Genomic DNA, 119,178 nt, shown 5'->3' on the forward strand with positions numbered 1-119,178 from the left:
TCGCTCTGGATCCTGCATCTGGCTCACCGTCATGTGACCTCAAGCTCTTGGGACTTGAGCCAGCAGCCTGCCATACTGCCTGATGATCTTGGAATTGGCCAGCCTCCACAGCCTGTGTGCCAGCAGCCTGCCATCTTACCTGCTGATCTTGGGTTCGTCAGCCCCTGCAACTACATGAGTCAGGAGAAGCCTCCAGCCTAATGTCTCACCCACAGACTTGGGACTTGCCAGCCTCTACAACCATGTGAGCCATTTCCTTGAGATAAATCTCCCTCTCTCTCTGTCTTTCTCTGTATATATATACACATACATACATTTCACTGGTTTTGCTTCTTTAGAGAACCCAGCCTAAGACAGCTGGCCACTGAGAACAGTGCAGAACAGAAGATACTGTGACAGCTGATTCCTGGAGTCTCCTTGCAAAGCTCACGGGGTCCCAGGCGTGATGGCGCAGGTGCTGTGTCCACCACTGGCCAGCCTGTGCGCACCCCGGAGTGATAAGTAACCTTACAGTAGTCCAGTGATGTAATATGTAGCGGTGTGGGATGATGTCACCATGGTGTTAGACAAATAAAACACATCAAGGAACTGTGTGTACTGTAAGATTTTGTCAGATGGTTAAGTGCTTGAGCTAATCGAAAGGTTGGTTGGTGGCTTGAACACAGCAGCTCCACAGGAGAAAGACCTGGCAATCTGCTTCCATTAAGATTACAACCAGGATAGCCATATGGAGCAACTCTACTCTCCATGGGTGACAGTGAGTGCACTTGTATGCATGCATGTGTGTGCATGAGTGTATGTGTGTGAGCGTGTGTGCCTCTATGTGCGAGTGGGTTTGTCCTCTCTTTCTGTAACACATGGGGTTGCTGCGAGTCAGAATCAACTCATGACATACACAACAACAATAAATATACTTCGAGAAGGGTCTGGAGGATGATTCCAAAATGTTAACGCTGGTTAACTCTTGGTGGTGTGATTAGAGTTGTGGTTTCTCTCTCCTTTTGCTTAGCTATATTTTCTAAATATGCTATAATAACTTGCATTTAAACTCTAGCAATTAAAACATTTGGTGAACACAGTGTCGAATTTTGGATTAACAGACACACAATAGCACCTCTTGTGCACTAATTTTCCTAGTGACATTGGCTTATCTAAGGCTGCCTGAGTCCTTCTAGGAAAGAGACCAAGGATTCTTCTTTCATAGTTGCGAAGCTCTCTGCATCACCTCCTTCATGATCAGAAACAGAGAGGAGAGAAGACCATCACAGCCACATAAGCCAAAAGAAATTCAGATTATTTTTACAGCATCTGTAGCAACATTTTCCTTCCAAGCCCAGTAAATTGTAGGGGAAGAATTCTGTGATAGTCCTGTTAAAATGTGTGTGTGTGTGTGTGTGTGCATGCGTGCCTGTGTGTTAGTGTATGAGAGTGTGCATGAGTACGCATATGCAAGTGTATGTGTGAGCATGAGTGTGTGCATGTGTGGGTGTGCACATCTGTGTATGAGTGTGCACACACATATGTGCATGTATCTATGTGAGTGTGAACACACGTGTATGCATGTGTGTGTTTGTGTGTGCATGTGTGACTGTGTGTGAGTGCGTCTGCGTGCATGTGTGAATAAGTGTATGTGTGTGACTGTGTGTGAGTGCATCTGGGTGCATGTGTGAATAAGTGTATGTGTGTGAGCGTGCATGTATGTGTGTGTGTATGTGTGAGTCTGAGTGGGTTTGCCCCCTCTTTCATATGACTATAAATTGCTTGAGGATTTTTACTTCCATCATATGCTAATATGAGCCTTGTATACTTCACACACAACCTTCGTTTGAGAGGAAAACAGAGTAGAGCTCCAGCGAGACCCCAGAGGGGTGCAGAGGTAGAAACAATGTAATTACTTACTCTAGAATGTTCTGGATTCAGGGATGGACAAGCCATCTTGTCTTCAAAATGTCAAGGGATCCTTGTAGAAAACAATTTGGCCTTTCTCTTGTAGCTAAAAAGTATCAGTTTCAGGAAATCTTTAATTCCACTCCAAGCTATTAGGTTTAACTCCATTCAGAAAGGTAAAGAAACCTGCTAAATGGACAGTGGTGGGGAACAGAGCTTGCCAGGCATCCTTCAGTAAATGTTGAAATTCAATGAGGATGCAGAGGACTGGGGACTCTTAGTGTTTCTTTAGAAAACTCAAGTCACGGGTGGAATGGAGACTCCTGTGTTTTAGGGAACAGAGGGAAGCATGCTGTTCATTACAGCATGGTGCCCCTAGAGAAGGCGGCTTGGGTGGGTGGCTGAGTGGCATCAGCAGTGACCTCAGCACTGTGGGGTCTGGCTGGCCACTGGCCATCTGCCCCAGACACCACAACCAAAGGGTGGTCAGAGGAGACCCCTCCAATTACTTTAAGGCTTGCAGGTGCATGTTCCTGTGAAATGTGCCTGCACGTAGGAGCAGTGTAGTTGCCGTAAAAGGCAACCGAGCAGTCTTCTGATGTGCTAGATCCCACACCGGAAATTCCTGATCTTAAATTCTGTTGTTGTGGCATTAATTTTTCATCAAAACACAGCAGTTCTTGGCACTTATGCAGCATACGTCCTCGTTGTGGTTTATCGCAGGCCAGTTGAGAAGCACTCTGCTCAGAGAAGATATAGAGTTGTCGGTTGAAATGTGCTTGTTTGAATCAAGGAAGAGGGCAGATGGTGTGACATGCTGGCTGAGGACATGGGCCTTGGTGCTAGACGTGCTTGGGGCTCAGAATCCAGCCTCAGTGTCACTGTCCTCACTGTGTGACGTTAAGCAAGTTGCCATCCTCCTGCTTCAAACCTACCTTCCTGGGTTTTCATGAGAATTAAGCAAAATTATTTTTTTAAAGCATTTAGTGCAGTGTCTAGCATGTAACCATTGCCGTCGAGTCAATTCCGACTCATAGCAACCCTGTAAGACAGAGTAGAACTGCCCCATAGGGTTTCCAAGGAGTACCTTTTGGTTAGCAGCCATAGCTCTTAACCACTACGCCACCAGGGTTTCCGTCTAGCATATAGTAAGTCCTTAATGAATTGTCAGTAATACTAAAAAGTCAAAGATCACATACATGGCCAACAAAAGGGAGTTGGGAAAGACATCACAGTAAGTCCATAAAGTGAAATACTTTTGTGTTCTTGACACAAGGTCCATGGGTCTTCGGAGTTGTATCAATCTCAATACCAGAGGGGAAAATCTAAAGTGTGAGGGTTCAGCCAACTTACTACTAGATATGAGTGCAACAGGAGATTTTTGCCATACCTGCCTTTGGCACTTTTTGCAGATCATGGGAAGTTTACCAGCCTCAGCCCCAGAGTAGTCCCAGTGCTGACAACATCGTCTTTCTGCTTCTTTGCAGCTTCTGCCCACACAGAACGCCGGTGGGGAAACCAAGGTGAGTGGTGCGTGCACTGTACTTAACTTCTAGTAATTAAAGATGTTTTTGTGCTGCGTGTGTGAGGACCTACGTGAGTGGGACGCACTGTGTGACCTGGTGACGTCTTCTGAGACTGCAGCTCCCTGCACAGAGAGTGGGGCTGCCTAAGGACAACTCCGGAACACTTTTTGTACCATCTGGAGTTGAGGCAAAAGTGTGGGTTTTCCTTGTATTGCTTTAAAACTGTATTTACTATTCATCATGTGGTATAGACCCAGCCACAAAGAACAAACAAACGAGCTTCTCTCCTTCAGTGTCCTGAGCCCTGGGTCATGGTTGCCTAGGTGTTGGGGAGGTAGCACTGGTTTGATGTTGTATTTGCAACAGAGGCCCCAGGTGAGAAGTCCGTCTCTTTCCTCCTCAGGGGACGTGGTGTCCCTACATGCCTTGGAGAGCCAACTCCATGGCTGAATTTCCAGTAGATGCAAATGCCAGGCCTCAGCCTTCCCAGGAAACAGGACTGGAGGGAGGGGCTTGCGGGAAAGCTGCAGAGTGAGACAGGCTTGAGGATGTCGGCAGGTTTGTACGTCAGATGGAGTGTAAGTCACGCGGAAGGAGTGAGAGGACTTAAATGAACTTAGAAAAGTAATTGGGATAGTCGTTAGAAATGGAAGAATGTTAGCCATATTTATCTATTTCCATGTATTAGATTGTTGTTGTTGTCGATTCGATATGATAGAATAGAGCTGCCCATAGGGTTTCGTAGGCAGTAATCTTTACAGAAGCAGATTGCCAAGTCTTTTCTCCCGTGGATCAGCTGGCGTGTTCAAACTGCCAACGTTTCAGTTAGCAGCTGCGGGCTTAACCATTGTGCCACCAGGGCTCCTATGTATTGCATTAGTCAGCTGTAAATAATGAAACCATGGCTCTCACAAGATACAGAGAGGCTTTTAGGATATTAATGCAGCTGAGCATCGCTCAAATGCTTTTTATTTAGGGATTTTAACAGAATTTATTTTGATTAGGATTCATTCTTTTCTGTACAGTCTTAGGGTCACTTTTAAACGCAGACTCCCACCTTAGTAGAGGGTGGCACCACTTTTGGTGAATAAACCACTGGGCTCTGCAGCTGTCCCCATAGAAGCTGTAGAGGCCTTTGTATAGAAGGAAACAGACACACCTCCAGCAGCTTTAGGGCAGAGGTGTTAGCCGGTCTTACTTTATCGTAAAGGGTAAAACTCATTAGGTCACTCCTCAGAGTGATTCTGCGGTAAATTAAACAGGATTAAACATCATAGATTAGGAAGATATTTGTGTATCAGAATTGGAGGTCTGATCAGTCTTTTCCATTACACACCAAATATTCGTGAAATCAGGGTGTCTGGGTTGGAAGCTGCTCTCCTCAGGGACAAGTACAACTTTGTTCTGTTAGAAATGCCTGAGATTTTGCAGACTAGTGCCAGGACCCAGAAGCAGTGGAGTCTCAGACACTGAGTGCACTGGCATCTCCCCAGATGGGCCTTACAGGGGCTGGTCACACCCTGCGGCCAGCCCAGGCCCCTCTGTCTGGCAGAGAGGCCCTGGGGGCAGAGCCAGCTCTGGAGGGGCTTGGTGAATGGCCTGCCCAGGACTGGGCCCCTCACTCTGGGCTCATCCAAACGGCCCTCCCCAGCCCAGGCAATGAAAAGGAACAAGGCCTCGCTCCTTGCTCTAACCTGTGGTTTCTTAACTGTGCAGGAGGTTTAGACAGGAAACTCGGATGCAGCTCCAGAGGTACAGCTGGGGCCTCCTCCTCACCCTCCTCCTGTTTTCCCCCTCAGCATGCTTGCGAGTGATCCTCAGCCCAAGGGGCTGTCATCTGTCCGTCTGCATAACCAGACCTACCTCGTGTTTAGGTCCCTCACTCCAGAGTAGCCGATGCTTGGGGTTTCCCTAGTTTTCACTTGCATATCTCGACTCTGGGAGCCAAAATCAACTCGACGGCAGTGGGTTTGGTTTGGTTTTGGTTTTTGTCTCCACTCTTACCTTCATCACTGCTTGATTTATGTTCTAAGGCAGCCTAAACCCTGGGCAGGTTCTCTGGTGTATCTGGAATGGTGGCGACTGCAGTTAGGTGTTGAAGGAACACCCTTCCACAGGACAGATATCCTGTGTGGCACAGCTAGGTGCATCAGGGGACAGATTATCATGCTGCCTGGGTGACCACCCGAGTGTCTGGAGCAGCTGGTTGAGTCCAGTGATGAAGAAGCATGAAGAGAGTTACGGTCGGGAGAAGAGCGTGGTTCCAAGGGAAAGTATGCTGGCTTGTAATGTAGGACCAGCCACAAGTGCCCCAAGCTGGAGACCAGTGTCCCTCCTAGCTCCCATGTGGAGCCGTGTTGCAAAGGGGGCAGGGTGGGGAGGTGCAGACAGAGAGAAAGGAGAACACTGGCTCAGCAACGTGGGTCCTCAGTGACGCTTGTTCAGGGTGTGTCTGCCTCGGTGGCGGATTCCTCCTTCTGCATGTGGACACCACCCGGTCCTTCACACCCCAGCCCGGCTGCTCTGTCTCCTCTCTGCAATGAGGTGCAGACACGGAGAGTGAGCAGAGGAAGGGCGTATAGGGAGGGTCTGAGCCCCACTCTGCATCTGGTGGTTTGTCGGAGCAGCTGAGAGACCACACTGTGGTCGCAGCCCCCGGCGAGTTCTGTGGTGGGCGTCCTGGCCCGCGGTGGCCCCGAGGAGGAGGAGGAGTAGGACAGTTCATGAGGTTCATGGGGCTCTGAAAAGGAGTGAGGAGGAAGTTGTTATCTCAAGCTGCATCTTACGCAGTTACCAGAAAACAGCGCTCCCAATGAATCCATTAGCTCATCTTCCATGATAAAACGCCGAGGTTGCAGACTTGCTCATATCACTCACTAAAGTTGTCCTTTAAGTTGCGTTTTAACTCAGGGCTCAGCTGAGCTGCCAGGACCTACCTTTCCTAGTGACCTCATGGGACCTTCCTTCCTGGAAGGCCGACAGGATGCAGGTGGCCCTGAGCTAATCCTTCCAGTGTTGCCCACGGGAGCCAGAAATACCAGGTTGACACAGGACCTGGCTGGCCAGTGGTGGCAGGATGGGCCGGCTGTAGGGGGTGGTATCTGGGTCTCGGTGTGTCCTGAGTGCAGGGTCTTGGGATATTCTGCTTTCCCAGCTAAGCATGGGGTGGAGCAGAGTGGATGGACCAGCCACGGGCAGGGCAAGGGTGATGCGGAAGCAGGTGAGCCAGGGACTCAGGCCTACAGAGTCCAGTCCAGGAGCCCCAGGCCTGTGGGCCTAGGGGTCACGGGGGGCCTGAGTGTAACTGGTCCAGCCTGAGATGTGCTGCCAGCATAGGGGTCATACTGGACCTCTAAGACTTGGTACAACAAATGATGAAATATTGCAATAATTCTCTGTATCAATTCCACTTTGGAATTATACTATTTTGGCTGTGTTGGGTTGGGTAAATATAACCTCTTACTGGGTAGGAGGTTTACAGTGTCACCTTCACAGTAACACTTGTCATCCCTTCTTCATCACTTCTATTACAGTCACTCTATGTGGCACTGAAACTTGGAATTGGCCTCCTTTGTGGGCTGATGGTTGGTGTTTGTAAGTGTCTGTGGTCACCCAGAAAATGTACTCTGCATGTTGGGTGCAGAGGACTGTATACATTTAATGGGTCAAGCTTATTACTTGTGTTTGAAGTTCTCATTGCAAAGAATGGGAATTCCAGAACACTTAATTGTGCTCATGCAGAACCTGTACATAGGCCAAGAGGAAGTCGTTTGAACAGAACAATGGGATACTGCGTGGTTTAAAATCAGGAAAGGTGTGCGTCAGGGTTGTATCCTTTCACCATACTTAATCTGTATGCTGAGCAAATAATCCGAGAAGCTGGACTATATGAAGAAGAACAGGGCATCAGGATTGGAGGAAGACTCATTAACAACCTGTGTTATGCAAATGACACAACCTTGCTTGCTGAAAGCGAAAAGGATTTAAAGCACTTACTGATGAAGATCAAAGACTGCAGCCTTCAGTATGGATTATACTTCGACATAAAGAAAACAAAAATCCTCACAACTGGACCAATAAACAACATCATGATAAATGGAGAAAAGATTGAAGTTGTCAAGGATTTCATTTTACTTGGATCCACAATCAACACCCATCAAAGCAGCAGTCAAGAAATCAAATGACAAATCTGCTGCAAAAGACCTCTTTAAAGTGTTGGAAAGCAAAGATGTCACCTTGAAGACTAAGATGCACCTGACCCAAGCCATGGTATTTTCAATCACTTCATATGCACTAGAAAGCTGGACAATGAATAAGGAAGATCGAAGAAGAATTGATGCCCTTGAATTGTGGTGTTGGCAAAGAATATTGAATAATTGGATATACCATGCACTGCCAAAAGAATGAACAAATCTGTCTTGGAGAAAGTACAGCCAGGATGCTTCTTAGAAGTGAGGATGGTAAGACTTCATCTCACATACTTTGGACATGTTATCAAGAGGGATCAGTCCCTGGAGAAGGACATCATGCTTGGTAAAGTAGAGGGTGAGCAAAAAAGAGGAAGACACAGTGGCTGCAACAATGGGCTCAAACGTAGCAACAACTGTGACCAGGCAATGTTTTGTTCTGTTGTACGTAGTAGGAATTGACTCAATGGCACCTAACAAGAACATTACTTGTGTTGTTCAGGTCTCGGGTATCTGTTTTTATATCACCTCAGTGTAGCAATTCTGAGAGTAATGTGTTAAAATCTCCAATTACAATTGCGAATTTTCTCTTTCTCAGTTTTGTCTGACATATTTGAGCCCCAGTTAGGTACAAATATGTTTACGGTATCGACTCGAAGGCACTGGTTTTGGGTGTGTTTATGGTGGATATATCTTTTTTTTTTTGCCTACTGTTTCGTTTATACATAGATAACATTCTTCTCTTAACGTCTATTTTATCAAATATTGAGATTTCTACACCAGTTTTCTTTTGGTTCATATTGGCCTAGTATATCTTTTTCATCCATTTTTTTCAACCATCCTGTGTCTTTTGTTTTAAGAGTGTCTCTTCTATTAAATTCTAATAATGGAACAATGATGTCTGGACTGTGGACCCTCTGTTTCTGTGCTGACACTGCATTCATTTTACTGGAGTGGATTGGGCAGCTCTGTTCTCTGACGAGGCAGACAAAGCTGCCAACATCCTTCCTTTCCATACTCTCCTCTGTCACTATTGGGAATCCGTGCTCCCCTTTGAGCACAGCAATCTAGCGTCTAATTCCAATAATATTCTAATTTGACAGCATTGACATTTTTCTGATATTGTCTTCCTTTTCCAGACCTTGGAATATTTTCCATTTCTTCATATCTGACTTTCACGCCCTTCACAAAATGTTTCATTTTCTTCATTCAGTGTCCTGTATCTCTTTTTGTTAAATTTATTTACAAGTGTTTTATAAATTTTGTTTTGACTTCACTATTGTGGATGTGTATCAACATGCATTTGGCTACAGATAATAAAAGACCCATCTCAGAAAGGATCAAACTTGCAGAGGCTCCTCAGTGGCTCCCTGCTGTCAGCCCAGCAGCCAGGGGTGTCACTCCTTGCCTCAAAACCCTCAGCAACATCTCATCTTACTCTCATTTTACCAAATCCAGAGTCCTTGCTCTGCTCCACAGGGCCAGCATGGCTGACCCCAGTCACTTCTCTTTCCTCATCCCCTCCTACACGCCTGTGTTTTTATTCCAGCCTCTCCAGACTCCTCACTGCTCCTCAAACACCAGGCAAGTGCTGCCTTACGGTCTGTGTAATGCAAGGTAAGTAGTGCCAACCATGGAAACAAACAACCCTAAATCTCAGTGGCATAACACACAGTCCGGTATGGGCCATGAGGGTGATGCTGAGAATTCGTTCATGCACCAGGTGGCTTCACCATCTCAGCATCCTTCAAGTCCAGCCCTACGGACGGGAGAAAAAGGTAGAAACTGCGGACCTGGAAGTGGTAACATCACTTTACCCACATCCTTTTGGCTGGAGTTTGGTCACATGGTCTCACGAGAATGCATGGGGAGCTGGAAAATCTGCCTGGGAGGAAGAGGGACACTCAGCTTTGGTAAATGCTGACATGTCTGTAGCCCTGTGGTGATCGCACTGGCTTCTCTACAAGCTTGGAGTGTTCTTCCCTAGACACCTACATGTTCACTCCCCACATTCATTCAAGCCTTTGTTCAGTCCCACCTGTGGCATTACTGACACCTCTCCCCCAGTATTTCCTATCCCTTCCTTCCCTGCTTCATGTTTCCCCGTTAGCACTTCAGCAGCTGAAATATAATGCATTTCACATATTTGTTTTGGATTATTATCTACGCCCCCTCTGGAATGTAAGTTCCATGAGGACAAGAATTTTTCAGTCTTGTTCAATGCTGTATCCCTAAAGGCTGGACTAGTTCCATAGTAGGTCCTCAACAAATAGTTGTTGAATAATTGAACAAAGATAAGAGCAGAAATTATTGAATTAGAAAAGAAACAGGACAGCAAAGGGTATCAACAAAGCCAAAAGTTAGTTCTCTGACAAAAACTGATGAAATTGGCAGCTCCTGGTGAGATTAATCAAGGAGAGAGTAGACAGAAATAATCAACATCGGGAATGAGAAATGGGAGCTCTACCTTTGGTGTGTGGAGTAAGCTCCTAGAAAACTGATCCTCCCAGAGATGACAACTGTAAGCTCTGGAAAGCCACTGAGGCATTGAAGGGTAAATGAAAGCAGGGGGGTTCTAGAGAAGAACTGAAGTGTGAAGGAAGTGACTCACACAGGGTGAGTCCCATTTTCATGGTCCTGAGAATAGCCAATGGAAAGTCTACCTCTTTGGCCCAAGAAACCTGGCGAAATTGCCCAGGCAACCAGGACCACCAAATAGCAAGAAGGGGGTATGAGTCAAGGTTCAACCAGAGACACAGAACCAGTAGATGACATAAGGAATTGGCTTATGTAATTGTGGGGGGCCGGTTAAGCAGGTCCAAAATCCATAGAGGAGGCTGCCAGGAACTCACAGGCACAGCCGAAGCTGCTCTCCACAAGTGGAGTCTGTCTTTATTTCAAGCTTCAGTCCTGCTTTTAAGACCTCCCGGTGGATTGAATCAGCCCAACCAGATTATCCAGGACAATCTCCCTTACTTATCATGAACTGATTATGGGTCTTAATTGCATCTACAAACTCTCTTCACGGCAACACCTAGATCAGTGATTGAATAACTGGAGACTATAGCGGAGCCCTCGTGGTGCAGTGGTTAAGAAATTGGCCCTTAACCAAAAGGTCAGCAGTTCAAATCCACCAGCTGCTCCTTGGAAACCCTATGGGGCAGTTACACCCTGTCCTGTAGGGTTGCTACGAGTCGGAATCGACTTGACACTAACGGGTTTGGGCTTTTTTTGTTTTTTTATAGCCTAGCCAAGTTGACAGATTAATCAATCAATAAATGAATGGATGGACAAATGGAGGAATCCTGGAAAGGAGAGACCTATAAAAAAGTAACTCCAAATCCTGTGTATAAAGTCTGCCTGAGTCTCAGGCCAACCACCTAGCCACACATGCAGGAAGTGGACTAAACACAGTCACCACAGGTGAGACAGAGTGTCTTAGTTATCTAGCGCTGCTATAGCAGAAATACCACAAGTGGATGTCTTTAACAAAATTTATTCTCTTACGGTCTAGGAGGCTAGAAGTTCAAGTTCAGGGTGCCAGCTCCCAGGGATGGCTTTCTCTGTCAGTTCTGGGGGAAGGTCCTTGTCATCCATCTTCCCCTGGTTTAGGAGCTTCTCAGTGCAGGGACCTCGGGTCCAAAGGAGGCGCTCCATTCCTGGTGCTTCTTTCTTGGTGGCCTGAGGTCCTTTTCTCTTTGCCCTTTTCTCTATCCTTTTATCTGTTGTAAGAAGAAAGGTGATGCAGGCCACACCCTAGGGAAACTCCCCTTACATCGGATCAGGGCTGTGACATGAGTAAGGGTGTTGCATCCCACCCTAATCCTCTTTAACATAACCTAATCTTGCCTCATTAACCACAGGCAGAGTTTAGGATTTACAACACATAGGAAAATTACATCAGATCCAAAAATGGAGGACAACCACATAATACTGGAAATCATGGCCTTGCCAAGTTGACACATATTTTGGGGGAACACAATTCAATCCATGACACAGAGTATGCAGTTTTAATTCTGTCTCAGTTATCTAGTGCTGCCATAACAGAAATACCACAAGTGGATGGCTTTAACAAAGAGAAATTTATTCTCACAGTCTGGGAGGCTAGAAGTCCAAATTCAGGTACCAGCTCTAGGCAAAGGCTTTCTCTCTCTGTTGGCTCTGGGGCAAGGTCCTTGTCATCAATCTTCCCCAGTTGAGGAGCTTCTCAGCACAGGGACCCTGGGCCTGGGTCCAAAGGACACACTATTCTCCTGGATCTTGTTTCTTGGTGGTATGAAGTCCCCATGTCTCTCTGCTCACTTCTCTTCTATATCTCAAAAGATATTGACCCAAGACATAGCCTAATCTTGTAGATTGAGTCCTGCCTCAAAACATAACTGCCGCTAATCCTGTCTAATTAACATCATAGAGGTAGATTTTACAACACATAGGAAGATCACGTCTGACAACAAAATGGTGGTTACACAATACTGGGAATCATGGCCTACCCAAGTTGACAGAAATTTTGGGGGGACACAATTCAATCCATGGGAGTCTAACCAAGTCAACTGCCTACTAAAACAAATATATCAACACTCTTCAAAGGAATATAACAGAATCCAGAGTCTCCCCAACATAATATTCCCAATGCCTGAGATGCAATCCAAAATTAGTTAATAAATGAAGAATCAGGAAAATGTTACCCATTCTCAAGGGAAAAGACAATCAACAGAGCTAACCCAAAGATGACTCAGATATTGAAACTATCAGACAAGGACTTTAAAGCAGCTATTATAATTATGTTCGATGAGATAAAGAAAAATATGCCTATAATGAATAGGAAATCTCAGAAGACAATAGGGAAAAAAATAGGAGTTTTATAACTGAAAAATACATCTGAAATAAATTTACTGTATCATCTTAATAGCAGAATGGAAGTGTAGAGAAACAGTGAGCTGGAAGATAGATTAGTAGAAAGTATCCAATTTGAAGAGGGAAAAAACTGAAAAATAAAATAAGGAACAGAACCTATGGAACAGTATCAAAAGGCCTAACATATGTATAATTGGAGTTCCCGAAGGAGAATAAAGAGAATGGGGTAGAAAAAAATTTGAATAAATAATGCTCAAAAGCTTCCCAAAATTGGTAAAAAGAACTATAACTACAGATACTGTGTTGTTGTTAGGTGCCGTCGAGCTGGTTCCAACTCATAGCAACCCTTTGCACAACAGAACGAAACACTGCCCAGTCCTACACCATCCTTACAATTGTTGCTATGCTTGAGCTCACTTTTGCAGCCACTGTGTCAATCCACCTCATTAAAGGTCTTCCTCTTTTCCACCGGCCCTGTACTTTGCCAAGCATGATGTCCTTCTCCAGGGACTGATCCCTCCTGACAACATGGACAAAGTATATAAGACGTAGTCTTGCCATCCTTGCTTCTAAGGAGCATTCTGGATGTACTTCTTCCAAGACAGATTTGTTCATTCTTTTGGCAGTCCATGGTATTTTCAATATTCTTTGCCAACACCACAATTCAAAGGTGTCAATTCTTCTTTGGTCTTCCTTATTCATTGTCCAGCTTTCATATGCATATGATGTGCCTGAAAATATCATGGCTTGGGTCAAGCGCACCTTACTCTTCAAGGTGACATCTTTGCTCTTCAACACTTTAAAGAGGTCCTTTGCAGCCCAATGTAATGCATTGTTTGATTTCTTGACTGCTGCTTTTATTGCTGTTGATTGTGAATCCAAGAAAAATGAAATCCTTGACAACTTCAGTCTTTTCTCCAATTATCACGATGTTGCTCATTGAGCCAGTTTGAGGATTTTTGTTTTCTTTATGTTGAGGTGCAAACCATACTGAAGGCTGTGGTCTTTGATCTTCATTAGTAAGTGCTTCAGGTCCTTTTCACCTTCAGCAAGCAAGACTGTATCATCTGCATAACACATGTTGTTATTGAGTCTTCCTCCAATCCTAATGCCCTGTTCTTCTTCACATAGTCCAGCTTCTCATATTATTTGCTCAGCATACAGATTGAATATGTATGGTGAAAGGATACAACCCTGACTCACAGCTTTCCTGACTTTAAACCATGCAGTATCCCCTTGCTCTGTCTGAACAACTGCCTCTCGATCTATGTAAAGGTTCCTCATGAGCACAATTAAGTGTTCCGGAATTCACATTCTACAGATATTGTAGGTATTTGGAAATAAGAGAATATTATGAATAACTTTATTCCCATTAATTAAAAAAATTAGATGACATGGGCAAATTCCTAGAAAAATAAAACTTAAACCGACTCAAAAAGAAACAGTGGATCTAATAGCCTTTTAATCATGAAAGCAACTAAATCAGTGATCAAAATTCTTCTCCCTAGGAAAACTGTAGGCCCTGATGCTTCCCCAGGAAGTTTATCAAACATTCAAGGGTGAAATAATTCTTATATTGTAAATACTCTTCTGAAGAATAGAAAATGAAAATATTTACCAACTCATTTTATGAGGTTAGCATAAGTTTTGGTACTAAAATTTGACAACAACTGAATAAAAAAGGAATATTATAGGTCATTGTTATGCATGAACATAAGTGCAAAAATTCTAAAAATATTAGTGGATGTAGTAATATATGGAAACCCTGGTGGCATAGTGGTTAAGTGCTACAGCTGCTAACCAAAGGGTCGGCAGTTCAAATCTGCCAGGTGCTCCTTGGAAACTCCATGGGGCAGTTCTACTCTGTCCTATAGGGTCGCTATGAGTTGGAATCGACTCAATGGCACTGGGTTTGGTTTTGGTTTGGGTAGTAATATATAAAAATGATAATTTACCATGATTAAATAAGGCTTATCCCAGTAAAGCAAGATTACTTTGGCATTAGAAAATCGATTAATATAACCCATGTATCAGCAGAGTAAAGGAGAAAAATTATATTTCAATTGCAGCAGAAAAGGCATTTGAAAAATTCCACTGAGTTTGGCGTTGTCTGCTTGAATTGCAGGTACACACAGGCATCTGCAGTAGAAATGGTCTTGCGCACACTTGTTAGGGATATTCGTGGCAGCACAGCTCTTAGGAACTGAAAGGTGGGAATAAATGGGTGTGCACCAAGAGGAGAATGCATACATACGTGTGCTGTTTCATAGAGTGGAAACTACACAGAGAAGGAAGGGAAGAAACTGCAGCTCAATGCATGCCCACATCATCCTTGTACACATAGGCACATCCACCTGTGTGTCTCACACATGATACAGACCTCAAAAACAGGTAAACCAGACTGTTACTTAGAGCTGTGTGTGAGGATGGTGAAGCCATAAAGAAAGATGAGGACAATGGTCCTCTCTGGGTGAAGGCAGCACCATCAGGGACATACAGGGGCTTCACAGGATGTCCCCAAAAGAAAGAAAAGGTGATTAACAAGGTGGACACTGAACATGGGCCCCAGGAACTGAGCCTGCGCAGGCCGAGGAGTTGTACTCCTCCTGGCCTGCGGACATGGATCCACCTCCTGGGCTTGACCCTCTTGTCCTTCCTTCCTGCTCTTGGCTGGACCAGCCTTCCTGGAGGAAGCTGGCAGCGCCCTGCTTGGCAGGACCAAGTGAACTGGTCCACGTCATACACCCCTGTTTAACGTGAGCACACGTAGCCTCATCCGCTCCAGGCTTCCTGCCACCTCCTGACCACAGTTGTTGTCCTGGGCTGTGCTGGCCTTGCTCATGTGACCCAACTGACCTGAGCCTCTCCCTGGTCCCTGGGCAAGCTTGGCCTAGTCACACATGGCCAAACAGAAGCTCAAACTATGCAGTAAAGGCTTCATTTCCACCACCCTCTCCTCCTGTGACATGGAGGGTCCTGCTCCTGCTCACCCAAAAACCACAGTGAGAGCTTGCAGGATGAAAACTTGGACTTTGGGGCAGGGGAGGCCTCGAAGGCTGTGGACAGGTGTGGGGGAGGGGGAGGAGCATTCCATGTTTCACCGAGAGTGCTCCTGTCCACCCAAAAGAGAGCTGGGCCAGCCGCCGCCCCAGGGGAACAGCAGTGTCACTCCTGCCAGCACTCTGGTTGTTTCCTAGTCTCTCACTCCCTGAAAGCCAGTCAGAGCTGGCCAGGCCGGCAGCTGAGACTAGGCTGAGAGGCTGTTCCAGGGGCCCAGTTAGCAAGTCTGCGGACAAGTCACTGTTTGCATCAACTCGGCCCCTTCTGTCTTTTTCATGTGGTCGCCATCTGCACACGTGGTTCTGTGTGAATAGCTCGCATTCCAGGCCCCAGGAATGTTTGTCTCCAGCACGGAGCCTCCTTTGTGTCCCTGACGCCCACTGCCAGCTTTGTCCTTCTGCTGCGTGCTGGAACCTGAGGTCAGGCAGTCACAGAAGGGTGACCCTGCCGCAGTTGTCCACGGAGCCCGGCAGAGACAGGAGTCGTGAGAGAAGAGCAAAGGGTTTCTGGAAACCCTGCTTGTGGTGTTGGATCAGACTATTTTTGAAGTGAATGAAACAGGCTGAATTCCCGCACCAGTGGCTGAGGGGATAGTTCCTGTTCACGCCTCGGGAGAAAAAGCAAACTAACATGGAAGATTTGTATCTTCATGGTTGTAGAATTTGAATATTTGTTTAAATTTGAAATGCCAACAGTTTGAGAAATAAAAACATTTAAACATGGAAGTAAAGCTTTTAGACCAGTGCAGCCCTATTCTTGTTTTGCGTCACTTGGGTTTGCTAGTCATCCTTGTATTTCTACTTTGTTCCAAGAGAGCAGATGTCTAAAAGCTTTAAAAGCAGAATCTATAGCCCAGGACACAGGCTTCCCTTCTAGGTCTGTGTGGTGCTGTGTGAAAGGGGCTTCAGGGGGACAAAGCCCCTAAGCCGACAGCGCTAGGCTGCACATGCCACTGACTGTGAGTGGGGTCGGCACTGAGCCGGCCTGGTCCTTTGAGGTGCTGCTACACTGAGGGGCGCAGCAGCAGCTTTTGGATGTTTGGGTGGTTGTGGAAAACACTCCTTTTGGAATCTAGTATTTTCTGCTATTATATTATTGACATCAACCTATTGGAGCAACAAGAAGGAGCCCTGGTGACACCGTGGTTAAAGCGATCAACTGCTAACTGAAAGGTCAGTGGTTCAAAACCACCAATGGCTCCGGGGGAGAAAGATGTGGCAGTCTACTTTTATAGATATTTACGGCCTCAAAAACCTTATGGACTCACTGAGTTGGAATTGACCCGATGACTGTGCTTTATTGGAGTAACAGGGGGTTGAAACAAAGTGAAATGAATTGGCCAGTTTTCACTGTAGTCCTGTTGCCACTGAGTCAATTTCTACTCGTAGCGACCCTATAGGACACAGTAGAACTGCCCCATAGCATTTTCATCTCTCTCCCACAGAGCAACTGGTGGATTCTAAGGGCTGACCTTTTGGTTAGCAGCCAAGCACTTAACCCCTGCGCCACCAGGGCTCCTACTTCAATGTAGTAGCATGAAAACATCTGAGATTTTAAAATGTCCTAAGAGCACATACATGAAGCTGGGTGTAGTTCATGACAAGTGTATGTCACAGAGCATCGAAGAAATAAAGTCTCTTTTTGGAAAACTTCTGAATTCTCAAACCAAGGTAGCTGCTATGGATTGAATTGTATCTCCCCCAAAATATGTGTTGGAATCCTAGCCCCTATACCTGTGGAGGAAACCCTGGTGGCGTACTGGCTAAGTGCTACAGCTGCAAACCAAAAGGTCAGCAGTTCAAATCCACCAGGTGCTCCTTGGAAACTCTATGGAGCAGTTCTACTCTGTCCTATAGGGTTGGTATGAGTCCTAATTGACTCAAAGGCAATGAGTTTTTTGTTTTTTTATACCTGTGGATGTAATCCCCTTTGGAATAGGGTTTTCTTTACTATGTTAATGAGGCCAATTCCATGTGGAGGTGAGTCCTAAACCTAAGCACTGTTGAGTTATAAGGAGCAGCATAGACACAGAGACTAGCAAGCACAAACTGGGAAGACAGATGCCCATGTAGATCACCATGGAACCCAGGAACACCGGGGTTACAGAAGCTGAAAGAGACAAAGATCTTCCCCCAGAGTTGATGGCCTTCCCCTAGACCTGGTGTCCTAAAGTCAGACTTCCAGTGTCCAGAATTCCAGTGCTCTCTGAGACCATCTGGGCAATGGCCCTGCTCTCCAGACTCTGGGTGTTGGCCATGCTCTCTGGATTCTGAGTGGAGGCCCCTCAGCCCTGGGCTTCAGCTCTGCCTTCCAGGCCCACTGGGATAGCAACTCTGCTCCCTTGGAACCCGCATCCATCTTCTTCCCTTTTCCTGACATTTTCCTTTCCTGTGACTACCAAAGGGTCAGCAGATGGCCATGGTCTCCCCACTACCAGACAACCCAAGGACCTTGGATTCTCACAGGTCACTGTCCCACTGACCTTTATATCTCTGTGGGTATAAACACAGCACAATGATCACAGTCACAGCCAATCTGGGGGTACACCAGAAGCACTGTCCTTTCTTCTCATGGCTTCTCACACCCCCCAAACCTGGTCCAAACACCTTCTGCAGCCCGTAGGATGCTGCCCAGGGCCTGCTGTAACTAGGGAGGGCCACCCATCACAGATAGCATTCCCAAGATGTCCAGGTCTAAAGTCCACCTCCTGGGGGATGCAGACACCCTGTCCCTGCCTGCCCCCAGTGCTAGCCCCCACTCCAAGTGCCCACACAGAGAGTGTTCCCCTGCTCCAGACAAGCGTCTGCCTGAGGAGGGGGCCCTCTCTCTCCTGAGATACCTGCCATGTCTCCCTTTGGCCCAGAGGTGAGACTGGAGCTGTTTGTAGTCGCCAGAGGTTGCATGGCGCAGGGGACACAGCTTTGCAGGTGGAACCAGCCTGGGACTGTCCCCCAACCCTGGAGGATGGTCCACGCTGATGTGACCATGGTCTTCACCTGATCTTCTTGAGACTCTTGGTCCCTCCTGGTGCTTTTAACAGCAGCATCATGTGGTCTTTCCTGGGTCTGATCTGCCTCATCCATTGCCCTCCCAAGTCCAGTGCAGTGCCTGGTGCACACAGGTACACAGAATAATGTCCCAGGCGCGCAGCGCATCCCTCATCTCCCCAAAGAGTCCTCCCCAGCAAGGCCTGAAGACTTCAGGGTGGCCTGTCAGGCGTTAAGGAGTGTGCCCACACTCCCTTGCTGCTGTGCAGATCCAGGCTGGAGACAGTGCTGGCCAACCTGCTGCCTCTGCTCACTGCCCTGGTCAAGCCTCCTGACCATTCCAGAGTAGCCTTGTCATCGTCCCCAATTCAGGCTTACAGTGTATGTCTCCTGGTGTGTGTCTCCCTTCACTGAAGCCAAAGCTCCCTGAGGACTGCCTTGCAGTTAAGGCCAATTGTAGGTGAGCGGCAAGTCCTCTTTGAGTAAATCAAGCCCTCTGCAGAGTTTTTGGAAAAGCTTGTTAAAAACACTTGGCAACTGTGGACAAGAACAAGGAGCCAGACCCTCAGGAACCTTGGCTGAAGCAGAGCTCCCAGGGGCCCAAGCAGTCCAGCGTCCCCACCTGTTCCACCCACAGCCCACCTTGGCTGACTCACCTGAGGACACATGCAGGGTCCTGGAGGAACTGGCCAGGGACACAGACTGCCCACACTCCTGGGTTCTTGCTCCTCGCGGGGGCTGGCTGGGCAGTGCGCCATGGGGGGAGGAGGGGAGAAAACCATGGATCTGAGGCCCAGTGCAGAGGCGGGACCGAGGGGCCACAGCCATTGGGCTCAGCCAGACCTGGACGGCTGGAGGAAGCACCGCAGGTGAGCAGGAAGGCACGGGGCGCGGAGTTCGGAAAGGCCTGGCTGTGCTAGGCACGAGAAGAGGAAACTCGTAACCTGCATCCACTCTGTCTTGCGACCAAAGAGCGCCACAGCACCGAATCTGCGCATTCACGCGCCTCAGCACGGAATTTGCGCATCCACACACGGACCTGAGCGCTGTCCCTACTTGGTCTGTTTTGCCCCCGGCGTTCAGGAGGCGCGGGGGCGGGTGTAGGGGAGTGAGAGGTCTCCATTCTGGGGAGACGCTGGGTTCCCAGTGGACTCGGTGAGCGAACCCTGCGAGGAAAATCAGTTTGGTGAGGTGCGGTCCCCATAAAGAAGTTAGAATTGCAAACTGGGGCAACCTCCCCGAGAAAATTAGGTGGTGGAGATGAGTTAGGCCCCTCTCTCAAGGCGGACAAGGCTCCAGGCCCCTTTATCCGCACTGAGCATCCCATAAGCCCCGAGTTCCCCCAGGCGGCAGGAATCAGGGTGGGTCAGTGTACACCGGCAGGAACCGGTGGCGGCCCGTCTACACCGGCGGGAATAGCGGTGGCGCCACGGCCACTGCTCCGAGAATGAAATGGCAGGTCCCCAGGCTCCGTGAGAACAAAAGCAATCCCGCATGCGACCCAGAGGGAGGAGCGTCGGCGCCTCCGGTCCCCAGCCGATCTGCGCCAACAGGTGAGGGCGCCTCCGCCCCCGGAAGGTGAGGACCCCCCGCCCGCCTCCGGCCCACCCTCCCCAGGGCAAGACTCCCCTAGCCTCGAAGACCCCCCAGAGGTGAGACCGCCTCCGACAGTCCTCCTCAGGCCGCATCCATCGGGTCGAGACCCGTCCCCCTATTTCTCCAGCCACGTCCAGGAGGGGTGCTGCCTGAGCAGGACCCACCCCCGCGTCGGCGACCGCCCCCGAGCTGGGCCGCGGGGAAAGTGTCGCAGCGAAATTAGCGGCGCGGCCGGCGCAGAGCGCGCATCTGGACAAAGTGGATTTTATGGGACGTTTTCTACTCTGAAGTCGGGACAAAGGCGGCGCCACCATGGATCGAGGCGCCGCGGCCTCAGAGAGCCCCGTGGATCCTCACGCAGGCACCGAGGTAGGCGGGACCCTGGGGTCCATGCGCAGGGGCTCTGGGGCGGGGGACCTGCACCCTCCGCGGACTTCCTCGTACAGGAGGACGGAATTTTGACTTTGGAGGTGCTTAACATAGCCTAGGCAACTTTTTTCTATAACTTCATGAATATTTCCGAGACAAAATGCTTTTCAAGACAGATTTGCATTTTCAGGATCTGAAGAGGCAGCGGCGGGGAGGAGAACACAGAAAGGCTGTGAGACTTTTGCCGATGGTGACGGTGTGTTCCCGAGTTATTCATTAGCCCAGAACTTGTAGGGCAAACCAACCAACCCTGCCGCGCAGACAGAATTTTCACTCAGAAATCTCCAGGGTTGCTTTGTGTTGGAATGTCAGTAGACTTAAGCGATGAACATTGCCCAGTAAAACAAGATCATCGATTCCACTTTGGAAAAAAGGACAGAAGCTGTTTTGCATTTCTCATAAAAGATTGCAAAAAGTGCATTGGATTTGTCTTTGCTCTCTTGGTGTGAATTAAAGGGTATTTTCTGTATAATAATTACCCTCCACTCCTTTTTTTTTTTTTCCCCGTTATGCAACAGCACTTTTGCCTAAAAAGGGTAGTTGGTACCTTTAGGTGTTTAAGTAAGCATTAAGACATATAATTAAAAAATTAAGTAAATGTGCTGGAAGCTGTGTGTAATTAATAGGTTACAAAACTGTTGTGCTAAACTAGACAAGCGTTAAGCAGGCCATGTCCCAAATCCAGGTGGGGGGTTAATTCTCACCTAATGCGAAGTTTTTTGTTTTTTGTTTTTTTTTTAATGTGAAGAGACTTCACAGTGGACACAGTTAAGTTTAGGGGCTGGATTTCCCTGAGCCCACCTGATTCAGGAAATCTCAGCCTCTCTGGGTCAGGGGAGCTGGAGGCGCTCTCAGCAAAGCTCTCAGATTCCATGAGGCCCTGGATGGGGACACTTCCATGTGGGATCTGGTTCTGGTTTCAAATACATGGACACATCTGTGTCGGGGCGTGGGGAGCACGTGGAACATTTCAAACAGCCGGCAGAGAAAGAACCCCAACCCTCCGCCATGCCTGGTGTCAGCAAGGCCCCTGTTCAGGGGCCCAGGGGCCTTTGTGGAGGGAGCAGGTCCAGTCTGAAGCTGCCTGTGATGCGAGCCTTCTGTGTTTGCAGCACTGTTAATCCATGGCTCTGGTGGTCTCCTTGAATACTTCATTACTTGTAAATCACCCCAAAATGTCAGGAGGAGCACAAGTCACCCTGAACTTGCCTCAAGGCTCTGAGACAAGTGTTCACCAGGTCACTTTGTCCCTCAGACCCAGAGCTGGTTGGCCTCCGACTCGGTGGTCACAGAGCTCAGTGCTGTCTGTGAGAAGTCCATCAGGCGTCTCAGGGGTTCCTGTGGGCCCCTCCTTCCGCTGAGCCAGAACCATACTTCCTGCTGTGATGAAAACTCTGGTGTGTGTGTGTGTGTGTGTGTACACTGTGTGCACGTGTGTGTATGCATATGTGTACTTGCAAATGCACATGTGTGTAAGGAGGTGTATGAGTGTGCTGTTTGTGTGCATGTGTCTGCACGTGCATGTGAGTGTGCACACGTGTAAATGTGCATTTGTGAGTGTGTGTGTGTGTGGTGCTTTGAGGTGGGGAGGACAGGCACAGAGCAGAAGTGAAGAAAGACCTGGATTCAGTCTGAGTAGGAAGGGCTGATGGAGGGGAAGAACCCCTGGTGAGTAGAGGGTTTGGTGGAGAGGCGGGACTGGAATTGGCCACATGCCTTAGTGGCTGAGAGCCTTCTCTGCCCCACTTCCTCCTGTCAAGGGGTCCTCAGGGCCCCTTGGCTCTAACCCTGACTGTAGTGAGACATAGGGTGGCGCAGTGGGGGCAGTGGGCACAGCCCTCAGCCTCACTTTCACCACCTATTTAGAATGGGGATAATAACAGAATTACAGTGCGCTCAGAACAGTGCCCCGCACACAGTAAGTGCTCAATAATATTAGTGACCTGGCACACAGTGAGCACTCAATAACGTTAATAATTATTCTGTGATTCTGAGATAGAGAGCTGAAGAGTTTTCCCTAAAAATGAGAGATAAAAAAGATTAAGTTGTAATTTTTTGTCAAAATTATTCAAGGAAACATATTCAATGAAGTTGTCTCTGAAGTATGTTGATAGAGACACCACAAGGAAAGAAGTTCAATTTGTGCTGTTTTAGCAATATATTGTTGTTTACGGGCCGTGGAGTTGATTCTGACTCTTAGCAACCCTACGCACAAAGAACGAAACACTGCCCCGTCCTGCGCCATCCCTACGATCGTTATGCTTGAGCCCATTGTTGCAGCACTGTATCAGACCATCTCGTTAAGGGTCTTCCTCTTTTCTGCTGACCCTGTGCTCTCCAAGCAGAATGTCCTTCTGCAGGGACAGATCCCTCCTGACAACATGTCCAAAGTATTTAAGACGTAGTCTCGCCATCCTTGCATATGAGCAATTGGTATTCTGTTCGACTGTCTGCCCCTGGCCTTGTTCTGACTGATGATATTGAGCTTTTCCATTGTCTCTTTCCACAGATGTAGTCAATTTGATTCCTGTATTCCATCTGGTGAGGTCCATGTGTATAGTCGCTGTTTATGTTGGTGAAAGAAGGTATTTGCAATGAAGAAGTCATTGCTCCTGCAAAATTCTATCATTCCATCTCCGGCATTGTTTCTATCACCAAGGTCTTGTTTTCCAACTACTGATCCTTCTTCTTTGTTTCCAACTTTCACATTCCAATCACCAGTAATTATCAATGCATCCTGATTGCATGTTCGATCAATTTCAGACTGCAAAAGCTGATAAAAATCTTCAGTTTCTTCATTTTTGTCCTTAGTGGTTGGTACCTAAATTTGAATAATAGTCGTATTAACTGGTCTTCCTTGTAGACATATGGATATTATCCTATCACTGACAGCATTGTACTTCAGTATGGATCTCAAAATGTTCTTTTTGATGATGAATGCAACACCATTCTTCTTCTAGTTGTCATCTCCGGCATAGTAGACTATATGATTGTCTGATTCAAAATGGCCAATACCAGTTCATTTCAGCTCACTAATGCCTAGGATATCGATGTTTATGTGTTCCATTTCATTTTTGACAATTCCCAATTTTCCTAGATTCATACTTCATATATCCCAGTTTCCGATTATTAATGTATGTTTGCAACTGTTTCTTCTCATTTTGAGTCATGCCACATCAGCAAATGAAAGTCCCGAAAGCTTTACTCCATCCATGTCATTAAGGCTGACTCTACTTTGAGGAGGCAGCTCTTCCCCAGTCATCTTTTGAGTGGCTTCCAACCTGGGGGCTCATCTTCCAGCACTATATCAGACAGTGTTCCACTGCTATTCCTAAGGTTTTCACTGGCTAATGCTTTTCAGAAGTAGACTGCCGGGTCCTTCTGCCTAGTCTGTCTTAGTCTGGAAGCTCAGCTGAACCCTGTCCTCCATGGGTGACCCTGCTGGTATCTGAATACTGGTGGCATAGCTTCCAGCATGACAGAAACACATAAGCCCCCACAGTACAACAAACTGACAGACACGTGGGGAATTTAGCAATATAAAAAAAATATATATATAGTCATGTAATTTGTTTTTGAAATTTTTTATTGTGGTAAAATATATGTAACTTAACATTTGCCATCTTAACCACTTTTAAGTGTACGATCCATTAGCATTAGTTACATCCACAATGTTGTGCCATCATTATCTATTTCCAAAACTTTTTCATCACCCCAATTAGAATTACCATTACCTTACATTAGTTACCATTAAGCAATAACTTCCCATTCCCCCTTCCTCAGCACCTGATAACCTATAATCTTCTTTCTGTCTCTGTGCATTTACCTATTCTATATATGCCATATAAATGGAATCATATAGTATTTGTCCTTTTATGTCTGGTTTCTTTCATTTCACATACTTTTTCAAGGTTTGTCCATGTCATAGCATGTATCAGAATTTTATTTCTCTTTATGACTGAACAATATTTCATTGATGGATAGATCACTGTCATGGATTGAATTGTCCCCCCCCCCCCAAAATGTGTGTCAACTTGGCTAGGCCATGATTCCCAGTATTGTTTGATTATCCACCATTTTGTCATCTGAGTGATTTTCCTATCCTACCTCTATGATGTTAATGAGACGGGATTAGAGGTAGTTATGTTAATGAGGCAGGGCTCAACCTGCACAATTAGGTTTTGTCTTAAGTCAATCTCTTCAGCGATATAAAAGAGAGAAGCAAGCAGAGAGAGACGGGGGACCCCATACCGCCAAGAAGGAAGAGTCAGGAGCATGCGTCCTTTGGACCTGGGGTCCCTATGCTGAGAAGCTCCTAGAGCAGGGGAAGACTGACGACAAAGACCTTCCCCCAGAGCCGACAGACAGAAAGCATTCCCCTGGAGCTGGTGCCTGAATTTGGACTAGCCTCCTAGAGTGTGAGAGAATAAATTTCTCTAAGTTAAAGCCATCCACTTGTGGTGTTTCTGTTACAGCAGCACTAGATAACTAAGACAACCACGTTATATTATCCATTCATCAGTTGATGGACACTTGGGTTGTTTCTACCTTTTGACTATTGTGAATAGTGCTGTAATGACTATTAGTGTACAAGTAATGACTATTAGTGTTTTCAAGTCTTTTGAGTTTATACCTAGGAGTGGAATTGGTGGGTTATATGGTTATTCCTGGCTGAAAGCAGAGAACACCAGAAGGATTTAACCTGTGCTTTACTGACTATGCAAAGGCATTCGACTGTGCGGATCATAACAAATTATGGATAACACTGCGGAGAATGGGAATTCCAGAACACTTAATGGTGCTCATGAGGAACCTTTACATAGATCAAGAGGCAGTTGTTCGGACAGAACAAGGGGATATTGATTGGTTTAAAATCAGGAAAGGTGTGTGTCAGGGTTGTACCCTTTTACCATACCTATTTAATCTGTATGCTGAGCAAATAATCCTAGAAGCTGGATTATATGAAGGAGAACAGGGCATCAGGATTGGAGGAAGACACATTAACGACCTGCGTTATGCAGATGACAGAATCTTGCTCGCTGAAAGTGAAGAAAACTTGAAGTACTTACTGATGAAGAACAAAGACCACAGCCTTCAGTGTGGATTACACCTCAACGTGAAGAAAACAAAAATCCTCACAACTGGACCAATAAACAACATCATGATAAATGGAGAAAAGACTGAAGTTGTCAAGGATTTCATTTTACTTGGCTCCACTCTCAACAGCCATGGAAGCAGCAGTCAAGAAATCAAAAGACGCATTGCATTGGGTAAATCTGCTGCAAAGGACCTCTTTAAAGTGTTGAAAAGCAAAGATGTCACCTTGAAGACTTAAGGTGCACCTGACGCAAGCCACAGTATTTTCAATCACATCGTATGCATGTGAAAGCTGGACAATGAATAAGGAAGACCAAAGAAGAATTGACTCCTTTGAATTGTGGCGTTGGTGAAGGATAGTGAATATACCACGGGCTGCCAAAAGAACGAACAAATCTGTCTTGGAAGAAGTACAACCAGAATGCTCCTTAGAAGCAAGGATGGTGAGACTGCCTCTTACATACTTTGTCCATGTTGTCAGGAGGGATAAGTCCCTGGAGAAGGACATCATACTTAGGAAAGTACAGGGTCAGTGGAAAAGAGGAAGACTCTCAAAGATATGGATTGACACAGTGGCTGCAACAATGGGCTCAAGCATAACAATCATTGTGAGCACGGCACAAGACTGGGCAGTGTTTTGTTCTCTGGCACACAGGGTTGCTATGAGTCAGAACTGACTCAACGGCTCCTAACAATAACAACATGGTTATTCTGTGTTTAACTTTTTGAGGAACCACCAAACTTCTCCACAGTGGCATTTTACATTCCCACCAAAAATGGATGAGGGCTCCAATTTCTCCACATCCTCTCCAGTACTTGTTGTCTTTTAAAAAAAATTATTATTATTATAGCCATCATAATGTGTGTGAAGTGATGTCCTATTGTGGTTTTGATTTGCATTTCCCTAATCACTTATACAAATAGCCAATAAGCACATGAAAAAATGCTTGATATCATTTATTAATGACTAATTTTATCAAGCATTTTTTCATGTACTTATTGGCTATTTGTATAACTTCTGTGGAGAAATGTGTAACCATATTTGCTCAGTTTTTAATTAAGTTGTTTGTCTTTTTGTTGTTAAATACCCACCCAGTGCCGTTGGGTCTATTTCTACTCCTACCGACCTTATAGGACGGAGTAGAACTGCCCCATAGAGTTTCCAAGGATATTAGATGCTTATCAGACATAGCATTTACAAATATTTTCTCCTATTGTGTGGGTTGCCTTTTCCTTCTTTCTATAGTGTCCTTCGATGCACAAAAGCTTTTAATTTTGATGAAGTTCATTTATCTATTTTTTTCTTCTATTGCCTTTGCTTTTGTCTTATTTAAGAAACCATTGCCAAACTCTAGGTCATGAGGATTTTTCCCTGTGTTTCCTGTTAAGACCTTATAGTGTTAGCTCTTCCATTTAGGTCTTTGATCCATTTTGAGTTACAGTAGTTTTTGTATATGGTGTGAAGTAAACGTTCATCTTCATTCTTTTGCATGGGGACATCCAGTTGTTCCAGCATCATTTGTTGAGGAGACTATTCCATCTCCGTTGAATGGACTTGGAACTTTTGTCAGAAATTGATTGGCCATAGATGTATAGTTTTATTTCTGGGCTCTCAGTTCTATCCCACTGATCTGTATGTCTTTCCTCATGACAGTACCACACTGTTTGGTTACTGCAGCTTGGAATCATTCAAGATTTTAAAAGAATTTTTGTTTGCATGTGGAAATTCCTGAATCACTAGGTCATGTACTCCTTTGCGCCCAAAGTCTTCAGTGATATCCCTGCAAGTTATTTAGAACTATTGAAGGAGACTTAACCGGGACAAACCTTCAGTCGGCCCAGAAGACTGAGCATTTAGTTCTCAGCCTGGTATTTGTGTGTCCAGAGCACCGTGATAAGAGCAGCCCAGCCTCAGAGACAAATGTTGAAAAGAAAGGGCATGCGGAAGGGCTGTTGGGGATGGATTACATCTAGGAAAGGAGGTCAGGGCTTACGATAAGTGCAGAAGCCAGCAATAACAACAAATGAGAAAAGGATATTAGTACAGTTTGCAGAAGGTTCTGAAACTAATTTCATATCTCTGCTTTTAAATTTCATTACCTTCCATAAACATATATTTTAAGAAAGTAAGTTTTGAAATAAGAAACGACCTCTTTAAAAACAAATTTGTGTCAAAGGCCAAAATATAAAATTACTAGGAGCTCTGTAGGAAGTTAGTAACATTTGAATTATTCAGACTTCAAATGATAGCTAACTGGGGCAGTAGTCACTGGGCGAAGCAAGTTGGTTGGGAGGTCAATGTGGGTGGCGGAGGCAGATTCAGACCCTGTGGTGCTGGCCTGCACCACCACAACTCTGAGCATCTCCCCAGGCACTCCCTTGGGCCCAGTGCCATGGTGAGTGGCTTCTCCCGGCCTTTCCTCTGTCCCCTTCTGTCTTTGCCCTGGCATGACACATTTCATGGCGCCTCTGTTTACTTCTTGGACTCAAACTCTCTCTGTGAAACACGGTGAGTGAGATGGTGACGACAGCTTCCACCTCCCATGGTGTAACATCAACACTGCAGCGGCCAGAAACCCAGCACTGGAGCCAGCCCAGACATGGGAGAAAAACAGGAAAGCAGTAGGGAGATGTATGCTAACCCCCAAAACTCTAAATGAAGATGGGGATCCTTCAAATGAACAAGCCAGCCACGTTTAGGGCTTTCTTGCCTCGCTCCCCTCTCTCACCAACTGAAACTGCAGAAAGCCAGGTTTCTGTGGATCCCGAGCTCTCTGCCTGACTATGCAACACCGCTGGCCGTGCTGACTGGTGAGGGGGGCTGGGCAGGCTGGGACTTGGTCAGCAACAAACCCAAGCATGTTTGGAAGGTGGGAGGCATTGAGTTCATTTGCAGATTTCCACAGACAATAGCTGTGTCTGATTTTCTGAGCCCCCGCAAGTGGCAGGAAGTGAAGGTGTTTCTGCCCTTGTCCCTGGTCTTTGCTAAGGCATTCATGATGGTTGATTTGGAGAAAGCTCAGCTTAATCATCTCAACATCAGGTGTCAGCGAGAAACACAGCATACATCAGATGTCAGCGAGAAACACAGCATACATCAGATGTCAGCGAGAAACACAGCATACCAGCATTCTAAGGAGGTATCAAATTTAGCTATCAAGACCAGAATTTATTCTTGTAAATTTATAACATTTTAACCCTCTTCTAAAACCTGACTTCTGCCATTCATGATGGCATAACTGGTGCCGGACTAGCCCTTCCGCCACAATCAGCTGTAAAACTGGATAAATTATCTTGGACATGCAAGTGGACAGCAGGTAGCACAGGCTGATCACTGAAAGAGAGCGACACAGGAGCGAGACCACCATCGCTGGCTTTCTGCCTGCAGGTACCTTCCAGACCTTGCACTGGACAATGGTCCGCTGGGGAGGCAGAGCACAGCGTTCAGGGCTGTAAGGTGGCTGGAGTTGTGGGTAGGGTCCCAGAACTGGGGAGCTGCTTGGAGGAGCCACAGGAACCTGTGCAGGGGTCCCCTTAAGTCTTTGGTGAGAAACTCAGCTGTTTATTCCAAGAACAGAGTCCACAAGACTAGTCAGAGTAGCCCCTGTGGGTGAGGTCACACAGGGCTGGAAGGCGTAGAAGTTCCGATTGCCCACAGGGGGAATTCGAGCTGACTTCCCTGGTGTTCTGGGCACTAGGAAGAGCCTGCCCTGAAAGGACTCTGCTGTAGCCCTGACAGAGCTCAGAAAGAATCCTTAAGAAGGTCAGACTGATCTGCCAGAAACTTAACTGCTGAACATAACTCAGCACTCCTCAGGAAGTCAGCGAGATCAAGGCTCTTAGCAATGCAGCATTCACGATGTCTAGCACATAACAAGAAATTCCTAAAACGGGGTCCTGCGAGGAAAAAACATTACAAAAGATGTAAGTGCTTCAGTTCAAATTAAGTTGGCAACCGATGACCTGATTTTAAGTAGTTTTGAAACAGCTTTGTTTATTTCAGTAGATGTGCAGCTGGTTCCATTGTTCAGAGCTTGGAGAGGGACAACGTGTTCATCTTACAGCCTCGCTATACAGTTCCAGGTGGTTGTGGGGATAGCTAATCCCAGCAAAAAGGTAACACGTGTCCATGGTTGGGGTTCTGATTCACAAGGCTCTCCCTCTGCAGGCACGATGGTGATGCCTCTGGCCCAGTTCTGTAAGTCCCTTGGCATCTGCTGTGTAGCAGCCACCTTCACCTGTCTGACTCAAACAGAACGATTAAGTCTGAACGATGTGGTTCTTTAAGAAAAGCACAAAGAATCATGTAAAATTTTAAGTCATGTTATGTGGTTTTCTATAACACCATCATAAATTACTACCTTCTTGCCTTAATTATTGAAAATAATTACGCTGTTGCCAGGCACCATTCAGGGGGCAGACACTGGTCAGAGTCCACTGGGGGCTCTTGCTGGATTTCTGTACATCGTTCAAAGACCCCAAACTAGACCCCAACTGTCTCCTCAGCTCCTGACCTCACCTCTGTGGGTTGGGGGATCTGCTCACTTGCAGATATATATCACATTCCCACTTGCCTTTTTTTTTTTTTTTTAATTTTCATTGTGCTTTAAGTGAAAGTTTACAAATCAAGTCAGTCTCTCTCACAAAAACTTATATACACCTTGCTACCTACTTCCAGTTGCTCTCGCCCTAATGAGACAGTCTGCTCCCTCCCTCCACTCTCTCCCTTCATGTCTATTTCACCAGCTTCTAACCCCCTCTACCCTCTCATCTCCCCTCCAGGGAGGAGATGCCAACATAGTCTCAAGTGTCCACCTGATCCAAGAAGTTCACTCTTCACCAGCATCCCTCTCCATCCCATTGTCCAGTCCAATCCCTGTCTGAAGAGTTGGCTTTGGGAATGGTTCCTGTCCTCGGTCAACAGAAGGTCTGGGGGCCGTGACAACTGGGGTCCTTCTAGTCTCAGTCAGACCATTAAGTCTGGTCTTTTTATGAGAATTTGGGGTCTGCATCCCACTGCTCTCCTGCTCCCTCAGGGGTTCTCTGTTGTGTTCCCAGTCAGGGCAGTCATCGGTTGTAGCCGGGCACCATCTAGATCTCCTGGTCTCAGGATGATGTAGTCTCTGGTTTATGTGGCCCTTTCTGTCTCCTGGGCTCGTAATTACCTTGTGTCATTGGTGTTCTTCATTCTCCTTTGATCCAGGTAGGTTGAGACCAATTGATGCATCTTAGATGGGTGCTTGCTAGCGTTTAAGACCCCAGATGCCACTCTTCAAAGTGGGATGCAGAAAGTTTTCTTAATAGATTTTATTACACCAATTACTCAGATGTCCCCTGAAACCATGGTCCCCAAACCCCCACCCCTGCTACACTGGCTTTCGAAACATTCAGTTTATTGAGGAAACTTCTTTGCTTTTGGTTTAGTCCAGTTGTGCTGACCTGGCCTGTACTGTGTGTTGTCTTTCCTGTCACCTGAAGTAGTTCTTATCTACTATCTAATTAGTGAATACTCCTCTTCCACCCTTCCTCCCTCCCCTCTCTCGTAACCATCAAAGAATATTTTCTTCTCTGTTTAAACTATTTCTCGAGTTCTTATAATAGTGGTCTTATACAATATTTGTCCTTTTGCAAGTGACTAATTTCAGCATAATGCCTTCCAGATTCCTCCATGTTATGAAATGTTTCACAGATTCATCACTGTTCTTTATTGATGCGTAGTATTCCATTGTGTGCATATACCATAACTTATTTATCCATTCATCCGTTGATGGGCACCTTGGTTGCTTCCATCTTTTTGCTATTGTAAACAGTCCTGCAATGAACATGGGTGTGCATCTGTTTGTGTAAAGGCTCTTATTTCTCTAGGGTATATTCCAGGGAGTGGGATTGCTGGATTGTATGGTAGTTCTATTTCTAGCTTTTTAAGGAAGTGCCAAATCAATTTCCAAAGTGGTTGTACCATTTTACATTCCCACCAGCAGTGTATAAGTGTTTCAGTCTCTCCACAGCCTCTCCAACATTTACTGTTTTGTGTTTTTTTGGATTAATGCCAGCCTTGTTGAAGTGAAATAGAATCTCATTGTAGTTTTGATTTGCATTTCTCTAATGGCTAAAGATCATGAGCATTTCCTCATGTATCTGTTAGCTACCTTAATGTCCTTTTTAGTGAAGTGTCCATATCTTTTGCCCATTTTTTAATTGGGTTATTTGTCTTTTTGCAGTTGAGTTTTTGCAGTATCATATGGATTTTAGAGATCAGACCCTGATAGGAAATGTCATAGCTAAAAACTTTTTCCCAGTCTGTAGTTTGTCTTTTTACTCCTTTGATGAAGTCTTTGGATGAGCATAGGTGTTTGATTTGTAGGAGCTCCCAGTTATCTAGTTTTTCTTCTGCATTGTTAGTAATGTTTTATATACTGTTTATGACATGTATTAGGGCTCTAACGTTGTCCTTGTTTTCTCTTCCATGATCTTTATCATTTTGGATTTTATATTTATGTCTTCAATCCATTTTGAGCTCGTTTTTGTGCATGGAGTGAAGTATCAGTCTTGTTTCATTTTTTTGGAGGTGGATATCCAGTTATGCCAGCACCATTTGTTAAAAAGACTGTCTTTTCCCCATTTAACTGTTTTGGGGCTTTTGTCAAGTATAAACTGCTCATATGTGGATGGATTTATGTCTGGATTCTCAATTCTGTTCCATTGGTCTACGTATCTGTTGTCGTACCAGTACCAGGCTCTTTTGACTACTGTGTCGGTATAATAGGCTCTAAAATCAGGTAGAGTAAGGCCTCCCACTTTGTTCTTTTTCAGTAATGCTTTACTCATCTGGGGCCTCTTTCTCTTCCATATGAAGTTGGTGTTTTGTTTCTCCATCTCATTAAAGAATGTTGTTAGAATTTGGATCAGAATTACATTAAATCTATAGATCGTTTTTGGTAGAACAGACATTTTTATAATATTAAGTCTGCCTATCTATGAGCAAGGTATATTTTTCCACTAATGTAGGTCTCTTGGTTTCTTGCAGAACTGCTTTGTAGTTTTCTTTGTAGAAGTGTTTTACATCTCTGGTAAGATTTATTCCTAAGTATTTATCTTCTTGTGGGCTACTGTAAATGGTATTGATTTGGTGATTTCCCCTTCGATGTTCTTTTTGTTGGTGTAGAGGAATCCAACTGATTTTTCTGTGTTTATCTTGTATCCCAATACTCTGCTGACCTCTTCCTTTAGTTTCAGTAGTTTTCTTGAGGATTCCTTCAGGTTTTCTGTGTATAAGATCATGCCATCTCTGAGACTAGAAGGACCCCAGTGGTCATGGCCCCCAGACCCTCTGTTGGCCCAGGAAAAGAACCATTCCCAAAGCCAACTCTTCGGACATGGATTGGACTGGACAATGAGTTGGAGAGGGATGCTGGTGAGGAGTGAGCTTCTTGGGTCAGGTGGACACTTGAGACTATGTTGGCATCTCCTGCCTGGAGGGCAGATGAGAGGGTAGAGAGGGTTAGAAGCTGGCGAAATGGACATGAAAAGAGAGAGTGGAGGGAGAGAGCGGGCTGTCTAATTTGGGAGAGAGTAATTGGGAGTATATAGCAAGGTGTATATAAGTTTTTGTGTGAGAGACTGACTTGATTTGTAAACTTTCACTTAAAGCACAATAAAAATTATTTAAAAAAAAAGATCATGTCATCTGCAAATAGGGGTAATTTTACTTCTTCCTTGCCAATCTGGACGCCCTTTATTTCTTTATCTAGCTTAATAGCTCTAGCTAGGTCCTCCAGCACAATGTTGAATAAGAGCAGTGATAAAGGGCATCCTTGTCTGGTTCCAGATCTCAAGGGGAATGCTTTCAGGCTCTCTCCATTTAGGATGATGTTGGCTATTGGCTTTGTATAAATACCCTTTATTATGTTAAGGAATTTACCTTCTATTCCTATTTTGCTGAGAGTTTTTGTCACGAATGGGTGTTGAATTTTGTCAAATGCCTCTTCTGCATTGATTGATAAAATCATGTGATTCTTGTTTTCCTAATGTTGAACCATCCCTGCATACCTCGTATGAATCCCACTTGGTTGTGTTGAATTATTTTTTTGCTTTGTTGTTGAATTCTATTGTCTAGAATTTTGTTGAGGACTTTTGCATCTAAGTTCATGAGGGATATAGTCTGTAATTTTCTTTTTTTTGTGGTGTCTTTACCTGGTTTTAGTATCAGAGATATGGTGGCTTCACAGAATGAGTTTGGGGGTATTCCGTCCTTTTCTGTGCTCTGAAATACCTTTAGTAGTAGTGGTGTTAACTCTTCTCTGAAAGTTGGTAGAACTCTGCGGTGAAGCCATCTTCAGTTTTTTTGTTGTTGTTGGCAGTTTTTTGATTACCTTTTCAATCTCTTCTTTTGTTATGGGTGTATTTAGTTGTTCTACCTCAGTTTGTGTTAGTTTAGGTAGGTAGTGTGTGTCTAGGAATTCATCCATTTCTTCTAGGTTTTCAAATTTGTTAGAGTACAATTTTTCATAGTAATCTGATATGATTCTTTTAATTTCAGTTGGGTCTGTTGTAATATCGCCCATCTCATTTCTTATTTGGGTTATTTGCTTCCTCTCCTGTTTTTCTTTTGTCAGTTTGGCCAATGGTTTATCAATTTTTTTGATTTTTTTCAAAGAACCAGCTTTTGGTCTTGTTAATTCTTTCAGTTGTTTTTTTTTTGTTTGTTTCCTATTTCATTTAGTTCTGCTCTAATTTTCATTATTTGCTTTCTTCTGGTGCCTGAGGGTTTCTTTTGTTGCTCTCTTTCTATTTGTTCAAGTTGTAGGAATAATACTTTGAATTTGGCCCTTCCTTTTTTGTGTGTGTGTGCATTTATTGATATAAATTGACCTCTGAGCAGTGCTTTCACTGCCTCTCAAATGTTCTGGTAGTAAGTGTTTTCATTCTCATTGGATTTTTTGAATTTCTTTATTCCCTCCTTAATGTCTTCTATAATCCAGCCATTTTTGAGAAGGGTATTATTCAGTTTCTAAGTGTTTGATTTCTTTTCCCTGGTTTTTCTGTTATTGATTTCCACTTTTATGGCCTTATGGTCAGAGAAAATGCTTTGTAATATTTAAATGTTTTGGATTCTACAAAGGCTTGCTTTATGACCTAATATGTGGTCTGTCCACGTGCTCTAGAAAAGAAAGTATACTTGGCTGGTGTTGGACGGAGGGTTCTGTATATGTCTGTGAGGTCGAGTTGATTGATTGTGGCATTTAGATTTTCCATGTCTTTATTGAGCTTCTTTCTGGATGTCCTGTCCTTCACTGAAAGTGGTGCGTTGAAGCCTCCTACTATTATTGTGGAGCTGTCTGTCTCACTTTTCAATACTGATAGAGTTTGTTTTATATATCTTGCAGCCCTGTCATTGGGTGCATAAATATTTAATATGGTTATATCCTCCTGATATATTGTCCCTTTAATCATTATATAGTGCCCTTCTTTATCTTTTATGATGGATTTAACTTTAAAGTCTATTTTGTCAGAAGTTAATATTGCAACTCCTGCTCTTTTTGATTGTTGTTTGCTTGATATATTTTTCTCCATCATTTGAGTTTTAGTTTGTTTTTGTCTCTAAGTCTAAGGCGTGTCTCTTGTAGGCAGCATGTAGATGGATTGTGTTTTTTAATCCATTCTGCCACTCTCTGTGTCTTTATTGGTGCATTTAGTCCATTTACATTCAGCATAATTATGGGTAGGTATGAATTTAGTGCTGTCATTTTGATGTCTTTTTTTGTGTGTTGTTGACAGTGTCTTTTTCCAACTTAATTTTATGTGCTGAGTAGATTACCTTTATATATTGTCCTTTCCTCATATTCCTTGTTGTTGATTTTGTTTCTGCTGAGTCTCTGTTTTTTCTTGTTTTTTATTTTGATGTGTAGGATAGTTCGTCTGCTTTGTGGTAACCTTATTACTTATCCCTATCTTTCTAAATTTAAACCTGAATTTTATTTCTTTGTATTGCCTTATCTTCCTCTCCATATGAAAAATCTATGACTACATTTCTTAGTCCCTCTTTATTGTTTTAATGTTGTCTTCTTTTACATAATAACATTGCTGTTACCCTGTTTTGAGCGTTTTTTTATCTTGCTTTGTTTTTTTGAATTCCCTGTGTGGGTTGTCTTCTGATTGCCCTGTCCTGTGTTCGAGTCTTGGGTTGATACTTGATATTATTGATTTTCTAACCAAAGAACTCCCTTTAGTATTTCTTGTAGTTTTGGTTTGGTTTTTACCAATTCCCTAAACTTCTCTTTATCTGGAAATGTCCTAATTTCATCTTCATATTTAAGAGACAGTTTTCCTGGATATATGATTCTTGGCTGGCAATTTTTTCCCTTCAGTTTTTTAAATAAGTCATCCCATTGCTTCTTGCCTGCATGGTTTCTGCTGAGTAGTTCGACCTTATTCTTATTGGCTCTCCTTTGTAGGTGACTTTCGTTTATCTCTAGCTGCTCTTAAAATTCTCTCTTTATCTTTGGTTTTAGCAAGTTTGATTATTATATGTCTTGGTGACTTTCTTTTAGGTCTACTTTATGTGGAGTTCGATGAGCATCTTGGATAGATATCTTCTCATCTTTCACGATATCAGGGAAGTTTTCTGCCAACAAATCTTCAACAATTCTCTCTGTATTTTCTCTTATCCCTCCCTGTTCTGATACTCCAGTCACTCATAGGTTATTTCTCTTGACAGTGTCCCACACGATTCTTAAGGTTTCCTCATTTTTTTTTAATTCTTTTATCTGATTTTTCTTCAGATATGTTAATGTCAAGTGATTTATCTTCAAGTTCAGAAATTCTGCCTTCCACTTGCTCAATTCTGCTCCTCTGACTTTCTATTGGGTTGTCTACTTCTGTAATTTTATTGTTAATCTTCTGAATTTCTGATTGCTGACTGTCTATTGAGTTTTCCAGCTTATTAAATTTTTCACTATGTTCCTGAATAATCTTTTTAATTTCTTCAGTTGCTTTATCTGTGTGTTCCTTGGCTTGTTCTGCATATTGCCTCATTTTCTTCCTGATGTCTTGAAGGGTTCTGTATATTAATGTTGTGTATTCTGCCTCTGGTAATTCCAGGAATGCACCTTCATCTAGAAGTTCCTTTGATTCTTGTTTTGAGAGCCTGTTGAGCCAATCATGGTCTGTTTCTTCATGTGACTTGATATTGACTGTTGTCTCCGAGCCATCTATAAGTTATTGTATTAGTTTATTTTAGCTTTGCTTACTGTGTCTTAGCTTCTTGCTTTGTTTTGTTTTGATATGCCCAAATGGATTGCTTGAGTGAGCTAGCTTGATTATTTTCGCCTTTGGAGCTCTCACGTCCTGTCCCCAGGTGGCTAGAGCTGTTCTCAGATATATCAGTCTAGGAGTACATTCACTTTTCTTATATGACTTCAGCTCAGGTGTCCAGGTAGCTGATCATCAAGTGTGTGGTACAGGCTGTGTCCTAGTCTTAGAGGGGCAGGGGTGATTGGTGTAGGTACTGGTATCTGGTTGCAGCAGGGGCTTACACTTTGAAAAAGGCAGGGGGCTGAGAATCGTCCCCCACGTGTCTTTGAGGAAAGCATGTCCCTGCTCTCCTAGAGCATACAGGTGGCTGGGTTCTGCTGACAGACCATGGGCACCCAATGTTTTTGGTTGTAAGGACTGGGAGGTACCAGTTATCCTTGGACCCCCCTTTCGTGGGTGGCTAGGTGACCTAAATGGAGTTACCAGTCCTTAGGCTCCTGATGTGGGTAGGTGAGGACCCTGTTTAATAGGCAAAGCAGTGTCAAACATCAAGCACTCAACTCTCCACCGCACAGCTGAAATGGTTGGAGCCTGCCAACAAGGGCCTATTCTCCTGAAATAGGCCCACACAGGTCCATGCAGAGGGAAAAGGTACTCAAAGTCCACAGACGGTTTACGCCTGGGCAGGAGCCACTTCTGTCCTGAGCTCCCCAGGTGAGTGGAGCTGGCAAATTATGTATTCCCACAACTGCAAATTTTTTCCTTCTCCAAAGCTGGGAGGATGTCTCTAGGTGCTCAACAGGGCCTATCTCAGGCCCAGGGAATTCAGCCGCTGAAGCCGGCTTGGGGGTGGGGGGGGCATGGTAAAATATATGCAAGTACTTAGCTTTTGCTGAGAGTGCCCTTCTTCTCTGGTTTCCAAGGTGTGTGCTGGCTGTGTGGCTGGCTGCTTCTCTCTGTGGAAACTGTGGCCAAACAGTAGTACCAGCTCGCCACCAAAGCTCTGGGTATGCTGCCTAAGGGCTCCCCGTGACTCAGGTCTGGTAACTCCTCTCCGCATCTGAACCACCTCTTCCTCCCCATGCCCCTCAGTTCTAAGTTCTAAGCTTGGCTTTGATGCTCAGGGCTCCTAGCTTGTCATAAATATACTTGTTTCACTTGTTTTTTCAGGTCTTTGTTGTAAAGAGGGCTTGCCGGAAGTGTCTGTCTGTTCCACCATCTTGGCTCTGCCACCAACTTTCCTGCTTGCCTTTTTGTACCAAGTGTCCTTATGCAACTAATTAAGTGAATTGTTGTTGCAGGATGCTGTGAAGTAGATTCCAACTCATGATGACCCCATCTATTACAGAGTAGAACTGTTTTATAGGGTTTTCAATGCTGTGACCTCTTGGAAGCAGATCACCAGGCCTGTCTTCCTAGGCACCTCTGGGTGGGTTCAAACTGCCAATCTTTTGGCTAATAGTCCAAGTATTCTTTTATTTATATTGTTAGATGGACTCTGAAGCTGTAAAAAACCATGGGATTGGTAACTTAGGTGGAATCTGCTGTTGTATGTAGAATTTAGAAAAATTAGTTTCAACCATCCCCTCAAAAGTATCAGAGAGGATGAGTTCTTTTTCTGTTGAAAAGTGCCCATGGGAGAGGTTTAAGATGGCCAAGTGTATTGTCTAAAGACAGGATCCCAGGATGACGATGGCAAAGCAGCTCAACTCAGACAAAAGGGAATTTACTTTGCTTCTGAAGGTGGTTTGTTTTCGCTGAATTTAACAGGAATGTTAACAAAAAGGACAACAAGAACTCAGAGGGATGAGAAGCCATACATCTAATTGAGCTGACACATTCTGAGAGCACCTTTCTTTCCTGCCCAAGGGTTTTCCAGACAAATGAAGTAGAAAAAAATGGTATTACCAGTCATTCTCTCAAAGAACAAAAAATGCTGGTGCAGAGACAGATGGGTGCTGCTGGCCAGAGGCCCCAAGCTCACCACAGGAGGACCCCCAAGCTTACCATCCTCTGCGTGGGACCAGGCCTAGTGAAGTCCGCAGTTTTCCTCATTGTTTCCAATGGTAGAAAAGTTAGGTGCATTGTAATTAAGACTATAGGAGATTAAGAAGAAAAAAGTTTTTGATGCAGTCTTTTTTGGTTGAGCCATGGTTTGAAACGAACGAAGTTCTATTTTCCACTAAATTCTTATTTTACCAAAAGAACACTGACTCAAAACTGATTGGGTTAGCATCAACTCTGCTTTTTTCAAGCATCTTTGAAGAATGGGGAGAGCTAAGTTCAGTAAAATTCCTGGAGAATCAGCATCTTGCTGTCAGTTTGCAAATCGTATTTAGACAGAAAAGCTTTCAGTCCTTTTGGAATATAACCAGTGAAGGGGGTTCATGGCAACTCTCCCACTGCACAGACAAGGCAGCAGAGTGCTCACAGATGTCTCGGGGACGTGGTGAAGGAAGTTTATGGTAATTCCCGTTTCACAGATGAGGCAGCTGGTTGCTCACAGACATCTCGGGGACGTGGTGAAGGAGGTTTGTGGTAACTCTCCCGTTTCACAGAGGAGGCAACTGGGTGCTCACAGACGTCTCGGGGACTTGGTGAACGGGATTTGTGGTAACTCTCCCATTTCACAGACAAGGCAGCTGGGTGCTCACAGACGTCTCGGGGACTTGGTGAAGGAGGTTTGTGGTAACTCTCCCGTTTCACAGACGAGGCAGCTGGGTGCTCACAGACGTCTCAGGGACTTGGTGAAGGAGGTTTGTGGTAACTCTCCCGTTTCACAGACAAGGCAGCTGGGTGCTCACAAACGTCTCAGGGACTTGGTGAAGGAGGTTTGTGGTAATTCCCATTTCACAGATGAGGCAGCTGGGTGCTCACAGACGTCTCGGGGACGTGGTGAAGGAGGTTTGTGGTAACTCTCCCATTTCACAGACAAGGCAGCTGGGTGCTCACAGACGTCTCGGGGACGTGGTGAAGGAGGTTTGTGGTAACTCTCCTGTTTCACAGATGAGGCAACTGGGTGCTCACAGACGTCTTGGGGACTTGGTGAAGGAGGTTTGTGGTAATTCCCGTTTCACAGACGAGGCAGCTGGGTGCTCACAGACGTCTCGGGGACTTGGTGAACGGGATTTGTGGTAACTCTCCCATTTCATAGACAAGGCAGCTGGGTGCTCACAGACGTCTCGGGGACGTGGTGAAGGAGGTTTGTGGTAATTCCCGTTTCACAGACGAGGCAGCTGGGTGCTCACAGACGTCTCGGGGACGTGGTGAAGGAGGTTTGTGGTGACTCTCCCGTTTCACAGAGGAGGCAACTGGGTGCTCACAGACGTCTCGGGGACTTGGTGAACGGGATTTGTGGTAACTCTCCCATTTCACAGACAAGGCAGCTGGGTGCTCACAGACGTCTCGGGGACTTGGTGAAGGAGGTTTGTGGTAACTCTCCCGTTTCACAGACGAGGCAGCTGGGTGCTCACAGACGTCTCAGGGACTTGGTGAAGGAGGTTTGTGGTAACTCTCCCGTTTCACAGACAAGGCAGCTGGGTGCTCACAGACATCTCGGGGACGTGGTGAAGGGGGTTTGTGGTAATTCCCGTTTCACAGACGAGGCAGCTGGGTGCTCACAGACGTCTCGGGGACGTAGTGAAGGGGATTTGTGATAACTCTCCCATTTCACAGACGAGGCAGCTGGGTGCTCACAGACGTCTCGGGGACTTGGTGAAGGAGGTTTGGGGTAATTCCCGTTTCACAGACGAGGCAGCTGGGTGCTCACAGACGTCTCGGGGACGTAGTGAAGGGGATTTGTGATAACTCTCCCATTTCACAGACGAGGCAGCTGGGTGCTCACAGACGTCTCGGGGACTTGGTGAAGGAGGTTTGGGGTAATTCCCGTTTCACAGACGAGGCAGCTGGGTGCTCACAGACGTCTCGGGGACGTAGTGAAGGGGATTTGTGATAACTCTCCCATTTCACAGACGAGGCAGCTGGGTGCTCACAGACGTCTCGGGGACTTGGTGAAGGAGGTTTGTGGTAACTCTCCCGTTTCACAGACGAGGCATCTGGGTGCTTACAGACATCTCAGGGACTTGGTGAAGGAGGTTTGTGGTAACTCTCCCATTTCACAGACAAGGCAGCTGGGTGCTCACAGACGTCTCAGGGACTTGGTGAAGGAAGTTTGTGGAAATTCCTGTTTCACAGACGAGGCAACTGGGTGCTTACAGACATCTCAGGGACTTGGTGAAGGAGGTTTGTGGTAACTCTCCCGTTTCACAGACAAGGCAGCTGGGTGCTCACAGACGTCTCAGGGACTTGGTGAAGGAGGTTTTTGGTAATTCCCGTTTCACAGACGAGGCAGCTGGGTGCTCACAGACGTCTCGGGGACATGGTGAAGGGGATTTGTGGTAACTCTCCCATTTCACAGACGAGGCAGCTGGGTGCTCACAGACGTTTCGGGGACTTGGTGAAGGAGGTTTGTGGTAACTCTCCCATTTCACAGACGAGGCAGCTGGGTGCTCACAGACGTCTCCGGGACTTGGTGAAGGAGGTTTGTGGTAACTCTCCTGTTTCACAGACGAGGCAACTGGGTGCTCACAGATGTCTCGGGGGCATGGTGAAGGAGGTTTGTGGTAACTCTCCCATTTCACAGACAAGGCAGCTGGGTGCTCACAGACGTCTTGGGGACGTGGTGAAGGAGATTTGTGGTAACTCTCCCGTTTCACAGACGAGGCAGCTGGGTGCTCACAGACGTCTCAGGGACTTGGTGAAGGAGGTTTGTGGTAATTCCTGTTTCACAGGCGAGGGAGCTGAGTGCTCATAGACACCTCGGGGACATGATGAAGGGGGTCTGTGGTAACTCTCCCATTTCACAGATGAGGGGGTTGGGACACAGATGTCTTGGCACGTGGTGCTGGTACAGAGGTGGCACCTGTAAGTGGTCTCTCTATGTCCACCCACTCCACATGAATCTGGGGGTCGCTTAGAATCAAGAATTTGGCTGTCACGGTCCTTGCTCTTGGGCTAAAGCTACCAGTCTCAGGGGCCCCAGATGCCACGCCCGGCCACATCTGTCCAGCCCTCCAGCACAGTTCCTACTGACTTGATGGGCTCACGTCCACACCACACTCATGCTGAAGGGGCATGTCTGCTTGGCTGACCACTGTGCAGCCTCAGGTGTGCAGTAAGGGTTCCCTTCAGCCCCCTAGCATCTTCTCTTGCCTGTTGGGCCATGTGTCTCCTGATGAGGACCCTGCTCGCCCCCAGCCCACAGGCCCATGTAGGTCCCAAGAGCATTAACTGAGGCCAGCAGGAAGGTACATCCCAACACTCCCACATGCCCCAAGTTTGGGTCCCCCCAGCATACAGTTCAGCCTATAAAATGCTAAAAAGAATTTCAAAGGGCCCGAGAATTTCAAGGCCCCCTTTCAGACATTCCAGCACACTGACCCAGACAGGGAGAGAAGGGTGGCCACCAGCTCACTCACTGGCTGGGATCGTCCACTGCATCACACCACACACGTCATGGCTGTTCCTGAACAAAAACCACAAGTGGCTGCACACCCGGGCCTTCGGCACATACTTTAGTCAGAACCCCGAGTGCTGGTGTCCTCACCTGGAGAAGTGGCTGTGCTGGGGTTGGGGCCACATAGGTCAGTAGGACGGGGAGCCCCCATCCACTCCCGTGGGGTCCAGCCCTTGGCTGCCTGAGAGTGTGGTTGGGTCAGCTCGCTCGCTCTGTCCAAAGCCACACAACTGATGCTTCAGGCCCTGTGGCAGTGCAGTCCCTGCACTTCACACAGCACTGCTGATGTGGGCGAGAGCAGCCACAGACAGCCTTACACAAATGAGCGTGGGGTCCTGATAAAATTTTACCGTGGGCCCTGGAATCAGAACTTCACGTAATTCCCCTGTGTCACAAACTAATGTTCTTCTCTTGATTCTTCTCACCATTGGGGCATAGTCTGCCAGCCTCAGCCCAGCCTGCCAGAAGGCAGCAGAGAAGGAAAGGACAGGGGGTCGAGGATGCCCTCTCCAAACCCCAGCCCAGGGGTATCTGCAACGAGACCCCTAGAGGGCTTGGCTCCAGAGAGTAGTGTGGGCCTTGCAGTCCCCATCTGGGGTGGGGGGAGATCACAGTAGATAAACCACCTCCATCTGAGTGGGGAAGATCGAAGGAGATAAACCACCTCCATGGAAGGCGGGGGAGATCACAGGAAATAAACCATCTCCTTCGGGCACACCCTGTTTTGGGAGGTGAGCAGCACTTACTGAGGAGCTGAGACATTAACTGGCATCATTAGTTTCCACCTGCAGGTGGCGGAACGGGCTGTGTCATCACAGGCATGAAAGTGTGAGTTTGGCTCTGAACTGAAGTGCCACGCCTATGTTTACCCAAAAACCAGGGTAAACACAGGCTGACTTGTGCTTACTTACAGTGTGAAATTGTTCACTACAGATTAGTAAGTAAATACAAGTAAACCCATGCTTACCTTGCTTACTGGGCATTCCGCCCCTGTCAGGGATTGTAAATTTGAAAAGAGGTTTTGATTCTACAGGAAGATGTTGTAGGGTTGGAAGAGAAATAGATGTGAGTCATACCTAGAAGCATACTCTTTGATGAGGTGGAAAAATGTGAAATTGTTCACTACAGGTGACCTGATAAGCAAGGTAAGCAGCATGCTTACCTTGCCTATTGGATAATCAGCCAGTGGCCACACCCCATGGCATGTTAGCCAGTGCTGAGGTTCAGCGTTTGTGCTGCGCGGGCATGCGGCTCTGTGCTGGAGGGGCACCATTGACTGTTTCCTCATCTTGGGAAGGCTCTCCTCTGTCTCAGAAATTCTGTGCCTGGGGAGGAGTTATTCACAGTGTGGGACACGTAGACAAGCTGGGTGTATGTGATTGGATTTATCACATATACTACAGCATAAAACGCTTAGCTACCACGTATCTGTCAGTTTGTCCTACTGTGGGGGCTTGCATGTTGCTGTGGTACTGGAAGCTTTGCCACCAGTATTTCAAATACCAGCAGGGTCAGCCTTGGTGGACACGTGTCAGCTGAGCTTCCAAACTCAGACGAGGAAGAAGGACGTGGCGGTCTACTTCTGAAGAACATTGGCCAGTAAAAACCTTATGAAGAGCAGCAGAACATTATCATTGCTGATGTCAGATGGGTCCTGGCTGAAAGCAGAGAATGCCAGGAAGATGTTTACCTGTGCTTTATGGACTATGCAAAGGCATTCAACGGTGTGGATCATAACATATTATGGATAACGTTGCGAAGAATAGGAATCCCATAACATTTAATTATGCTCATGAGGAATCTGTACTTAGACCAAGAGGCAGTCATTCTAAAAGAACAAGAGCATACTGCATGGTTTAAAGTCAGGAAAGTTGTGCATCAAGGTTGTATTCTTTCACCGTACTTAGTCTGTATGCTGAGCAAATAACCCAAGAACTAGACTACATGAAAAAGAACGGGGCATCAGGATTGGAGGAAGACTTATTAACAACCCAGAATATGCAGATGACACAACCTTGCTTGCTGAAAGTGAGGAGGACTTGAAGCACTTACTGATGAAGATCAAAGACCACAGCCTTTGGTATGGATTTCACCTCAACATAAAGAAAACAAAAATCTTCACAACTGGACCAATGAGCAGCGTCATGATAAACCGAGAAAAGACTGAAGTTTTCAAGGGTTTCATTTTACTTAGATTCTCAATCAACCCCCAGTGAAGCCCAGAAAAAACCAAACCCAGTGAAGCAGCAGTCGGGAAATCAAATGTTGTATTGCGTTGGGCAAATCAGTTGCAAAAGACCTCTTTAAAGTGTTAAAAGCAAAGATACCACTTTAAGGACTACGGTGCGCCTGACCCTAGCCACGGTGTTTTCAATTGCCTCATATGCATGTGAAAGCTGGACAATGAATAAGGAAGACCAAAGAATTTATGCTTTGAATTATGGTGTTGGTGAAGACTACTGAATATACCATGGACTGCCAGAAGAATGAACAAATCTCCCTTGGAAGAAGTACAGCGGGAGTACTCCTAAGAAACAAGGATGGCAAAACTACGTCTCACATACTTTGGACATATTATAAGGAGGGACCAGTCCCTGGAGAAGGACGTCATGCTTGGTAGAGTAGACGGTCATGGAAAAAGAGGAAGGCCCTCAAGGAGATGGACTGACGCTGTGGCTGCAACAGTGGGCTCAAGCATGGCAACAATTGTGAGGATGGCGCAGTATTGGGCAGTGTTTTATTCTGTTGTACACAGGTTCGCTATGAGTCAGAACCGATTTGATGGCACCTAACAACAACAGAATGCTTAGACAAGCTGAGCTAGTGTGTTTTGGTTTATCACAAGTAACCGGTTCATTTGTGATTCTTTTACTGAGGAGTCCTTGGGAGAATGCCAATACCAGTGACGACATGGCTGGGGTGGGACAGCATGTCCTCCTGAGATGGCTATGTGTTGGAACAACATATGGTTCGTGGGCTGGGGGTTCCACATGCTTCGGGTGGCTTTCAGCAGGGAGGGCAGCACCATATCCGGGCCAGAGATGGCACAGCCAATGCAGATCCTACCGGCTCCCCTGAGGTTCTCGATGCTCTTCAGTCAGGTCCCTGTGTGCCCTGAGCATGGATGGCCAAGGGCACCAAGGCCAGAGCACAGGGTGTGTGATCGTGCAGGCCAGATATGTCCTGTAACACCAAGAACCCAGTGGCCAAGGGGCTGCAGGTGATGGGGAAGGAGGGTCTCTGTGGTCACTGAGACACACATTCCGAGTTCTCTCTAGAAATTCCAAACAGTGGAGCTCTCAGGGGAGGGTGCCAGCTCCACCTCGGTGAGTTCTTAAAAACACAGTGATAGGATGGTTGGACACCAAAAGGATCCCAAAGTCAGTCTTAAAGAGAAAGGAGCAGGCGGAACACAGGCATCAGGGAGGGAGGAGAGATGGCAGGTGCCCAGCAGCCTCCTCCTGCCCATGGGGGTGGTCCTGCTCTCAGAGCTTCAGGTGATACACGGGAGGCACTGCCTGAGGCCTCAGGGGGTTGGAGCAGAGTGCCCTGTGGGTTCATTGTGGCAGCAAACCGGTACTTCTGATGTGTTGTGATCCAACACCACCTCCAAGGTTGCTAGAGTCAGCTGTGTGTCTGTGTTCGTTGTCCTGTGCACATTAAGAGAAGACATTTCAGGGTTTATATCTGGATTGTTACTTTCTGGGTTTGCCTCCGGGCCTGTTACACAAGGAGCAGCCTGGTACTGAGCCCTGGCTTAGCCCCTCTCTCCCAGTATTCTCCTGATTTGGCCTTGAGGGTTGAATAGTGCTGACATCATGAGAAAGTAGATTTTGTGAAGGATGACAAGATCGAGATATGTGAACAGGGCCTCTGCCCTGGAGCCATCCCTGCCAATGGAGGTGGGGGTGGGGGTAGGAGGAGACGCCAGGCTCCGAGCCCCAGGACTCCCCACTCCACAGGCTGGTCTTCCAAAGAAGCTGAAAATCAGCCCAGGTGGGGCAGGGACCGCAGCGTCAGGCACAAGGGGACCCAGTTGCCCAGGAAGGGGGAAACTGTCCCCACCATGGGCAAGGCTGCGGTATTCCTGGGGACCCAATTTCCTGGGGTGGGCCAGCTGTGCCTCAGGAACAAACAACCCATAATCAGTAGCCACATGGCAAGTCTTCACTCTCATCTTGCCCACCGCGGACACCTGGAGTCCACCTCACCTTTGCTCTGGGCCAGGAGGGCGGGGCAGCCTCGCTTTGGTGCTGTGAGGGCCACCTGAGGGAATGACGCCAGACAGTCCAAGCAGGGCCCGAGTATTGGCCAAGGCATTCCTAAGACCCCTGCGTTCTGATGCAGGCTTGGTGGCACAGCCCCGGGACGCTCCAGTGCTATAAAATCCTAAGGGCTCTTGTTGTGGGCATCAGAGAACTGGGGCAGCATGTCCAGGCCCCCTCCCTGAATATTTTCAGTCACTGGAGGAGGCTCAGGCCTCTGTGACTGATGAGGAGCAGTGTCTGTCCAGCCCCTGCAGCTCCAGCCCAGCTCCGCCTATTGAATGAGAGCCCTTAGAGTAAGATTTTGCCATTTGGATTTTGTCATAGAAATGACCCTAGGCATAAACACTCAGAGTTGTTTTAAAATCTTGCATATTGGTTGGTTGAGATGACTTGTTGTTGGCTTGGTAGCTAAGCCTGCAGACCATGTTCAAAAGCTGATTTTTTCAGTTTTAAGAACTGTGCCTCAGTCTTGTCCGCAGTCGGCTCATACTTCATGACCTGAAAAAACGAGCTTCAAATAAGAGATTTTTCCTCATGATGACATACTGGGAGCCCCACGCATTGCTGACATTTCACTCAAATGGCACTTTGTGCAGCAGGACAGAGCAAACAAAGTGAAAGATGGGGCTGCAGAATAAGCGGTCCAGGTGCCACACAGGATGGGGGGGTGGAGGTGTATGTGTGTGCATGTTTGTGTATATGTGTGTCTCCGTGTGAGTGCATGTGTGTCGTGTCCATGTGTCTGTGTGCCTATGTGAGTGTGTGTTCGCATGTGCATATGTGTATATGTGTGTGCGTCTGCATGTGTGCATGTGCGCATGTGTGCGTGTCGGTGTGTTTGTGTGTCTCTGAGTGTGTCTGCATGTATATATGTGTGTGTACTTACGTGTGTGTGTGCCTGTGTGTATATGTGTGCACAGAGAGGTCCAGGTGCAGAGCTCAGTTCCTCTGTGTGCGTTCGTGTGTCTGTATGTGCCTCCATGTATGTGCATATGTGTGTGTGCGTGTGTTTGCACAGGGAGACTGAGGTGCAGAGCTCAGTTCCCCTGTGTATATCTGTGTGTATAGGTGTGTACGTGTGTGTCCCTGTGTATGTGTGCATGTGTGTGCAGGGAAATAGAGGGTGGGAGCAGCTCTCTTCACATCTCCCACTTTCATCTGCTCAGTCCTGCTTACAGGCAGCAACTAGAATGTCAAGCTCTCTGGATCCACCCACTGGGATGTGGCAACACAGGCCCGCTTCTTGGGTTGTGAGTATTGACATAATGGGCTCATTAGCAATGCTCAGCCAGTGATCATCTTGCCCTGGCCCTGACCTGCTTGTCAGTGCTGGAGAGACTGCTGACCTGGACTCCCGGCCTGCCCTAATGAGGCACCTGGGTGTGCCCAACCCCCTACATGCAAGTGCGTACACAGACACACATGCACACATATATACATACATGTACAAACACATGCACACACATACATATGTGCATATATGCACACATGCACACAATGTATACACAGGCACACAGTGTACATGTGCATATATACATATATACAAGGACAGACATGCACACATTTACACACATGTGCACACACGTGCATATGTGCACACACACGTGCATATGTGCACACACACATGCATATGTGCACACAGGTACACATACACATGCATGCAATGCATACATAGGCACACAGTGCACACATGCATGTGCACATATACACACAGACACACATGCACACATACAAATGCACACGTGCATGCATTCACACACACGTGCACATGCACAGATGGAGTCCCGGGCATGGAAACATGGGTGGGCCTGGGTTTAGGGGGAACTGGGGCAGGGCTCTTGCTGGACAGTTGTCTCCATTTGTCATCCGTGTTTAACCAGGAGAAGGGTGCAATCTCAGCAACAGTGGGGTTCACCACCTGATGCCCTGACCCTCCTAAGCTGCCCTCAGCCCTAGCTGCTGGTGCCCCTGGAGAAGGCTCATGCCAGTGTGGCCTCTCAAACCTTCCCGGGTCACTGGAACATCAGTGTCACAGGGAAGCCATCTGCCTTTGCTGTCGGAGAGCGTGAACCTGACCAGAAAAAGTCAGATTCCCTCCTTGCTTCCAGCACTTCTGGCCCACCCTGGGAAGCAGCTTCGGCCTCAGCCCCAGCCATGGGAGCCGGAAGTGGGACACAGCCCCTGAGGCAGCCAGGACTCACGAGGGTCTGGAAGGGCTCTGATCAGTCCTGGTCTGTGCAGCAGGATGCCCACAATGGCTATCAGCCTGGCAGGGAGGACAATGTGTCCCCTGGAGGTGGGGTTGACGCTTGAGGCCTGGCAAGAAAGCAGCCATTGATGGAAAGTGGGTTGGGTGTGGCTTCCATCCCTGGGAGCTCTACCTGGCTGGTGTCTCCATGCATCCTGGGTTTTGTTTGTGAATCTGGCCACAGTGACCAGGGAACTAAAGGCCCGCCTTTCTCAAGTGGTCCCTTCGGACCCCGCTCTGGATGGTTCCAGGCTGACTCCTGGGGAAGGCATGCATCCTCCATAAGCTGTTTTCAGCCCTGGCAAACACGAGGCCCCTGGTGTTTCGTGCAAACAAGTCCTTGTACCAGCCACACAGATGAGCCCCTGTGAATTGACCTCAGTGTCCAGGGAGGCCATGAGGATGGGCCAAGCCCTCATACCCACTCCCCATTCCTCGGGGTATCTCTGGCCCCCTTGGGTGTGCCCACGTGAGCCCACACATCCCCGGTGCTGATAGTCTTCGGACCCCTGGCCCAGTTAGGAGTGGGAGCATTGGCCCCACTACCTGGGACTCCCCGGGCTTGCTCCTCTCCATGCATCCTGGAGAAGTCCCACTAAAAGTCATCCCATTTCAATAACACCTCATCTGACGTTGATTGGGAAATTCACCCTTCATTGAAGAAAGCAGATTTAAAGTGTTTTTCAAACACATGCATTTTCCGTCGTCATCCAGCAGCAGGTCTGAGCTGAGTGCTGACACACTGAACTGTGCTCAGTGAAGCCTTGATTAAGTGTCTCTCACTGTGTCGGCCATTTATGGACAGGTGTTTAGCACGTAATTACATGCTGAGCCACAGTGGGATTCTCTGTGCAATACATTCCCTGAGTCTCTGACAAAAGTTACCACATCTGTGTGTGTGACTGAAACAAGGAGAAGAACCAATTGTTTTCTGTGCAGAGATTCACCAGTGTCCCTCTCTCTCTGCTCACCCCCTGTCTGGGTGTTTGAAGGGTGCGTGGAAGCTGTGAGTGGGTGAGTTACGACAGACTCAGCACAGCTAGAGTGGCTGGAGGACTCTGGCACCCACTCGACCCTGCACCCACCCACCTCTGCTCTGAACAAAGGCCTGGACACCCTGTGTAAGAATCCCTAGTTCACATGTATTTTTGCCAGTCACCATTTACCACACACACACACACACACACACAGCCCTAACACAAGTCTTCTTGCTGGTCCTCCTTCTCCTCTTAAGCTTTCTCATTCTTCTCTTCCTCCTCATCTCCCTCCTTACCTTCCTCCTCTTCCTCCTCATTCTCCTTGTACTCCTCCTCAGCTTCCTCCTCTTCCTCCTTCTCTTACTCTTTCTCCTCCTTTCCTCCTCCTTTTCCTCCTCCTCTTCCTCTTCATCTCCCTCCTTATCCTCCTCCTCCTCCTTCTTCTTCCTCATCCTTCTTATCCTCCTTCTCTTCCTCATCCCCCTCATCTGCGTTTCTCCTTCAGTTGACCCTCATTGGCTACACGTATGTTAGGGACCCAGGAGAAGTTTGAAATGTTTGGAATCAGAAGCCAGAATTTTCTCTACATACTCAGTATTTAGATAATTCCTACCCTAAAGTGGGGGCTTGTGTGTTGCTATGATGCTGGAAGCTATGACAATGGTATTCAAGTGCTACAAGGGTCATCAATGGTGGACAGGTTTCAGTCAAGCTTCCAGACTAAGATAGACTAGGAAGAAGGACTTGGTGGTCTACTTCTGAAAAGAATTAGCCAGTGAAAACTTTATGAATACCAGCAGAACATTTTCTGATATATTGCTGGAAGACGAGCCCCTCAGGTTGAAAAACACTCAAAATACAACTATTAAAGAGCTGCCCTCCTCAAAGTAGAGTTGACCTGAATGACGTGGATGGAGTCAAGCTTTCAAGACCTTCATCTGCTGATGTGGCGCTACTCAAAATGAGAAGAAACAGCTGTAAACATTCATTAGCAATTGAAACATACAATGTATGCAATATGAATCTAGGAAAATCAGAAATCATCAAAAATTTAATGGAAGGCATAAACATGGATATCCTAGTCATTCCAAAAAACGAAAACCAGACCCGTTGCCATCAAGTCGATTCTGACTCATAACAAGCCCATAGGGCAGAGTAAAACTGCCCCATAGAGTTTCCAAGGAGCGTCAGGTGGATTTAAACTGCCAACCTTCTGGTTAGCAGCCATAGCTCTTAACTACTATGCTACCAGGGTTTCCATATCCTAGGCATTAGTGAGCTGAAATGGACTGATACTGGCCATTTTGAATAAGACAATCATACCATCTACTATGCTGGAAATGACAACTTGAAGAGGAATGGCATTGCATTCATCATCAAAAAGAACATTTCAAGATCTATCCTGAAATATAACGTGGTCAATGATAGGATATCCATATGCCTACAAGGAAGGTCAGTTAATACAACTATTATTCAAATTTACCCACCAACCACTAAGGCCAAAGATGAAGAAATTAACGTTTTTACCAACTTCTGCAGCCTGAAATTAATCGAACATGCAATCAGGATGCATTGATAACTACTCGTGATTGGAATTCAAAAGTTGGAAACAGAAGAAGGAGCAGTACTTGGAAAATATGGCCTTGGCAATAGACAGGATGCCAGAAATTGCATGATAGGATTTTTGTGAGACCGACAACTTCTTCACTGCAAATACCTTTTTTCAACAACATAAATGGCAACTACACAAGTGGACCTTGCCAGGTGGAAAACACAGGAATCAAATCGAAACTGAAAGAGATGATGGAGAAACTCAGTATCATCAGTCAGAACAAGACCAGAGGCCAACTGTGGAACAGACCATCAATTGTTCATTTGCAAGTTTCAGCTGAAGCTGAGAAAAATTGGAATAAGTCCACGAGAGCCAAAGTACAACCTTGAGTATCTCCCACCTGAATTTAGAGACCATCTCAAGAATAGATTTGACCTATTGAACACTAATTACTGAAAACCAGACGAGTTGTGGAATGACATCAAGGACATCATACATGAAGAAAGAAAGAGGTCATTAAAAAGACAGGAAAGGAAGCAAAGACCTAAGTGGATGTCAGAAAAGACTGAAACTTGCTCTTGAACATCCTGTAGCTAAAGCAAATGGAAGAAATGATGAAGTAAAAGAACTAAACAGAAGATTTCAAAAGGTGGCTCCAGAAGACAAAGTAAAGTATTACAATGACATATGTAAAGACCTGGAGATAGAAAACCAAAAGGAAAGAACACACTCAACATTTCTCAAGCTGAAAGAAATGAAGAAAAAATTCAAGTTGCAATATCAAAGAATTCTAAAAGGAAAATATTAAATGGAGTAGGAAGTGTCAAAAGAAGATGGAAGGAATACACAAAGTCACTATACCAACCAAAAAGATTTGGCCAATGTTCAACCATTTCAGGAGGTGGTTTATGATCAGAAACCTATGCTACTGAAGAAAGAGATCCAAGCTGCACTGAAGGCATTGGTGAAAAACAAGGCTCCAGGAATTGACAGAATACCAATTGAAATGTTTCAACAAATGGATGGAAGTGGCCACTCATCTATGCCAAGAAATTTGGAAGAAAACTGACTGGAAAAGATCCATATTTATGCCTATTCCAAAGGAGGATGATGCACCAGAATGCAGAAATTATTGAACAATATCATTAATATCACACAAAAGTAGAATTTTGCTGAAGATCATTCAAAACCGGATGCTGCAGTCCATCCACAGGGAACTACCAGAAATTCAAGCCAGATTCAGAAGAGGACATGAAACGAGAAACATCATTGCTGATGTCACATGGATCCTGGCTGAAAGGAGAGAATACCAGAAAGATGTTTACCTGTGTTTTATTGACTGTGCAAAGGCATTCGACTGTGTGGATCATACCAAACTATGGATAACACTGTGAAGAATGGGAATTCCAGGACCCTTAATTGTGCCCATGAGGAACCTTTACATAGATCAAGAGGCAGTTGTTCGGACAGGACAAGGGAATAATGATTGGTTTAAAGTCAGGAAAGCTGTGAGGCGGGTTAGGGAGGGGAGAAGCAGATGTCAGGACAAACAGATAGACAGAGCTGGGGTGCAGCTTGAGGACCTCAGGAGGCAGGAGCTGAGCTGCTTGAGCACTTTCCTACAGAAGCCGAACTCATAACCACCACAGCATCACCTCCCTGGGTCCCTTGGACATCTCTTTGAACCCCCTCAGACCCCAGACCCACAGAGGAGCAGCAGGGCGTTCTTTTTTACCTTAGTTTCCTTTGGAAAGTATTAGTTATTAACTGTTCAGAGAGCCCTCAGATATAACTGTCATCCTTAAAAGTTGATGTCATACATTTAACCTTTTTGGCTTTTAGCTATTATTCCCAGCTTCTAATTTCTTCTGCAGACAAATGAACCTTGTGGCATTTCCTCAGGAAATGTTACATCTAAAAGGAGCACTTAAACTTTTTAAACAGAAAGCATTCCTTCATTACATAAAAATGTGCTGCCCCAAATGTCCAGGGGAAGCCAACTGCTGAAGAGATGGTTTCCAGTGTGACTGAGGGGATGACGCTCTGTGGTTCTGAGGAGCAATACCCCAGTGATCTCGCCATCAGTACTGTCTCAAAGAAAAAGATCACCATGCAATTAAAGCGTATTTGCCATGAATAAAATCCTCCCCATAGACCCATGGCAAAGTCTTCCCCTTGGACAGACCCCATGTGCAGGACATAGGGGCCACAGCCTTTGGCAATCTTGAAATGCAGTTTAAAGAGTGAATTTAAGGGGTTGGGTTTTGATGGATTGGGACTTACTCCAAGTTTTTGCACCTAATGTGCCTCGGGACAAAGGGAATGAGAGCTGGGGTTACCAGGGTATTATCATGGCCCCTCAGGGACAAGGTGTCAGGTCTGCAGGGTGGACACATCCTCCACCACATGACACAGAGCACTGCTAGTGCATGGTCACCTGGCAGGGCCCTTCCTGGTCCCAGCCTCCCTGATGCCACCGTGAGACTGGACCTTCAGAGCATAATGTGGGTCCTGCCCCCAGCGGTATGTGTGTCTGTGTCCCGATAGGGTCCCAATCCTCCCTCCACGCATTCCACCCCTAAGAGTCAGGTGCATCTGTGCCCATGTGCTCAGGGTCCAGATTCTCTCTCCGTTTCAGAACGTGGAAACCCTGGACACCTACACCCAAAACACGCTCTGTGCGCTCTACCTCAAGGCCACTGCGGCCACAGTCCTCGGGCAACTGCTCAGTGTGCTGAAGGTGCAGCACACCAGCCTCACTGACTTCCTTGACCCAGCCAGGAGGACTCTCTGGCACCTGCAGCAGGAGGCCTGTGTGAGTCCCCTCACTGCGGGGGAGAAGGAGGGACACTACCGATCGGGAGGTGGACCCCAGGCACTTGATGACATTGGGAGAAACCCCAGAGAACATCAGGTGGGGACCCTGGTGCCTGAAACCATTGGAGGGGGACCCCAGAGCTTAAAAGCGTAAGATGGGGACCCCAGACCATAAGAACATTGTTGTGGGGGGGGAGACTCTGGAGCCTGAGAACGTCGGAGGGACACCGGTCCTTGAGAATGGGGACCCAGGGGCCTGAGAACAACGGGCAAGGACCCCAGTGCTGAAACGGAATGATAATGAAATCACAAGGTTTCAAAAATTTTCACATACAACCAAAGCAATATTAACAGTGAAATATATGGCCTTGCTGTTGTTGTTAGGTACCGTTGAGTCAATTCTGACTCACAATCACCCCATGTACAACAGAACGAAACACAGCCCAGTCCTGCACCACCTTCACAATCGTTGCTATGTTTGAACCCAATGTTGCAGCCACTAAGTCCATTTCATTGAGGGTCTTCCTCTTTTTCACTGACCCTCTACTTTACCAAGCATGATGTCCTCCTCCAGGGACTGGTCCTTCCTGATAACGTGTCCAGAGTATGTGAGATGGAAGTCATGCCATTCTTGCATCTAATGAACATTCTGGCTGTACTTCTTCCAAGACAGATTTTTTGTTCTTCTGGTAGTCCATGATTTATTCAATATTCTTGACTAACACCATAATTCAAAGGCATCAATTCTTCTTCAGTCTTCCATATTCATTGTCCACCTCAGTGCATAGGAGGCAAGTGAAAACACCATGCTTGGGTCAGGTGCACCTTAGTCCTTAAAGTGACATTTTTGCTTTTTAACACTTTAAAAAGGTCTTTTGCAGCATATTTGCCAATGCAATGCATTCTTTGATTTCTTGACTGCTGATTCCGTGGATGTTGACTGTGGATCCAAGTAAAATGAAATCCTTGACAACTTCAATCATTTCTCCATTTATCATGATGTTGCTTATTGGAGCAGCTGTGAGGATTTTCGTTTTCTTTACGTTGAGGTGTAATCCATACTGAAGGCTGTAGTCTTTGATCTTCATCAGTAAGTGCTTCAAGTCCTCTTCACTTTCAGTAAGCAAGGTTGTGTCGTCTGCATATCTCATGTTGTTAATGAGTCTTTCACCAATGCTGATGCCCCATTCTTCTTCTTCTTCTATAGTCCAGCTTCTCAGATTCTTTGCTTAGCATTCAGATTGGATAAGTATGTTGAAAATATACAGCCCTGACACACACCTTTCCTGACTTTAAACCACGCAGTATCCCCTTCTTCTGTTAGAACAACTGCCTCTTGGTCCAAGTACAGGTTCCTCGTGAGCACAACTAATTGTTCTGGAATTCCCATCCTTTGCAACGTTGTCCATAATTTGTTATGATCCACACAGTCGAATGCCTTTGCATAGTCAATAAAACACAGGTAAACATCTTTCTGGTATCCTCTGCTTTCAGGCAAAATCCATCTAACATCAGCAATGATATCTCTCATTCCACGTCCTCTTCTGAATCCCACTTAAAATTCTTGTACTTCTCTGTCAATGTACTGCTGCAGCCATTTTTTAATTATCTTGAGCAAAATTGTACTTGTGTGTGATATTAATGATACTGTTTGCTAATTTCTGCATTCTGTTGCATCACCTTTCTTTGGAAAGGATACAAATATGGATCTCTTCCAGTCTGTTGGCCAGGTAGCTGTCTTCCAAATTTTTTGGCATAGACTAGTGAGCACTTCCAGCACTGCATCCACTTGTTGAAACATCTCAATTGGCATTCCATCAGTTCCTGGAGCCTTGTTTTTCACCAGTGCCTTCTGTGTACCTTGGACTTCTTCCTCAGTATCATCTGTTCTTGATCGTATGCTACCTCCTGAAATGGTTGAACACCAAACAGTTCTTTTTGGTACAGTGACTCTGTGTATTCCTTCCATCTCTTTTGATGCTTCATGCATCATTTAATATTTTCCTCATAGAATCTTTTCATATTGCAACTTGAGGCTTGAATTTTTTCTTCAGTTCTCTCAGCTTGAGAAATGCCGAGCTTGTTCTTCCCTTTTGGTTTTCTATCTCCAGGTCTTTGCACATTTCATTGTAATGCTTTACTTTGTCTTCTCGAGCCACCCTTTAAAATCTTCTGTTCAGCTTTTTAACATCATCATTTCTCCCTTTTGCTTTAGCTACTCGAAGTTCAAGAGCAAGTTTCAGAGTCTCTTCTGACATCCATTTTGGTCTTTTATTCCTTTCCTGTCTTTTTAATGACCTTTTGCTTTCTTCATGTATGATGCCCGTGATGTCATTCCACAGCTTGTCTGGTCTTTGGTCTTTAGTGATAAATGCATCAAATCTGTTCTTGAAGTGGTCTCTAAATTCAGGTGGGATGTGCTCAAGGTTATACTTTGGCTGTCATGGACTTGATCTAATTTTCTTCAGCTTCAATTTGGACTTGCATATCAGCAACTGATGGTCTGTTCCACAGTTGGTCCCTGGCCTTGTTCTGACTGATGATATTGAACATTTCCATCATCTCTTTCTACAGATGTAGTCAATATGATTCCTGTGTATTCCATCTGGTGAAGCCCACATGTAAAGTCGCCATTTATATTGTTGAAAAAAGGTATTTACAGTGAAGAAGTTTTTGGCCTTGCAAAATTCTGTCATGCAATCTCCAGCGTCATTTCTATCACCAAGGCCATATTTTCCAACTACCAATCCTTCTTCTTTTTTCCCAACTTTTTCATTTGAATTGCCAGTAATTATCAAAGCATCTTGATTGCATGTTTGATCAACTTCAGACTGCAGAAGTTTGTAAAAATCCCCAATTTCTCCATCTGTGGTGGGACATAAATAGTCATATTAACTGGTTTTCCTTGTAGGTGTGTGGATATTATCCTATCACTGATGGCATTGTACTTCAGGATAGATCTTGAAATGTTCTTTTTGCTGATGAATGCGAAACCATTCCTCTTCAGTTTGTCATTTCCAGCATAGTAGACTATATGATTGTCTTATTCAAAATGGCCAATACCAGGGCAGTGCCAAGATGGCAGACTAGTCAGATGCTTCCTGTGATCCCTCTTACAACAAAGACCTGAAAAAACAAGTGACTCAGTTATATATGGCAATCTAGGATCCCTGAACATCAAAGATAAAGTTGAAATGTCAGACTGAGTGGCAGGAGGAAGGAGTCAGTTCACAAGCAGCAAGGACTTGCCAGAACTGACCTGGAGGACACCGGCACCCTGCAGGCTGGATAGGCTGGCAAGCAGTAACGCTCAGGACATGTTTTCCACATCAGGAGAAACCAAGCAGCAGAGAGTCTACTCAAGCCTCCAGAACCAGGGATAAGTGGCGCTCAATTGGCAAAAGATAAGTACAAACGTCTAACCTACTGCACGGATCAAAAAAACCCTTCCCCCATTTAGGAAGTCCTTCTCTTCCATTTACCTGCCTCCTCCCCTCTCTGCTTCAGTCCTGGTCCAGTGCATCCCCTGGGCCGGAAGTAGAACCCATCATATGCCCTGAGCCATTCTCCCGGTTTTGGAGAGGGAACAAATTAACAAACAGGAAAAAATAATCTGCTACCTTCCCTGAGCCAGGAATTCAGGGCAGGCATAGCCCCTTTGCCTAGGCACAGACATAAGGGGTCCATGGATTTTCAATGCCTTTCGCTCTTGCCTGGACCTGTATGGGCCCATTTCAACAGCATAGGCCCTCATTAGCACAGTACAACACAGTATATACCTGAAGCCTGTTTTCAACTGCATCAGCTGTAAGGGGAGTGTCAGATTCATGACATTTGACACAGCCCTGCCCATTGAGCAGTGTGCTCACCTACCCACATCAGGGGCCTGAGGACTGAAGGCTCCACCCACTCCATCCACCCATCTGTGACAGGAGTCCAAGAATAAGAGCTGCCTTCCAGTTCTTACAGACAACAGCATTGGGTGCCCGTAGCCTGGCTGCAAAACCCACCCACCCATGTGCTCTAGGGAACAGGGACATGCCTTCCACCCAGATGTGCAGGGGCAGATGGCAGCCCTCTGCCATGCTCAGCATATGACTCCCTGCTGCAGCCAGATATCTGTGCCTGCTCCAATCACCCCTGCCTGTCTAGGACTGTAGGTGAGAGCCTGCACCACACACTCAGTGACCGACAACCTGGATACCTGAGCTGAATCCACACAAGAAAAGTAAATGGACTCCTGGGCTCACATACCTAGTAACAGGCCAGACCACCTGGTGACAGGATGTGAGAGCTTCAAAGATGCCAATAATCAAACTAGCTTACAAGACCAGCCTATTTTGGCATATCTAAACAAAACAAGAAGCTAGGACACAGTAAACAAACATAAATATAATAACTTATTGGTGGGTCAGAGAAAACAGTCAATATCAAATCACATAAAGAGGCAGACCATGTTGGCTTCAGCAAGGGACCAAAATTAAGAAACAAACCTTCTGGATGAAGAGAACTTCTTGGAATTACCACAGGTAGAATTCAAAAGATTAATATACAGAGCTCTTCAAGAGATCAGGAAGGAGATCAGGCAAAATGCAGACCAACCCAAGGGACACACAGACAAAGCAACAGAGGAACTTAAGAAGGTTATACAATAGCATAATGACAAACTTAACAGGTTGCAAGAGTCCATAGAGAGACAGGAAACAGAAATCCAAAAGATTAACAATAAAGTTTCAGAACTAGACAACTTAATAGAGAGTCATAGGAGTAGAATTGAGGTGATGGAAGTCTGAATTAGTGAGACTGAAGATAAAGCACTGGACACCAACTTACATGAGGGAAAAACAATAAAAGAATTTAAAAAAATGAAGAAACCTTAAGAATTATATGGGAATCTATCAAGAGGAATAACCTATGAGTGATTGAGTACCAGAACAGGGAGAAGGGGATAACAGAAAATACAGAAAGAATTATTGAAGCTTTGTTGGCAGAAAACTTCCCTGATATCATGAAAGATGAGAAGATATCTATCCAAGAAGCTCATTGAACCCCACACGGGGTAGATCCCAAAAGAAAATCATGAAGACATAATCAAACTTTCCAAAACAAAAGATAAGGAGAGAATTTTAAGAGCAGCTAGGAATAACGAAAAGTCATCTACAAAGGACAGTCAATAAGGGTAAGCTTTGACTACTCAGCAGAAACTATGCAGGCAAGAGGGCAATGGGATGATATATATAAACCTTGAAGGAAAAAAATTGCCAGTCAAGAATTATATATCCAGCAAAACTGTCTCTCAAATATGGTCATGAAATTAGGGTATTTCCAGATAAACAGAAATTTATGGAATTTATAAAAACCAATCCAAAATTACAAGAAATACTAAACGGAGTCTTCCAGTTAGAAAATCAATAACATCAGATAACAGCCCAAGACTAGAACACAGGACAGAAAAACCAAATATCAACCCAGATAGGGAAGTCACGAAAACAAGTCAAAGGTAAAACAATGAAAATAGGGAAACAGAGACATCAAAATGTAAAAGATGACAACGTTAAAACAAAAAAGAGAAGCTAAATAATGTAGTCGTAGATCTTTGGAGAAGAAGTCAAGGTGATACAAGGAAATAAAAGATTGGTTTAAACTTGGAAAAATTGTGGTAAATATTAAGGTAACCACAAAGGAAACTAACGATCCGACACATCAAAATAAAAAACAAGAAAAAAACTCAGCAAATACAAAATCAACAACAAAGAAAAAGATGAAAAGAAAATACCTAAAGAAAAATGACTGAGCACAGAAAGTTAAGTGGAACAAAGAAACTATCAACAACCCACAAAAAAAAATACATCGAAATGACGGCACTAAACTCATACCTATCAATAATTACTTTGAATGTAAATGGACTAAATACACCAGTAAAGAGATAGAGTGGCAGAATGGATATTAAAAAAACATGATCCGTCTGTATGCTGCCTACAAGAGACACAACTTAGAATTAAAGACACAAATAAACTAAAACTCAAAGGATGGAAAAAAACATATCAAGCAAACAACAAGCAAAAAAAGCCAGGAGTGGCAAAATTAATCTCTGATAAGATAGACTTTAAAGCAAAATCCACCACAAAGAATAAGTAAGGACATTATATAATAATTAAAGGGTCAGTACACCAGGAGGACATAACCATAATAAATATTTACACACCCAGTGACTGGGTTCCAAAATACATAAAACAAACTCTAACAACACTGAAAAGAGAAATAGCTCCACAGTAACAGTAGGAGACTTCAACACACAACTTTCAGGGAAGGACAGAACATCCAGAAAGAAGCTCAGTATAAAGACATGGAAGATCTAAATGCCACAACCAACCAACGTGATCTCATAAACACATACAGAATACTCCACCCAACAGTAGCCAAGTGTACCTTTTTTTCCAATGCTCATGGAACATTCTCCAGAATAGACCACATATTAGCCCACAAAACAAGCCTTAACAGAATCCAAAACATCAAAATACTACAAAGCATCTTTTCCGATCATAAAGCCATAAAAGTAGAAATCAAGAACAGAAAAAGCAAGGGAAAAAAAATCAAATACATGGAAACTGAACAACATCTTGCTGAAAAACTACTGGGTTACAGAAGAAATTAAGGACAGAGTAAAGAACTTCACAAAATCAAATGAAAATGAAAACATGTCCTACCAGAACCATTGGGACACAGCAAAAGCAGTGCTCAGAGGTCAATTTATAGCAATAAATGCACATGTCCAAAAAGAAGAAAGGGCCAAAATCAAAACGTTAATCCTACAATGAGAACAAATAGAAAGAGAGCAGCAGCAGAGTACATCAGGCACCAGAAGAAAGGAAATAATACAATTAGAGCAGAATTAAATGAAATAGAGAATAGAAAAACAATTGAAAGAGTTAACAAGACAAAAAGCTGATTCTTTGAAAAGATCAACAAAATTCATAAACCTGTGGCCAAACTGGTAAAAGAAAAACAGGAGAGGAAGCAAATAACCCAAATAAGAAATGAGATGGACAATATCACAACAGACCCAACTGAAATTTAAAGAAAAGTACAGACCAATATCCCTCATGAACATAGATGCAAAAATCCTCAATAAAATCCTAGCTGAAAGAATTCAACAACATATCAAAAAAAAAAAAAAATCATCATGTTCAAGTGGAATTCATGCCAGGTATGCAGGTATGGTTCAACATTAGAAAAACAATCAATGTAACCCATCACATAAATAAAACAAAGACAAGAACCACATGATCTTATCAGTTGATGCAGAAAAGGCATTTGACAAAATCCAACACCCATTCATGATAAAAACACTCAGCAAAATAAGAATAGAAGAGAAATCCCTCAACATAATAAAGGGCATTTATACAAAGCCAACAGCCAACATCATCCTAAATGAAGAGAGCCTGAAAGCATTCTTCTGGAGAATGGGATCGAGACAAGGATGCCCTTTATCACCACTCTTATTCAATGTTGTGCTAGAGATCCTAGCCAGAGCAATAAGGCAAGAAAAAGAAATAAAGGGCACCCAGATTAGTAAGGAAGAAGTAAATGTATTCCTATTTGCAGATGATATGATCTTATACACAGAAAACCCTTAAGAATACACAAGAAAACTACTAGACCTAATAGAAGAGTTCACCAAAGTATCAGGATACAAGATAAACATACAAAAATCAGTTGAATTTCTCTACACCAACAAGGACAACTTTGAAGATGAAATCACTAAATCAATACCATTTACCATAGCCCCCAAGAAGATAAAATACTTAGGAATAAATCTTACCAGAGATGTAAAAGACCTATACAAAGAAAACTACAAGACGCTACTGCAAGAAACCAAAAGAGACCTATGTAAGTAGAAAAATATACCTTGCTCATGGATAAAAAGACTCAACATTGTGAAAACGTCGATTCTACCTAAAACAATCTACAGATACAATGCAATCCCGATCCAAATTGCAACAACATTTTTTAATGAGATGGAGAAGCAAATCACTGAGTTTATTTGAAAAGGGAAGAGGCCCAGATGAGTAAAGCATTGCTGAAGAAGAAGAACAAAGTGGGAGGCCTGATTTTAAAACCTATTATGCTGCCACAGTAGTCAAAACAGCCTGGTACTGGTACAACAGATACCTAGACCAATGGAACATAACTGAGAATCCAGATGTAAATTCATCCACCTCTGAGCAGCTGATAATTGAAGAAGGCCCAAAGTCAGTTAAATGGGAAAAGACAGTCTCTTTAACAAATGCTGTTCGCATAACTGGATATCCATCTGTAAAAAAATGAAATAAGACCCATACCCCACATCATGCTCAAAAACTAACTCGAAATGGATCAAAGACTTAGATATAAAATCAAAAATGATACAGACCATGAAAGAAAAAATAAAGACAAAGCCAGGAGCCCTAATTCATGGCATAAACAGAGTACAAAACATTACTAACAATGTACAAACACCAGAAGAGAAACTAGATAACTGGGAGCTCCTAAAAATCAAACACTTATACTCATCCAAAGACTTCACCAAAAGAGTGAAAAGACTGGGAAAATTTTTTTGGCTACGACATATCCGATCAGGGTTTAATCTCTAAAATCTACAAGATACTGCAAAACTTCAACAACAAAAAGACAAATAACCCAATTTAAAAAAACAGGCAAAGGATATGAACAGGCACTTCACCAAAGAAGACATTCAGGTGGCTAACAGATACATGAGGAAACGCTTGCCATCATTAGCGATTAAACGAAAAAACCAAACCCACTGCTGTCGAGTCAATTCCGACTCATAGTGACCCTATAGGACAGAGTAGAACTGCCCCGTGGAGTTTCCAAGGAGCACCTGGCGGATTCGAACTGCAGACCTCTTTGTAGCACTTAACCACTACATCACCAGGGTTTCCATTAGCCATTAAAGAAACACAAATCAAAACTGCAATGAGATACCATCTCAGCGCGGCAAGGCTGGCATTAATCGGAAAAACACAAAATAATAAATTTTAGAGAGGTTGTGGAGAGACTGGAACGCTTATATACTGCTGGTTGAAATGTAAAATAGTACAACCACTTTGGAAATCAATTTAGGGCTTCCTCAAAAAGCTAGAAATAGAAGTACCACAGGATCCAGCAATCCTACCCCTTGGAATATATCCTAGGGAATTAAGAACCTTCACAGGAATAAATATATGTACACCCATGTTCATTGCAGCACAGTTCACAATAACAAAAAGAAGGAAACAACCTAGGTGCCCATCAGCAGACGAATGGATAAACAAATTATGGTGTTTTCACACAATGGAATACTGCACAATAAAGAACAATGATGAATCTGTGAAACATCTCATAACATGGAAGAATCTGAAAGGCAGTATGCTGAGTGAAATTAGTCAGTCGCGAAAGGACAAATATTGAATGAGACCACTATTATAAGAACTCAAGAAAAGGTTTAAACACAGAAGAAAGCATTCTTTAATGGTTAAGAAGGTAGGAAGGGAGGGAGAGGGGAATTCACTAACTAGATAAAAAACCAAACCAAACCCAGTGCCATCAATTCCAACTCATAGCGACCCTATAGGACAGAGTAGAGCTGCCCCCATAGAGTTTCCAAGGAGCTCTTGCTGGATTCCAACTGCTGACCTTTTGGTTAGCAGCCTTAGCTCTTAACCACTATGCCACCAGGGTTTCCAACTAGATTGTAGACAAGAATTATCTTAGGTGAAGGGAAGGACAACACACAATACAGAAGAAGTCAGCACAACTGGACTAAACCAAAAGCTACGAAGTTTCCTGAATACAACCAGATACTTCAAGGGACAGAGTAGCAGGGGCAGGTCTGGGGACCATGGTTTGGGGGGACATCTAGGTCAAGTGGCATAAAAAAGTTTACTAAGAAAATGTTCTTCATCCCACTTTGGTGAGTGGTGTCTGGGGTCTTAAAAGCAAGTGAGTGGCCATCTAAGATGCATCAGTTGGTCCAACCCACCTGGAGCAAATGAGAATGAAGAACACCAAACACACAAGGAAAATATTAGCCCAAGAGACAAAAAGGGCCACATAAACCAGAGACTCCATCAGCCTGAGATCAGAAGAATTAGATGGTGCCTGGCTACCACCAATGACTGCCCTGCCAGGGAGCACAGCAGAGAGTCCCTGACAGAGCAGGAGAAAAGTGTGGTGCAAAACTCAAATTTGAATAAAAAGACCAGACTTAGTGGTCTGACTGAGACTGGAGAACCACAGAAGACATGGCCCCTGGACTCTCTGTTAACCCAGAACTAAAACCATTCCCAAAGCCAACTCTTCAGGCAAAGATTAGCCTGGACTATAAGACATAAAATGATACTCATGAAGAGTGTGCTTCTCATTTCAAGTAGATACACGAGACCAAATGGGCAGCTCCTGTCCAGAGGTGTGATGAGAGGCTAGAAAGGGATAGGAGGAGCAGGTTGAATGGACACAGGAAATCCTGGGTGGAAAGGGAGAGAGTGCTGTCACATTATAGGGAGAGCAGCTAGGGTCACAGAACAATATGTGTATGAATTTTTGTATGAGAAACTAACTTGAGCTGTAAACGTTCACCTAAAGCACAATAAAAAAGGACAATACCAGTCCATTTCAGCTCACTAATGCCTAGCATATTCATGTTTATGCATTCCATTCATTTTTGATGATTTACAATTTTCCCAGATTCGTACTTCGTACATTCCAAGTTCTCATTATTAATGGATGTTTGCAGCTGTTTCTTCTCATTTTGAGTCATACCGCATCAGCAAATGAAGGTCCTGAAAGCTTGACTCCATCCACGGCATTAAGTTCAACTCTACTCTAAAGAGGCAGCTCTTCCCCCGGTCATGTTCTGAGTGCCTTCCAGCCTGAGGGGCTCTTCTTCCAGCACTATATCAATGTTCTGCTGCTATTCATAGGGCCTTCACTGGCCAATTTTTTCAGAAGTAGACGGTCAGGTTCTTCTTCCTAGTCTATAGTGTGGAAGCTCAACACAAATCTGTTCACTAAGGGTGACCCTGCCGATATTTCAAATACTGGTGGCGAAGCTTCTAGTATCACAGCAACACACAAGCTACCACAGTACAACAAATTGATGGTCACATGGTAGAAGTTGAAGCTGCGTTGACTGGTAACCAAACCCGGGCCTTCCAGGTGGCAGACAAGAACTCTATCACCAGGGCACCAGTGTTCAGGAACCTGCTGCCTTGTAGTCAATTCTGACTCCTAGAGACCCTATAGGACAGAGTAGAACTGCCCCATAGGGTTTCCCAGGAGCTGCTGATGAATTCGAACTGCCGACCTGTTGGTTAGCAGCCGTAGCTCTTAACCACTAAGCCAAAAAGACTTCAAATCAATTATATAAACTTCCACCATAAGAAGCTAGGAAAAGAAGAGCTAATTAAATCCAGTTTAATGAAACCCGAACCAATTAAATATGAGCACAAAAATAAAGAGGGTAACTTTTCACACACACAAGAAAATTGCTATCATATTAGTTTTGAGGGGAAAAATAGGAGTCTAGATGAATTTTGTATTTGCATTCCTTCTCTGGTGCCTCTCAGTTCTCGCCCCACTCAGGAGACACCGGCAGACAAGCAGCAGGGTGTAATCTACAAAAGAAAGAGGGTAAGGACCACCCGGACCCACACGGAAATGTGATCTGGAGACTTTAGTGCAGAGAATGTTATCTGGCCACTCAGATTAACTGCAAAGGGGCAACGAGAGCCATAGGGCTCCCTTCGGCCCAGGCAGAGGGTCCACGGAGGGAACGGTAACCCATGACAGCCCCTCTGCCCTCCCCCTACTACAGTGGGCCTAGGCAAAGTGTCCATGGCGGGGACAACCCATGACAGCCCCTCTGCCTGCCCCCTCACTACAATGGGCCTAGGCAAAGTGTCCACAGCGGGAACAACCCATGACAGCCCCTCTGCCCTCCCCCTACTACAGTGGGCCTAGGCAAAGTGTCCATGGCGGGGACAACCCATGACAGCCCCTCTGCCTGCCCCCTCACTACAATGGGCCTAGGCAAAGTGTCCACAGCGGGAACAACCCATGACAGCCCCTCTGCCCTCCCCCTACTACAGTGGGCCTAGGCAAAGTGTCCATGGCGGGAACAATCCATGACAGCCCCTCTGCCTGCCCCCTCACTACAGTGGGCCTAGGCAAAGTGTCCACAGCGGGAACAACCCATGACAGCCCCTCTGCCTGCCCACTCACTACAGTGGGCCTAGGCAAAGTGTCCATGGCGGGAACAACCCATGACAGCCCCTCTGCCTGCCCCCTCACTACAATGGGCCTAGGCAAAGTGTCCACAGCAGGAACAACCCTGACAGCCGCCTCTCTGCATGCCCCACCCCCCATTACGATGGGCCGAGGCAGAGCGTCCATGGAGAGAACAGGTGGTGAAGGCCCCTCTGCCGTTTCCCCTACTACACTGGTGGATAAGTGTGTGTATGTATTTTAAATTAAAATAAAACATCTAGAGTGTGTGTCATTCTTTTTAATGATTACCTGCCCTGATCCCTCAGAACTGGAGACTCAGACATAAACTCAGGATGGAACGAATTGACCCCAAGCTTCACAGGGAGAGGACAGTTTTGACGGGAAAGTATTGCGGTCATCCTGGTGCCTCGGGCCACTTTTCAGGAAATATCAGTGTAGATTCTTCCCACCACCACCCCCCAAATTAAATTCCAGGTGAGTTAAATTTAAATAAAAACTGAAAGAGAGATAGTTACAGGTGAATAGGAACCTGCTTTCCAAATGGGTAAATCCAAAAACCCGTTGCCATCCAGTCGATTCCAACTCATAGCGGCCCTATACAAAAGAGTAGAACTGCCCCGTAGGGTTTCCAAGAAGCTGCTGGCGGAGTCAAACTGCTGACCTCTTGGTTAGCAGCCGCACTCTTAACCGCTGGGCCACCAGGGCTCCAAATTACCGAAGAGAAACTGCAATTCACCAAGCCCGTGGGGACGATGGTCAAGTGCAAAGGAAATGGCAAGACATCCTTTGGCTTGTCAGTGAGCATAAATAGCGTGAAGATTAACCTTCAGCGTGGTGAGGGACCATGAGCTAGTGCATCCAAGCACTGTCTATGGTCACCTAAGTTGGAATGACATCCCAGGAAGCGGGTTTTTAATGTGGATGAAGACTCTTTAAGTGGTCATTCTCTGTGTCAGGAAGTTAGCCCACAGCAAATGATCTAAAACAAAAGCCCAGATTCATTCTCAATATTGTGCATGGCCGTATTATTTATAATAGTAAAGAATGGAAGTCAAGGTTTGGGAGTGGTTAACAGTACAGCAAAGACTGACGGTTTTTAAAGAGCTTTTAAAAAATATGGGGAAGTGGTTACGATCTAATTTCAAGCCACAAAAGGGGTTGTAAATTTGTTTCATACCAGCTTTTTTTAACCTTTTTATAAACAATCAAAGGGAGAGTGCAGGTGTTTGCGTATGGACAGTGGTCGGAGGGCTGTGTGTGGGGTGTGAGGGCAATTCCACTCTTCTCCCTTCCTTAACTTTAGGAATGTTTTCTAGCTAGTAGGATCAGAAAAGAGGGCTTTATGAAGGTGGAGATAAAGGATAACTTCTGTCCAGCCCATCCAGGCTTAACTTAACACTCTGAGGTCAACACTGTCTGTGCTCAGCCCCACTGGGACATGAGTGGGGCACCACGCTTCAAGCGAGGGCTTGCTGAGGGGATCTATGGTTGACCACACACAGTCTGTCCTGCAGGCAGCTGGTCAGTCTGCAAACGTGTGGGCATCACTGTATCTGATGGATGGTTGCTGGAGTGCACGTGGTAGGGGTCCAGCCAGACAGAGGCTCTGTAGGCTGCTGTCCCACTGCCCAGGGTGGCCTGGAGGACAGGGGTCCATGAACCATCAGGGTGTGGATACCCCAAGGACCCAGGGGAGCCCACTGTGGTCAGCACAGATAATCCACAACCAAACCCTCTGGCTTTCCAAAAGGAGCAGGCGAGTTTACTTTTGTGTTGTGCTTGGTTTTTTGAGTGGGAGGTTAATGCTGAGCTTTGCAGAATATGGAAGTACTTGGTGCGGTTCATCATTTATGATTTAAAATCTGCCAATGGTGTTGTGAAATCCGGGCTCCTGGGCTGTTCTGGGAAGTGTAAACAGTCTGCCACCTGTGAGTGAGAAGACTGTGGTCTCTGCCCCTTGGGAAACTGTGAACAGCCCAAGTAGACCACCTAGAGGAGATCCAAAGTGAGAGAGAACCTTGGGCTCTGCAAGCAGAGCTGCTTGGAATATGACCAGATGCTCTGCTCTAGTGGACTGTCTAGAAGAGACCTGAAACGAGAGAGAACCTTGTACTCTGCAAATGGAGCTGCTCAGAACATGACCAGATGGTGTGCAGCCTCTGGTCTCACTGCTGCCACCCTGGGGACCCTCCAGACTCGGTGCACTGCCATGAAAATCTTGGGTAATGCCCAGGTTGGGGCTGGAAGAATGTCTTCATCTCCTTCTCTATTTGCTTCCTTTTCAAACCTGTGAAGTGCATACTCTCGCGCAGCCACCTTGCTGTAGTTCAGGAGTTCATAACATGTGCATTCTCATAAAATAGCATTCGGAGCCCCCAAGTTCTGCGTAAAGGAGCTACTGCTTCCAACCTTCCTTCTTATCTGGGACAGGCCCCTGCCAAACCCTAACCCTTCATAGAGAGAAACGATGTGATGGAACCAATGAGAGAAAGAGACAGAGAGACATAGAGTCAGACAGACATAGAGAAAAAGAGATACACAGAGAAACAGAGATAAGGCAGACCAGGAAGCCACGCTGCCCAGACTGAGACTGATGGAGCTGCGTCAGAATGAGCCTTGGGTCCCAAATTTCCTGACTGAAAAAGAATCACTGGCCAAGCCACTCCCAGATTCCTGACTTAAAACATCATGAGCAAAATAAAGCAGTTGTGTTAAGCCCCTATTTGGAGATGGTTTGTTATAGAGCCACAGATCGTGAGAACGAATGCTATAGCAAACAATGATTGTGAGAATGGCACAGGACTGGGCAGTGTTTCATTCTGATGGGCATAGGGTCACTATGAGTCGGAACTGACTCAACAGCACCTAACAACAACAACAACATTGAAAACAGAAACAAGTTTATCACCGCAATGGACGACTGAATGATGTCAGTCCTCAAAGTGACATCTTTGCTTTTCAACACCTTAAAGAGGTCTTTTTGCAGCAGATTTGCCCAGTGCAATGCATCCTTTGATTTCTTGACTGCTGTTTCCATGGACATTGACTGTGGATCCAAATAAAATGAAGTCCATGACAACTTCAGCCTTTTCTCTGTTTATCATGATGTTGTTTATTGGTCCAGTTGTGAGGATTTTTGTTTTCTTTATGGTGAGGTGTATTAAATAATGAAGGCTGTGATCTTTGATCTTCATCAGTAAGTGCTTCAAATCCTCTTTGCTTTCAGTAAGCAAGGTTGTGTCATCTGCATATTCCAAGTTGTTAATGAGTCTTCCTCCAATTCCAATCCTCTGTTCTTCTGCATATAGTCCAGCTTCTCGGATTGTTTGCTCAACATACAGATTGAATAAACATGGTGAAAGGATATAACTCTGTCACACACCTTTCCTGACTTTAAACCATGCGGTATCTCCTTGTTCTGTTCAAACCATTGCCTATAGGTCTATGTAATGATTCCTCGTGAACAATTAAGTGTCTGTAATTCCCATTTCTACATTGTTATCCATAATTTGTTACGATCCACACAGTCCTATCTTTTACTTCATCATTTTTTCTCTCGGCTTTAACTGCTCTGTGTTCAAGAGCAAGTTTCTGAGTCTCTTCTGACATCCACTTTGGTCTTTTCTTTCTTTCCTCTCTTTATAATGACCTTTTGCTTTCTTCACGTATGATGCCCTTGATGTCATTCCACAATTTGTCTGGTCTTTGGTCATTAGTGTTCAGTGCATAAAATCTATTCTTCTGATGGTCTCTAAATTCAGGTTGGATATGCTCACGGTAGTACTTCGGCTGTCATGGGCATCTTTTAATTTTCTTCAGATTCAATTTGAACATGCATGTGAGCAATTGATGGTCTGTTCCATAGTCGGCCCCTAGCCTTGTTCTGACTGACGATATTGAGTTTCTCCATCATCTCTTTCCACAAATGTAGTCGATTTGATTCCTGTGTATTCCATCTAGTGAGATCCACATGTATAGTTGCCATTTATATCGTTGAAAAAAAGGTATTTGAAGTGAGTAAGTCATTGGTCTTGCCAGATTCTATCATGAGATCTCCAGCATCCTTTCTATCACTAAGGCCATATTTTCCAACTATCCCTTCTATCTCTAAAGCCATATTTTCCAACTACCACTCCTTCTTCATTTCCAACTTTCTTGTTCCAATCACCAGTAATTATCAATGTATCTTGATTGCATGTTTGATCAATTTCAGACTGCAGAAGTTGGTAAAAGTCTTCAATTTCTTCATTTTTGGCATTAGTGGTTGGTGTGTAACCTTGAAAAATGGTCATAATTGATTCCTAGCAGGTACAGCTGGGCTTTCAGTTACCTGCCTTTCGCACCAGACGCAAAGGCGGTCCTAACAGGCTGGTCTGTGCCTTTTCTTGCACAAAGGGTTAAGGGGTCACGTTTGAGGCTATGCTTGCTGAGTGGTGCTCTGGCCAACTTGATGTTTTTGGGGGGTGGAAGACTGGTAACCGACAGAGGCCATGTACCATATGGGGTGCTGGGTGAGTGTCAGAGGCTGGCACCCCCTCCCCTTGGCTCTGGGGCCCTATTTGCCTGGTGCCCCCTCCCCTTCGCTGTAGGCTGCGTCCTTCTGCATGCTGGCTGACCCTCCTGCCCTGGGCCCAGCACAGAATCTGGATGGCATGGTTTCACTTCCTGAGTCGAGCAGGTGACCAAGGCCTGCCCATGCACACCGGGACCTCCAGTCTCTGCTAGGGCGCACCATGGCAGGGGCAATGAACATGTGTGTTTCTTTTTTCCAATCTGAGGTTCGTCTTTTTAATTATGATGGCCCTAGGGCGACGCCTGTCAGGGAGACGTGTGAGTGTTGGGGCTGCATCTGCTGGGTGGCGCTGGGGCCCTCCAAGAGTGCTCTGGGTGTCCCTGCCCCCTGCTAACCTCCATTTTCCCCTGTCCTCTCTTATAGGCCCAGTAACCCAGCCTCATAACCCTCCAGGACGGCTGGCCACTGTGCGCCTGAGGGAAGGTGGTGGTGCAGCTGGCCACCCTCTGCAGAGTCCGGCTTAGGCCCCATGACTTCTACCTGCATGTGGCAGTCGGGCATCAGCACACGGCCAGGCGGGTCCTGACATGCCTCTCCCGGCGAGGGGGGGAGACGGAGCATATCGCTGTCCCTGAGGCCATGTATGGCCAGGTCTTCACGGGAGAGTTCCTGGAGCAGGTGAGCACTGATCAGGGCAACTTCCCTCTGCAGAGCTGCCTGCTGACCACCAGCACTGCCATCCACTGTGCCCCATGGGGCAGCTTCACGGATCCTACCTTCGTCCTGCAGGGCCGCCCCCAGCCTGAGCATCCACAACTCTGTAACACCTGGGAGGCCCCTGCCTCAGCCATGGTGGGCACCCTCTCCCTGCAGGGAGCTCCGACCCTGCAGCCCCACAGTGGGCGCCCAGACGGAGACCCTGCGACCCCCCATGAGAACTTGGATGGAGACTTGGAGGGGCCAGGAGTGGGGCCAGGGCCCATGGACAGAAGGGGCAGCCCCGAGGCCTTCCACACAGGTGGGCCCAGCCCGGGCCCCAGGGGGCGCTGGTTCCGGAAGTCGTATGTGGAGGCCCTTCGCAACCCCGTGCCTCTGGGCTCCAGCTCCGAAGAGTCCCTTCTGGATGACGCCATGGACCCAACGCCCAGATGCTTGAACCAGGGCAGCAGGCCCAGGGCAGGTGCCACCCTGGTGCAGAGGGGCTCTGTGCCCCGCCAGAAGCCACAGGAGAGTCACCTGCCCACAGACAGGGCAAGGATGGCACCCAGGAAGTCAAGGTCGTGGGATAAGCCCCTCAGGGTCCCCCTCAGCAAAGGACCCAAGACCCAACAGGAGTCTGGTGACTCGGCAGACATCCAGACTGCAGGGATGGGATCCACGGGTCTCAGTGCTGCACTGCGGAGCCCCGAGAGCCCCCAAGAGGAGGAAGGTAAATGCCCCTTATCACATCCCCATGCTGCGGTAACAAGGTTCACGGGAAGCCCTGTCTCCAAGTCCACCTTGACTTGGTGAGACAATATTTGCGTCGATACACCTCCACATTGACAGAACTGAAATACCAGTGTTTCCCAGGATTGCACCTGTGCTGTAAGGTGTGACCACCTACATTCCCTACCTGAAATGGGCCAGGTCTCTCCAGGTTCGATGGGACCCTGTTATTTCCATGTGTGTCTGTGTTTGCATTAGTGCTGAGCTGAGCAGCTATCTCGGACCACAGGGAAAGGCCTCCTCTGACCCGCCTTTCCTTGGTAGGTGTTCCTCTAGCCTCAGTCGGCGTCAATGCAGATAGCAGCAGCTCTCGGAGACCAATGCCTAACACCTTCTCCAACCAGCAGCCCAAGCCGCTGTGCCCCGAGGGCCCCGGAGACCCTGAGCTCCGGGTACCTGGCCAGGTGCTAGATGTCAGCCCCATACTGCTGCAGTTGGGGACAGTGATCCTCCCAGGTAAGCCACACTGTGCCACACGGGTCCCCCCTCCCTGTTCCCTGGGCCTAGCCCACACTTAGGACACCCCTCTGTCCTCACAGGGACCCGGGACCACAGCGGCCGGGCAGTGGTGCAGGTGTGCATGGGAGGCCCTGTCTGGGCCAGGGAGCATGCCTCGAGTGCTGAGCTGACCCGCCTCCTGATGTACCTGCACAGCATTCCCAGGTGGGACCCAAGCTGGCTCCCAGCTGCTTTCAGCTCAGACCTTCTATGTCTGGGGCTCCTATACTCCCAGGGGTAGTGATATGATCAGGAGTGTGCTGCAGGGATAACCCGTGTGAACGTGTCCTCTAATATCAGGGAGTCTCCCGTCTGTAGTCACAGGAACCTCTCTGACTCAGAACCACGGCTGTGGCAACAGGCTCCTCCACTCCAGCCCCCCCCACCCCCCGCCTCTTCCAGCTCCTCCCAAATGCAGCAGCTGCACTCACTTGTCTGTCCTCCAGGCCTCCCACGGGGCAGGGGTCCCTCAGCCCAGGCTTCTCCCCCTCTTCACAACTCCCTAGTTTACTCTGGTTTCCCTCCATAAGTTGTCCCATCCATCTTAATTAGACCGTTAATTGGACATTGCTCTGCATTATCCAGTGTTGTTAATTTATACTTTATACTCTCCTTTATTCTAAAAAAAAGACTTAAAGTAGCCTTGGATAAAAAGTGAACTGACATAGCCAGGAGTTCAGAATAAAATGTGAAGAGACCATACAGAGAAACGTGCTGTGTGGTGCAGGACCAGCGAGTGTTAGTGCGGTTTCTGCTCATCCCAGCCCCAAGATGAGGCTTGCACGCCATTGTCTCCTGAGGGCAAAGTGTGTCAGCTGCAGCCTGCATGGGACACAGCATCGCCACGGATGACCTTCTCCCAGGCTGTGGTTTTGGGTGTTCCGGTGGACCAGGACAGAAGCAGGATTGCTGGTTAAGGGAGGTTAAAGGTGTCATTGGATCCTTCTGTTCATCAGACACAGACGGAGCCCATAGTCAGACTTCCTGTGTCTAGGCCTGGCTCTGCCCTTGCTGACGGGGGTAGGAATGGGTCTCACTAGGCTGGTCCATGGTGGTAACAGCATCTCAAAAGTGTGTTAAAGGCTTAGAGTGATCTATGTAAGGTCTGGAGTACTGTGGTATGTGATACACCATCACATGATAGAGTCTCGTTTGAGGACATATTACGTGGTATATCATCACATCATGTGATATCATGTCAGAGCATATTGCATGATACATCATCACGTGATACGATCTTCTATGAGGACATATTAAATGATACACCATCACATCACTGATCTTTTGTTCTTTGCAGCATATCAACTTTCTATTTAAATTTCTTCTGAGGTGGTTTAGGTGGAATCAATGCGGGAACATTTAGGCAGAAAAAGAGTATGCCCAGTCCTCACTTATCGACATGGTTAAGTTCCAAAGACTAGGTCATTATGCAAAAATCAACATTATGCAAAACTGGAGAATGACCACATCAGATCACAAAATGAAGGATGACTACATCATTACATAACTGCCAAACTACATCACTATATAACTGCCAAACCACTCAGAATCATAACCTAGCCAAGCTGACATATAACCTTAACCATCACAACCAGTGTTACTCTCACCTCGAAGCTTGGTGTTTGTTACTACCAGACCTAACATCGTTAATGCACAAAATAGGTTTTTTACTATTGTCGTAAATGCAAAATGTCAGATAACGAGATAGTTGATAAGTGAGGAGCAGCTATAAAGATATTCTCTCCACACTCCTTTCCCAGAGTTTAAAAAAAAAAAAAATAGTTCCCAGTTATCCAGCAGACACTAGTTTTACTGCCCCAAGTGAGCCTGGGATTTCAAAATTGTCCATCAGCACAGATTTCAAAATATAATGAAACTGCCCTGGGAAAATAAGTTTCATCTTTGCATCATTTTGTACCTTGTAAACTCTGTTCTAGGATAGTAATATTTTCTGTTTTCCAAAAGCATCCTTGTATGGGAGCCTACAGAACTAACCCGGGCTGTGACAGAAAGCTGTCCTTATCAACAAGCATAGTACTATCACAGACTGTGAGGAGTGTGCGTCCTTCCACACACCACACCTCACTTAGCCAGTGAGTTATGTTCTGTTTCCTCCATTTGTAAATGAAATACCTAAGAACGAAGGGGTTAAATTCTTTTCCAGAACCTCACCGTGGGGACTGGGGGCAGCAGAGCCAGGACTTGACCCCAGGCCTTTAGTCCTGTGCTTCTCCCACTGTGCCACAGCAAAGAAGGACCATGTCACCAAAGCAGGTGTCTTCACCAGCCCTGGAGTCTGGAGGGAGTCTCTGCTGAGAAACAAATTCCTAAAGTGCCTGGAAAGAAATGCTTCTGAAGCCTCAGGATTTGACTGATTATTTCCCTGCAAGCGCCCTAGTCTCACCAGTATCCTAATGGGCTATTGTACCTTGAGAAGCCAAATCCACTCCCCTCATGGGATGCGAGACCTGCCTTCAGCTCTGTTAGGGTCTAGCCCAGTTCCACCCAAGGAAATGCATCTGCAGTGTGTCTTGATAACAGTTACTGCAGCTGTGTGATAAGGAACACTGCATGCCTGTGAGCTTGCCTTGAAAAGGGACTACCATCAAAGTCTTAGATACAGACACATATGGAGTCTCAGAATAACCCCCCGACTCCTGGCCAGTGTGGAAATCCATCCATCATCCATTCACCTGTCCTCCATCCACTCATCCTCCATCCATCCTCCGTTCATCCACCCTCCACCTATCCCACATCCTCTGTCCATTCATCCTTCCTTTATCCATCCGTCTCCCATTCATCTATCCTCCATCCATCCACTCTCCATTTATCACACATCCTCCATCCATTCATCCATTCTCCATCTGTCCAACCTTCCATTCATCCATCCATCCATCCATCAACTATCCATCCTCCATACATCCACCCATCCATCTACCCTCCATCCATTCATCCATCCTCCATCCATCGATCTTCCATCCAACTATCCACCAACCACCCATCCATCCACCCATCCGTCCTCCACTCATCCCTCCATTCATTTGTCCATTTATCCATCAGTGTATCCAACCAACACTTACCTGGAGAATACAAAGGAGAATGGAATATGGTACCTGACCTCAAGGTAGACATGTATATGGACCCAAATTATAGATTCCAGCGTCAGGCAAGCCCATGGTGCTGGGGAAGGAGCCAAAGCCTCGGCCAGGGAGGGGCTGGGGAATTATTCACAGACAGGCTCAGGTCTGCCTCTTGAAGGAGACAAGAAGAAAAGGACTTTCTAGGTAGAAGGCATAGCACATACAAAGCCCAGAACCAAAGGCACATTCCATACTGGAATGGGAGCTGAGAGTGGGTGAGACCAGGAGATGCTGGAAAGGGAGCAGTCCCCTGGGCTGGAAGACAACACTGATGATGGAGGGACCAGACTGGGGCAGGGAGACCCAGGATGTGAGGGCAGATTGGCATAGCGTCCTCAGGTAGAGAAAGGACCCAGGGGCCGAATCCAGGAACATGGTGGCTGAGGGGTTTAGTTGGCCAGCTCCGCTGGCCAGGGAAGATGGAAACCCAAAAAAGAAAAGCAGGTTTGGCCTGGAGCTCACACAGAGTGATGCAAATGTGAACATGGTAATAAGCAAATCTCCTCCTAGCAGCCCCAAGGAGAGGTAGGCTGTTCGCTCTTCGGCCCTCCCTTCAGCAAAGCCACCAGCAGATGAGACAGATAGAGGAGAATGTGCCCATAGCTGGATAATGGCCAGTGATGCTGCAAGACACAACTGGCCTCCATAACACCTTGCTCCTTTGCACAACAGCTCCTCATGTTTGGAGGAAATTGCCTTACTGGGACTCTGAGATGCAGACACAACAGTGGGTGTGTGATGTCAGAGGTAAAGGGGTGACCACTGGGGGCGAGTTGTCAGGGGAGGACCAGCGGGGTCCAACGAGCACCATCCACCCTCATCACCGTCAGCTGCTGGAGCCTGATCCTGCAGGGAACCCAGGACCAGGGTGGATGCCAGCCTCAGGAGGTGGGGACTTTTGCCCCAGGACCCAGCCCTAGTGTGGACTCCACACCCTCCCAGCTGCTGTTTGGCAGGCTCAGCAGCCAGAAAAAGCCCCAGAGCAAAGACCTGCCAAAATGAGGGCTTCCAGGGAGGTAAGGGGAAGGCAACGTCTGCTGTAACAGTCCTCCTTCTGTCTCTTTGTCATGTCTTCTGCGCGGCCAACACTCCAGGCATCAATTTTTGTTTCTCGAAACCATTCCATGTCCTCAATACATTGGCCTCCCCCAGGAGACACATCATTTTTCAACATATTCTTTAAAAGTCACCCCCAGCGCTAACTTCTCACTGGCTTTGGTGGCACACAAGGAGACCCGCCCCCACTACCAGGACGTGACAGCCACCAGTGGGTCTGCAGCTCTCCAAGATTGAATGGCTCAATTCCACCTTGGCTCCTAATCATTGCATGTGTCCATTTTAAGATTAGCATCTAGAAGTGCGGCTTGATGAGAATATTAAATAGTCATGGAAGCTAGAGCAAAGAAGTTCCAAAGAAAATGAAAACTTTTGAAAAGTGAGTATGTCTGGTTGCTCTAGCCTATCATTTTTGTTAAATTTAGAATGGAAGCTTCTGATCAGAATTGCAATCAAGACAAAGCTTGTAAAGGATTTTCAGACAAGGCAGTGTTTCTGTTTTTGGAAGGCATTTTGCAGTCTTGTGTTAGCCCTGGAGACAGTGAGCCACATGGTGGTTCTCAGCCTCCACCTGGGAAATAGATGCCCGTTTCTCTTCCTGTCCCCCCACATCATAACTAAAGTCCATGCTCATGTTAAAACCAGAGAAACGAAGTGATCGAGAGCTCCTGGAGTCTTTGCTCCCTTGGTGGGCAGCTGAGGGAGAAGGGCCATTTCGTGCATCTGCAGTTTGGAGGGGGTGACCACAGCAGTACCCCTAACACCCACAGCTTGGAGGCCCAGAGGGCACCACTAATGAGGTTACACCTGATAGTAATCACTCTGTCTTCACTGATGAGTAGAACTGACCTGGAGCAGAAGTAGGGAGCCCTTGGCTTCAGAGACAGAAGGAACCTCAATGGTCACTACTCTCACATAGGTATGGAGAACTGGTGACCCCAGTATTTACGGACACCTGTTTCTCTCTGCAGGAAGGAGGTACAGGACCTAGGCCTGGTCATCCTGGTGGATGCAAGAAAGGGTCCAGTTGCTCCTGCTCTCTCCCAGGCCCTCAAGGCCCTGCAGGTGAGGTGGGGTCTTAGCTGTGCAGGGCCTGTGGGTGCCCTGAGGGTTAACATGGGACTCTAGTTTGTTTGAAAAAAACTGTACAAGGGCTTTGTGATTAAAGGGAGAGAGAGATGCAAAGGAGCCTGGCACCAGCTGGCCCCCAGCGCCTTCTTTCCCTGGGGTCCAGGCGGAGCCATCGGGCTAAGGAGCATCTGTCTGTCTGTGTCTGGGCCGTCTTGGAGGCTGGGCTCTGTGGTAGCTGCAAAGCCTTAAAGCCGGCCAAGACTATGCATACGGGTGCTGTGATCTCATTTTTTATCTGAATAAATCAGGGTACAGGAGCATGCACACCCCCTCCCAGATGGGACGGAGGCATGGACAGGAGGGATAAACTCATTGTGGGGGACGAGGCCCTGAACCACTCAGTGGCAGCTATGTCCCGGCTTCCAGGGGCTACATGGGTTGTTCTGGTCCCCATCAGACATGTGTGCACAGACCCTGTGGGGCCAAGCTGCACTGTGGTCTGGGGTCTCTGTGGGGTCTGGGGTCTCCGTGGGGTCTGGGACCTGGTGCCTTGGCGCCTTCCCTCAAAGCCCAGGAAGCCCTGAATGCACCCCTCCACTGACATCCCCTCCCCTGCTGCTGCCCCCCCCCCCAACTGAGGCTAGAGCCCATTTCCTTTGCTCTGTCTTTGCTGACAGTGCAAGGCTGGACCCTCCTGATGAGGGTCACCAAATGGAGGAGTTTTGGCAAGGAAAGACTTGAGTGGTGAGGCTGGCAGGACTCGGCGCCCAGCTAAACAGCAACTTGTAGCAACATGCTCTTACCATGCTCATGGAAAAGAAAAACAAGCTTTCTTTTTTACCTCTAGAAACAGACTAAAATGTCAACAACATTAAGTGGAAAGATTTTGAAAAACATAACCAGAAGTTTTGATGAAATTCCCAGAAATCCTTTAACCTACTCTGTGTAGTTTGTTTGAAAAAACTATACAATCATGTTAAAGATCTGCAAGAGCCACCATATCACATAACCCTCTGTGGGCGTGGGGGCCCTACAGACTCCATGGAGCAGGTCCAGGCTCCTGACTGGGACCACTGGGTTCATCTGCAACCCACAATTGTTGTCAGACTGCTCCGACATCTACGCCCTGGAGTTCTCAAAGCTGGGGCCACAGACAGGAATGTTTCGGATATCCCTCTATGTGGCCATGACCTTGTGGAAGGCTGTGGTCACCTTGAATCTCTGAATCCAAGACCAGCATCCAGGGGCCCTCGAGAGCCTCCCCCTGGCGTCCAGCTCCCCACCCCCTCTCACATTGGGTACTGGGTGCTGAGGCAGAGCCAGGCCCCCTGCCCTAACAAGGGTACTCTTCCGCCCCGGGACCCCCAACCTCCTGCTCAGGTGGGGATGCCTGGAGGGGACAGACAGGTGCCCACTTGTCAGAGGTATCATTGCGGGGTGACTTCCCATGATGTCATTCTGGAGGCAGTACCAAGCCCCTCCGTGAAGGCAGGGGGGGCTGTGTCTGGTCCCCTCTCTTCTCGTCCTCTCCATACCCCTCATGTGCCTGTCCTCCCTCAGCCTTACCCCCCAGGGTGGCTGTGGTGGGGACAGCCATAGCTCCTGTCTCACGATCATCTGTTCATGCCCTGGGCTTCCCCCATCATCGTCACCAGCCCTTATTAGGCTGTAGATCAGAGGACAGCAGACAGTGTTCAAATGGTCAGCTTTGTCATTTGCTGCTCTAGAGATGGTTTGGGACGAGGAGGATTTGAAGTTCTTGCCTTGGCTAGAGGCCTCAAGCCAACTGGCCCAACCTAGAATCCCTGCCTGGAAGCCAAGGACAGAGGAGAACCCGAGCTCCCCTGCAGCAGGGCACTGAGCAAGCCTCACCAGAGCCTTCTGTGGCCAGGTCCCTGTAGGGCTGGTAGTGGCTGTGTGACGGCACTTTCCCCAACATTAAACCACCCCAAAGAGCTCAAACAGCACAGTGTCGTTTTGGGACAGACGGAGGAACAAGGGCAGGTTCTAGGGCCAAGCCTTATTTTTAAGGTGGAATGTGGCCAAGCACCAGGCAAGTATAGTGGGTCTGAGAATGGTGTGAGCATCCAGGGTGGGCTGACGCAGCTGGAGGTCAGTAAAGTCATGCTCCCTCCCAAGATGTCTCTGACCTGTGGCCAGACAGAAGCAACCATCCAGGTGGCTTGGAGATTATTTGAGTGTGAATATGAACCCACAGCTGCTGACCGTGTGAACTCCTCCTTGCACTGTGGTATATGCATGTCATGTGCCAGTAAATCAGGCATCAAAAATAAACCAGGAGCCACTGCATGCAAGAGACAGAAGTTGGGCCATCTATGAAAATCAACCCAAAATTGATCAATGGCCCAAATGTAGAAGCTTAGCAGCAGCACCTTCCCACGTGGAACACAGAGCCCTCCAGTTGCCATGCTCAGCTCTCGGCAGATAGGGCAAAATTAATCCAGAACCACTTACTCACAGTGCATCATTCTTCTTTGAAAGAACACCCCTCGCCAGCCATTTCTTTTTACTTGCCTTATTAACTTAAACCATGTGCTGAGTGTGGGAGGCACTCAGCATCTGTAACCCCCAAATGTCAGAGAAAGCAAGAGCTGGAAGTCATAATCATCTACTAAAATCTTTATGTTTTCATCACAATTGAATCTTCTAAGGAATCTCCTAGTGGTGTTTATGAGAGCAAACTCAGTTCTATTCTGTGGATGTGGGTGTAATTATGCCCCAAGCTGACATTTGGATTCTCTTGGAGGTTTCAAGGACTGAAGTCATGCAGGAACGGGCCTCACAGAGAAAGTGCTCACCCTTATCGGCTAATATGGCACTATAGACAGAAGCACTATGCAGTCCCTCTGCAGCAAAGACCCAAAAAACTAAGTAAAACAGACAGGAATGTCAGTCTTGGAATCCTAAGCACCAAATGAAGGAATAAAGAACTTTTTCAAACACCAGATGGAATCCGGATACCAACCTAGATAATGAACTCTCAAGAATAAAAGAACACTAAAAGATTTACAACAGAGAGCTAGAGAGGTCAATCTGTAAATGACAACAACATCAGAACAATAAAAGAGGGAATAAATGTGTAGGTATAGAACTTTCAAAAGTAGAGGAAGTCAAGGCAATATTAAGTAATAAAGACTGGTTCAAACTCAGGAAGATAGGGGTAAATTTCAGGGTAACCACAAAGAAAGTTAACAAACCTACTCATCAAAATAAAGAAGAAAAACATAAAGTCTCAGTAAACATAAAATCTACAAAAAAAAAATCACAAACTAAAGGAACTCAGCACAGGAGAGTAAGAAGAACAAAGGAAACGTTAGCATGACAAAAAAAAAAAAAGCACTACAAAATGACATAAATAAACTCACACCTATTAATAATGACACCAAATGTAAATGGCTTCAATGCACCCATAAAGAGACAGCAACAGATGGATTAAAAAAACAGAACCCATCAATATGCTGTCTACAAGAGACACACCTTAGAAACAAAGGCATAAATATATTAAAAATCAAAGGATGGAAAAAATATATATCAAGCAAATAGCAACCAAAAAAGAGCAGGAGTAGCAATACTAATCTCAGATAAAATAGACTTTAAAACAAAATCCACCATAAAAGACAAGGAAGGACATTACATAATGATTAAAGCAACAATTCACCATGAAGACATAACCATAATAAATATATGTGCACCCAAGACAGGGCTCCAAAATACATAAAACAAACTCATAACAACATTGAAAAGAGAAATTGACTGTTCCACAATAATAGTAGGAGACTTCAACACAACTCTCTTGGTAAAGGACAGAACATCTAGAAAGAAACTCAGCAAAGATACAGAAGATCTAAAGACTACAATCAACCAATTTGACCTCATAGACATATATGGAACACTCCTCCCAACAACAACAAAGTACACACTCTTTTCCAGTGCACATGGAACATTCTCTAGAATAGACATCTTAGGCCACAAAGCAACCCTCAATAAAATCCAAAACAATGAGATAATATAAAGCATCTTCTCTGATCACAACACCATAAAAGTAAAAATAATAGGAAGAGCAAGGAACAAAATCAAATACACGGAAACTGAATAACACCTTGCTTAAAAACCACTGGATAATGGATGGAGTCAAAAAATTCCTACAATGAAATGAGAATGAAAACACATCATACCAAAACCTTTGGGACACAGCAAAGGCAGTGCTCAGAAGTCAATTTATGGCAATAGACACACACATCAAAAAAGAAGAAAGGGACAAAATCAAAACATTAGCTATATGACTCAAATAGAAGGAGAACTGCAAAAGAAGCCCACAGCCACCAGAAGAAGGGAAATAATAAAGATCATAAAAGAAATAAATGAAATAAAGAAGAGGAAAACAATAGAAACAATCAATAAAATCAAAATTTTGCTCTTTGAAAGATTCAACAAAATCCACAAACCATTGGCCAAACTGACAAAAGAAAAACAGGAAAGGATACAAATAACCCAAATAAGAAATGAAATGGGGAACATTACAACAGAGCTAACTGAAATAAAAAGAATCATAACAGAGTACCATGAAAAACTATACTCCAAAAAATTTGAAAACCTAGGGGACATGGACAAATTCCTAGAAACACACTATCTACCTAAACTAACACAAACTGAGGTCAAAAATCTGAACAGACCTATAACAAGAGAAGAGATTGAAAGGGCAATAAAAACACTCCCAACAACAAAAAACACCCTGGCCCAGATGGCTTCACTGGAGAATTTTGCCAAATATTCAGAGAAGAGCTTGCACCAGTACTACTCAAACTATTTCAGAACATTGAAAAGGAAGAGGTACTCCCCGAATTCATTCTATGAAGCCAGTATAGCCCTGATACCAAAACTAGGCAAAGACATCACAAAAAATGAAAATTACAGACCAATATCTCTCATGAATATAGATGCAAAATTTCTGAACAAAGTTCTGGCCAATAGAATGCAGCATCATATAAAAAAAATACACCCCAACCAGGTGGGATTCATACCAGGCATGCAAGGATGATTCAACATTAAAAAGTCAATCAGCGTAATCCACTACATAAATAAAACAAAAGAGTCCCATCATCATCTCAATCAACTCAGAAAAGGCATTTGATAAAGTCCAACACCATTCCTGATAAAAAAAACTCTCAGTAAAATAGGTATAGAAGGGAAATTCCTCAACATAACGAAGGACATCTATACAAAACCAACAACCAACATCATTCGTAATGGAGAGAGGCTGAAAACATTCCCCCCTGAGACAAGGAACAAGACAAGGATGCCCTTTATCACCACTCCTATTTAACATTGTACTGGAAGTCCCGGCTAGAGCAGTTATGCAAGAAAAAGAAATAAAGGACATCCAAATTGGTAAGGAAGAAGTAAAACTATCCTTATTTGTGGATGACATATACTATACATAGAGAACCCAAAAGACTCCACAAGAAAACTTCTGCAACTAATAGAAAGATTCAGCAAAGTAGCAAAATACAAGATAAACATACAAAAATCAGTTGGATTCCAACACACCAATAAAGAGAACTATGAAAAGGAAATCAGGAAAGCAATACCATTTATAATAAAAATCCAAAATTTAAAATACTTAGGAATAAATCTAACTGGGAACGTAAAAGACCTATACAAAGAAAACTACAAAACACTGCTGCAAGAGACCTACATACATGGAAAAACATACCATGCTCATGGATAGGTCGAATCAACATTGTGAAAATGTCCATTCTACCCAAAGCAATCTACAAATACAACGCAATCCCGATCTAAATACCAACAGCATTCTTTAAAGAGATGGAAAAAGTAATCATTAACTTTACATGGAAAGGAAAGAAGCCCCAGATAAGTAAAGCACTATTGAAGAAGAATAAAGTAGGAGGCCTCACACTATCTGACCTCAGAACCTGCTGTACAGCTATGGTGGTCAAAACAGCCTGATACTGGTACAATGACAGACATTGACCAATGGAACAGAATTAAGAGCTCAAATGCAAATCCTTCCACCTACAGCCACCTGATTTTTGACAAAGGCCCAAAGTCCATTAAATGGGGAAAAAACAGTCTTTTTATCAAATGGTGCTGGCAAAACTGGATGTCCATCTGTAAAAAAAACAAAGTGAAACAGGACCCTTACCTTACATCATACACAAAAACTAATTCAAAATGAATCAAAGACCTAAATATAAAACAAAAAACTCTACAGATCATAGAAGAAAAAAAACAGAGTCAACACTAGAGGCCCTAATACATGGCATAAATAGGATACATAAATAGGATACAGCCATAACTAACAATACACAAACAGCAGAAGATAACCTAGATAACTGGAATCTTTTAAAAATTTAACATCTAATGGCCATCAAAAGACTTCACCAAAAGGGTAAAAAAGGACCTATAGACTGGGAAAAAATTTTTGGCTATGAGAAATCTGACAAAGGTCTAATCTCTAAAATCCACAGGAAAATTCAACACCTTCACAAGATAAAGACAAATAATCCAGTTAAAAAATGGGCAAAGGATATGAGCAGACACTTCACCAAAGAAGACATTCAGGCGGCTAACACACCCATTGCCGTCGAGTCGATTCCGACTCATAGTGACCCTATGGGTCCAAGTAGAACTGTCCATAGAGTTTCCAAGGAGCACCTGGTGGATTTGAACTGCCGACCTTTTGGTTAGCAGCTGTCGCACTTAATCACTACACCACCAGGCAGCTAATAGATGCATGAGAAAATGCTCACAACCCCTAGTCATTGTTGTTAGTTGTTGCTAGGTGCCCTCAAGTTGGTTCCGACTCATAGAGACCCTATGTACAACAGAACAAAACGCTGCCCAGTCCTCGCCATCCTCACAACGGTTGCTATGCTTGAGTCCATTGTTGCAGCCACTGTGTCAGTCCACCTCACTGAGGGCCTTCCTCTTTTTTGCTGACACCCTCTACTTTACCAAGCAAGATGTCCCTCCCTAGGGACTGATCCCTCCTGACAACATGTCCAAAGTATGTAAGACGCAGTCTCGCCATCCTTGCCTCTAAGGAGCATTCTGGCTGTACTTCTTCCAAGACAGATTTGTTCGCTCTTTTGGCAGTCCGTGGTATATTCAATATTCTTCGCCAACACCACAATTCAAAGGTGTCAACTCTTCTCCGGTCCTCCTTATTCATTGTCCAGCTTCCACATGCATATGATGTGATTGAAAATACCATGGCTTGGGCCAGGCGCACCTTAGTCTTCAGGGTGACATCTTTGCTCTTTGACACTTTAAGGAGGTCCTTTGCAGCAGATTTACCCAATGCAATGCGTCTTTTGATTTCTTGACTGCTGCTTCCATGTGCGTTGACTGCGGATCCAAGTAAAATGAAATCCTTGACAACTTCAATCTTTTCTCCGTTAATCATGATGTTGCTCATTGGTCCAGTTGTGAGGATTTTTGTTTTCTTTATGTTGAGGTGCAGTCCATACTGAAGGCTGTGGTCTTTGATCTTCATTAGTAAGTGCCTCAATTCCTCTTCACTTTCAGCAAGCAAGGTTGTGTCATCTGCATAACGCAAGTTGTTAATGAGTCTTCCTCCAATCCTGATGCCCCGTTCTCCTTCATATAGTCCAGCTTCTCATATGTATGTTTATTATACCCCGATATGCCAGCTAACCGAAAGGTTGGCAGTTCGAATCCACCAGGCATTTCTTGGCAACCCTATAGGGCAGTTATAGGGTTGCTATGAGTTGGAACTGACTCTACAGCAATGGGTTGTTTGGCTGTTTTATACCTGGTTACATTTTTTAAAATTCATGAGGGCAAATAATTTACATCCGAAGCTGAGTCAACTACGTTTTATGCATTATAGATACTTTGAAAAAATATCTATTTAAGCAGCACCAATCAAAATTGGATTATTCTGTTTACTCAATGATCAGTTAAAAATTAGAAAGCTAATCAGTAATATTTCTTTCTTACTTATTTCAGAACACAGTTCCTCCCATAATTCACAGCATTTTGCTGCTGGTGGATAAAGAATCAACATTAAGGCCTGACAAGGATGCAGCAATTCAGGTAAAGGTTTTAGACCCTCGGCATTAGGTATGACTCTGAATGATGCATAAAATTGAGCAGATGAGGATATACACGGGAAAGAATTTGTGTAAGTTCTGACTGTAGCCAGGTGGGAGCCTGGAAACCTACCTCCTATCCTTAAATTCTTACAGGAGCCCTACAGAACATAATATGAAATCTCATCTTTCTTCCCCACCTCGTTCTTTTTCTTTCCTTCTCTTTTTTCTTACTTCTTTCTCTTTTATCTGAAAATGTCTATTTTGCTTTCATTCTTGAAGGGTATTTTCTCTATACAGGTAGTCCCTGACTTACGACGGTTCTGACATAAGTTGAATACCTCATATTTTTTTTTAGTTTTCAATGTTTTGAACAGTAAATCATAAAATTGAACATCTGCAAGTGAACATCTGAGAATGTTAACATCAGCTGCAACATTGTATGTAGTACATATTATTAACAATAAGATGTACAAAGAAATAGCAAAAAGAGTAGCATCGTAAGTGCAGTTCGTCATACTCAAATATGTCATAAGTTAGGGCCTACCTGTATATAGAACTCTGGGTTGACATTGTTGCTTTTTTTCATCCTTTCAGCACTTTAAAGATGTTGTTCTGTTGTCTTCTGGCACCCATAGTTTCTGATGAAAAGTCTACAATAATTCAAATTGTTGTTCCTCTGTATGCAATGTGTCATTTTCCTCTGCTGCTTCCAAGATTTCTGTTTTCAACAATTTGACTATGATGTGCCTAGGCATGGTTTTCTTCATATTTATCCTATCTAGGTTTTACTGAACTTTTAAAATCTGTAAATTTATGTCTATCACCAAATTTGGAAAGTTTTTACCCATTATTTCTTGAAATGTTTTTCTGCTCCATTCTCTCCTTTCTTTCTAGGACTTCAGCTACGCATATTGATACTGTCCCATCAGTCCCTGAGAATCTGTGTTCTCTCTCTGTCTTCTTCAGATCAGATTGTTTCTATTGATCTTTAGGGTCATTGTGTCTTTGCTCACAACTCCATTCAATATTCAGTGAATTTTTTATTTCAAATATTGTATTTTTTTCAGTTAAAAAATTTCCAGTGGGATTTTAAAAAATATTTTCTGTATATCTGCTGAGATTTTTTATCTTTTCATTTACTGCAAGTATATTTTCCTTTACCTCATTGAACATAATTAAAAAAAAAATTCTAATAGCTGCTTTAAAGTCCTTGTCTGATAATTCCAACATCTGGGTCATCTCAGGGTTGGCCTCTGTTGATTATCTTTTCCCTTGAGAATGGATCACATTTTCCTGGTTCTTCATGTGTCAAGTAATTTTGGATTGTATCCTGGACATTGTGAATGCTATGGTGTAGAGACTGGGTTCTGTTATAAACTTCTGAAGAGTGTTGCTTTAGTATGGATTTAACTTGGTTCAATGCAAACTGAAAACTCTTTATCACCTCCAGTGGGTTGGTTCAGGTCTTTTAGCCTTTAGCTGCAAGCTGCTCTCAATCTGCCTCATGTGTGCAGAGGCTTTGACAGAGTTTACACACGGATCTGGGGCTCCCCTTTCCTGGATTTCTTCCTTCTGGGAATCTGCTTTCCCTTTCCAATGGCTATGCCAGGGTCTATCCTCTGGCTCTTCAGGCGGAAAGACACCCATTTCCTAACTGAGCTCCAGCCACTGCATATCTCACCATATACACAGCCTGCCTCCAGACCAAAGCCACAAAAATGGGCAAGTCACTCCATCCCAGTCCTTTCTTCAAAGTTTCAATTGCCGCCACCATATACCTGCTGGTCACCCTCCTGAGCTTTCAGATCGCTGTCTTATACTTTGTGCAGAGTTCATGATTTTTATCTGAGAAGGATCAACTCTGCCATATCAGGAGTGGGACTCCTTGATTCATTCTCTCACTTTTCCCTTTTTCTTTCTGCACTTAACCTTCTCCCCTCATTTTCCTGCCCTCTCCTCTTTCTGTCTCTTTCCACTGTTTTGGTCTCTCCTTAATTGGGGCTTTTTCTTCATTTCTCTTTGCTCTTTTCTCCTTTCACTTATTTTCACCTTCATTACTGTATCCAACCACATACTGTTCATTAATGCTGCCCAGCAAACCAGGAGAGCTAATCCTAAACCAGCCTCTCAGTCCTCTCCACCCATTAATAGCAATCCCCCCAGAAGCGAATCATTTACAGTGGTCATTCCCCAGGAGGGTGGTCTGTGGCTCTAACATGAAGGCATTTCCTTGGCAGTGGGAGGTGGTGAGCTCCCTAAAGGCTCTGCACAAGCTCATTGACAGCTCCCAGCTGACTGCAGAGTTCGACGGCTCCTTCCCCTACAGCCACAGCGACTGGGTCTGCTTCCGAAAGGTAAGGTACAGCACAGTGGCCTGCCCTTGCCAGGGCCTTGAGATCCTTCCCTCATATGGATGTTTTTACTCAAATTTGAAAAGACCTCCACCCTGAGTTCCGCACTGTCATGGTCATCATTCACAGACTTTATTTCTGGATAGCCAAGATGTGGTAGGCATGAGATGCCAACTTGCTGGAGGCTTAGAGTCCACTGTGGGTAGGGGGAAGTAGGGCTGCTCCCACCCAGTGCTTTCATTGAATTTTTCAAAGATCACACTTAATGCCCAGGTAGTCTTTTACAACCGTGAGATTAACATAAATCTAGGAACTCAAAGCTGTTTATTTCGGCATCTAACAGAACTTTTCTACTTTTGTCTCCTACCTCTCAAACCATGATAGAAACTGGAACCCTTCACCGCGAACTGCAAACAAGCCATTGTTTTCCTACAAAATTCAGTCTGCTCCCTGAACACCCACAGAGCCTTAGGTACAGCACAGGTAAGTTCTCACACATTTCATTTGCTTGACAGATAGGTGGGGACATACAGGTTTAGCTAAAACTTGAAAATAAACATTTGGTTCACCATCATCTGTAGCAAAGAATTTAAATGCTTTTTGATTGTAGATTTCTTTCAATTACCAAAAGATCACTTCTTCCTGCTTGTCATCAAAAAAAAGCCCCACCCTAAAACTTGAAAATAAACATTTGGTTCACCATCATCTGTAGCAAAGAATTTAAAATGCTTTTTGATTGTAGATTTCTTTCAATTACCAAAAGATCACTCCTTCCTGCTTGTCACCAAAAAAAAGCCCCACCCTACCCAGAAGGAAAAACATGCCACCATATTTGGTGATATGCCAATATGGTAGGAATAGTAACTGGGAATGAATCATTCAAGCAAGGCAGAGAGACAGACTGACCACACAGACCATGGTAGCCTAGAAGATGAGACTGGGATCCCCTGGACACTTCTCATGGGTGACCAGACCTGGGTATCTCTGGTCTGAACAGCAGACCTGCTGCCACCAAGTCGTGAGCACCATTCTTTTCTTTCCATGAGCTTTGGCCTCAGGCTCATCCTCCCTGTGAGTGCGTCTGGCACTCCACTCCCTTCCTATTCAAACTAGATGTCAGCATGTGGGCACAGCACAGACCAGTGCTTTAGTTTTAGCTATAAAACCAGGAACGCTGGCCATGCTTACTGCTAATGCCTACTGCTAATAGACAGGGGATTCCATTGAAGCAGAGCTACTGCTAATAGACAGGGGTTCCCCTGGAACAGGGTTACTGCTAATAGATGGTGGTTCCCCTGGAGCAGGTTACCACTAATAGACGGGGGTTACCTTGGAGCAAGGCTACTGCTAATAGACAGGGGTTCCCTTGGAGCAGGGCTGTATGGATATCTCTCCCCCTGCAGGAAGTCACCGAGCTCATCTACATGCACAGGGCCATGATGAAGTGTGTCCTGGAAGACACACTGCTGGTCAACCTCAGGCTGGAGGGTGGCGCTGTCCTGGCAAGGCTGAGGAGGGACGAACTCATTGCTGGTGAGGACGGCTGGTGAGTGTGCCCCTGGAGCAGGGCTGCCTGTGCCAATCGAGAGTGGCTGCTCTGGGAAGCTTGCAGCAATGGTGCAAAGCGCTGTGCTATGGGCATGGGGAGCATGTTTCCATCCAGGCAGCAGTCCAGGGAGCCCGGCCTCTGCGCCTTGACTAGCATCGTTGCCCTTTGCCTGGACCAGAGCTAATCCATATGCACATGCTCCAAAGAGAAGCAGAGGCTCCTTGGAAGGCCCAGATGGAAGGAAAGTTAAAATTCACCATGATGGAGACTCAGAGTCAGTGGCCCCAAGTTGAGCTTCCGTGTCGTCCTGGGGGCTGCCATCCCCCACCCCATCCCCTCCATGCCACATGGAGTTGGCCGTACTCCAGCCTGGCCAGTGTTCTGTCTTGGGTGTCTGTGCAGATGGTGGCGTCTGGTGCATGCACACCCATGTCCATGGCTGGCCACAGGCTCCCCCCTGGGCATCATTTCTTTTAGGCGTGAGTGACCACCCGTGAGGAGCCTGCAGGTGTTCCAGCGGGCTGTGACCTGGAGCACCGTTCTCCATGTGGAAACCAGGACTCGCCACTTCACCCTCTCTTCCAGGGACGCCATCGAGGCAGCCACTAGGCTGTATGAGCAGGTGGATGAGGAGGTGCACAGGCTGGTCCTGTCCTCCAACAGGTGTCTGCAGCAGCTGGAGGGCCTGCAGGAGCTGAGGCGGCACCAGGAGGGACCTGTCCAGGTCAGTGCCGCTGAAGTCCTAGAGGAAGGGAGTGATGAGTTTTATTTCCTTTTTACATGAGAAATTCTGGCTCAGTGGAGAAAAAAAATTAACTCAAAGGAGCCAAAAGAGAAAAATATTTTCAAATGCTGCTGAAAAGAACCAGTGTTACCACTTCAGTGCACTATAATCCTGACTTTTCCCCTCATATACATGTGCATATAAACCTTCTCTAGAAACTTTTTCATTAGTCATTTTATCAACAACAGCTTACATCTAAATAGATCTGAGAGGGGGTCACTGCCAAGAGGTGGGGAGGGAGGGGACATGATGGCCCTGGTGGGCAAACAGACATGGGAAGACACCTCTGGGTCCTTATCCAGCCTTAGCTCCCCCAAAACTTGTCAACAGCCTCTCCTGGGAGGTCAGGATACAGGACTTGTCATGGTTGGGCATCCATCAGGGACAAGGGGGTATGGATCTTAGTGTTTTCCTGGTCTCAGAGTGGCCAATTCCAGCTCTCGGGCCCTCGGGTGGGGCTGGGCGGTGTGAGCTGAATGTCCGCCTGACCCCTCCACACCAGGCCGGCGGGGGCAGGGACCCCTCAGCACCAGGCGAGTGCAGCCACGGAGCCTGGCAGAAGGACCTGAGGCTGTGGGCAGCACCCGTCCCACCTCATGCACCTGGCCCTGGTCTCCGGTCTCTGCACCCCACGTCTCTCTCTTCCTTGGCTGACATTATCGTTTTGTGCAGCTGTCCACACCCCACTCCCCCGCCCCGCCCTGGTACTTCCCAGAGAGAGAGAAATGGAAGGGAAATTTGAGACCTGGCATGTCTGAAAATGTCTTCCCACCTTCACATTCCCCTCTGAATGCTGGCTCCTATCTGAACATCCAGCATCACAGCTGATATGCCTGACACTGTCTGACCTTGACCCTCTGTCTGTGACCTGCTCTTCTCCCTGGAAGCTTGCAGACTCTTCATCCTCAACATCCAGAATTTAGGATGACACATCCTAGGGGGCAAAGTGGTGGCAGCCCTTGCTGAGGGCACTATGTCCTCTCTCAGGAACCCTGGCGGCTCTGCTGATGCCTGCTCCCACCCCCCTGAACAGTCTCCCATTTTCCCTCGCGTTTTAGTATCATCAACTTTCTGCTCAACCTTTGGGCAGACTTTCTCAATTTCTTCTTCTCGCCCTTTTTCTGAGTGTCTGCTGCTGCTTTCGGACCCTTTTGCAGTCTGAGGCTACTTCTTCACAGCACCCCGATCTATCTGGGATCAGCCCCTCTTCTCCTCTCTGAGCATAGATAACAGGTTCAGGGTGCACAACCCCACCCCCTCCCAGGTGCGTCTCTGCTGGTGGTTCTGGACCATTTTCATGCCAGGGGCTTTCTTGGCCACCCTGGTTGTCTGCCCAATTGGGTGAGTTTTTTTTCATATATCTCCACCGTAAATGTTTTCTATTTGTACGAATAAACTACAAGTGACATGTATTTTCACAAAAATGGGTTATGCTACTTGTAGCTCTTCTAACCCGCCCTGTCCCTAGGGCTTTGGGGTGCACCTTCGTGCCTGATCCTTACTGGCCGCAGCATCCTGGATGCCTGAACCTGTTTGTTTACTCACCTCCTGACTGAATGGCTCCTGGGCTCTTTCCAGTTTTTCTTTTATCACGAACACCATTGATAAGCATTACTGTACCTCCATCTTTTCACACCTCCTGATTATTTCCTTTAGCTAAATTCCGAGGTTCCAGATGTCATCATCAGAAAAAAAATTTTTTTGAGGTTTCTGTGCATTTGACAAATGACTGCCAGGCAGATTCTCAGCAGCAGCATCTGAGAGCATCACTTTCCTCAAATAGAGCATCTCGTCATAGCTTCCATTTGCATTTCCTGAATTGTGGCTAAACTTTTTCTTCTTCATTTGTTGGTTATGTTTGTTTCTTTCATGAGTTGCTTTTTCATGCACTTAGCCAATGGATTTGTAGTAGTTTTACTATATTAATTATAGTAATCCATTGGTTATGTTGCACATATTTTTCCCACTTTGTAATTTGTCCTTTAACTTTGTTTATGATTTAAATAGTCCTTTCTATCTTAAGGTTATGGAGTTACTGATATATTTTATCACAGAGCTTATATGGTTCTTTTATATATATATATATATATATATATATATATATATATATATATATATATGTTTTCAGATCAGATAGAATTTACTTTTTTCATGAAGCTGGACATAGACCGTATCTGTGAGTTGTATCCAGCTTGGCTCTGCTGGCCATTTTGTCTCCCCTGCACCCAGAAGCTCTGAGGTTGCCGGTCTCTGTTTTGTAGGAAAAAAATCCATGACTCTGGCTGTATTTAAGAAGAGTATACACTCTGATCTGTCTCTCTCATCTGCCTGTGTATCTAGGATCATTACACGAGCCTTGTAGCCATAGATCTTTTCATAACAGCCTTCTCCTGCAGCACCCACCACCCGTGCCCGCACACTGTGGTCAGCTGTGTCATGACAACTGCACACGAACTATAATAAAATGTACACTGACATTTCCACTACAAACCAAGCAGTGTTGTCTCTAAAATAAAGTCCTTGATTTTGTCACTGAGCTGTGAAGATGAGCAGGTGGTGTCTGGGCAGCCTCAAGCAGACACCAGCCTGAGAAATGTTTCTAAGACGTGTCTAAGGCATTAACAGGTTCCCAAACTGAAGGCCCTGGGTCCATGTTTTAGCGGTCCTGATTCCCATTCCCAGGCACTGAATGTCATCATGCATATGAGCTGCAGAGTGTAGTCACTAACACCAGTGTGGGCTCTCGTCACTTGGCCAGCCCAGAACAGGTATCACGTGTGCAGCTGTGGGGTTCACTCTGTGTTGGGTGCTCACGGCACCTGTTCCCATAGGGATGGCCCATTGTCCTTGTCCCTGCACACTTAAAAATAAAATCTTCTTTTCCTGCATACGTCAAACAGTGGCTGGAAAGGGAACGAGAGCAATCCCTCAGCCCCGTGGAGCTGGCCTCGCTCGAGAACAAGAAGGAAAAGCAGGAGGTGTATGAGGCTTTCCACGAGGCAGCCGCAGCGGTAGGTGCACTGCTGGGACACAAACCACATGGCTGCCCTGCTGTGCCGGCAGTACCCCGGTGCCCAAACAGCACCCCCCCCCTCTGGAGCTCACAGGGTCCCCCTGTGAGCCCCAGAGAAGTGGCTCCAGGCAGAGTGGAGGGGGGTTGCTGGAGGAGCTGGTAGGGGGTTCATCCTCTCCCCACCCAGCAGGTGCCATGGAGCCCAGGGTTTGTTTGTCCCTCCCGAGGTCCATCACTCTGTCCTGGCTGGGCAGACATGAGCTATCCTGGACTCAGAACCACACGGTTTGTGATCATGGCCCCATTGGGCCACACCCCCGGCCCCCCTCCCTGGCTGACCAGCCCCCTCCCTGTCTCCAGGCAGCCAGATGGAGGCCACCCTGCAGGGAGCACCCCGAGACCACCTCTTCTTTGCTGGATGCTGAGCATCTGGGGAGCTGCTGCCGAGTGGCTGCCACAGTGGAGCCGGGGCCAGGCAAAGGGCAGGAGCTGTGGCGGTGCCGGGCCCTGTGGTCACAGGGCAAGCAGACCAGCCACCACCTGGAGGAGGCCTATCCTGAAGCCGCCCCTGGCTGCAGCTCACCAACCTTTCCCCGGAAGGCCAACCCCTCTGGGCAGGACACGCAGAGTACACAAGAGGACATGCATCTGGGCCCAGGTGTGCCTGCTCCGTGGGACACACCGCCTTCCCTGGAGGGCCCCCTGGACAATAGCTCCCCCTGTCACCCTGAGCCCACCTGGGCCCCGAGTCCCCGCATCAGGAAGCACCCCATGAAGAAGATGATGAAGAAAACACAGAGCTTCGAGTCCCCACTGCCTGACGGTGGCCCCAGGGAGCTCCGCCAGCTGGGACACACTGGGGTACACATCAAGGGCCTGGAGGTGACAAGTACCTTGGCCACCAAGAACCCCCTGCTTCCCCGGAACCGCAGCCTGTCCTCTCCATCCAGAGTCCACCACCCTGAGGGGGATGGGAGGCCGCAACCGGGAAGGTGAGGTGGACACTCCCTGTCCTTTGGGCCCAGTGGCCAGTGGAACCGAGGGTCGGCACCATCCCAGCATTAGATGCTTGTCTGCAAGGTAGAAATGCTGGGACACCCCAGGCCCCCATCCTGCCAGGCTGAAAGGGCACCATCTGAGTTTCAACAGAGGCCTCGAGTGGCACAAACAGCTACAGGCTCAGCTACTAGGCACAAGGTTGGTGACTGAAACCCACGCAGACGTGCTTTGGAAAACCAGCTATTGAGAACCCTGTGGAGCCCAGTCCTACTCTGACACGTGGGGTCGTCATGAGTCAGAGTCAACTCAACAGCAACTGGCTTTTGAGTTTAAACAGGGTATTAGTTGCCCCGCCCTCTCCCAATTTGAAGATCATTTCCTCCTTAATGGCCTGTGGTACCGTGCACATTCGCTCTGCCACCAATTCTAGTTTTTCGGGGCCCATTTAAAGAAAATTACAGTACGAAAAGCAAGTCCCTAGCATGAAACTTTACCTTTTTTGCTTGTTTGTTTTTTTCGCTCAGTTTTTTTTTTAATTTTTATTATGCTTTAAGTGAAAGTTTACGAATCAAGTCAGTCTCTCATCCAAAAATTTATATACGCCTTGCTATATACTCCTAGTTGCTTTCCCCTTAATTAGACAGCACACTCTTTCTCTCCACTCTATTTTTGTGTCTGTTCAACCAGCTTCTGTCCCCTCTGCCTTCTCATCTCCCCTCCAGACAGGAGCTGCCCACATAGTCAATGTGTCTACTTGAGCCAAGAAGCTCACGCCTCACCAGTATCTTTTTCTATCCCATAGTCCAGTCCAATCCCTGTCCGAAGAGTTGGCTTTGGGAATGGTTCCTCTCTTGAGCCATCAGGTCTGGGGACCCTGACCTCCAGGGTCCTTCTAGTCTCAGTCAGACCATTAAGTCTGGTCTTTTTACGAGAATTTGGGGTCTGCATCCCACTGCTCTCCTGCTCCCTCAGGTGTTCTCTGTTGTGTTCCCTGTCAGGGCAGTTATCGGTTGTAGCCGGGCACCGTCTAGGTCTTCTGGTCTGAGGCTGATGTAGTCTTTGATTTATGTAGCCTTCTCTGTCTCTTGGTATTCTTCATTCTCCTTTGGTCCAGGTGGGTTGAAACCAATTGATGTACTTAGATGGCTACTTGGTAGCATTTAAGACCCCAGACCCACTCACCAAAGGGGGATACAAAATGTTTTCTTAATATATTTTGTTATGCCAGTTGACCTAGATGCCACCTGAAACCATGGTCCCCAAACCCCTGCCCCTGCTACGTTGGCCTTCGAAGCATTCAGTTTATTCAGGAAACTTCTTTCCTTTTGGTTTAGTCCAGTTGTGCTGACCTCCCCTGTATTGCATGTTGTCTTTCCCTTCACCTAAAATAGCCCTGGTCTACTATCTAATTAGTGAATACTCCTCTCCTTCCCTCCCTCCCCACTCTCATAAGCATCAGAAAATATTTTCTTCTCTGTTTAAACTATTTCTTGAGTTCTTGTGATTGTGGTCTCATACAATATTTGCCCTTTTGTAACTAACTAACTTCACTCAGCATAATGCCTTCCAGATTCCTCCATGTTATGAAATGTTTCATGGATTCATCAGCTCTTTATCAATGTGTAATATTCCATTGTGTGCATATACCATAATTTATTTATCCATTCATCCGTTGATGGGCACCTTGGTTGCTTCCATGTTTTTGCTATTGTAAACAGTGCTGCAATGAACATGGGTGTGCATATATCTGTTCATGTAAAGGCTTTTATTTCTCTAGGATATATTCCAAGGAGTGGGATTGCTGGATTGTATGGTAGTTCTATTGCTAGCTTTTTAAGGGAGCAATAAATAGATTTCCAAAGTGGTTGTACCATTTTACATTCCCACCAGCAGTGTAGAAGTGTTCCAATCTCTCCACAGCCTCTCCAACATTTATTATTTTGTGTTTTTTTGATTAACGCCAGGCTTGTTGGAGTGAGATGGAATCTCATTATAATTTTGATTTGCATTTCTCTAATGGCTAATGATCATGAGCATTTCCTCATGTGTCTGTTAGCTACCTCAATGTCATCTTTAGTGAAGTTCATAACCTTTGCCCATTTTTTAATTGAGTTGTCTTTTTGTAGTTGAGTTTCTGTATTATCATGTAGATTTTAGAGATCAGACCCTGATTGGAAATGTCAGAGCTAAAAACTTTTTCCCAGTCTGTAGGTAACCTTTTTACCCTTTTGGTGAAACCTTTGGATAAGCATAGGTGTTTGATTTTGAGGAGCTCCCGGTTACCTAGTTTCTCTTCTGGTGTTTGTACATTGTTAGTAATGTTTTATATACTGTTTATGCCATGTATTAGGGCTCCTAGCATTGTCCCTATTTTTTCTTCCATGGTCTTTATCGTTTTAGATTTTATATTCAAGTCTTTGATCCATTTTGAGTTAGTTTTTGTGCATGGTGTGAGGTATGGGTCTAGTCTTATTTTTTTTTTTTTGCAGATGGATATCCAGTTATGCCAGCACCATATGTTAAAGAGACTGTCTTTTCCCCCATTTAACAGACTTTGGGCCTTTGTCAAATATCAGCTGCTCATATGTGAATGGACTTATGTCTGGATTCTCAATTCTGTTCCATTACTCTATGTATCTGTTGTTGTACCAGTACCAGGCTGTTTTGACTACTGTGGTGGTATAATAGGTTCTAAAATCAGATAGTGTGAGGCCTCCCACTTTGTTCTTCTTTTTCAGTAATGCTTTGCTTATCCGGGGCCTCTTTCCCTTCCATATGAAGTTGGTGATTTGTTTCTCCATGTCATTAAAAAATGTCTCTGGAATTTCGATCGGAATTGCATTGTATCTATAGATCACGTTTCGTAGAATAGACATTTTTACAATGTTAAGTGTTCCTTATCCATAAGCAAGGTGTGTTTTTCCACTTCTGTAGGTCTCTTTTGGTTTCTTGCAGTAGCGTCCTGTAGTATTCTTTGTACACGTCTTCTATGTCTCTGGTAAGATTTATTCCTAAGTATTTTATCTTCTTGGGGTATACTGTCAATGGTATTGATTTGGTGATTTCCTCTTTGATATTCTTTTTGTTGGTGTAGAGGAATCCAACTGATTTTTGTATGTTTACATTGTATCCTGATACTCTGCTGAACTCTTAGTTTCAGTAGTTTTCTTGAGGATTCTTTAGGGTTTTCTGTGTATAAGATCATGTCATCTGCAAATAGAGATACTTCTGCTTCTAGATGCCCTTTATTTCTTTATCGTGTGTAATAGCTCTGTCTAGGACCTCCAGCACAATGTTGAATAAGAGTGGTGATAAAGAGCATCCTTGTCTGGTTCCCATTCTCAAGGAGAATACTTTCAGACTCTCTCCATTTAGGATGAGGTTGGCTGTTGGCTTTGTGTAAATATCCTTTATTATGTTGAGGAATTTACCTTCTATTCCTATTTTGCTGATAGTTTTTATCATGAATGGGTGTTGGACTTTGTCAAAGGCCTTTTCTGCATCAATTGATAATATCATGTGGTTCTTGTCTTTTGTTTTACCTATATGATGGATTACATTAATTGTTTTTCTAATATTGAACCATCCCTGCATACCTGGTATGAATCCCACTTGGTCATGGTGAATTATTTTTTGATATGCTGTTGAATTCTATTGGCTAGAATTTTGTTGAGGATTTTTGCATCTAGGTTCATGAGGGATATAAGTCTGTAATTTTCTTTTTTTGTGGTGTCTTTACCTGGTTTTGTTATCAGGGATCTGTTGGCTTCATAGAATAACTCTGAGAGTATTCCATCTTTTCTATGCTCTGAAATACCTTTAGTAGTAGTGATATTAACTCTTCTCTGAAAGTTTGGTAGAACTCTGCAGTGAAGCTGTCTGAGCCAGAGAATTTTTTTTTTTTGGCAGTTTTTAAGTTATCTTTTCAATCTCTTCTTTTTTTTTTATGGGTTTATTTAGTTGTAGAAATTCATTCATTTCTTCTAGGTTTTCAAATTTGTTAGAGTACAGTTTTTTGTAGTAGTCTGATATGATTCTTTTAATTTCAGTTGGGTCTGTTGTGATATCACCCGTCTCATTTCTTATTCGGGTTATTTGCTTCCCCTCCTGTTTTTCTTATGTTAGTTTGGCCAATGATTTATCAATTTTGTTAATTTTTTCAAAGAACCAGCTTTTGGTCTTGTTAGCTCTTTCAATTATGTTTCTGTTCTCTATTTCATTTAATTCTGCTTTAATTTTTGTTATTTGCTTTCTTCTGGTGCCTGAGGGTTTCTTTTGTCCCTTTCTTTCTATTTTTTCAAGTTGTAGGGATAATTCTTTGATTTTAGCCCTTTCTTCTTTTTGTATGTGTGCATTTATTGATATAAATTGACTTCTGAGCACTGCTTTTGCTGTGTCCCAAAGGTTCTGATAGGAAGTGTTTTCATTCTCACTGGAGTCTCTGAATTTCTTTATTCCATCCTTAATACCTTCTATAACCCAGTTGTTTTTGAGCAGGGTGTTGTTCAGTTTCCAAGTGTTTGATTCCTTTTCCCTGCTTTTTCTGTTATTGATTTCTACTTTCATGGACTTATGGTCAGAGAAGATGCTTTGTAGTATTTCAATGTTTTGGATTCTGCTGAGGCTTGCTTTATGACCTAATATGTGGTCTATTCTAGAGAATGTTCCATGTGTGCTAGAAAAGAAAGTATACTTGACTGCTGTGGGTGGAGTGTTCTGTATATGTCTATGAGGTCAAGTTGGTTGATTGTAGCATTTAGACCTTCCGTGTCTTTACTGAGCTTCTTCCTGGATGTTCTGTCCTTCACTGGAAGTGGCGTGTTGAAGTCACCTACTATTATTGTGGAGCTGTCTATCTCACTTTTCAATGCTGATAGAGTTTCTTTTATGTATCTTGCGCCCTGTCATTGGGTGCATAAATATTTAATATGGTTATATCCTCCTGGTATATTGTCTTTAATCATTATATAGTTTCATTCCTTATCCTTTGTGGTGGATTTAACTTTAAAGTCTATTTTGTCAGAAATCAATAATGCCACTCCTTTTTGATTGTTGTTTGCTTGATATTTTTTTTTTTCCGTCCTTTGAGTTTTAGTTTGTTTGTATCTGTAAGTGTAAGGTGTGTCTCTTATAGGCAGCATATAGACGGATTTTGTTTTTTAATCCATTCTGCCACTGTCTGTCTCTTTATTGGTATATTTAGTCTATTTACATTCAGCGTAATTAAGGATAGGTATGAGTTTTTTTTATGAGTTTAGTGCTGTCATTTTGATGTCTTTTTTTGTGTGTTGTTGACAGTTTCTTTTTCCCACTTAATTTTTTGTGCTGAGTAGTTTATATATTGTCTTTTCCTCTTATTCATTGTCGTTGATTTTGTTTCTGCTCAGTCTTTATTTTTTTCTTGTATTTTATTTTGATGAGCAGGATTGTTAGTCTAATTTGTGGTTATCTTACTATTTACCCCTATTTTTCTAAGTTTAAACCTAGCTTTTATTTCTTTACATCTCCTTGACTTCCTCTCCATATGAAAGATCTATGACTACATTTCTGCTTCCCTCTTTATTGTTTTAATGTGTCTTCTTTTACATAATGACATCACTGTTTCCCTGTTTTAAGCATTTTTTTACCTTGATTTATTTTTGTGATTCCCCTGTCTGGGTTGACATCTGGTTGCTCTGTCCTGTGTTCTTGTCTTGGGTTCTATCTGATATTATTGATTTTCTAGGCAGAGAACTGCCTTTAGTATTTTGTGTAGTTTCAGTTTGGTTTTTATGAATTCCCTAAACTTCTGTTTATCTGGAAATGTCCTAATTTCACCTTTATATTTGAGAGACAGTTTTGCTGGATATATGATTCTTGGCTGGCAATTTTTTTCCTTCAGTGCTTTATATAAGTCATCTCATTGCCTTCTTGCTTGCATGGTTTCTGCCGAGTAGCCAAGTAGTCAGGGCTTATTCTGACTCTCCTTTATAGGTGAATTTTTGTTTATCCTTAGATGCTCTTAAAATTCTCTCTATCTTTGGTCTTGGCAACTTTGATTATAATATGTCTTGGTGACTTTCTTTTAAGATCTACCTTACATGGAGTTTGAAGAGCATCTTGGATAGATATCTTCTCATCTTTCATAATATCAGGGAAGTTTTCTGTCAGCAAATCTTCAACAATTCTCTCTGTATTTTCTGTTATCCCTCCCTGTTCAGGTACTCCAATCACTCATAGGTTATTTCTCTTGATGGAGTCCCATATGATTCTTAGGGTTTCTTCTTTTTTTTTTTAATCCTTTTATCTGATTTTTCTTCAAATATGTTGGAGCCAAGTGTTTAATCTTCAGTCTCACTAATTCTGCGTTACACTTGCTCAATTCTGCTCCTCTGACTTTCTATTGAGTTCTCTAATTGTATAATTTTGTTGTTAATCTTCTGTATTTCTGATTGCTGTCTCTCTATGAATTCTTGCAGCTTATTATATTTTTCGTTATGTTCTTGAATAACCTTTTTAATTTCTTCAACTGCTTTATCTATGTGTTCCTTGGCTTCTTCTGTGTATTGCCTGATCTCCTTCCTGATCTTGTTCCTGATGTCTTGAAGAGTTCTGTACATTAATCTTTTCTATTCTGCATCTGGTAATTACAGGAAGGCACCTTCATACAGAAGACTCCTTGATTCTTTGTTTTGAGCACTGGTTGAAGCAATCATGGTCTGCTTCTTTATATAATTTGATATTGACTGTTGTCTCTGACCATCTATAATTAATTATGTTAGTTTTTTTTATGTTTGCTCACCGTATCTTAGCTTCTTGGTTTGTTTTGTTTTGATATGCTGAAATAGGCTGCTTGAGTGAGATAGCCTGATTATTTTCACGTTTGGAGCTCTGAAGTCCTGTCCCCAGATGGCTAGAGCTGTTATCAAGTATATGAGCCTAGGAGTCCATTCAATTTTCTTGTATGGATTCAGCTCAGGTGTCCAGGTAGTTGGTCATCAAGTGTGTGCTACAGGCTCTGTCCTACAGCCTTAGAAGGAAGGAGTGATTGGTGTAGGTACAAGTATTTTGTTGCAGCAGGAGGTCATGCTCTGAACAAGCAGGGGGCTGGCAGCCATCCCCCTAGTGTCTGTGAGGAAAGCTTGGCCCTGTTCCCTAGGTGAGTTCTGCAGCCAGACCACGGGCATCCAATGCTTTTGGTTGTAAGGACTGGGAGGTACCCTTATCTTTGAACCCCTGTCACAGGTGACTTGGTGACATGGGTAGAGCCACCAGTCCTTAGGCCCCTGATGTGCATAGGCAAAGGGGTGTCAAACATCAAACACCCACTTCTCCACTGCACAGCCGAAACAGTTGCAGTCTGCCTGAAATAGGCCCACACAGGTCCATGGAGAGGGGAAAAGTATCCAAAGTCCATGGACCATTTATGCCTGGACAGGAGCTGCTTCTGTCCTGAGGTCCCCAGCTTAGTGGAGCTGGCAGATTATTTTTTCCTCCAGTTGTGAATTTGTTCCTTCTCCAAGGCCAGGAGAATGGCTCAGGACACACAGTGGGCCCTATCTCACTCCCAGGGAAATCGACAGCCACTGGAGCCAGCTTGGGGGCTGGGGATGTGGTAAAATAAACACAAGTACTTAAGTTTTGCTGAGAGCACTGTTCTTCTCTGGTGCCAGACATGTGAGTAGGCTATGTGGTTTGCTGTCTCTCCCTGAGGAAACCGCATCTGGAATGCTACCACCAGCCCTGCTGCGGTCACTCCAGGGAATGGTGCCTGAGGGTTTCCAATGATTCAGGTCCAGCAACTCCTCTGCACTTCTGAACCATCTCTCCCTCCCCCTGCCACTCAATCTGTTTTCTAACTTTGCCTTTGATGTTCAGGGCTCCTAGCTTGTCAGAAATATAGTTGTTTCACTTGCTTTTTTGGGTCTTTGTCATAAGAGGGATCACCGGAAGCATCTGACTACTACACCGTCTTGGTGGTGGGTTCATACCACCAACCTTTTGGCTAGCAGCTGAGTCCTTAACCTCTGCACCTCCAGGGCTCCTTGCTTCTGCACCTAATCTGCTCCTTTGTATCTCAAAAGTGTTTGGTTTAAGACACACCCACGCTAACATGGCCTCATTGACACAACAAAGAAAAACCCTATTCCCAAGTGGAATTACATCCACAGGCATAGGGGTTGGGATTTACAACACATATTTAGGGGGACACAAATCAATCCATAACAGTGTCCTGGCTGAGCCCTGCCCAGTCTGCCCCCTCTTGGCTACCCATGATGATGAAGACAAGTGGAACCTCAGACCTATCAGAAGTCCCAGTTCCACAGAGCAAGGAGACATGACAAAGCTACTAACCAGGGCCACACTTATGGGCTGTGATTCGCCTCTCAACTCATCCTAAATGTTTCAAAGTCACAGGATGTGGGGGTGTGGGTCATCCACCCCAGGGCCTGTCCCTGGGCCATGGAAGTGGTGGTCCCTGGGCCCTGTGGGCAGTTCCCCAGTCAGTGTGAGGGCATGAGCACAGTTAGGAAGTTACCCTGCCTCTGCTTAGCATCTGACATAGCCTCCAGGGTCACTTCTGCCCCCGTCCCAGTCACAGACCCACCAACCCAACAGCCTTGTAGCCATGGCTCCAGGGATCCTCAAAAACCCATGTGTGTCTGGGTGCGAGGGGAGTGAGTCCTTCTCAGTCATCAGGCTAAGAGGACAGAGCTTTGTGCTGAACCAAAATCATCTTAATGAATCCAAAAGTTCCCTTTAGTTATCCAAAAGAGTGCCCCATCACTCACCCATACAGCACCTTAACTGACGGGAGTGAACCCGTGTCACATGGAAAAGACGATGGGGTCATGAAGCAATTTATGGCCTTTCAAAGTTTATGCCTTCTTTAACTTTTTTAAGACAAAGTCCAGGTGTCCAGATTTTGGGCTGCTGTTGAGGTCGCAGGCATGTCAGATTGCCACACCCACATTAATTTCTAGCTGTGATTTCCTGATGAATAAGTTGCGCATGTAATTCGGCTCAAATCACCAGAGCCTATCCTACTCCCACGTCTGTGATAGTTACCAAATCAAGCCAAACCCACTGCCGTCGAGCCAATTTTGACCCACAACAACCCTATAGAGTAGAACTTCCCCATAGGGTTTCCAAGGAGCAGCTGGTGGATTGGAACTGCAGACCTTTTGGCTAGCAGCTGAACTCTTAACCCCTGCACAGGGCTCCCTGTGATAGTATTCTAAATTTGATTTTGTTTCAGATTACCTAAAAGGGACAGTTTTGTCTTTGGCTAAGGTGTGAGGGGGTTGTGCTTTCCCCGTGCTGAGGGCGCCTGGTCACCTGGAACCACAGGGGCACCCTGGCCCATGCACTCACAGGTTGGCTTGCTGGTCTTGCTGAGATCCAGGCTTCGGGTGCCCTGACCAGCAGAGGCATTGTCTACGCAGAAACAGAATGTATTTGTCAACCTGCAATGCAGGTACCATGGGGGGGCGGGGGGCGGGGAGGGGAACCAAGCTCCCCTGCTCTGCTGTAAATGGGCTCCCTCTGCAGCATCTCCCATCTTTAGCTGCTTTTCACTCTTTTCCAATTTAAAATGCAAATAACCACAGACAAAAAATATGCAGCCCTTGTTACTGCCATTAAAAATTGATTAGAATTGAGCTGTTTAAAGAAACTGCAGTAGAATGCCAGCAGATGTGGCCAAAAGCAGCGTGTCTCAGGCCTCCATCTGGAGGGTCTGCAGTGCAGAGTCCTAAACACCTGAGCCCACACAGCAGGCGTTGGAAGCCTCCAGGACAGGGCCATCAGAGGGAGCAGCAGGGAGCCCCCAGCCTTGCGGACTGTGCCAAGCCAGATCAGAAAGACAGAGTGACCTCTGAGCATCCTATGTCTATTTACGACAGACGACATGACTACTCTTGTTGAAGGCTCAGCAAGTTTTTTAATGGTAAAAAGAAAAAAAAATACTGACCTAGAAGCCCAGCATGGGCTTATACGACCATAGCACAAGCTGTTTAGCACACAGGGGCACAGTCTGCCTTCTGTTGCCTTCTCTCTTGGGGAAACACGGATGAATTCTCACAGGTCCTCTGGACTCCTGCAGCACCAGGGAGACAGGGCGACTCAGAAATAAGCTGCCATTAAGGAGTTCACGTCCAGTGGTGAGGGCTGGGGAGGCTGAGCTAGCTGAGGGGCATGGTGTCCCCTGGTCACTGGAACAGCCTCTGACAATGTGCTGGTCTATAGCCCCTCTACATGAGCCTTGTTAAGACAGGGAGCCCTGGCTATGTCAGGGAGGAGAGCTCTGGACAGCGACTTCCCTGGCTCTGCCCCAGCTGGCATCCATCCCTGCTCCCAGAGGCTTTTGCTCTCCCATCTTCTCCAGCTGTCACCTCTCCTCGGTCTCTGGGTCCATCAGTCCTGGGGCTGCAGCTGCTCACGTCTGTGAGTTCATCAAGTCAGGTGTGACCACAGTGCAAAGCTGGGTTTTCAGAAGTAGCTTCTGGTGGGGCAGCAATAGACGTGGGTCAAAGACCTACTTTGCTATAGGAATTCCCCGGACACCCTTCTGTGCAGAGGCTTCTTTTTTCCTGCTAGAGCTGCTCCCAGAGAGGGTTCCAGAATTAAACTATCTGGAACGGGCATCACCATGCCCAGAGGTTAAGTTAGGGAATCGCAGGGGGTCCTCGTACCCAGAGATTAAGTTAGGGAGCCCCAGGGGGGGCCCATGCCCAGATATTAAGTTAAGGAGCCCAAGGGAGTCTGGCCCAACGGCTCCTTTCCAGCTTTCAAAGGGATCTCTTATCTGAAAAGGCCAACTTACCATGGTCAGTAAATGGATGATATTTCAGGTCTCTCCTTAAAATGTGTCCCCTCCCTTTATTTCTCATCTTTTCTCCTTACTACCTATCAGAGGAGCAACTCCAGGTACTGAGAGAGAACACCAAGGTGTGGAGCTGACTTGGATAGTTCATTTCTGAAAACAAGTGATCCTGAGAGATTGTTTTCTTATTGTGCACCCCACGTACACAGGACACACCTCCAATCTGTGTGAGAGTTTTCCTAAAGTCAGCTTTGTTTCATGTGAGGCTTAGCCTCTAATGAGACATCATCTGTGGAGCCCGGACGATGCGTCCAACCCCCTTTCTGTGTCTTCCAGCCGCCTGTACCACATAATGGCCGAGATGGTTTCCACGGAGAGGGAGTATGTCAGGTCCTTAGGATATGTCATCGACAACTATTTTCCAGAAATGGAAAGGGTGGACCTGCCTCAGGACCTGCGAGGGAAGCGTGGCACCATCTTTGGGAACCTGGAGAAGCTCCATGACTTCCACCGCCAGCACTTCCTCAGGGAGCTGGAGCGTTGCCGGCACTGCCCGCTAGCCGTGGGCCTTGGCTTTCTGAAACACGTGAGTCCCCCGAGGACACCAGGGCCGGGTCCTTCTCTCCAGGCGTGGGAGACTCTCGTGGGTCAAGTGCCCATAGATTGGGTTTTTAAGTTTCAGCTGATTTGAATGGCTCCAGGACAAGTTTAGGAAATGTAGTCTTCACAGCTTCTCAATGAACATACGCCCCAGAATAGACCATACAACTCGGTGTGACAGCACTTGACAGTTTACAAATGGTGTCTAGTAACTCCTGTGTTGAGAGATGCATGGTGTGGGGAACTTCACCTACATCATCTGTTTTAATTCTCCTACAAGACCATGGGACAGAAGCTTTTGCTGCCCTTCCTCCCTAGGCCAAATGAACAAAAGCAATTCCCAATATCAGTTTGCCAGTGACCAGTTCTTAGAACCTATGCGTCATCTCCCTTGAGACCCTCTCCCTATGGTCCGTTTGCCCTCTAGATGAGTTTTGGGATCAGCTTGTTGAGTTCTGGGAATAACCTTTCAGGATTTTGACTGGAAGCACATTGAAGATATAGATTGATTGAAGGAGAGCTGCTCTCTTTGTCTCTTCTCAAATGTGAATATGGAGTAGCTCTCTATTTGAGTCTTCATGCTCACCCTTTAATAAAATGTTTAACTTACTCTGAAAAGAAAATTCAAAAAACACTCAATGAGCAGTGTCCCAGTGACTCAAGTGGCCAAAATAACTGCTTCAGACTTGAAAGAATAAACAATCATTGAACTTTTTAAATATTGTTTTAATAATTTGTAAAGTATGCAGCAATTTATAGTACATGGAATGGTTTTAAAAACGTTTATCATTTCTGCAAAGTTTTCATTTTGTCTTTAGAGCAGAAGTTAAGGAACATCTGACTTGTCAAAAACCGAGTGTCCTGAGTGATTTAGCTTACAAAAATCTTCAGTGTTCAGGAAAGTATGTTCAGGATGGGAATCCCGAAGTGGTGCGAACTGTTAACGCAGTTGGCTGCTAACCAAAAGGTTGATGGTTCAAGTCCACTCAGAGTTGCCTTGGAAGAAGGGCCTGGAGACCTACTTCCCAAAAAATCATCCACTGAAAACCCTCTGGAGCACAGTTCTGCTCTGACACACACACATGAGGTCCCTGTAAGTTGGAATTGACTCGACAGCAACGGTTATTTCTTTATATTCAGAGTAATTTCAGCATTCCAATGGATGATTTTTAGTTTTCACTGATCCCTTCTAATCCTTTTAAAAATCATTTTTCTGTGACAATAATGTTTTAGCAACCTTCTATGAGTCCATTTCCCAAGGAGCTTGTCAACCTCAGTTTGTTATTTTTGGTATTGATATGGCTTCCCTGGTCGTTTCCTGGTTCCTCTCTTACCTTACTGGTCTCTTGGCATTTTTAGGGTTTTAACTAATTAACTTTTCTCTTCTTTTTAACTTCACATTTATGACTAAAATGTTAATTATACAGTTCATTATAGTAATCGCTTCACTTTCTTTCTGTTGCTTCAAATGCTATATACCGTTCAGAATTTTTCTGCAGACTTCTACCAAGCCAACTTTGCCAAGCTGCTCCTCATTAGAAACTGAAATTTTAGTATTTCCTTTATAATGGGATTGCTTTTCAAACTCTAACCACTTCTGGAATTCTTTTATCAAATTATTTAAATGACATAGTAGAAAAACTATTTTTAGCACTTAAAAACTAAATTTCAGGACTTCACATCTGAGAGAATTGTTTGAACATAAAAAAAAAAAAAAAGTTCTCAGAGCCCATAGCAGTCCCTGGAACACAGTGTAGGCAAGAAGCCCTTATTAACCACTTCCCTGAGTAAAGCCTTTGCAGGATGAACCTAAAATTTTACTGAAAGCCCAGAAGAAAACCTGAATAAATAGAATGGCATACCATGTTCATGGACTAGAGTCTCCAGTTCCAGAAGCTAAACAGTTCCCTAAATGAATCTCTAAATTCAGTGCCATTATGATCAAACCCCACGAGGTCATCACAGAACTTGAGCTGATTATAAAACTCCTTCTGGGAGGTTTAACCTCACTTAGAGAAAAGCCCTCATATGTGTTCAAGGGTCTTCCCTCAGAATGTGTCTGTCAGCCTTAAAAAGCCATTAAGGTTTGGTGAGAGCCACAGAGGACTGCACCCAGCTCAAAGCCTCAAGCGTTTCTGGCCTCACGAAGGTGGGGGTGGTGGGAGTGCGTCTATGTGTGTATCTGCATTCTGCATGTGTGTCCCTGTATCTGTGTGTGTCCAAGTGTGTGTCTGTGTGTCTCTATGTGTTTATGTGCATGTCTGTGTGTTCACGTGTCTATGTGTCCATGTGTCTGCCCATGGGTGTGTCTGCTTATGTGTGTGTCTGTCCATGTGTCTGCCCATGTGTGTCTCTGTGTGTCTGTGTCCAGGTATGTGTTCATGTGTGTCTGTGTGTTCACACATCTGTGTATGTGTCCATATGTTTATCCATGTGTATGTCTGTCCTCTCTATGTGTCATGTTTCTGTCTCCAAGTATGTGTTAGTGTGTGTGTGTGTTCACGTCTTTGTGTCCATGTGTTGTGCTTATGTTTGTGTCTGCCTGTGTGTGTGTCTATGTGTCCGTGTGTCTGTCCGAACTTGCTGAGTCAGCACGCATGGATGCCCCTGTGGTTCCTCCCCTTTTCCAGGAGGAGCAGTTCCGCATGTACGCGCTGTACAGCAAGAACAAGCCACGCTCAGATGCTCTGCTCAGCAGCCATGGCAATGCCTTCTTTAAGGTTGGCCCCACCCCCACCCCACCCTAACCGGTCCCGGTTAGGCTGGTGCTCACCCCCCCATCTGGCCCCCCTCCCCACAGGCCAAGCAGCAAGCACTGGGAGACAAGATGGACCTGGCCTCCTACCTGCTGAAGCCAGTGCAGCGCATGAGCAAGTATGCACTGCTGCTCAAGGACCTGGTCAAGGAGGCCAGCCGAAGCTCCACCCAGGAGCAGGATCTCAGCCAGCTGCAGGCTGCTGAGGACATGGTCTGTTTCCAGCTACGCCATGGCAATGACCTGCTGGCCATGGATGCCGTGCGTGGCTGTGACGTGAGTGCCTGCCTGTGCTGCGGAATGGCAGGGAGGGGCAGGGTGGGACACTGAGGCTCCCTGATGGCCAGGGTCAGCTATGGGATTTGCAGGACAAGAACAAAGTGACACTGCAGGGCCCTCATTAAAAGGATCATTAATTATCTTAAGATGGCAGCCACAGAGCATGGAGCCAGGCTCAGGCCTCTGAGTGCAGGGCTGGGCACTGCCAGGTCACTTGCTGCAAGGGCCCTGGGGGCAGCTGACCCCCAGCCCAGTCTCTCCATGACCTGTGAGAGTGACCGGATTGCTCTTGGTGGGCATGGGGGGGTGCTCTGCGTGTGGAGGAGACTGTGGCAGACTCTGGCCAGCTGTGCCCATCTCCCTGGTCGGCCCCACAGGAAGCAGCAGGAGTGGGGTGAAGCCCAACCTGAGCCTGAGGGACTTCCCTGGGAACATGGGCTGCTCGGTCATCAATAGGGAGCTTCAGTTCAAATGTTCACAAGGACTTTAAAGTGGAAGGTTAAATAACATCGAAAAGAGGCACCTTCACTGCAACCTCCGAAAATGTGTGCAGGGGGCATGGGAATGTGGGGACCTGCCACCTGGCTAAAGCCCCGTGTCAGGGAGCGCTGTGCCCATGGGGGACTCCAGGCCCAGCGAGCACGTGAAGCGCGCTTCTCTGCCCGGTCGATCCTGGACCCTGGCTCCTCCCATATCCTCACCATCCTCAAGTGCCCTGGAGACAAAGGCCCATCCCACCTGGGTAAGGGGCGGCAATGTCCTTCCAGATGGGGGCCCCATGAGTGCCTCGTGGTGTCCAGCCTTTAGTGCTGACCCTCAGTGAGCAGCATGACCTGCAGCTGCTCTGGAATACACCACCTCCTCTCTGCCCCCCAGTCTGGCCCCAGGCAGCCTTTGTGTGGACCCCTGGGCAGTGTTGCCCAGTGTGGGAGAGTCTCCCTCCCCTGCCTTCTCCTCTTTACCCCTTCACCTGGCCCCAGGTAGCCTTTGGGCCGTGTCACCAGTGTGGGAGAGTCTCCCTCCCCTGCCACCTCTTCTCTGACTCTCACCTGTCCCCAGGTAGCCTTTGTGTGGACCCCTGGCCAGTGTCACCCAATGTGGGAGAGTCTCCCTCCCCTGTCATCTCTAATCTGACCCTCACCTGGCCCCAGGTAGCCTTTGTGTGGACCCCTGAGCAGTGTCTCCCAGTGGGGATAGTCTCCCCTGTGAGGTTGTGGAAGGTCAGATGGGAGGGTTAGGGGTCTGCCTGAGTTCTTAAGTCATTGTTTTTAGTGATGCTGCAGCTTCTACTTAAAGCCATTTAAAACTTCTGATTAAAAGCTAATATCTAGATGTGTTCACAGAAGCTATGGGAATTTGGCCTCCATGTCTCATCTTTGCATTTCAAGAGGCCCAGACACTGAGAAGGAAAATAATTCTTGTCCAGCCACAGAGCCCATGTCCCTTACACCACTGTCACTAAGGAAGCTGTCTCCCTCCAGGTGAACTTGAAGGAGCAGGGGCCTCTCAGGTGCCAGGATGAGTTTGTCGTCTACTGCGGGAGGAGAAAGTACCTGCGCAGGGTGTTCCTCTTTGAGGACCTCATCTTGTTCAGCAAAACGAAGAAGATGGACGGCGGCTACGACATCTACGTGTACAAGCAGTCCTTCAAGGTACGGCTGCTGGCACCAGGCTCCCGGTCTACCCCTGGGGTCCCTCAGATCCGGGTCTCATTTCAGACAAGCAGAGGGAAGCAGTGAGAGGAAAACCAGCGGGACAGCATCAACTGCTTGGGAAGCAGATGCTCTCTCCCAAAGGGGGGCCCTTCCTGAGCTTGGGGAGCACAAACGGGCTTTGTAGACAGGCGTGACCCAGGTCCCATCGGGTCTCCTCACCTGCTCCCTCCCCTGACACAGACTGAGAATGAACAGTCCTGTACACAGAAGCTTGGGGGACTCTGGAGGGGACCACAAAGCCATAAAACCCTTTGTGAGCCAACGCAGCGTAATGAACATGAGGTGACAAAGGGCTTGAACCTTCTAGTCCAGCCTCTCCTTTCCCAAATGGGGAAACTGAGGCCCATGGGGGAGCTGCCTATTTGGCTTCTAGTTCTGCCCACACTGAGGCCAAGCTAAAGGCCAATCAGGCAGCACAGTCACCCCACTGTTTTGAAAGCATTTGGGGCCACTCTGGTGTTTGCTGTGATGCAGACGGCTGAGATCGGAATGACAGAGAACGTGGGCGACAGTGGCTTGAGGTTTGAGATCTGGTTCCGACGGCGGCGGCGAAGGTCTCAAGACACCTACATCCTGCAGGCAAGCTCCGCAGAGATGAAGACTGCATGGACCAGCATCATAGGGAGGATCCTGTGGCGGCAGGCCCTGCGAAACCGAGGTAAGGGCGTGGGCACGGGCAGGGAGGGGGGAAGGAAAGGGAGGGGTGGGGATGTGCAGATGGCCATGGGGAGAGGGCGGGGCGCAAGGGAGGACACAGGGAGAGGTGGGGGATGCACAAGGGTGGGGCGGTGTATGGGGTACAACGAGGGAGTCAAAGCTGCGGGGGCACGCAAGGCAGACGCCGCCCCCGTCGACAGTGTTGACCTGCTCTGAGAGGCCAGGCCTGCCTTGGTCACACTGGGTCCATCTAGTCACAAACACGTTGAAAGCACCTTGAAAACAATCACCAACCACACCTTGCCTCCCCTGGGCCCCCACATGCACAGCCTGGACACTTTGCCCACTCTCCTCGCTGGGGACATAACCTCCAGAAACTGGATTGGGGTCTGCCCTTAATCTCCCCAGTTTAAAGGTCCATCCACCCAAGACCCCACCCTCTGCTTCTCTTCCTTCCTTGCTGTCCACGCTGTATTCCCTGCTCTTCTTACCTCCTCGCAGTGGGACACCTCTGCTTGCACTTGAGAGGCAGTGAGTTTATCCACAGCAGTGGCTCCTAAAACCCCTTCAAGGTGACAACACCTTCAAAGAGGACCCTCCACACAGACCTCACCCTAAATCCAAAATCAAACCCCAGCAGCCAACCCTTCAAAAGACCAGCTGCTTACCCTCCTCATGCAACAGATCCAGCTCCCTCCTGGAGGAATCACAAGTGTGCACGTAGGCTGTGACCTGACACACAGTGTGCACACAGGCCCTCAGCTAACACCCAGTGTGCACACATGTCCTCACCTAACACAGTGTGCACACAGATCCTCAACTAAGAGTATACACACAGGTCCTCATCTAACACAATGTGCACACAGGTCCTCACCTAACACAGTGTGCACACAGACCCTCACCTAACAATGTACACACAGGTCCTTACCTAACACAATCTGCACAGAGGTCCTCACCTAACACACAATGTGTACCCAGCCATCACCTAAAAGTGTGCACAAAGGTGCACACCTAACAGTGTCTAATTGACACAGGTCCTCACCTAACACACAGTGTCCACTCAGGTACTGACCCAACACACAGTGTGCACACAGGTCCTGACCTAACACACAGTGTGTACACAGGCCCTCACCAAACACACAGTGTGCACACAGGTCCTCATCTAACACAGTGTGCTCACAAGTCCTCACTTAACACAATGCACACACAGGCCCATACCAAACACAGTGTGCACACAGGTCCTCACCTAACACACAATGTGCACACAGTCCCTCACCCAGCAGTGTGAACACAGGTCCACACCTAACACACAGTGTCCACTCAGGTTCTCACCTAACACAGTGTGCACACAGTTCCTCACATAAAACACAGTGTGCACACAGGTCCTCACCTAACACACAGTGTGCACACAGGTCCTCACCTAACACACAATGTCCACACAGGTCCTCACCTAACACAGTGTACACACAGGTCCTCACTTAACACAGTGTGCACACATTTCCTCACCTAACACACTTTGTGCACACAGATCCTCACCTAACACAGTGTGCACACAGGTCCTCACCTAACACACAGTGTGCACACAGGTCCTCACCTAACACACAGTGTGCACACGGGTCCTCACCTAACACACAGTGTCCACACAGGTCCTCACCTAACACAGTGTGCACACAGGTCCTCACCTAACACACAGTGTCCACACAGGTCCTCACTTAACAGTGTGCACGCAGTTCCTCACCTAACACACTGTGTGCACACAGGTCCTCACTTAACAGTGTGCACGCAGTTCCTCACCTAACACACTGTGTGCACACAGTTCCTCACCTAACACACTTTGTGCACACAGATCCTCACCTAACACAGTGTGCACACAGGTCCTCACCTAACACACAGTGTGTACACAGGTCCTCACCTACCACACAATGTCCACACATGTCCTCACCTAACACACAAGGTCCACACAGGTCCTCACCTAACACGGTGCGCACACGGGTCCTCATCTAACACAGAGTGCACGTAGGTCCTCACTTAACACCTATTCTCATACAATTTTTCCTTACAATTACTAATTTTCTGCTTTATGTTTGTTTAGTTTCGCCAAGAATTAATTCATCCTGAAACTCTCACCCTGTGCTTAGATCTCTTGTCAATATGCAAACACACCAGACTCCTGTTTTTTTTTTTTTTCCCCCTTGTGGACACACTCCTCCAGAGCTCTGTCCACCCACTTTACCCAGTTCCAGGCCCCATGTCCTTTTTCTTGGTTTACCCCCTTGGCTTGCTTGAGAGGCCAGTGTGAACCCACATCATGTGCATGTCCAGAACAGAGTGCCCTTGGCACCTCTGGTGCCTGCAGCTGCTTCAAGAGTTGGGCAGGGCCTCCGCTCACAGGCACCTGGTTGGACGGACTGTGTCAGGTCACAGACCATTTACAGTGGTGGCAGCTTGAAGCAAGGAGCAGCTTTGAAAACTGTTGACACATTCTTCTGTTTCAGAACTCAGAATGCGAGAAATGGTGTCCATGGGGTTAGGCAATAAGCCATTTATGGACATCAAGCCCAGTGATGCTGCCATAAGTGACCGGGCCATCGATTATACCATGAAGGGCACAGGTACAGTGTCCGCGGGGCTCTCCCTCTTCTGCTTTGCCAACCCGGACCTCAGGCCCAGGATGAGGGCCCTGTGGGCCAACCTGGTGGTGTAACGGGTGGCTGTCAGCCATGGCCCATGCCTAACAAGGCTACTGGGAAACTTGGCCAGCTCTCCAGGTCCCTTTTGATCTTGTTCTCCAATCCAGGTTGCACTCTACAGTGCTGCCAGACCCACTTGGGCTTTTGTTCACTTCCAGAGTCTTGGTCGCGCGCATCCATCGCTGTGTCCTCATTTGACCACACCACCCCCTTCAAGAGACCCCACTCCACCATCTCTGACAGCAGTACCTCCTCCTCCAGCAGCCAGTCCTCCTCAGTCCTGGGCTCTCTGAACCTGCATGTGTACTCTGGTCTCCCAGGCCTGCTGAGCCCCGCCCTCTGGCCCTGGCCCTATGATGTCAGAGCCTGCATTGAGGAAGAGGAGCTGGAGCAGAATACTGGCAGCCAGCCCTCAATGAGTGAGTGAATTCAAGCGCTGAAAGGAGGCCTGAAAGGAGGCCTGCTGCGAGTCTGGTCTGAGCGGGGGGCCCTGCTGCGGGTCTGGTCTGAGTTGGCGGGGTCTGCGGAAGGTCTAGTCTGAGTGGGCAGGGCCTGCTTCAGGTCAGGTCTAAGTGGGCGGGCCCTGCTGCGGGACTGGTCTGGATGGGGGCCGCGTTGGCTGGAATGGTGCACTGGTTGCACCACAGAGTGGGCTAATTTATTTCACCTGATTTTATGTGTTTCCAAATGTTTTCAAGCAAATTTAAATTTTTCTTAAAAAAAAAAAAATGCACCTTCCACTGCCACTCAAAATGGAGTAACAGGAACCAGATTTACAAACCCCCCCCCCAAAAAAAAATGAAAAAACAGATTTCAAGACAAGGGACATTGAGAAAGAAGGGCAGTGACCCCTGGAAGATGGGAGACCTCATGCCATTTTCTGCCTTGAGCGTTTCCAGGCCCCAGTGCAGGAAGAGGCTACTAGGTACTTTAGCTGCGTCCAGGGAGGAGAGGACTGCCTAGCAATGAGACCGGCGCTCTGACCACAACTTCCTCCGTGTCCAGCAGGAGTGAGAGGAAGACATCAAGGCTGGGGAAATGCCTGAAAGGACTAGAGAACAGTTCCTGTCACACAGGCCAGACTGCAAGAACTCGTAATTCATGGGCACTGGGTAGAGCCCTAACCTAACCCACCTGCCAAACTATAAAAGCAAGACCCGAAAGGATCAAACTGTACCCAAGTAACTTACCTGCTTCCAGAACAAAGCTCAGGAAGCTGTATGTTGTTGTTGTTTTTAGGTGCTGTCCAGTCTGTTCTGACTCATAGTCATCTATGTACAGTAGAACAAAACACTACCTGGTTCGCAGCATCCTCACAATTGCTGTTATGCTTGAGCCCGTTGTTGCAGACACCATGTCAATCCATCTCACTGAAGATCTTCCTCTTTTTCGCTGACCCTATACTTTACCAGGCATGATGTCCTTCCCTAAGACCTGGTCCCCCCGATAACATGTCCAAAGTTTGCGAGATAGTCTCTCCATCCTTGCTTCAAGTGAGCATTGTGGCTGTACTCTTCCAAGACAGATTTTGTTCGTTCATCTGGCAGTCAATGGTATATTAAATATTCTTCACAAACACCACAATTAAAAGGCATCAGTTCTTTGCTCTTCCTTATTCATTGTCCAGCTTTCACATGCATATTAAGTGACTGAAAACACCATGGCTTGGGTCAGGAAACCCTGGTGGCGTAGTGGTTAAGTGCTACGGCTGGTAACCAAAGGGTAGGCAGTTTGAATCCACCAGGCACTCCTTGGAAACTCTATGGGACAGTTCTACTTGGTCCTATAGGGTTGCTATGAGTCAGAATCAACTCGACAGCACTGGGTTTGGTTTTTGGTTTTGGTTTTGTTTTGGGTCAGGTGCATCTTAGTCCTCAAAGCGACATCTTAGCTTTTTAATACTTTAAAAAGATCTTTTGCAACAGATTCCCCAGTGCAATGCGAGTTTTTATTTCTTGACTGCTGCTTCCATAGGCGTTGATTGTGGATCCAAGTAAAATGAAAACCTTGACAAAGTCAACCTTTTCTCCATTTATCGTAATGTTGCTTATTGGTTCAGTTATAAAGATTTTTGTTTTCTTTATGTTGAGGCGTAATCCATTCTGAAGGCTTCGGTCTTTGATCTCCATCACTAAGTGCTTCAAGTCCTCTTCACTTTCAGTAGGTATATCTCAGGTTGTTAATGTCTTCCACCAACACTGATGCCCCATTCTTCTTCATATACCCCAGCTTCTCAGATCATTTGCTCAGCATACGGATTGAATAAGTATGGTGAAAGATACAACCCTGACGCACACCTTTCCTGCCTTTAAACCACAGAGAATCCCCTTGTTCTGTTTGAATGACTGCCTCTTGGTCTAAGTACAGGTTCCTAATGAGCACAATTAACTGTTCTGGAATTCCCATTCTTCACAATGTTGTTGTTGTTAGGTGCCGTCGAGTCGGTTCCAACTCATAGCAATCCTATGCACAACACAACAAAACACTGCCCAGTCCTGAGCCATCCTTACAATCGTTGTTATGCTTGAGCTCATTGTTGCAGCCACTGTGTCAATATACCTCATTGAGGGTCTTCCTCTTTTCTGCTAACCCTGTATTCTGCCAAGCATGATGTCCTTCTCCAGGGACTGATCCCTCCTGACAACATGTCCAAAATATGTAAGACGCGGTCTCGCCATCCTTGCCTCTAAAGAGCATTCTGGCTGTACTTCTCCTAAGACAGATTTGTTTGTTCTTTTGGCAGTCTGTGGTATATTCAGTAGTCTTCGGCAACACCACATTTCAACGGCATCAATTCTTCCTCGGTCTTCCTTATTCATTGTCCAGCTTTCACATCCATATGATACAATTGAAAATACCATGGCTTGGGCCAGGCGCACCTTAGTATTCAAGGTGACATCATTGCTCTTCAACACTTCAAAGAGGTCCTTTGCAGCAGATCTACCCAATGCAGTGCGTCTTTTGATTTCTCAACTGCTACTCCCATGAATGTTGACTGTGGATCCAAGTAAAATGAAATCCTTGACAACTTCAATCTTTTCTCCGTTAATCATGATGTTGCTCATTGGTCCAGTTGTGAGGATTTTTGTCTTCTTTATGTTGCAGTCCATACTGAAGGCTGTGGTCTTTGATCTTCATTAGTAAGTACTTCAAGTCCTTTTCACTTGCAGCAAACAAGGTTGTGTCATCTGCATATTGCAGGTTGTTAATGAGTCTTCCTCCAGTCCTGATGCCCTGTTCTTTTTCATATAGTCCAGCTTCTCGTATTATTTGCTAATCATACAGATTGAATAGGTATGGTGAAAGAATGCAACCCTGATGCACACCTTTCCTGACTTTAAACCAGTCGGTATCCCCTTATTCTGTCCGAACAACCGCCTCTTGATCTATGTAAAGGTTCCTCATGAGCACAATTAAGTGTTCTGGAATTCCCATTCTTCACAATGTTATCCATAGTTTGTTATGATCCACACAGTCGAATGGCTTTGCATAATCAATAAAACACAGGTAAACATCCTCCTGGTATTCTCTGCTTTCAGCCAGGATCCATCTGACATCAGCAATGATATCCCTGGTTCCACGTCCTCTTCTGAAACCGGCCTGAATTTCTGGCAGTTCTCTGTAGCTATACTGTTGCAGCTGTTTTTGAATGATCTTCAGCAAATTTTGCTTGCGTGTGATATTAATGATATTGTTCTATAATTTCCACATTCGGTTGGATCACCTTTCTTGGGAATAGGCATAAATACGGATCTCTTCCAGTCAGTTGGCCAGGAAGCTGTCTTCCATATTTCTTGGCATAGAGGAGTGAGCACCTCCAGCGCTGCATCTGTTTGTTGAAACATCTCAATTGATATTCCATCAATTGCTGGAGCCTTGTTTGTTGTCAATGCTTTCAGAGCAGCTTGGACTTCTTCCTTCAGTACCATCGGTTCCTGATTATATACCATCTCTTAAAATGGTTGAACATCCACTAATTCTTTCTGACATAATGACTCTGTATTCCTTCCATCCTCTTTTGATGCTTCCTACGTCGTTTAATATTTTCCCCATGGAATCCTTCACTAGTGGAACTCGAGGCTTGAATTTTTTCTTTGGTTCTTTCAGCTTGAGAAATGCCAAGCGTGTTATTCACTTTTGGTTTTCCATCTCCAGCTCTTTGCACTTGTCATTATAATACTTTACTTTGTCTTCTCAAGCCACCCTTTGAAATCTTCTGTTCAGTTCTTTTACTTCATCAATTCTTCCTTTTGCTTTAGCTGCTCGACGTTTGAGAGCAAGTTTCAGAGTCTCCTCCGACATCCATCTTGGTCTTTTCTTTCTTTCCTGTCTTTTCAATGACCTCTTGCTTTCTTCATGTATGATGCCCTTGATGTCATTCCACAGCTCATCTGGTCTTTGGTCACTAGTGTTCAATGTTTCAAATCTGTTCTTCAGATGGTCTGTAAATTCAGGTGGGATATACTCAAGGTCATATTTTGACTCTTGTGAACCTGCTCTGATTTTCTTCAGTTTCAGCTTGAACTTGCATGTGAGCAATTGATGGCCTTGTTCTGACTGATGATATTGAGCTTCTCCATCATTTCTTTCCACAGAT

The 119,178-nt window shown here is 45.9% G+C and overlaps 1 protein-coding gene across 1 annotated transcript; it reads left to right on the top strand.

Moving 5' to 3' along the window:
* Positions 1–53,938: 53,938 nt before the first annotated feature.
* Positions 53,939–115,019, top strand: PLEKHG4B (pleckstrin homology and RhoGEF domain containing G4B). Its single transcript, XM_064276083.1, is given in 20 exon segments — positions 53,939–53,959; positions 54,075–54,251; positions 71,457–72,462; positions 72,786–72,977; positions 73,061–73,184; positions 78,187–78,280; positions 86,300–86,386; positions 88,623–88,739; positions 89,121–89,219; positions 90,140–90,262; positions 90,854–91,009; positions 93,970–94,080; positions 94,443–95,074; positions 106,222–106,471; positions 109,116–109,205; positions 109,286–109,516; positions 111,001–111,171; positions 111,709–111,892; positions 114,387–114,503; positions 114,740–115,019. Coding segments are annotated over 20 exon segments (4,251 nt in total). The 3' UTR covers positions 115,009–115,019.
* Positions 115,020–119,178: the final 4,159 nt, after the last annotated feature.

The sequence above is a fragment of the Loxodonta africana genome, chromosome 2 (assembly GCF_030014295.1).
Source record: "Loxodonta africana isolate mLoxAfr1 chromosome 2, mLoxAfr1.hap2, whole genome shotgun sequence".
Lineage (NCBI taxonomy): Eukaryota > Metazoa > Chordata > Mammalia > Proboscidea > Elephantidae > Loxodonta > Loxodonta africana.